General features: G+C 32.7%; 10 protein-coding genes across 12 annotated transcripts in view; 5 read left to right on the top strand and 5 right to left on the bottom strand.

Moving 5' to 3' along the window:
* Positions 1 to 1,462, bottom strand: part of LOC140447671 (piRNA biogenesis protein EXD1-like) — an 8,675-nt gene extending 7,213 nt beyond the window's left edge. The window contains exons 1-2 of one of the 2 annotated variants that reach the window (XM_072540463.1): positions 1,322 to 1,462; positions 745 to 888 (exon numbers count right to left, since the gene is read on the bottom strand). The gene's annotated coding sequence lies outside the window, so the exon portion shown is untranslated. Of the gene's footprint in view, positions 1 to 744; positions 889 to 978; positions 1,297 to 1,321 lie in introns of those variants that run through there. The other variant, XM_072540464.1, reaches the window with a different exon arrangement.
* Positions 1,463 to 1,477: 15 nt separating this feature from the next.
* LOC140447672 (single-pass membrane and coiled-coil domain-containing protein 4 homolog) lies at positions 1,478 to 3,493 on the top strand. Its single transcript, XM_072540465.1, has 2 exons — positions 1,478 to 1,630; positions 3,221 to 3,493. The coding sequence occupies exon 2, from the start codon at positions 3,227 to 3,229 to the stop codon at positions 3,407 to 3,409; it is 183 nt and encodes a 60-aa protein (XP_072396566.1). The 5' UTR covers positions 1,478 to 1,630; positions 3,221 to 3,226; the 3' UTR covers positions 3,410 to 3,493.
* Positions 3,494 to 14,319: 10,826 nt separating this feature from the next.
* Positions 14,320 to 32,286, bottom strand: LOC140447669 (uncharacterized). Of its 2 annotated transcripts, XM_072540462.1 has the most exons (3): positions 32,186 to 32,286; positions 31,863 to 32,075; positions 14,320 to 16,850 (listed from the first exon to the last, which is right to left on the bottom strand). In XM_072540462.1, the coding sequence occupies exon 3, from the start codon at positions 16,828 to 16,830 to the stop codon at positions 14,779 to 14,781; it is 2,052 nt and encodes a 683-aa protein (XP_072396563.1). In that variant the 5' UTR covers positions 16,831 to 16,850; positions 31,863 to 32,075; positions 32,186 to 32,286; the 3' UTR covers positions 14,320 to 14,778. The 2 variants fall into 2 exon arrangements, with proteins under 2 accessions (XP_072396563.1, XP_072396562.1); XM_072540461.1 differs by having other exon boundaries at positions 31,863 to 32,280.
* Positions 32,287 to 49,926: 17,640 nt separating this feature from the next.
* Positions 49,927 to 50,604, top strand: LOC140448885 (uncharacterized). The gene has a single exon (XM_072542010.1). It carries the CDS (start codon positions 49,927 to 49,929, stop codon positions 50,602 to 50,604), a length of 678 nt encoding a protein of 225 aa, XP_072398111.1.
* A 1,343-nt stretch (positions 50,605 to 51,947) lies between these two features.
* On the top strand, positions 51,948 to 52,538 carry LOC140448884 (uncharacterized). Its single transcript, XM_072542008.1, has one exon. It carries the CDS (start codon positions 51,948 to 51,950, stop codon positions 52,536 to 52,538), a length of 591 nt encoding a protein of 196 aa, XP_072398109.1.
* Positions 52,539 to 56,469: 3,931 nt separating this feature from the next.
* LOC140447668 (uncharacterized) lies at positions 56,470 to 120,250 on the top strand. The gene is made up of 6 exons (XM_072540460.1): positions 56,470 to 56,814; positions 64,210 to 64,488; positions 79,307 to 79,735; positions 84,301 to 84,466; positions 94,519 to 94,803; positions 106,014 to 120,250. Exons 1-6 carry the CDS (start codon positions 56,611 to 56,613, stop codon positions 106,295 to 106,297), a joined length of 1,647 nt encoding a protein of 548 aa, XP_072396561.1. The 5' UTR covers positions 56,470 to 56,610; the 3' UTR covers positions 106,298 to 120,250.
* Positions 120,251 to 122,092: 1,842 nt separating this feature from the next.
* LOC140448883 (uncharacterized) lies at positions 122,093 to 122,845 on the bottom strand. Its single transcript, XM_072542007.1, has one exon. The coding sequence runs from the start codon at positions 122,843 to 122,845 to the stop codon at positions 122,093 to 122,095; it is 753 nt and encodes a 250-aa protein (XP_072398108.1).
* A 50-nt stretch (positions 122,846 to 122,895) lies between these two features.
* On the bottom strand, positions 122,896 to 126,999 carry LOC140448882 (uncharacterized). The gene is made up of 2 exons (XM_072542006.1): positions 126,079 to 126,999; positions 122,896 to 125,967 (listed from the first exon to the last, which is right to left on the bottom strand). Exons 1-2 carry the CDS (start codon positions 126,997 to 126,999, stop codon positions 122,896 to 122,898), a joined length of 3,993 nt encoding a protein of 1,330 aa, XP_072398107.1.
* A 1,467-nt stretch (positions 127,000 to 128,466) lies between these two features.
* On the bottom strand, positions 128,467 to 134,599 carry LOC140447667 (mitochondrial intermediate peptidase). Its single transcript, XM_072540459.1, has 4 exons — positions 133,766 to 134,599; positions 130,988 to 131,464; positions 130,464 to 130,914; positions 128,467 to 129,014 (listed from the first exon to the last, which is right to left on the bottom strand). The coding sequence occupies exons 1-4, from the start codon at positions 134,469 to 134,471 to the stop codon at positions 128,531 to 128,533; spliced, it is 2,118 nt and encodes a 705-aa protein (XP_072396560.1). The 5' UTR covers positions 134,472 to 134,599; the 3' UTR covers positions 128,467 to 128,530.
* Positions 134,600 to 134,897: 298 nt separating this feature from the next.
* Membrin (golgi SNAP receptor complex member 2) lies at positions 134,898 to 143,788 on the top strand. Its single transcript, XM_072540458.1, has 2 exons — positions 134,898 to 135,149; positions 143,153 to 143,788. The coding sequence occupies exons 1-2, from the start codon at positions 135,016 to 135,018 to the stop codon at positions 143,652 to 143,654; spliced, it is 636 nt and encodes a 211-aa protein (XP_072396559.1). The 5' UTR covers positions 134,898 to 135,015; the 3' UTR covers positions 143,655 to 143,788.
* The last annotated feature ends 391 nt before the right edge of the window (positions 143,789 to 144,179 follow it).

Below are 144,179 nucleotides of genomic sequence, written 5' to 3'. Positions count from 1 at the left end.
GATCATCTTTGTAGTTTATTTATAATTTTTAAATGTAAATGATTGATATTAATTGATCCAATATTATGTTTATGGTTTAAACCCCTACTTTATGGTATCTGTTCATAATAATTGAAGTAAAACACAGTACCACCAAATGTAATGAAAACATTAAACAAATCTACAATTGTTTTGCTAAAAGTCTTGAAAATGCTAAATACCTTTAGCGAAACAATTGTAGATTTGTTTAATGTTTTTATTATATTTTGTGAAAATTTAATAGTTTTCATTTAATTCAATGACCCAATATTAATTAATATATTGGTCCAAACGATAAATATATATCTTTGCAATGTATCTTTCTAGATACGGAGGTGTTTTTCTAATAACCTGGCAATGTATCTATTGGTCATCAGTACTTGTTTTATAGTATTCCTGGCAATGTGTCTTGCGAGATACATTGTAATGTACGGTACGCCTAGTAGTGTATCTTATGAGATACAATGTCAAAAAAATTAAAAAAGAAACAAAAATGTAATTAACTCTGAAAATGGAGCCCTCTAAAGATAATATTCAGTAAGCAATAACATTTTTCTTACAGCGATTATGTGCGCGCCAAGTTAAGGGTTAACAAACTTTCCATAGTTTAAAAGTAGTAAAATTAGACCATAATTTAGAGCAGATATGAAAATACAACCTATTAAGCAGAACTATATTTCAATTATAAATTTAACTAAATATTGTTACTAACCACTTGTTGCTTACCTGTGAAAATGATAATGTTCTTGTTTGTAATGGTTTTTTAATTTTATTTACAATTGATATTTTGTATTGATCAATTACTCCCTCTTTATGTTTTCTATTCAAAGCCAACTTTTTGGAATCAATTACCTCTGAATTTCCACTGAACTAAAAGGAGCAAAAAAGTAGTATGTATATGGAATATTTCTTATAAAAATAAAAGTTAATGTTGTACACTGAAACACATTTATACTATACCACAATTTAATGCTAAAAGAATTCTTTAACAATATACTGTGACTTATGTGACTATACCATGTCTGAGGTCTGATACTAATAAAAGAAACCAAAACCCAAAACAAAATTTCTTCTTTTTTGACAAACAATTTTCTAGGTACACACATGGTACAATGAACACACGTGTTCATTGTACAAAAATAATAAAAACTGATTTGTGTATATTTTTAAAAGTTTAATCACAGAGTACTAATCACAACAAGTTGTGATTAGTATTCTGTGGTTTAATCATTTTTTAAGTTCATTATTTGTTCCAATCAACCTCTCTTCTATAATAATATAATGTAAAGATCAAACAACATACCAAATCAATCCTGAAGTATGTCTTCAATGTCTGCAATGCCACTCTCATTAGTCATTTCTTTCCTAAATGTAGAAATCGAAATACATTACTTACTGGCGATGTTATTTTTGAATTATAAACATAAACTATAAACAAAACATATTCATAACCTCAATCCTCAATAAATTTAAAAACACAACACCCACCGGCCACCTGTCAACTTGGTTGCAACAACAAGAAAGTGAAGACGTCAGCAAATAGGAAATTCGAACATTTTGAGATAATTTGGATTGCAGATCACTTTTATCTTTTCTTTTCGTAGAACAACAGGTAAGTATTGCACGTTATTTATTTTTATCGTAGAATAAAGAAATTAATAATCATTCTTTAATACAAAATTTAAAAACATTGTAATTTATTGGTAAATTAAAGTTCTACATATGTCACGATATTTTACAACTTTTAAGATATTATTATAATTATTATTGTTATATTAAATTAAGCATGTTTTTGTTATTAAAAGTAATATTTTGTATTTGCAAGTGATATATATTTTTAAGCTGTGAAGCTTAATATATTTTCGATATATTTGTATATGTGTACAATAAGGTATGAATTTCTGTAAAGGTTGTTGAGCTTTTACCCCATTAGGTAATTATTATATTAAAACGTGTCTGGTGTTAAAAGTGTAGTCTGGATTGCTATCTACATACTAATTGGAAGATAAATTAAATTTAATGTCAAAATCAAAATTTGACAATTTTTTTAAAATTCATTTTTGAAATATATTACATTCAAATCATTACCACTTCATTACTTGTATTTCTGAAATTTGCGATAGTGTATGACTAATAAATTTTAAATTCATCTACCGGTACCTTCCAGAGGTACCTACTTTACCAGAATAGCACTATACACAGAATTTAATAATTGCATTTAAATAAATAACAAAAGCAATAAAAAGTAGTTTTTAATAAATAAATGGATGGAATGTTTCACTTACCACATATCTTGACATACAACATGCCAATTTTTATAGAATTTGGGTAAATTTAGAAAATTTTAATTTGTCTTAATGAAAAAGGAGCCTGGAGAGCAAAAATAAAAATATATAAAATGATTATGAAATAAATAAAAATTACGAACATTATAAATGATACACTAGGGGTAGCTAGAAAAAATTAGCACTAGATAGGAAATGTATGTTAATTAGGGTGTAAAAAAACTAAAAATAAATAAAAACATGATAAACTAACATTTATTAATAATACTAAGTTTTACAAACAAGTCTGGTATCAGTAAAGAATCAGTTCTATGTTGGAATTAGACCTTTCTTTAGTCATTTCTAAATAGAATTTCTCATCCATCTTCAATATTGCAATTCACTAATATAATTGATTTTTCACATTATAATCACAATTATATATGTACATATACATATATACACAAGTATATAGTATGTCTACTTAACGTGGAACCATATGGAAAACTTTTTTATTATTAATTTTATGAAAAAAAGTTATTCTTCATAAAAAGCTCTACATGGTCTAAAACCTAAGATGCAACTATCATTTATAAGGTTTTATCAATCTTTTATGAGGCATGTCAAAAAATATGAATTTCATTCAAGAGCAAAGTTCCTTTATATTTAACAATATCAAAAATTTGTATTATGAAACGTTGTTTGGAAATAAAAACTATGTTTTAATCCACAATTACATCCTTCTAATTGAAAAAAATGCAAATTTTTCTGAAATTACAGATACCGAACATAATTTTTATTTATTACAATATGATAACTCTTATGTTTTAGTAATTAAATAATTTAATGTAAAATTTTAATGATAATTTAACGTAAAATTTTATTCCTACATTGTATTGTTTTTTTTTTTTAATTTTTAACCCAAAACAAATTTTCAGTGCAACATGCGTAACAAAGCTGGAAAAGTGAAAGAATCCTCCAAGGAGAAGAAACAGAGGAAAAAGGATTTTCAAGAAACCCAAAAACAAGTAAAAACCATTGTATTACCAGGACTGATAGTTATCGCTATATTCATTATAATTTATGTTTATATGAAAACAAGACCAAAAAATGGTTACATTGATTGATACAGAAAATCAATAAAATATGTAAATATTACGTTAATTTTTAAATATATTAAAGTTTATAATATAAATGAAATTTGTATAATTTCTATAATACATACATATTTTTTTACCTTAATACCATATAATTGTTTTACATTTTCCTTTAATCCTAAATGTTAGTTTTGTGAGTTGAATGATGTTGACTTTTGAGTTTGCCTTACATAATTCTTTTGCTAGGCTTGTTTCTCATTCTACATACTATGAACACATCAAATTATTGTTTGATACATTCGTCATTACCCAATATAAAATATGATAATATCATCATCATTCTGGCTTTAAAACCCTGCGTGGGTCCTAGCCTCCTCAAGAATTTCTCCAGTCATCCCTATCCATCACCTTTCCTTTCTATGCCAAGCATGTATTCCCATATTTCTCATGTCTTCATCGATGTTATCAAGGAACCTTGTTCTGGGTCTTCCTCTTCTTCTCTGACCAATGGGTCTATTAAGGAGCGTTTTTCTAGCTGGGTCTTTTTGTTCCATCTGCATTACATGCCCTATGCACCTCAGATGTCAATATGTTTTACGATATCAGGTTCCTGGTATATTCCATAAAATCCGAAGTTGTATCGTCTTCTCCACACTCCATTGTCATTCACTGCTTCATCATAAATTCGCCTTAGTACTTTTCTTTCGAAACATCCTATGTTTCATTATTTTTTGTCCAGGTCTCTGAACCATATGTTAGGACTGGGCGTATTATTGTTTTGTAGAGTTTTATTTTTGTATTTCTCGATATAATTTGTGAATTCAAGGAGGAGATTGAGCCCAAAATAGCATCTGTTGGCCGTGCAAATTCCGCGGGAGTATTATTTTCAGTGTTAAGGAGCGCTCCTAGTACAAATTCGTTAACTGCTTCGATGACGTCGTTTTCTATAACTAATAGTAGTAGGATTTGTGGTTGCGTACTTATTTTCATACTTTTTCAGATTTCATACTTCGTTTTGTTGGTGTTTATAATTAAACCCATTTTTGTAGCTGATTCAGAGTACAGCGTTTTCCGTTCTCCCAACAATATTGATATCATCAGATAGGCCAGGATTTGCACTGATTTATTATATATCGAACCAATGGTTGTGATTTGTGACATACATATTACTTTTTCCAGAGCCAGATTGAACAGTATACAGGAGAGAGAGCCTCTCCTAATGGGCGCAGCCCATTATTTGTTTTAAAAGGTTCAAACAGTTCTCCCTGAATTCCTACTCTACATTTAACTTTTCCAAGAGTTAGTTTTGTTAAATTTACCAACTGATTTGGTATTCCTAGCTCTTTCATTACTTTAAACATTTCTCTTCTATTTACAGAGTCGTAGGCTGCTTTATAGTCTATAAATATGTGATGAATATCAATGCCATATTCCAGTGTTTTTTCCAAAATTTGTTTTAGGGTTGCAATCTGATAAATTGTAGATTTACCACCTCTGAAACCAGCTTGGTATATTGCCTACTATCCGTTCTGCATATGTTGCCATACGGAGACATAGTGCTGTGGAAAATATTTTATATGCTGCATTTAGAAGCGTAATTCCTCTGTGGTTAGAGCATTCAAAGATATCTCCGTTTTGTGTATAGTGCAAAGTATTCCAATCATTGGGGAGGGATTTCTGTGTCCATATTTCTTTTTTAAGCTGCTGTAATGCCATAATGGTATCATGGCTACCTTCCTTATATATTCAGCTGGGAGATTATCTATTCCGGTTTTTTTATAATTTCCGGTTATAGTTTTTGATCTAATATGTGGATGCTTATACGAACGGCGCTCAGGGTTTATTTGGAGAAGCTGGGTCGTGGATAAGTAAATGTGAAACAATGGGATTGGATTGGGGCAACTACAAAAAAATTAAACAAAGGGGTACTTACATGAACCTCCTGGAACAAACAGACAAACAAAACACAAGAATTCCCTCTAGCTATTTGAAATAGCTTAAATATTATATATATTAAATAATTATAAAATATAATAATCTATTAAATTCCCTTACCGGGAGACAACATTCTTTATTTATTTATTTATTTTTTGTTTGTTGCATTGATATTAAGTCGTATTTTTCTTTTATTATTTATTTATTTTATTCTTAGTTTAGTGTTTTATAGTCTTCTTAGTCATAATTTTAGTTTAGTTTCTTTATTAATTATTTTTAATTTGGTATAATATCAACACTAAATTTGATATACACTGTCCACGATTTCTTCGTAAGAGCCACCTGCGATCCCAAAGGCGTCTGATCTTTTTCTTCTTACTGCTGTACGCAGTTGTTGCCCGCGTATTATTATTAAAAGTCGGGAAGCCAATGCAATCAAAGATTTATTTTCTATTATAATACTTTTAAAATCTAATAGTTGATACCTATACTGTGTCCAATATCTCTACGACCATAAACAAAAAGAAAAATCAATAAAACGTCACTCATTGTCACTTATATCATGTCATAACTTATCATGCAGTGTAAACACGATTTTTTAAAACATCATAGAAACGAGGAATCATAACAAATCTCATATGATAAAATCATGTAGTATAAAGTCTACTTTAGTTAAGATTTATTTAAGATTGGTTTGTGCATATCACCTTAAGTCATTTTGTTTATTAATTCTTCAAATTTTTTGTTCTAGAAAAATGTCTAGTTTCAAAAAAATTGTTTATAGTCAAGGTAGATAAATCATATACGTATGCCAGTTTATGAAGAGAGAGAAAGAACAGGAAGCCTTAAACATCCCACTGAGCAATTTACAGAAAAGAGTAGCCCAAGCATGTGATGTTAGTCTCAATACAGTAAAACGTATTATCGGCGAAGCTAATAAAAAATCCCCCAGTGAACGCTTTAATTCACCTCGAAAGGGTATCAAAAAAGCTTCAACCTCCAAAGGATCCGTTGATGAGTCTGAGAAGAAAATAATTCAAGGAATTATTTAGTCGTATACTGCTATATAGACAAAAGAAGGCCTACAATAAAGACAATTTTTGAAACAATAAAAAATGAAGAAGGGGTAGAATTTACTGACAAAATAGACTCTTAGAAAATTAGTTAAAATAATGGGATTTAGATTTAGAAAAATTTAAAATAACAGGAAAGTTTTGATGGAGACATACCATATTAAAGCAAAAAGAACGAAAGTTAAAAATTTATGCTTCGAAAAAATGTGTATTGGTGCTAGATAGACAATGCTTCTTATCATAACGCACTCTTAGAACCCATTCCAAATTTTGTATGGAAAAAGATGCAATGCTGAAGTGGCTTGCTAAAAGATCTATTTTTATCCGGCGAAATCAACTAAAGCGGAACTATACGCAATTATAAAAATGCACAAGCCAGTTTTTAAAACATACATATTAGACCAAATTCCTGTAGAATATGACATTGTAACGTTGCATCTACCACCCCATCATCCGAAGCTAAACCCGATAGAAGAAATATGGGCAATAGAGAAGAATGCAGTAGCTGCTTGCAACATAATATTTAAATTAGATGATGTGTGGAAATTAGCTGAAAAAAAAAACAAAAATTGAAAATGAGTATATGGAAAGAGAACATGTTATGGATAAAGTGGCGGATGTAATAATAAACTTAAATTTTACTTAAATAAACAGTGAAAGTGAGTTTGCAGATGATGAAGACGTAGGTTGGAAGCCACACGTTTAATAGTAAGTAGTATTTTTAAATTTCGTCGTCGTGGATGTGAAGAGAGCTAACCCACATTTTCTTAAAAATGAGCTAACTGCAGCATCGCAATCAGAAAGAACGATTTCATATTGTAGTGAAGAGATCTAAGTGAATATGTTGTTTCAAATGGTTTATATTCTAAAGTGTGAAAAGACGCTAAGTGAATTCACAATCCTTATTTTTTGCAGTGAAGTGATCTATACCACTTACCACCATCAGGTACTGAACATATTGTCAGTGGTGAACACTGAACAGACCTATCAGACGCTTGAGCTTAGTGTGCAAATAGACAGATAAGTTATTATGACACAGTCGATTAGTCACCTTATCATTAGCTGGAGTTTACTGTTAAAGCAAAATCTCACGGTACATCATCTCGATTGTAACAAGTCTAGTATTAAATTTACAATTGATGGATTCGACCGTTACTTGATGGAAATTCGTTTTATGTAACAATAAAACACTGAAAACTTTGTTTTCAAAGCCTTCACAAAATTTATTATAAAAACTTATCACTACAGCTGTTTTGGCAGTCCCAAGTGATCTAGATCCTTCAAGATGAAGGAGGAAGATGGAGCTTTATCAGTAGTAGAATAACGCAAAAAATACCTAATCGGCGATTTAAAACAAATAATGAAGATGCCGCCTTTTGACGCAAATACACTATGGTGTACAATTTAAGGTTGGACGACGAGAACATCCAAGTATGTAAAAAATTTTTTCTGGGTACATTTGATATATCTGGAAAAAAGTTGAAACGGCTTTCAAAAAGTCAAAGTCGTCAGGTATCATAGAGGAGGACAAGAGAAGTCGAAAAGTTCCTCCTAATAAAATCCCAGATAATCAAAAGGAGGTAGTACGTAATCACATTAAATCACTACCGGTGATTGATTCTCACTATTGTCGAAGTTCAACCAAGAGGAAATACTTACCTTCTGGTTTGTCTGAAAATCGACTTTACCAGGATTATTTAAAATACTGCGAAGAGCATCAGGAAGATTCAGTGTCGTTTTATTATTATAAACATATATTCAGCACCGAATTTAACTATGGTTTCCATAAACCAAAAAAAGACTAATGTAGCTTTTGCACGCAATTCACAAATAAAACCGAAGACGAAAAAGAAAAACACCAAGATGAATACAATCTACATCAACTTCGAAAGAAGGAGGCTAGCGAGCATAAGAAAATTGACAAAGATCGTGCTAAAATTGATAATACTTTCAGCACCTTTACTATGGATATGCAAAAGCTTTTACTGACTCCCCAATTAGAAGTGGGACAATTATAAACGGAAAGTAAAAACCTACAATTTTACGGTGTATAATCTCAAAACTGCTATTGCTATTAACTAGATGTGGCATGAATTGAATGGTACAAAAGGATCATCAGAAGTAGCTACATGCTTATGGAACATGCTTTCTGAGCTACTATCTGAAGTGAGTGAAGTAACATTTTATTCTGATACTGCAACAGGTCAAAATAGAAATTCCATTTTATCTGCAATGTTTATAAAAGCTTTATCTTCTTTTGATAATTTACAAATTATTAATCAAAAGTTCATGGAATCCGGACATTCCGAAATAGAATGCGACAGCGTTCATTCTGCGATTGAAAGTAGGGGACGAAAAATAAATACATATGTATGTGCCTGACGGGCGGTACACAGGGGCAAGAATAGCCAAAGTAAATCACCCTCTATACGTTGTTAAGGAAATAGATTACAGCCATTTTTTAGATTTTAAAACTACAGCGAAAAATTAATTATTAACAAAACGGAGACATTCGGTGGCGATGTTATGAAGTTGCTAAATATCAAATGGCTGGAATATAGAAAAGAACACCTTAATAATATATAATATAATAATATATATAATATAATAATATATAATAATCTTCTATAAAACACAACTTAGTCAGGTAGACTTCAAACAATTGTGCATTCGTAGAAACACTCGAGTTGACAACAATGTTTTCAATGAGGTTCCGAAACTGTATCCTTGTGCTTTAGGAACAGAGCCTAAGAAACTAAAAGATCTACAAGATCGTTGCAGGTCAGGTACTATCCCAGCCACCTATCATGATTACTACCTGCGACTTTTAAAACCAATAGAGAGAATCGCTGTAGACGATTCGGAATCCGAGTAGCGATAAAATAATTAGATTTCTGTATATTTAATATTAAATAATATTCAATGTTAAAGACTAAAAACTAAATTGAATTTCCCATACTTTCGTGTTATTTTTGTATCCAAAATTAAACATTTTAAGCATAATAAATATCACCTTGTATTATTTAATTTCGTAGACTTAGATCTTTTCACACAACAAAAAACAGTACGACTCGTGAAAAGTTATCTAGTGGTGAATGAAGCTAAGTGAACGAAACCCTTCTACCCTCATATAAATCAATGTTTTACTAGATTTTCGTTCAGTACAAAGTAGGTAACACTTTGTTTGATAAATCCTAAAATAATTTTAGGAATAGTTTAATGAACAGAAAAGTTATAAGCTAAAATGTATTTTTTCGTGGACATGGTAATCTAAAATGCTCATTATCTCGAAACTGACTTGTTGGTTAGCTCTCTTCACATCCACGGCGACGATTTGTAGAACCAAAATAAATTATTATTCTAGTTGATATAAGTGTTAGTATAACTTATCAAATTTTAAAAAATTCTCTTTTTAATTTTTTTTAGTTTTATCTACAAGCCCCCTAGAGCTAATTTTTATCCACTATAATAGCGATAAGCGAAATTATTCATATTTGAATTTTTCGATTCCTTTGCATTTACTCACCATGATGTTTCGAAACACTACCCAATTCTGTAACTTCATAATATATTTCGGTGTCGCTATGCAAAAATACATTGCAATAAAACAATATTCCGAGCCGATTGGTATTATGTAAGGCACATGACAACAATGTGATGCTTGCAAGTATTGCGAGGATTGTTGGATAACGATAGGGATTTGGGCTTGCTAAGCATAAATTTATTGTTTTTTGGGTACCTAGGTGTATGTTACGTATGTTTAGTCTGGTATTATTTAATTAGGTTTTTTCTCAGTAGTATAAATTTTCATTACCATTTTTTAAATGAATATCATAACGAAAATAGATACGTGGTATTCTATTGAATACTTTGAAATAAAAATGACATTTAATTATTACATTATAGACGGAGATTAAGACTGCAATGTAGAAATTTGAGGTAGTTAGATATTATTTCAATTTATCAGAAGAAACATTTTTCGTTTAGCAAAGCAATTATTTAAAATTGAATTGAAGAACTGAAAGCATTTGACATAGTAACTTGTGGTCGTATATTATAACTAATCAATAAAACTCGAGTATCTTACCAGAAATAAGTTTCTACACACACAGCTAGATTTACTTTACTATACTAATAAAATATTAAAGACAAACTCAGTGGCGGCCGGTCAGGGTCGGCAGTGCCGACCCACACCTTTATAGATATTATAGATTTTTTTAATATTTAATTTAATCAGTTGATGTCATTTGTTTTTGTGAAATAAAAAAATATCTGTGAGATAATAAAGACTAAATTTTATTCATGGTTTTTAAAAGAATTCGACCAGACTAAATTTTATTCATGGTTTTTAAAAGAATTCGTCCAATCTGAGCGTTAAGTGATCCCTGCGTAGACACTTTTCGAATTGATGATCCGATATCGGAGACATCCATCCGCCTGTGGATTCTTAAAAAGGCACGTTTTGCGTTTTCGGCGAGCCGATCCCAACCTTGACGATTTACTTGTAAAAATCAACGAAATATTAGTTGATTAGCAACCAAATATACATTTTTTTCCATATGAACTTAATTACCAAGTACGGCAAAATTAAACTTGCCGATGCTTCATTTAGATTGGTGATTGGTCGCGAACTGTACATTGCGAGCGCGGGATGAAATGTTATTTCATATAAGAACGTAAGTAGTAAAGTGAAGTGATATTCAGTGCACGAACTAGCCTTTATGTGATTTATTTTTATTTTCTAAAGTAATACTGTGATACGTTACGTCTGCCGTAAATAGTTAAAGGTTAAGACATAGAAGTTTTTTTTTAAATTAAAGTGCAAACAAATTCAGGTAAATTAACCTAAAAAATGCAAGCCATGGGAGAAACTGTAAGTATTGATAAGTCTGATATTGTAAATTATATTTTGCATAATGGGTTTTCATCTATTCCATACGAAGAACAAATTGTTATTAAAAATAAGGGGCGTCCTTTGCCTAAAATGTCCCGGCTTATAAATATTAGTGCGGGTAAGGGAAGTACTAGATCATTTTCAGATAATTGGTACAGCAAGTACTCATGGCTTACTGGGAGTGAAATAAAAAACAAACTTTTCTGTTTACCTTGCATTTTATTTTCGACAAATAGGGGCAAACATCAAAATCCGTGGTGTGAATCTGGTTACGATAATTTAAAGGAATTATTTAGGGCTTTACATAAACATGATATTTCGAAAGATCATACTTACAGCCAGATTAAATTAGATTTATTTGAAAAACAAAATATCTATGTTTCATTAGATAATGCCCAACGTGAAAATGCTATTAAACATAACGAAATTGTAAAAAATAATCACGCAGTTTTACGTCGTTTAATTGATATTGTAATTTTTTTAAGTTGTCAGGAATTATCTTTTAGGGGACACGATGAATCGGAGCATTCGTTAAATCAAGGTAATTATAGAGAACTAATAAAAATGTTTAAGAAATACGATTTGGAATTTTCTAATTTACTTTCTGATTCGAAGACATTTAGCGGTGTATCTAAAACAATCCAGAATTAATTAATAGAATCAATTAGTTACATTTTGAGTAACGTTATTGAATCTGAGATTCAGGAAACCATTTGCTTTTCACTAGAAGTAGATGAAACTACCGACATATCATGTCATTCACAATTATCAATTGTTGTTCGATACGCGTTACGTGGTAATATCTATGAGAGGTTTTTAGGTTTTACAGACGTGAGTAAAAGCCATAAGGCAGAATATATTTTTGGTGTTTTAAAGGACAGATTAAAATTTTTTGATATCAAAAATAAATTGGTAGGGCAAACTTATGACGGCGCTGCCGTGATGTCTGGTGAATTAAATGGTCTCCAGGCAAAAGTTAAAACTATTGCACCGCAAGCTTTATTTACTCACTGTCATGCGCATAGAATGAATTTAGTTTTGCAGGATACATGTAAAAAAATTAAAGAATGTCTGTCTTTTTTTTGCCAGTTTAAGCGGATTTGCTTCATTTTTCTCAAGCTCACCTAAACGGACTAATGTTTTAGAACGGTTTGTTTCGAAAAAAAATGCCAACAGTTTGTCAGACGCGATGGAATTTTAAATCTCGGTTAGTTTTCGCTGTAGCAGATTTTCGTGAACAGCTTTTGGAAGTTTTTGATTTTATTATTGAATGCGACGATTTTCAAAGTGATGATATCTCGATCCGTGAAGCAATCGGTTTGAAAACTTTATTAAATGATTATTCTTTTAACATACTTTTAAATATTTTTAAGAAAGTGTTTACCCAAACCGATTTGATATTCAATGTTCAAAATCAGTTAACTGACATTATTCATTCCAAAAATAGAATAACAAGACTGGTGCAAAATCTCAGAGATTTTCGTAATGATGTAATTTCCAGTACATACGCAGTGAAGTTTTGGACTCGCTTGATATTTCCGAACCCCAAAAAAAAAAAGACAAAGGCATGACACAGAAACAGATATCGAAAAACGAGTATATTTTGAAATTTTGGATACTATTATTATGCAAATAGATACTCGTTTTTCGAATTTTGAAGATTTGCAAATTTTTGACCTCTGACGATTCAAAATTTAAAAGTTACGACAAAGAATTTCCAAGATATTTATTAGACAGGCTTTATTAAAAATTATCCATCATTCGTTAATAAAATAAAATTAGAAAATGAATTAAAAGTTTTATATGCTGATCCAAATATTTTCGGAAGATGGGATAAGTTACAAGATATGTATAATTTTATATACTGCAATTCATTACAACAAACTGTTAACGAAATTAATAAATTATTGTCATTAATTCTCTCATTACCACCAACGTCTGCCTCAAATGAACGAGATTTCTCTTGCCTCAAAAGAATAAAAAAAAAAACAAAAAATCTCCTATGATGATTTACTTAAGTCTTTATTAGACGGTATACCTATCTGAGGAGACAAAAAATACCTTGCCGACCTTGTCTCTCAAGTCACGAGCCGCCACTGGACAAACTTATTTGTCATACTGAATAAAAAAGTTTTTATTTATGCTATGAATGGGATTTTAAAATACAAAGTTTGCCTACATATATTTGGACAATTATAATAATATCATTTTCAACCTACTTCGCATATAAGAATAATTTTATTCTACGGAACGAGCAAGGCCGACGTTTTCAGTCTTCATTTTAGGGTTCCAGTGCAACTTTTTGCAACGTGATAGCTCTTGTTAAATAAACAAACTTTTAAAATGTGTCTATTATTGACCTCGGCGACGCAAAACGAATTGAGAGAATACTTCGGTGTTTTAATACGTACGATAGGAAATCAAATACACTAAAAATATTCTTACGAGGTGATTTCCATATATACCAAGGAATTTACAAATGCTACAATATATTTGTTGACTTAAATATATTTTTATGACTTAAATGTTCAAAATTGTGTTTTTATTAATTTTCCCCAATTTGCGATGTTTTCTTATACGTTTTCCAAAAGTGCCGATGAGGCGGCAAATTTGGTTCTTGCACCCGGGCAGCGAAATCTCTAGGCTGGGCCCTGGCAAAATGTTTCTGCCAATGATTATCTCTTTAAGTCTGTTCCAGTCAGATAGTTAGCCATGTTGATAACAAGAGATAAACCATAAAAGAAACCTCTCAAAAATAAAAACACAACCACTTCCAAAGAAACACCTACGTCGGCAAAGCGGTGTTTTTTTTACTCTTGATGCATTGTTCGCCCTAATTTTTTCTCGCGACGATGGGAGCTGTCTTGACCTTCATTCCCACGCGTGGAGAATCTGAATCTATCAGAAAGGTAAAAAACTTCAGACATTCTCTCACCTATATTGATTGATCAAATAATTATTTCAACTCTATGCAAGGGGAACAAGGGAATGCGAAAGAAAGAAAAGGATGGGGAAAAAGATGAAAATATATAACGCAATTCAAAATGTTAAACAAAAAGCTTATGAAATTTTTATTATATACAAAGTGGACAAAAAAATACAATAATTTTAAAATATATAATAACCAGTTTGTTTTATAATACAAATATACGCCATAGGATTGTAGGATTTTTCGAAATCAATTTTTCTTTATCGTAGAAACGCTATTTTGCAAAAGGAAAACCGTCTACTTCCGTAAACTACACTAACTAAAATAAACATTCCAGGATGATTTTGCATATGAAATCATTTTAAGGAAAACCTCTAAAACAAATTTCACACTTAAGATCATTTCCTGTATGGCTTTTCTCTAGTGTGCACGCTCAAATGTGTTTTCAAATTACTTGGTTCACCAACTTTCTTCAAAAAATGTTTACATTAGTAAAGTTTTTTTCTAGTATCTAGAGTATTTGCAAATTATTTTTTAACTTTTTTGAGAAAACTGCTTAAAACAAATTTCAGTTCTGACGTTTTTCTTTAGTGTGAACTTTCATGTGTTCAATTAAATAAATTTTTCGAGTAAACTGTTCTAAACAAATATCACACTCATAAAGTGTTTCCCCAGTGTGCACTCTCAAATGTATTTTTAAATTGCCTGCTTTAAAAAACCGTTTAAAACAAATTTCACATTCATGAGGTTTTTCTTCAGTGTGCGTTCTTAAATGTAGTTTCAAATGTCTTGTTGTAGTAAACTGCTTTAAACAAGTTTCACACTTTTTTTTTGCAGTGTGATTTTTTATGTGATAAGTCAAACTCCCTTTATTAGCAAAATGCTTAAAACAAATTCCACACTTGTAAGGTTTCTCCCCAGTGTGCGTTCTTAAGTGTTCTTTCAAATTGTTTGTTTGAGAAAAGTGCTTAAAACAAATTTCACACGTGTAAGGTTTTTCCCCAGTGTGCAGTCTCAAATGATTTTTCAAATGATGTGCTGTAATAAACTGCTTAAAACAAATTTCACACTTACGAGGTTTTTCTTCTGTATGAACTTTCATGTGTTCACGTAAATAAAAATTTGAGGCAAACTGCTTAAAACAAATTTCACACTTGTAAGGCTTTTCTCCAGTATGCATTCTTAAATGATTTTTCAAAGTATGGGCACGAGAAAACAGCTTAAAACAAATTTCACACTTGTAAGGTTTTTCTCCAGTGTGCACTCTCAAATGTACTTTCAACTTAGTAGATGTAGTAAACTGTTTAAAACAAATTTGACACTTGTGAGAATTTCCTTCAGTGTGAAGTTTCATGTGTACAGTTAAATAAACTTTTCGAGCATACTGCTTAAAACAAATACCACACTTGTAAGGATTTTCTGCGGTGTGACCATTTATGTGATCAGTTAAATCACCTTTTTGAAAAAACTGCTTAAAACAAATATCACACTTGTAAGGTTTTTCCCCAGTGTGCAATCTCAAATGTTTTTTCAAAGTACCTCCTTCAGTAAACTGCTTAAAACAAATTTCACACTTGTAAGGCTTTTCTCCAGTATGCGTTTTTAAATGATTTTTCAAAGAATTGGCACGAGAAAACAGCTTCAAACAAATTTCACACTTGTAACGTTTTTCTCCAGTGTGTACTATCAAATGTACTTTCAAATTACCTGCTGAAGTAAAGTGCTTAAAACAAATTTCACATTTGTGACGTTTTTCTCTAGTGTGAACTTTTGTGTGTTCAATTAAACCACTTTTTTGCGCAAACTGCTTAAAACAAATTTCACACTTGTAAGGTTTCTCACCAGTGTGCGTTATTAAGTGTATTTTCAAATTACATGCTGTACTAAATTGCCTAAAACAAATTTCACACTTGTGAGGTTTTTCCCCAGTGTGTACTTTTAAATGTGTTTTCAAGTCACTTTTTCTACTAAACTGCTTAAAACAAATTTCACACTTGTAAGGTTTCTCCCCAGTGTGCGTTATTAAGTGTTTTTTCAAATTACTTGCTGTACTACACTGCCTAAAACAAATTTCACACTTGTGAGAATTTTCTCCAGTATGAATTTTCATGTGTTGAGTAAAATAAACTTTTGCCTTAAACTGCTTAAAACAAATTTCACACTTGTGAGGTTTTTCTTCAGTGTGTACTCTCAAATGATCTTTTAAATTACTTGATGTTGTACACTGCTTAAAACAAATTTCACACTTGTAAGGTTTCTCTCCAGTATGCACTCTTAAATGTTCTTTCAAATTACTTGATATTATAAACTGCTTAAAACAAATTTCACACTTATGAGGTTTTTCTCCAGTATGCACTCTTAAATGTATTTTTAAATTACCTGCTGTATTAAACTGCTTAAAACAAATTTCACACTTGTAAGGTTTTTCTTTAGTGTGAACTTTCATGTGTTTAGTTAAATAAACTTTTTGAACAAAGTGCTTGAAACAAATTCCACATTTGTAAGGTTTTTTTCTAGTCGCAACTTTCATGTTTTTATTTAACGTTTTCCCTTCAACATGTGGATTCATATAATTTTCTTTGTGAGACGGATGTTCAGTTATTACCTCCATAATTTCCATCTTGTTCTCTTGCTGATAATCTAAAAATCACACTGAATATAATATAAGCATTTGAGTACAAGTTAAAATAAATTTAAAAACAAAGAAATGTAATAATCGAATTAAAGGTTAATAAAACGCCGTTGCAGTTTCGCAACTGTATGTAAACATTGTTAAAATAGTAAGTCTTTTTGTTAGTTTTGATTATCTCCGTATAGTTAGCCAAGATTTTGCGTACAAAAATGCAGACGCTGTAGAAAAATAAACGGTTGTTATACAATGTTGCAAACAAGAGTGTTTATTGGGTTTATTCATACATTGTTCTTAACAGCGAAACATAGAAAAATTACCGTATTTTGTTAAAATTGCAGATCGTTTGGGTAATTTTACACCCACGCGTTGCCCTAACTTGTAAAAAACAACCCTTGAACCAACTGACAGTTCTCAGTGATACGAGTTCCATTTGCCAAACAAGATAGTCGTGTCTCTGCGCTATCGCCGTTTCGTTTGTGGTTGCTCTATGTTGAAGAAGACATCGTTTACGGTAACTGGTGCTATTTCATCAATTTCCACTGGGGTAACGTACAACCACCTATACTGGTATATGCAAAAAAACATTTTACGTTTATACAAACATTCATTTTAGCGTATTTACTGTTTTATATAATTATACATATTTTTTACCATTAACCCTTCAGTGAGCCCGCCAGTTTTGTAACATGCAAGGTCGCGCGCGGACTCCGAGTCCGCACTTATTTATGACCTTATTTTATTTGAACTGTAGTTCAAAAATATGTTTTCTTGCTGATCACTTTACATTGTAACAATATAATATTTCTGCTTATAATGATAAAAATAATACATTAGATCTAGTTTATAAAATAAGTTTTAATTTCGCATTAATAATGTGTAGACTGAGCGGATGTGCGGAAGTCGACTATATACCTTAAATGTAAAGAAAATCTAAGATCTAACAAGATCTAAGTAAGCCAATAGAGACGAGAAAATTTTAACAATAACTGAATAAAAGCAAAAAGGAATTAAAAAAAAAAAGAAGTAAACAGATAAGGAGGGTAATATATTAATAGAAAAACAAGAAAAAATAAGATGGAATTCCTGAATGAGACCGAAAGTGTTTTAGATTATATTGATATATTAGATGTCCGTTTGTAATAATCCATTTAAAGTTTTTTTTATAAAAAATATTGCTTTTAATTACGTGTTCTTAATATGCTATACGGTAAATTAAAAATAAATTCTCTGCTACTGATACGCTTCTTGGTAAAACTCATAAGAACAGCTAAATTTTACGATAACTTACGATATCACGCGTATGACTCATTTCATTATTTCTTTGCTGAAGTATAAAAATACTTAACTGAAAAAATATTGTATTTTTTTTTTAATTAAAATTATAGAAAATGAGTCAACAGAAACGAAAGAGAGGAAACATATATTTCATACAGAGAAATAAACAAACTTTTACCACATGTAAATTTTAACTAAAAATTTATAAAAAACAGACATTTTCACAAAAAATTACAGAAAAACAACTTATTTTACATAACAGTCATTGCATATAAAATCGGCATGTTCCAAACATATAAATTTGTGGCATCTTTTACAAAAATATACTAAATATTAGTAAAAATACATTATATAAGACATACATTAAAAATTCTTCAATAATGTAAAAAGCATGGCTAACTAGAAATATTTTTAGATTTTGTTCAAAGCATTTAATAGTGTCAAGATGCATCTGATGTGTCACCGAAATGTCATGTAGCTAGGAGCATGTTGTGCGACTCCGGGGAAAAAGGCTTATGTATGTTATCCTTTAGGCGTGTGTTATGTGGATGTAGATCAGCATTCCTAAGGAATGTTGGCTCATGTTTTTTTATATACATTATTAGCTGTAAGGGTTAAAGGTATTAGCTGGAAGAGTTGTTATAAATAGCTTTTATAAATAGTGGCTTACATGATGTAATTGATGATACTTTAAACATAGTTCGTAGTATTTTTTTGAGATATAAAAGCTCTATTCATATATGGAGATGAGCCCCGAAATATTAAGCGGTACTGAAGGACTGGCTGCACCAAGCCATAGTACATTAGTTTTAATATATGGAAGGATACAGTCCTAAAAATATTATTACTTCAGCATTTTGAATAGACTTGTGATCAATATATAGATAAGGATCATAGTCAGGTGCTATATTATTTGGTAAAAATCTCATGAAACTGGTTTCTGCTATATTTAATTTAAGGCTGTTGTCTTTGCAATACTTACTAAATTTCTGAGATAGTGTATTGCCCTTGCCAATTATCTGATCAAACTTATGATGTAATATAATGAAGCTTGTATCATCTGGATATTCAATAATTTGATTAGGAGTAGTGCAAACTTGGTTGATATAGTTGATAAAAATCATAAAAAAGAGAGAACCAAGAACCGAACCTTGTGGTACTCCCACAGAAGACTTCATTGGGTCTGATAGTGTACCATCTAATATTATTGTTTGCAAACGATTTGAAAAATATGATCTTATCTAGTCATGTGGTATACCTCGAACTCCCACGCCTTCCATCTGGAAGAGCGTGTGGTGAAAGATTTTGAGAATTTCACGTATAAATGTATTAAACAAACACTATAAACAACAAACTAACTGTATAATAATAACTTAAATATTATTTAAAAATATCTTCATCCAAGCGGGGTTGTCGTCATTCTCTCCTCATCTCGGTTTAAGTAACCCTCTCCGATGGCGAGACCATCTTCATCAGAAGCAGCCTATGATCCACCATGTAAAAAACACAACTGAGATCCTGATTTCCTGAACCCATTTTGGACATCTGGCAGTAAATGAAATGCTTCTAGATAGCTTGTTAGTCTTTCACAGATGACAGAATTCATTATTTAGTTGAAAATAGGTATTATCAGTACATAATGTCAATAACTCTCCATTATAGCTGATATATTTAGTCTTGTTCAACTTGCCAATGTATCATCACTCTCTAATTTTGTATTAATTATATTCAAAGTCTTATCTAATAGCACATTTATAAATAAACTATTTATGTCAAAACTTACTAAAATATTATTTAAATTAAATTCAATCTTCGATAATTTATTTCAAAAATGTTGTGTATTTTTTAAAAATGTGTCATTTTTATTTGCAAATAGTTGTATAATACTTAATAAAGATTCACTACAAGGAGAATTCATAGTACTACAAATAGGTTTAAGTGGTATATTCGTTTTAGGAACTTTCGGTCCTCCATAAAAATGAGGAGTCTTACTTAATAAGGTGTAATTCTTGGTAAATCGATTTTTTCGTTTTTTGCCCTACGAGTGGGCGTTTTAGGGGGAAGCCTAAAAATGGTTAACTTTTTTGCGTCCCAATATTGAGATTGTAAGCAAAATTCGGCGTATGATTTTTAGAGGTCAAATCTCTGACGACCACACATCGAAAAACTGGTACAAAAACAATATCATTTGTTCCGTAAATGCATTTACATTTACATCTTAGATATTTTAATTGTAAGCAGTCTAAAACCTCACATTTAATGTTTTGATGTTCGACAGATCTAACCGCCAAAATCTTCTTCTCTCAGTATTAGCCAAGAAAGTTTTAGTGGCATTGTTATTGGCTTGATTTCTTAGCCCACATAGTTAGTTTTTATTTGAGAACTATTAAAGTTCATTGAAAAAAGGCAAAAATTTAAAATTCCTAATATGGATTTATTGCTAAATAAACTGAAACACACCTAAGGTCAAGTACTCAATTTTGATTGATTCTTAAAATTTTCTTTTTTTATTTCATGAAAAACTTAATTAAAAATTTAATTTTAATCATTTTTATCAGAACGGAAGAGTTATCATATTTGTAATAAAAAAAATATGTTGAGTCAGTAATTTGGGAAAAATTTGCAAATCTTTTTTTTTTTAATTATAAGGATACAATTACATATTAAAACATAGTTTTTAGTTTTAAACAACTCTTCATCATAACAATTTTTGATATTGTGAAATATAAAGGTATTTTGCTCTCGAGGGAAATTAATATTTTTTGACATAAGTCATACATTTTTGAGATACATCGAACATCAAAAAGATGGAAAATAATATTACAATCTTAAAAATAAAAAATTGAAGATAAAAAGCATGAAACTGATCAAAACAGAGAAGAATCTTGGACAGGCTTAGACCCAAACAGGCTTGTCGAACCATTGATGCTGCTCATGATATTTCACTCAAGATTCCTTATTGGATGAAATTATAAGGTGTTATCTGTAAATTTAATCTCATGTATTATTTTAAGGTAATGTTGAAAGTAGGAAAACGCTGTAACTGAAGTTGCCTAATAACTAACTAATAAATGTAATTAATATCCATAAGTTAATTACTAAATAAATAAACAAACAAGTTTAAAATCTATCTTAGTACTTAATTTTAAGCAAATACATAAATTTATGATCACTTTGCTTTACTAAATGTATCCTAAGTTAAATTCTTTTTTCAGAATTCGATTGATGAAATAGTATCGGAGCTACTAATGTAATGTCATCCTTCCTAAAGTAAAACAATACCTGGTCAACAGTAGACCAGGTATTTTTACTAAGGCAGATTCTTAACAAAAAATGAATATAACAATGACATACAATTATCGTCTCTTCATAGACTTCAGAAGCGTATATGACAGTATAAACGGAAAATTCTTAATACAAACAATGAAAGAATCTAATAAAGCAACACAACTAGTAGTATTGATAAAAGAAACTCTAAAAGTAGAAGGTAAAATCCGGATACAAAACAAATTAATGGAAACAGTAGATGTGAAAAAGGGACTATGTCAGGTAGATGCCCTATCATGCACCTTTTTCAACATCATGCTCGAAAAAATAATAGGAGACACAACAATCAATACTCGAAGAACAATAATTAATAAAAGTGTGTAAAACTAGTACAATTTGCAGATGATGTTGACATACTCATAACAGGAGAAATTATAGATGCATTCAATCAATTAGAATAAGCTACAAGTAAGACTGGTCCAATCATGCTAACAAAATTTATGCATGCAAGTTAAAACGCAAAAATAAGGCAGCTACAAAATCTAACAATAGGAGAACATAACATGGAAGGGGTAAAAAACTTTACATACTTAGGATCTTTAGTTATATATGATAAATAAGTTGCAGAGGAAGTGAAGAGGCGAATATTCATAGCTAATAAATGTTACCATGCCTTAATTAGGCAACTAAGATCAGATAATGTCGCAAGAAAAACAAAATGTCAAATATACAAAACCATAATACTTACTGGTACTCGCATATGGTTTAGAAACCTCTACACTCTCTAAAAGTAAGGAAAGATTATTTCAATGTTTTCATTATAAAAGCACAAAAGAAAGGGTAGTTTGCCGAAGAAGATAAAACTTTGAACTATTCAAAATATACCAGGATCCAGATATCATAACAATCATTAAAACAGTACAGCTGCATTGTATGGAACGAGTGGAAAGAAGGCAAAATACCAAACACGCGTCAGTAGGAAAAAGAACCAGAGGAAGGCTGATGCTAAGATACATCGAACAATTGGAAAATGATGTAACAACCTTAAAAATAAAAAATTCCAGAAAAAACTGATCACAAAATAGAGTAGTATTTCAGAACAGACTAAGATCCAAATCGGGTTGTTGAGCCAGTGATCAAGATACTTCACTAGAGATTCCTTACTGCACCAAATTAAAATGTGTTAGCTGTACATTACTTAAGTACTGTAAAAGTACTTAATTTGTAATTGTCTCTTATATGCCCTTAAATTGAATTTATGATCGAAATAATATTAGCTGGTAAACAATGTACTTATTCATAACTAGTATGCATACTTTAGTAAAAGCATTGTTTAAAAAAGAAGTAAAAGTATATATAAAACGTTTCGGTTAAGTTAGCTCCAAAGGAAACATCAAATTTGCGTTTGCGGTATTGCCATGCCCTTATTAAGTATGTTTTACGCCTGAAAAATGTTTTGAAACAGTATTATTTTATGGAATCTAGTATTTTTTTATTCTTTTTTTAAATTTACATAAAACAGGAACAAATGAATATTTGTTTCTTTCGATATTAGTTGCAGTTAGTTATTAGAAAAAAAATTATAACTGCCATTTGATAGATTAGCGGATTTTGGCAATAGTGTCAAAACCTTCAAAACACTAGTTGCAATATAATAAAGTAAAAATATGTATTAAAATCATTACAGCAAAATTTAACTTGTTATTTACTTTCTATACCCTGAATTCAATAGGATTGTCAGGGCAGACATTTTGTAGTTCGTTAAATCCACTTCTCAATTATCATTTTGGCCGGTTACATCTGTTAGAAGTCCGAACTAGAGAAGGTACACTCGCCTTTTTGCGAAATTTATTATTTAGTACCGCTTGCAGTTTATCCGTGCCATTGAGGTATACCCTGAGTACCGATAGAGAGACAGGCGGACACCGTTATTTCTTTTCGAAAGTAATATTCTTAATGCAATACATCTGCTACAACGTGCAGTACATCTGTTAATAAACAAAATAAAAACAAGTGGTTATCTGTGATAGAAAAGCAAATGATAAAATCAGTTTATGAGTGATTGCGTACAAGATATCAAGATATGCTTATAGCGGACGTCGCGGCATTGTGTGGAGATTTAACGAAAATATCGGTTCGTACGGTTTTCCGAATAATTTAAGGTAACAAACCTATCCAAAAACTAATCCACAAAGGATGTGCAAAAATTGTGTTAGACGATAGTACGAAAAGTATAATCCGAAGAAAAGTTCATGGATTTTATTTTAGGAACGAACTGTCCATGTTAAAGGCTATTCAACGAGAAGTTAATGTAGACGCAGATGATACTTTAAATAAAATATCCATGAGAGTATTACAAAGAACTTTACATGAAATGGACTTTCGGTATGTGAAGAGAAATCGGAAAAGTTTGGTGATCGGGAGAAACGAATTAGTGATGGTGGAGAAAATATTTGCAAAAAATTCGCGATTTTAGACGACTTGGTAAAAAAATTATTATACGGACGAAACGTGATTGAATGAGGGTATACGAAATCCAAAGTATGGCAAGCCTTGAATATTAAAAGTGCGCGACAGGCTTTCATTGAGGGACTTTCAACCGGCTTAAAAGCACCTTCGGGCAAAGGAAGACGTCTCATTATAACGCACATTGGAAGTGATTCAGGTTTTTTACAAGGTGGTTTAAATGTGTTTACCTCAATCAAAACGGGCAATTATCATGAGGATATAAATTAGGATGTGTTTGAAAAGTGGTTTTCGTCTATACTGACTTGTAGATCCTGGTTCAGTAATTATAATGGACAATGCACCTTATCACAGCCGTCGTATGAAAAAAATACCGACTTCTGCAACTTGAAAGGCAGATATAATAGATTGGTTAAGAAGTAAAGTAAAGTTCATATATCAGATTTGCAGTAGACGAAATGGCACGTGAGCATGGCATCACCGTATTAAGAACTCCACCGTATCATTGTGAATTGAGGTCACACAAATAAAAAATGAGGTAGCGCAAAAGAATACAACCTTTAAATTAAAAGATGTCAAATTATTATTAGACCAAGCCATACAAAATATAACCACTTCCAACTGGAAGTCATGCATTAAACATACACAGAAAGAAGAAGATAAAATGTGGGATGTAGACACGCGTGTTGATGTTCTTATCAAGCCCATTATTATTACTCCAGGAGAAGACAGTAATGATAGTGAATTAACAACAGGAAATGCTTCAGAATAAAAATATTTCTTTAAAATAATAACTAATAGGTACAGCTTTAGTGATTTTTTGTTGCTACATTCTGAGACTACCTGTGAGATCGTTCGTCCTACCTGGTTATAATATTCTAAGTAGGTATGTACCTATTATTATTATTATGGCAAGTTTGTTTTTCACAATTGCAGTTTACATTAGGTTGCTGGGTCTAGAATTATTATTTTCTGTAAAGCAGTTGGTATTTATATTTGGATATGAATTTTATTTAAAAAAAATGAATAATGTACATTCTACCTGCTAGAAGTCGATAACAAAGCGACTAAGTTATTTCGAAACTATTACCTATTTACAAATTCATTCACATTTACTTAAAACTCTTATGTAGAAATTGATTGTAAATAAAAGTTCAAAAGGAAAAACAAGGTTGTTTCGGGAATTCTATTACTTCCATTTTAATTGTATTTAATTAGAAATTCCCAGGTATTATATTTGTGTTCTTGGAAATTGCTCAATTTGAATGCTACGTCGTGTTTAGTTTAAAACGCATATTATGACTAACAAGGGTTTTTCAAAAGGTTAATCTGACAATTCATCTACAAACAATGGTGGAAAATGAAGTTATTTTCTTTTTTGTTTGTTATGAATTTAAGATATTTATAAATGATAGGTTTTGTTTATTACAAATTACACTCTTGGACAAAAATATCGAATATTTTGGAATTTTCAAATTTTTGTTTTTTCAAAATAAATTTTGGTCAAGCAAGTCATTTATTGTAAAATAGAGTTTATTTTAACAATGTTTAATGAACAAGTTTTTATGCGGAGAAAATTGTGAAAAAAATAAATGTTTAATATTAGGTAAATAAGGTTATTTTACTTTAAACTTAAATGATAATTTAAATTGCTTAAACAACTGGTTTAAACTGAAAGAAGTGCATGATCAGTAACGAGTATTCCCCCTCTAGCTCTTATTACTGCTTGCATCTTTCTCAGCATGCTTGCAAGTAAATTTTGGACATATCCTTGGGAAATTGTATTAAAATCATCCTGTGCAGCAAGCTGAAGCTGCTCTATCGTATTTGGAACGGAATTTCTTTGTCGTATGCTGCGTTTTAGGTGATCCCACATGTGCTCTATTGGATTTAAATCCGGGCTATACGGTGCCCAATCCAATCTTGGAATTTGGACCTCATCAAGATAATTACTCACTATGGCAGCGGCATATGTTCAAGTATTATCGTGCATTAACGTGAATCTTTCATATCCAATGTAACCAACATATGACAAAACATGATCTTGCAAGATGTTTTAAACGAAAGAATCACCAGTCATCTGTCCAATCACTTCCACAAGTGTGGTACGTACCTCCCAACTAATACCTTCACAAAGAATTATGCCATCAACTTCAAAACTAACGGTCTGGGCGAGACTGCAGCTGGCGAATCGTTCTCCAACTCTTCTGTAGACGTAGTTTTGACCATCTGGCTTTCATAATAGGATTCTGGTCTCATCAGTGAAAAGAACGTTTTTCCGGTTGTCGATATTCCACTAAATATGTGTTCTTGCAAATTCCAAACGACGAGCTTTATGATTTTGGAGAAGACGTGGAACTTTGGCGGGGCGTCTGGGCTTTAAGTTTGCTTCTTTTGATCTTCGTCTAACTGTTTGTGAACTCACATTAACTTGTCTAACATTTAATAGCTCATTTCTGAGGTGCATCGATGTCAATAAACGATTTCGTGTAGACTTAAGAACCAAAAAACGGTTATCAATTGCGGTTGTGCGCCTTGGACGTCCTTGACCAGGCCTTCTTACAAAATTTCCTGTTTCGCGGTACCTTTTTAGAGTATTTGAAACTATAGATTCAGTTCTGCTGAAACGTCGTGCGATACCTTTTTGTGCATATCCTTCTTTGTACAAAATTAAAATATGTGCTACTTGGACTTCATCGCAGTGCCGAATTGGTGGGATACTTGTTTTAAACTTAGTTAAATCAAAACAATATTTAATTAAACTTAATAAATTAAACTATAAATAACCGAATTAGTATGATTTTTTCTTTACGTGAAGAAGGATTTTTATGATAAAATGTACGAATGACACTAACCACTGAATAAACATCAAAATATTCCAAACCAGTTGAGTACATCAGCCTACTAGATGAGTATTATCAGTAATCTAAAATTATTTTGAAATAATAGTGACTACAAAAAAAAATTGGAACATTCCAAAATATTCGATATTTTTGTCCATGAGTGTATTACGAACCAGAAGTATATTCGTAACATTTCATTATTATAAGGGAAGAAAGTTTTGGATTTAAAATATAATATAATTTAGCACCTCGACACCGTAAGGTACAAGAGGACGGCTTAAGTAAGTAAGTATAATTTAGCATTTGAGATGTAAAATAAACATGTACATAATTCTTAAACTAAAAATAATATAAATGAATGACAATATTCTGTGTACATCTAGCTTAGACAATTAATTGTTAAGACTTAATATTTTGAATATAATATTTTTACATAACATTTTAACAAAATATATTTAACATAAATTAACAATTCGACCATTGACGCAAAAATATTTTTATATTTATTTACCTTATTTTAAAAATATACACGCCATCATTGAACTACACGCGTCTCTCATCTCGGACCCCTCGAGGGTCTATCATTTCTAAGCGATAACCTAACTATCCTATTGAATTCTGACTATAACTTTCATATTTATAGTGATTAATATATTACTTTTCTCATTATTTTATCATTTTATGTTTTCCATGTTTAATTAAATTAATTAATATTATATTGCATGCTCTTTCATGATTTATTAAAACGAAATGATAACACTGCCAAATACAAAAATTTCCTTCATTTGTAGCTAACTTAACGGTTTGGTTTTTTTCAAATTGATTAAGTTTATTTCCATGCTGTTCTATTTCAGTATTTAAGGATGTGTCCTTTGATGAGTACTTTACCTATTGGATTACTTCTGAATTTCACATTTAAATTCTTCCAAGTCATTATACTCTATTTCTATTTTACGTGTTTCCTCACTAATTTTTTGTTTTACTTTCATTTTATTTTATATATATAATACATGCAAAATAACATGATCAAAAGATCAAGAGTACATTTTGTTCACAGCACACTCCCAGACTCCTACCATGTGTAATTCATCTGTGCATTTTGCTGTACACAGACATGATACATAAGAGCGATTTAGAATATTATATCATGCTATACAGGTACAGGGTACAGGCAAAGAATATAGACGCATATATGTGTCTATATTCTTTGGCACAGGTACTTTCAAATTTATGATGATGGTGTGATGAGATGATGTTACATGACCTATCACAGCACACTACCACCTGGCACCTGGCAGTGTCAGTCCTGTGTTAAATAGTAAAACGATGATTGGTGCATCATCTAGTGCCAGGGTGAGTAACTATATATACATGGTGGTAATTTCAAAAGGCACATAAAATTACCTAGGATTTTAAGCTCATTTTAAATTAAGAGTAAATCAATATACATGTACGTAATAACAGAAAAAACCCTTATAAGGTCCATTCGCTTAGGTTAGGCATATTTTGACAGATTCATAGTCGGAAACCTACAACACAAAAATTCCTACTTCTCAGTATTAATAGCTCAAATATACTACTACTATTGCAGACTTCTTTCATTGAAAAAAGAAGAATTATTCTAAATATGTGGAAGTTTATACTACACCCATAAAATTTTCCCTGTATATTTAAAATATAATTTTGAGTTGTTACAATTTAACATATTGTAGTAAATATTTGTATTAATTTGTATTAGTATATTATTCGCATTGTTTATTTTAGTTAATATAGTTTTTTGTTCTATTATTTTTGTTTAATTCTTTGTTAGTTCTATTTAGCTAATTAGCTCTATTTTGAATTTTATTATTATGGATCATCAAAGTTTTCCACTTGTTCCATCAGCTAATGCTTTGGTAAGTTTTTCTTAAATAAATGATATGATAAATGTTATTTAAAAGTTAATATTTTTAGATGAGTAAGGATGCTGTTAAATTACAAGGTAATGAAACTGTACAAAGCTTTATTCAAAATACTTATTTGCCGAATGAAACCCTGTTGAGGTAAGTTGATCATTAAAATATATTGATCTGATTATGTAAATGTTACAAAAAATGTTCTTAATAACAAAAACATTTCAGATAACATCCAGTTCAGTTTGACATAGTGGCAAAAATCAAATTCGCTTAGAAATTTATAGCATGTATAAAGAAATTAAGTTTCTATATATATATATATATATATATATATATATATATATATATATATATATATATATATATATATATATATTTTATAAAAAAGTAAGGATAATTTACACCAAATTTAACTTAAAGATGCAGTAGAAGTAAACAAACCAAGACACGTTATCAACATTATGAATATTACGAGGAGCACTCCCAAATCACGATTTACAATGTATAAACGTACATAATATCCACCTCATAAACTATATAAATAGACATCGTATACGAAACTCAAGTATTTACAGCATACCATATCATTTAGTAGTCCTTGTACGCGGAAGAATTGCTATAACTTCATTGGACCACTGTTGTTCTAATGATAATATTTTAGCCAGGGCGTGCGTCAGGGAATACAGTGCTTGAATTTATTCATTTATATTTATAATAAATGTTATCATTTATATTTTATGATCAGAAGAATAACAAAGATAAAATTAAATTAATAAATGTTAGAATGAGGTTTTGCAACAACATAATATGCGAATTCGTTATTGTAATGCATTGAATTAATAAAATTAAATTAAATATGTAAAAATTGTGTTAAAATTAAATGTAATATCTAATGGCGGTTTCCCACCAAACGGACAAAATAAAAACAAAACACAAACTCGTGTCCAATAAAACAAAATAGCAACTTTTCACAAACTTTACTAAAGACTGGCGTGTTTTGAAACAGTTCGTTTTGTTTTTCGAGTCCCGAGTTTTTGAAACACGAGTCTGTTTAGTGGAAACGGTCAGTTGTGTTTATTAATGGACTACCTCACCTCTGACGTCACAATGGGCGGGGCTTCGAAAACCTTTCTAAACATTTCTACACTAAATACAAGATAGATCTGCACTAAGTATAAATAAACCGTCAACAGTATGAATGTTACGAGGGGCACTCCCACATAGTATGAAGTAGACATCGTAGCATAAGTCGTTCACAGGAATAACAGAACTGAAAATAACTGAATAAACATGTTAGAATGAGGTTTTCCAACAACATAATAATGTGAATCCGTTATTGTAATGAACGGAATTAAAATACAATTACATTAAATGTTTTAAAATTAAACGTATTATTTAAGGTTAAAACGGAGTTGCCACTCGTGAACTGAGCTCTTAATGGCACTCCATTCGTTGGTTTAAGGAAAACGAAATTTCAAAGCAAAAACCTATGCAAAGGTCAGAAAAATCTTGTCAAAAATAAAAACATTCAACATATCTGACTAATAAATAAAACAAAAAACTCAAAGTGTAACTTAGGTAATATTTTACTCAGAATCTACCTCGAGTGCCTGTGAATACCTTCTTTTTTCTTTACCCATTTCATCTACAATATGCTTACAATAGTGTATTTTTTTTATGTTTATTCACAATAGTCAAAAGCTCGACTTTTAGAACTGAATTGTCAAAACTTTTGATCGCCGCCACTTTTGAATATCCGCTTTCTTCAACTCGGTTGTCCATATTTATTAAACGGGGAGTATATAACGAATATATTAAGAAATGGCGACTACCAAAATGGCACTACACAGGATCTTGATTATATAGAACGTATAGTTACGTACGAGATATCATAAGGCACTATGAATGGAAATAAATTTACTACAGACAAATTTTGATTTATTGACTTAAGGAAGGCCTCTGGCTGAGTTCAAAATAAACAACTGATTAAACAGGAAGCCCTTAGATATTAATACTCATAATATCAACGCAATTTAAGAAGTTTTTACTTCTGGCGGCACTTCTCCAAGTGCAATACCTTATTTTTTTTTAATACAAAATTTTCGTTTATGAAAACATTTTAAGTTAAGGTATATCTGTATTCAAATTTACGAAATTTATGTAAAATGAGATTTTAATTTCTGGTAACATTTGTAATCTGGATCACGTGAGTTTTATTGTTTTTCAAATAAAAACTGAAAACATAATAATAAGTTACTTCTTTTGAGGCGAACTAACACACAATTTACTTTAAAACATAAGTGTATTTGATGTTTCGATTTCGATCGTTTAAGTGTCAAAACAACGTTGCAATTACTGCTTTATTATTTTTGTCAAACCATAAGTTTCTTTTTATTTTACAGTAGTGAAGCTAATTTTGAATTTCCTTGAAAATAATACTAACAGTGTATATTTTATCTTCGTTGTTCATAGTAAACAAATCTTTAATTGTACATACTGTTTTATTAATTTGATAGGAAATATGAAAGCAAAACCGCACGCCTATGGAGTCTTACGTAGCATAGCCTGGTTTTGTTTACTTTTACTGCACGTCGTATTTGAATGAGGTGTAGTTTATATCATTTAGTTGTGCCAAATGTAGGCAACCAACTTTTTATTTGGTACCAATTTTTTGTAACATTTAGCTTGAGTTTCTTAATAATATTTTCAATAAACCTTTATTATTTTCCAGTTAATTTATTATTTTTTTTAAGTGATGATAATAATGCTAAATCAGCAAAATTTCAAATGATATATAATCACAAAACATATTCAATATTGTGATATATAATCCACATAATAAAGTATGTTAATTAAAAAAGTAATATCCTGAGTCGTCCAAAATTAGTTTCTAATAGGAATAATAGAATATTATTAATTATTTAGAATTAGTATAAGTTTGCAAAAAAGGTAGACGAAATACTATAATGAAATACGCTATGAGCACATGTGTTTGGTTGTATAGTATTATAGTAATTTCCGGCCACTAGTCTGTCAAAAAGTAACTAACTTCGCAAAAATATAATTACTAAATTCATTCACTAGACAGATAGGACTGGGATTAGCGAACTGACTATACTATAGGATAATTTGTATATATTATTTTTCCTATACTATATGGGTTTTCTTGTTATTTTGAGGTTAAATAGGAGAAATATTAATAATACAAGAGAAGAGCCAAGTGTAGCGTAACTTAGTGTTCTTAATAATACAGGTCTGGTTTTGGTATGCTTACCTGGTACTGCTGGTACTAAGCGTCTATATTCTTTGCTGGTACTATCCTCCTCTCTTTAATATGACTAACGCATACATAAAAATTGTTAGTTTCTGTTGCAGCATCCTCTAATTTAGGGCTCTTAACAACATTCACCCATTTATCAAACATATCCATATAACTTTGTGGACTTGAAAAACGGTATTGTTTGCTGGTAGTAATTATCCATGGAATCTGGAAGACAACATCTTTTTTTGGTCAGTTCTTCATGTTTCCATTGTTATACCATGTAATGTGTTAATTATTAAAAATCGTCTAAGACTGTACCTTTTTTCACTACTTACAAAAAAATAAAAATGGCGTCTTGTCCTTCTCGTGGAAAATGGGAACAAAGCGTTTGACCACGTTTGACCAAAGAATATTCTTTGGTTTGATTGGTTTGACCCATGGTACAATGAATACACAAGGTATGATATTGCGCATGACATTTGACAGCTAACCCAGGAGTGTGACGTAGTTAAGATCGCCTGAACCACCTCGAACCCATTATTACAGCTTAACGTACACATTAATTTTGAAATTATGGTTAAAAAGTGATCTAATTTTTTTTAAATGTTTTGTTTTGGTTATAATTGAATAAAAAATATATTTTCAGTAGCGTAAAACCTTTACTTCTCTTAGAGATTCAGGCAAATTTTTTTTTGTTTTCATACATATAGTAATAATATAAGTACTCTTTTTGTATGTAAATCCCTTGAAATTTAAAAATTTTCTGCAGAGGAAATACTGTGAATAGGTAAATAGTAGTAGATTTGCTTATTCTGATTCACTGTCACTCACTTCCAAGCAGTTTTACTGAAATAAAAACAAAATAGAGTACAATAGAGAAGAATCTGTTTTACAATTCAATATGGTTTTTTAGATGAGTTATAATGAAATTTAGTAAAATAAAAAATATACACATTACTATAACCTACCGATTATTATATGCAAAATTTACTTATCAAACAATATAATAATATGAAAATAAGACACAAATTAGTTCAAACGCAAAACACAATAAATATCGACTTCAGACGACTTTACAACGGCAAGACAGAAAGCTTGTATAAAAACAAAAGTTTAACAATAATATCGGTTATCAATGGTGACTATTGCAAATTGCAAGTTATGAGATAATAAATATATTTTAAAGTATCTTAATACTGACTGAGTCATCTATTTTATAATAGAAAAATAATTTTGATATATGCTTATATATGACTGTGTCTTTATACAAATGGTGTTTAGTTACTATTTATTTATACTGTATAGTATATAGTAGTTATTTGCCATTGTATATCTGGTTTTGTACCTTTTTCAAAGTACGCTGTGCAATTGCTTGTGGCAATAGTGACAATGAAGATAAAATCTTTAGGTTTCATACATTTCCTAAAGATAGCGTGACCAGAAAACTGTGGATTATATCTTGTTGTAGATAGGATAATTTTAATTGTAATACTGCAAGAATTTGTTATACATATTTTAAAACTGAAGATTACCAAAGAAATCTACAACAGGAACTTTTAAATTACGTTTCTAAAAAGGGTCTAAAACTCAAACCTGAGGCAGTACCTAGTCTTTATTTGCCTAAATCAACATCGGCTACCTTTTTAACCAACCAAAAGAAACGCGTACAAGGAGGCGAACACAGAGAGTCCAAAAAGTATGTTGAGCAGCTTTTTACTACTTCTAGGTCAACGACGTAAGTCTAAATCTTTATTTTTATTAATTATTAGTCATGAAACCTTAATGGTTTTTTCATATCGATTTGTTAAGTAAGAAATTAGCCTCAGCCTGCTATGCAATTTGCAATAAGAACTGTTTCGGAGGAAATCAATTTAGCATCTTCCAAAATAACATATTTTTCTTTGTTAAATCATGTTATCATTATTAAAATATACAATGTTATCATTATTATAAACAATACCAAGATAATTTTATGTGTAAATATTACAAAAATGTCATTTTAAATGTTGTGCAATATTGTGTGCCCTCACTACACTCATATTCGATGGCCAGCTAGCTCATTCGATATAAATAAAGTTGACTTTGTTATTATTTATTTTGATTTTGTGTTTAGTTCAGTAGGTATATATACGTACAAATTTTGTGTACCTCCATTACCACTTTTCTGTATCTTTTTAAACATCTGAAATATCGAACTCTGGAGTATAAGTTAATTAACCTGTACCTACGTGTAATAAAAGATAATTAAAACTTAACATAATTTTATCATCTCTTTATAAGTACTATAATTAAATTAGCCAAATTATATAAAAAAACTTAAAATTAAAAGTCTTTCCTATACAACTACATTCAAATGTTGCGGGAATAAGCGATCTTGACTACGTCATGCGCGAAAGAGAACCGATTTTGGAACATTATGTATCATACCTTGTGTATTCATTGTACCATGGGTTTGACCATCATGGTTTGACCATGACCCCATGACCATGACATTCAAAATTCAAAGAAGCGACAAGACACAGACACAACAGCACTGTAGCCGGGTAGCCGGTCACGGGAGGAATGAATCCTACTGCAACGCCCCTAACGAACATTTCCGAATTAGCGTTCTTAATTTGTTCATGTCACATGTCATCCTTTACTTTGACGGGAAGGTTGAAAAATTCTGGAAAAAACTGATGGATATAAAATAAGTTGGATAAAAAATGAAATAAAAATATTCATTTTCAGTTTTATTGTGTAGTAGTGTAGTTAGTTATTAATGTTGAATTTTAGATTTATGTAAAGTAATTATCAGTAGAATTTTAAAATATCAGTTACGAAATTTAAATGATTATGCTCAAATATGATAGCAAATTAAAGTAGCAGGAACATATCAGAAAGAAAAATCAAGAGCTTAAACTGAAATACTGAAACTGAAGTTATATTGGTTATTAGATAGAAGTTCACAACTTACAATCAAAAACAAGGTAATAGTTTACAAACAAATGCTCCAACCAGTATGGTCCTATGGTTTACAATTATGGAGCTGTACTAATGAGAGTAACTATGCTATCCTTCAAAGAGTCCAAAACCGAATACTAAGAAACATAGTAAATGCCCCATTGTATATCCGCAACAAAGACCTACATCGGGAACTTCGTATAACAACAATTAAATAAGAAATAAAGAAGATTGTCAAAGGTCACGAAAACTGACTCCACAACCATACAAACAGGGAAGTGTTAAAACTTTTAGATAATCAAGACCTAGTCCGCAGGCTCAAACCCACCAAACCTTTTGAACTTGTGTGATAGTGATCAATCTATAAATGTCACTGTCAGTTTAAATTCGGGCAGTTAGCCTAGCCACAACAGTGAAGTGTGCAACAATAATTATTAGATTCTAAGGTGAACCCTTGGGAATACCTAGGAAACTACAGTAGTAGATTAAGTTAAACATAAAATGCTGGTTAGTCTTAGGATTAGGTGCATTGTTAATGTAATAAATAATTAAAAAAAAAACTAAATTTTATTAATTACTACCTACAAATAATGGAAGAACACAATAAAGCAGAACAACATGATGGATTGATATAAAATATTTAATTAAAACTTAAATCTAACAGGTATAAAAATGTGAAATTTTTTTATTCATAAAAAATCCCTATTTCTTTTGTATACGAGTGATCGTTTTCACTGATTTTATTTTCACAATCTTGTAGTAATAACCTGATGTCAGAGGTACTTGGTTTTTGAAGTAAATTTTCAGATTTTGGAGTTTGTTTTTTCTTAGTACTAACAAACCTCACTTGTTTTTCATATTTCTTATTGCCAGGCTCATTGTAAACATCTTTTAATGTCTTACCTTCTTTTGCAATCAAACTTAGTATAGTGTCCATCATTTTTCCAACTTTCAATTTAACATCAGGAGTTATTTTTTTTGAAGAAATTAATTCATATATTATATCCAGCTTAACTTTAAGATCTTGGTTTTCATAATCTCCTTTTTTAATCATACTTTCGTTTACCACAGTATGGATAATATCATCAGTTTCTGTCTCAGTTTTTTGAATGGGTATTGATGGCTGGAAATTATTTCTAATAACTGCATGTATGTGTTTGCAGAAATTACTTTTAATAAAAAAATCCAGGCAAGTACAGGTAAATTCATGGATACAAGTCTTACATTCGTTGCAAAAAATATGACAACTTTTATTTATTTTTTAAACACTCATTTACCTTTTGAACATGATACTCTGTATTATTTTGAACTGATTTTACTTTCCAGTTATTTTCATCTATTTTGCAGATGTCTGTCAATTCAATATCCTTACTTCTTACATGTGTTTTCTTTATTAAATTCATTCTATATGAGTTATTACCTTTGACTTTTTTTTTTCAGTTTTTTTATTACTACATCACGTACCAAGTTTAAGAGAGCATACAAACAAGTGTCTACCCTTTTATTCTTTTTTCCTTGAAAATATACATGTTTCAGTGTTCGATGCAATGCTTCTAAGTACATATTTGTGTTAATGCCCAGTCCTTTTCTGTAACAATATGCCCATAAATGACAACGACCAGCATAGTAAGTTTGGAAGTATTGACCAAAAGCCTCAGTATCCTCACAAGCAAATAATTCAGATAATACAAAATTTAGCAATTCTTGAAAATCGGCAGGATCAGTTGACTGTAATAACAAACGCAAGTACTTATACACTTTTGCTTTCATCACTTGATCACCTTTAATTTTATTCAAGTTCTTACGCCAATTTCTATCGATGTGCCAAGCACAAAGGAGGAGATTATCTGGTTTACTCATAATATTAGTCCACGCATTAAAAAATTCTGGAGCATCATCAGACATAAACACTTTACATTTGATGTCACCAGTTTGTTCTTTAATAGAATTAAAAAAATGTGTTAAGACATTGGTATCTGCCCTGTTTGAAAGCAAGAAAGCAGTAGGCACCCCTTCTCCAAATTCATCCACAACCATAAGTGTTGTTAATAAGAAATCATAACTTGTAGTTCCATGCGTTGAGTCCACACATATTTTGTCTGAGCCAAACAGTTTCAATTGTTTTTCTTGAAATTTCGTCATGAATATTAATGCGAAATCATTTATGTTGAATACATTAGGGAGATCATCTGAGCCTTGCTCTTTGTAAAATATAATTGAAAATTCATCTTTTAGGGATCTTAATCGTTCAACCCATAAACGAATGCTTATGACATCATTCTGATGTAGCTGAACATATTCTTTTAAAGAAAAGTCCCTGGTTATATTTCTCAAGTCTTGGCGATCTAAAAGACTGAGTCGTCCAAGGGATTCTTCAGAGTAAATCCCATTACGAATATCATCTAGGATTTTTTGGAATGACACACCTTCAGAGATTTTTCCTTAAAATAAAAAAATGCAAAGTTAATACATTACATTAGAAAAAAATGAGACATACCTGCTATTTGTTTTCTTTCAGTTTTAGTCAAATTTATATGGGTTAAATTACAATTATGGCCAAAATGAGGCGTATACAAAGTGGCCTTTAACTGATTTCCATTACATATTAAATCCAAAGTTGAAGGTCAAGTAACATCTAACTTAGAAAAACCCTGAGATTTTAAAAATTTCTGTCTATTGTTTTGAGACGTAGACATATATCTACTTGCTTTAAATGACCTATGACAAACATAGTATGTCTTTTCTATTTTGCTAGTTATTTTTTTACCAGTGGTTTTTACATAAAACATTTCATGTTTTTCTCAATAGTCTCTTTCCATGTTCTAAAATCTAAAAAAACATTTCGTTAGTTCATATAATTAGCTATTAATAAATAACACTAACCTGCATAGTTTTCGAATTCCTTTTCTTCCTTAAACAGCTCAAGTTTGTGATCTGTAATTAAGTGATTTCTGTATTCGGAGTATGTGGAGAGAATCAGAAAGCAAGAGGTACACACTAAAGATTTTTTTCGACTTGTAGCCGGTTCTGCTCCATGTAAGAGTTTAATATGTTTATTCAAATTAGAAATTGTGCTAAACGTTTTATCACAATATTTACAAAGGTTTCTTGTCACTGCTTTTGTTTCCATTATAAATATAATATATTATAATACAAACACAAAACCTCGAAGTAGCCGAAAATAAAATCCAGGATATAAAATTCACAGTACGAATAATTATAAAACAATAAAAGAGTACATTAGATATAAAAGTATAAAGGTAAAAATAAAATGCAGGATATAAAATTCACAGTACGAACAATTATAAAACAATAAAAGAGTACATTAGATATAAAAGTTCTAGGTTATTTTCAAAATTCAAATTCAAAATAAAACCGAACTTGTCAATAATGAGTTTGATATATTTCCGCTTGGTGCGCCACAGTAGAAATCATTCCTCCCGCGACCGGCTTGTCAACAGCACAACACAGACAACCGTTCTAAAACGTGTACCATTTTTGTATACGCATGCCCGATTCTGGTTGTTTATTGGTTTTGGTTTAACTGTCATATGACTGTCATCAACACGTGCTTATTCTTTAACTCTGGTTGTTTTACGATAGTCCGTAGGCGTCTGTGGTAAATATTCGACTCAACAAGTGCATTTGACCATTTACTATATAATTTATTTATAGTTAAAAGTTTATAGTTATAGTTAAAATATATAAGTTAAATATATAAGTTTATAGTTATAGTTTATAGTTAAAAGTTTATTTTTTATTTAAAATGTCTGGTTATGTTTGTGCGTTTCGCGGATGTTCATCTGTGACAGAAAAAGCAATAAGTTTATTTAGATTTCCTAAGAATAATAACAGGTAATTACTATTGCTTTGTAATTATTATTAGTTATTACATAATAGTATTAGTTTGACTTTCGAACAGTAAGCCGACCCCGACGTGTCCGTCCGAGCTCTCGTTAAGTGGAGCAATAAAAAAATAAACTTTGGTATGTCAAGGGATAGTTCCAAATGAAAACATTAAATTTGGTGTCAGTGACACAAGACAACAATACGAATATAGTATTTTTAGGAAATAAAAATATATAGAGGGTTTTATACACTAGAATATTTGATTTAAACGAAACAAAGAAATTACGAAAATGCTCAAATTAAAAATTGTTGGAAACATAATTAGACCGATAATTGGGAAAATCTTAAAATTACAACAGAACAAGACTTCAATATTGTAAAAACATATTTGCAAATAAACAAACTTACTTTAAGTTATGAAAAAACTAAATACTCATCTACTTTTTGCTATATACAAAAGTTGTCTGCCAATTTTTAATTCGTTAAATATAAATAACAAAGATCAAATAATATATGGATCGGAGTACAATAAATATTTAGGAGTTTTAAATGGGAATTACAAATAAAAAATATTAAAACTTTATTTGTTGTATATCTCAATATTTAGTGACAATTTTGTTACTTAATCGGGAGAAAACTGTAAATTTATTAAGATGAGATATTGACTAAAGTTAAATATTTCATTACTTACAATATACTAATACTCTTATAGTTGTAAGTATTGAAGTATTATTTATAAATACAGAAAAAGTTCTTTGTTTAAAATTTGTTCTGTTAAAAATTTGTAGTGCCAAAGTGTGAATAGAAGCTTCAGAGTTTGTGAAATTTTCGTGGCAGTTACAATGGCTTTGTTATTTTTTGATTATATTACGAAAGATAATTTATTAGAAAATTCCACGACGAACAAATTATATCTTGTATCAAGACAAGCCAAAAAGAATCGGTGTATTATTGGTCTATCAATGCCAAAATCAGGATAAACAAAAAAGTATTTTCATCTATGATTCCATCAATACGATTTTCACAGAGGTATTTTCACCATTATACACATGGTACAATGAATACATATTACTTTGTGTTGTGCGATGTATTTGCAACCTTTTGTAAATCAAACATAATTATACCATTAAGAATGTCAACAAAAGCCGGCCCTGCATGTAACTATTTTTTCAGTGCAATATTTCATATTTATTGAAAGTCAACATAAATGCTCAATTTTATTTAAGAATTAATATTGTGTGATATGCCCACTGACTATTAGTTTTCTGGTTGTTAACTGTCATTGGCGGCTTGGCCACGAAACTTCAAAGGAGTGTCGCTTCTCTGTGTTCGTAGTTCTCTAACTACCACCACATACTATTACGTGCTATTACCACATTTATACGTCCATGACCACAATACATACCCAATATACCATCGAGTTAGATTCTAACTCGCTGCAATATACTCTGACTACTACTTGATAAGCTAAGGTCCATTCACTCAGAAACCTACAACACAAAACTTCCTATCGCACAGTATAAAAAGCTTAAATAAACTTTTATTATAGACTGTTTTTATTGAAAAAAGAAGAATTATTATAAATAGTGGAAGTGTATATTAAACCCATGATATAAGGTTTGTATTTGTATCATATATTAAACCCATAAAATTTTGGGTGTAGTATGTTTCATATAAAAATGCGTGCACGTCACAATTTATATAAAGTGACGTCACTTATATTTAAAATTTCCAGAACGTCAACCGTAGAGTTAAAATTTTCCTAACACAGCTAATAATACGAAACCCATAAGGAACTGCTCGATCTTTGATAGGCGTCAACATGGTATAATAATCAGAAAAATGTAATCATCATTATATTGGTAATTTTAGAATTATATTGATTAAATAACCAAAAACATTTGTTATTATTAATAATATAAGCTTTATGAAATAACTCTTTAAGTCTAATATTCCACAAAATAATAATTTTAATTAAATATATTAGACAAGTGTACGCAACTGATACCGGAATACTTCAAATTTTTTGACAGTTCAGCGTGTGGCAAAATTGTTTAAAGGGTTGCCGCTTTTTTAGAGTAAGAATTTTGTTTATGTTTTGATTTCTTACACAATTTGATCATAATATATTATATTTATAAATACATATTAAATTTAGATTAATAGCTTTAAAAACTAATTATTGTTGTGTATTGTGATCGTGCTATACCAAAACAACTAAATAGTCTGTAGAAAGCTGTTAAGCTTTCATATAAGATATATTATTTTAAACAAGAAATAATGTCGGGACGTTTTTATTATCAATGCTCTAAAAGTGGTAAGTTTAAAATTTAGAATATATAATTTTGTATTAAAATGTTTTCTTATGTATTTTAGTGTGTTGCAGCAGTCTTAAAACTAAGTGTATTTACTGTTATATAATAGTTTGACAAATAGTTCACATTTTAAAAATTACTCACTTACTAACTATTTTGATGTTTTGGCAACTATATAAAAATATTATAGAATATATTTAAAAAATATATTTCAGTTGGTATAATTTAACATATTCCAGTGAGTATTTATATTAATGACGCTTATAATTTTATTATTTGTTATTATATATTATATGGTGTAAATAAATAAATATTGATTGTAGGTAATTCTTGAAAGTTCTATTTTATTTACGTTTGTTTACATTAATATAGGATATGAGCACGTGTGCTTTGCTGTATAGTAATTTCCAGCCACTTCTTGTCTGTCAAAAAGTAACTAACTTCGCAAAAAAATAATTACTAAATTCACTAGACAGTTCGGACTGGGAATATAAGCGAACCGACATGAATATTTTAAATGATTCATAGTCTGTTTTTTTGTAACATTTTTATTTGTAACTAAACCTGTTGCTACTATGTCAGTGAAATATTACAACGCTGATTAATTTAATTCAGGGGAATAAAAATGGACGTTCACTTTAGTCCATCGAGTTAGATGAGTTAGATTCTAACTCGATGCTTTAGTCTTTAACATTTTCACATAGCACCATCTAGTATAACGTATATCAAACAAACAATCGTAAAATAAAATCTATTGAGACCAGTTGAGACAGAAAGAGTGGTGACATCTAAGGTCCATTCGCTTAGGTCGGGCATATTTTGACAGATTCTAGTCGGAAACCTGCAACAGAAAAATTCCTACCCTCTCAGTATTAATAGCTCAAATGTACTTACTATTGCAGACTTCTTCCATTGAAAAAAGAAGAATTATTCTAAATAGTGGAAAAAATGGAAAAGAATGGAAAAATCATAATATCTTTTTTAATATTGTTTCAATAATTTTATACTTTATTTAATTTTAGAAACTATTTTATTTATCATGTATGTATGGAGATTAATCTCAAAAAAGGTCTGGGATGGGAAAAAGTTCTTTCACCGAGAGTTAAATTAATAAGATTTTCCCAATTTAGTGGGGATTTTGAAAAGGTGCCACAAAGAATCAAAAAAATCCAGGGACCTAATGATTTATACATGTGCTTTCAAATAATATATTAATTTCTCCATAGTCCCATTTAAAAGTATCTTACAAAATAGCGCCAAGATGCTATTAATAAAACTGAGGATTAGTTCAGTTACCTAAAAATTTAGTAATTATAATATGGAAATTCTTCAGTGCATTTACAAAGATGTTAAAATACACTCGCGATCATAAAATCCGGGTCACCTTGAAAATCACCGATATTTCATTTTTAACGAGCTTTATCGTAAATAATAATAACACAAATACAAACTAATGCATGTTTCTGAGAATTGTTGTGGTCTTAGCGGTTTCCTTTGCAACAAAAATTTCAATAGTGCCGATTTCGCGGGAAAGCGCTCATTTCCCAAAATGAACAGTACTTGTAACTGCCGCTTGTTTTAAATGTCTCATTTGTGCTTCGACTTTCTGTTCAAACGCAACGAACAAACGTTTATTATTGCCACCATCAGTGTTTATTAGTGCCATTATTAGTGTTTATTATTGTTTATTTTTTGCCAAAAATACCCTTGACTGTTGTTGAAACGGCACAAATTGTTGCTCTTGTGAAAGACGGTCACACTTAACGGCAAGTCGCAAGAACTGTTGGCGTAAGCCTTTCTACGGTTCAACGAGTGCTTCAACGCTTTCAGTAGAAGGTTTTGCTATCCAGACGACCTGGCTCTGGACGAAGAAGAATGACCACGGTACGAGATGACCGTTTTCTTGTGTTTCAGGCTTTACGAAACCGGACCTCAACTGCGATTATGCATCGAAATCGTCTACAGGAAGTACGAAATGGCAATGTTAGCGTTGCAACAGTCAGGAGAAGACTTCGTTCTTTTGGACTATCTTCTTGGGTAATGGCTACAGGACCGCCACTTCGCCTGGCGCATCGAGTTGCACGACTAGCTTTTGCTCGACAATACGCGCATTGGGGAATTAACGATTGGAGCAAAGAGTTATTCTCAGATGAATTCCGTTTCTGCCTAACTGGATCCGATGGACGTGTAAGAGTTTGGAGGAGAACCGATGAATGATTTTCACAAGCTTGCATTGCTCCAAGAATGCCATTTGGTGGAGGCTCGGTCATGGCTTGGGAAGGTGTATCTTCCGACTTCCGCACAGAATTACCCTTCATCGAAAATGGGTCCTTAACTGCACGAAGGGACATTACGGAGATTCTGGAAGAACATGTTATGCATACCATGGCAAGGTTTGGAGAAAACGTCGTTTTTATGCAGAACAACGCGCGAAAGCACGTTGCCACGATCAGTATGCAATACTTGGACGAGGTTGGAATTACGAGGTTACCCTATCCAGCTAGGTCTCCGGACCTGAATCCCATCGAACATATCTGGGACGATTTGAAAAAACGTATTCAACCCCTAACATCTCCTCCTAACAACGGACAGGAGCTTAAGGATCTGTTAGTGAGAGAGTGGAATAACATACCACAACATGTAATCCGGAGAAAAATTGAGAGTATGCCCCGTCGTCTGCAAGAGGTCATTAGATTAAGTGGAGGCAATACACTATATTAGTCACTGAAATTTCACTACGTTCTGTATTTTCCATTTTTTTCGTATGCCTGTTTTATCAATAATTTGGTTTGTTTTCAGCTTTTTCAATAAAAACAATAAAAAACAGTTTTTTTTTCTTTCAAACCAAACATTGATGACAAATAAAAAATACGTTAACCTAAAAAAAAGGTTATTACTCCACCAGAGGCAAAAATATTCCAGAAACTTGAAATTTTCCAGGTGACCCGGATTTTATGATCGCGAGTGTATGTAAATATAAGTTGTAAATAGTATATAGGCATAATCTGTTAATATGGTTTGAAAAAAAAAAACAAAAAAAAAGTATACCACAAATTAAAAAAAAAACAAAAGCATTAAGAAAATAAAATTAGAACAAAAAACAAAAAAATAAATCCAAAAAAAGAATAAAAAAAGCAAAAAACAAAAAAAATAAAAAAGCACCAAAACAAAAAAAAAACAAAAAAAAAAGAAAACAAAAAAAAAACAAGAAAATAATAAAAGAATAAAAAAACAAAATTAACACGTTCACGACGGCATTAAATTTGTCAGTAACATTTATTGACGTTACCAGATCCCTGTATCTGGTAACACTGTGTACTGTTCGGACGATACCAGACCTATGGGTCTGGTAAACATATCTATAAATAAATGGTTTCTGTGACTTTGTATTTGAAATTACCTTGAATCTAACACTGCCATCTCATAGTAAACACTCTAATCCATTTCTGGCAGACATAGCACCAGATTCCGATGTCCGGTAAAGTATTTACGGTATATAAAAAATATACTGATACTTATGTGGCAATTTAAAATATTTTACTTTTAAAAAATAAATAAAATTATCAATGTTTATTTGAAGTAATATTAAAGTGTACAAAAATATATAATAATTAAAATAGTAATTAATAATTAGATATGTCTATCATTAAAACAAGTTAAGCACAAAGCCGGTTTCTTTTCGCAATTTTCACAAAAAGTGTATACTTTGGTCACCTTCTTGTCAACTTCCTTACTTTTCATAGTCTGTCTCAACTTCTTGTAACAATCAATGCAATTTCGTCTACGTTTTCTACCAGGACCTTCTTCTCGTTGCAGACAATGTTTTCGTTTTGATAAGTTGGTTTCAGAAATACACTCATTTTGATTTGAAAGTTGTAATGCTAACTGTTCACGAAATGTTAGCATTGGTATTTTTTTTTTGATGTTTGTTTTATTATAGATAATCCAGCTGTTGATTATTGTAGCACCAAAGATTAGTTCGAAGACTACCTTACGATACCACTTAAGACCTTTTCGTAAGGAAGAATAATAAGCTGCCATTTGGTCACTGTAATCTACACCTTTTTTAGCTTTGTTGTAGTCTTGGATAACTTGCGGTTTAAAAATATATTCCACTGGTTCCTCCCTTGGTTTTGATCTCTTTTTCTTGCCCGTAGTGCAGAAGTTTAGGGTATGCTCAGGTTTACTGGATAACATTAATACCGATCTCTTGTCTTGCCAACGGATTACCTTTATATTGTCCTTATTTTTGATGCCAATTATTTCATTTTTCTTTAGTTTCTTTTGAACTATTCCCTTTGGAATACCTTTCCGATTACTTCTAAGAGTCCCACAATAAAAAGTTTGGCGATCTAATAGATCTTTTGCAAGAGAAATAAAAGTTATCAGCATATAAAGTTTGTCGGGCATCTAACAAGCTATTCATTAAGGTCGGCACAACTTTCTGAGAATGGCTTTTGTTTATCATATTGTTTTCTTTTCCACAGTAAACCATCACTTTATATGTATATCCACTGACGGTACATAGTTTATATAATTTAACGCCATATTTATGGCGTTTGTTTTTTATATATTGCCGCATACTTAAACGACCACGCCATGGTACCATACTTTCGTCTATGATTACATTCCGTCCTGGAGTCATGATTTTCATAAATCTGTCATTAAGTAAGTCTAAAACATGTCTGATTTTGTATAATTTATCGTTGCTTTCTAGTATACCGTCGTTATTTTGAAAATGTAGATACCGTAGAATTAACAAAAATCTGTCCCTAGTCATAACTGAGGAGATAAACTTATTGTTATAAAGGTCATTTTTGGACCAATATAATCGAATATTAGGGACCTTCACGAATCCCATGCAGATCACGATACTAAAGAATTTTTTAATTTCTTCTTTATTAGTCGGAACCCACTTACTGTTAGATTTTTGTTTGATACTGTGTACACCAATTTCTTGTTCTGCATATCTATTGGTTTTTTGAACAATTAATTCCAAAATTTCATCTGTGACAAATAGACAAAAAATATCCAACGGGCTCATATTTTCACATTGAATATTTATTTTAGAATCTGTAGGATATTCATCAAAATCTAATTTATCTGTTTCCTGAATGTCAGTCCATACATCTTCCTCAGCATCACCTAAAAATAAAGATAATGAGAATCAAATTATAAGATTCATTTTTCTTCTTACCAATTTCTTTTTCCGATTCATAATTATCAGTTTTTATATCACTGGATACTTCTTCGTTCAAATATATGGATTCGTCCCCATCAGAATTGTCGCTATCTTCACTAGGAATGTATTCAGGATCTTCATCAGACAAGTTTTCAAATGGATCACTATCAAATTCACTTTCAGTTTGTATCCAAGCATTTTGGTGCTTATTTAGCACCATTTTAACCATTTTTCGCCCCTAGACGACATTTTTATGGATTTTAATAAAAAAACAACAGACTTGTACAATGTTTACTATAACACTAATAACCAGATACGGAGTTCTGGTAAATCCCATAGCGTAAAAAATTTCTTTGTGGGACGTTACCAGGTGCTGGCATCTGGTAACTTAAAACAGAACTAAAATATAAAGCACATCATGACGATTCCGTAGGTACCTATATCATAATATTTAGTTAATAATTAGCCATTTTATCGTTGTCGGCGCTAGCGCAAGATCTCCAAATTTCAGTGCCGGTTGAACGTAAAGTTTATACCAGACCCATGTATCTGGTAGCGGCGTGAACGTGTTAAAATATAACAAAACAAAATTGATGTATCCATAAAAATATTAGGTATATGTAGTACTAACATTGATAACTGATAACAAAAAAATTTTGACTATGAATCTGCAATCAATAGTAATTAAACTTCAGTAGATTTTAACAATAAACACAAACAAGTCTGGCTAATTGGCTCTGCCAAAGCCATTTTTCAGAAAAAAAAAGTTTTAAGGTTCAGAAAAGAGTTGTTTGGGTTTTCCATCGTTGACAATAAAAGTAAACAACTTTTTTTGCCATTCAAACAATATTTATTAGTATCTTGTATTGCTCCGAATGGCTTCACTATAGGAAGTTAATGATTTAGAAATCTACATATTCATATGTATGCACTGTATTATTGTTGTATGATATAATGAGATTCGCTTATAACGAGGTAATTAGTCTGTCAATTTAGTTCTCGTTATACAGGGAGTCCACTGTATATACTAAAATTTTTGACCCTTTTAATATTTATTATTAAGAACTCAATAGTTATTGTCTGTCTGTTTTTCTGCCTTTATGTGCTATAACTATAAAGGAAAAATCCTAAAAACTTGATACTTGATACATAGCTTGGTCCAAGGTCGAACCCTATTGAATTTCTTCTTCTTAATATTATTCTGTATAAGCAATTCTGCTTGTTCATTGGCGAATTAATACATCTATGGAAGGTTGTCAATCCGTCTTTTGCCCTGCCGTCCGATACGTCTGGTGACTACCTCTTGCTATTTTGACGACACGGGTCTCCCCCATTCTGCTTATGGGGTTATTCCATTTTAATTTTTTCTATTTATTGTTTATTCGCTTATACACTGTACGGTACATTTTCTTCTGTCTTCGCTTCTCTTCCGATCTCTCAACGTATTTCCTCTAACTCTTCTCAGTACTCTCACTCTTATCTCTGCCGTTTCCAGTAGCCTTTGTGTTGTGGCTGTGTCGGGTCTTGTTTTTGAGCATATGTCATTATTGGTCTTACACTGACTTTATAAATTCTTGACTTCATCTCAGTGTTAATGTGTCTGTTTCGCCATATAGTGTTATTAATTCATCCTGTCAGTCTATTTGCTTTTTGTACTTGATTTCTCACTTCTTTGTCCAAGACTCCATAGCTGCTCAATGTAGCTGCACATTAGTAATAATTGTATTTTATCTCTATTACATTTCATCAAAATATTGATTCAATCCTTCATTTACTATACTCCTATTACAGGTCAAATGTTGTTTATATACAGCAAACGGTGCACCATATACCTATATACCTAATTCTGTTTCTCTTTCTGCTCTCTCTTACCTGTAGCATTACATATGTAATGATTGTGACTCACATATAAATTCCTAACGGCGAAGGTTATACTTATATAGAAGTATAACTTCTACCGGCAGTCCCACTGGACTGCCACACCCTTTTTTTTAATTTGGTATAATATAAACACTAAATTTGATATGCCTCGTCCACTATTTCTTTGTAAGAGCCACCTGCGAGCCCAAAGGCGTCTGATTTTTTTTCTTACTATTAGCTGTACACAGTTGTTGCCGGCGTATTATTATTAAAAGTCGGGAAGCCAATGCAAACAAAGATTTATTTTCCAATCTAATAGTTATTACCTATACTGTGTCTTATATCTCTATGACCACAAATAAAAAGAAAAATCAATAAAACCTCATTGTCACTCATATCATAAGTCATAATTTATCATTCAGTGTATAAACACGATTTTTTAAAACATTATAGAAACGAGGAATCATAACAAATCTCATATGATATTGTCATATGATAAAATCATGTAGTGTAAAGTCGACTTAAATTATTTGTTTATGTTTGTATTTCCACCTGTTTATAAAGTGAAAGAGGTTAAATAATTTTATTTATATTCCCTATATATTAGAAATTCCATTAGAGCGATAGTTTACATTTATTTTTGGTTTTACTATTTGCAGTAATTTTTCAAATACTGGAACTTGCGTCCTGGTATATTTAAAAAACTACTATGTATCCCGGTTTTTTATATTTGTGTAATATTTAAAATTACCTCTTGTCTTTCTGTTCTGGTTAATGGGCCTCCGTTTGTATTGACCTTGTCTTTTATTTCGAAGGCTCAGTGCTGCTCGAATACAAAGTATCGTGTATAAGTGCCACTGCACCTAACAAAGGCCCAGCATTTTCATGTTCCATTGTATTAATTTTCAAGCAAAAATTAATAATACCAAATCAAAAGTGTAAGGCTATAAATGATCTTTAACGCCAACGCCAACCGAAAGTTTATGCCAAGGTCAACGGCGAACGCCAGCGCCAACGCCAACGTAAAGTTTATAAATCAGCCTTAAGTTTCTATTATATATAAAAAAATATTTTATAAAAAAGTTAGGCTAATTTAGTTTATATTGTGGCAGATTGACAGTTAACCTCCTGCTAAAAGAACTCTTACAGTTTTCTTACTTGTTTTTAGTATGTGGTTTATTGTTAATAAATCAATAAAACAGTTTAAAGTGTGCCCAGACTACTTTGCTTTCCCGCAAACAGGCTACATTGGTGACCCCGAGAAAAAAACTGTAAGTACAACGTTTTATACACAACTATGACAAACACCGACCAAACAATGCCAAACAATATGAATATTACACCGTGCGAAGGCGATGATCACTCATTAATTGCACGGGTAGGCATCAAAGTGCACTGAACCAGAACTATGATTTCTCCGGCTGGAAGCGCAGTTTCGACAAGCCAAAATCACAACTGACAACTGTAAATTCGACCATACTGTTTAAACTAGTTTAAACAGTGAAGTACTTATAGAAGTAGCAGACATAGTAAAGAATCCCACTGCTGGCAATGCCTATATACAACTAAAACTCGACTTCTCGATAGGTATGGCACCAGCTCAGATGAAAAGATCAACAAGTTAGTGGAACTCACTCTGGGCGACCTAAAACCCACTCAACTACTCCATCGAATGCAAGCTTTGGCCATGGATAGCATTAGTACGCAAGTTTTCAAAAATTTTTGGTTGGACCGCCTACCACCTTCAGTTCGAAGCGTTATATCTATTCTTACATACGTACGATACGTACCTCCGGTGTTCCAGCTTCTCAGTCATGGTTGTTACCGAAAGCTCTACCTTACACAAAAAAGTGGCTGCATTAAGTGATAAAGTGAATGCTTTATCCAACAGATTAACTGTAGCTGAAGAAGGGCAACGAGCGCAGTAATGGCGGCAACCGCAGCCCCTCACATACCACGCCGCCTCTTCATTACCGATAGTGCTCTCCAACTTCAGTTTCTTATTGATACAGGGGCAGACCTAAGTGTGCTTCCACGTAAAATCTGCACTGCGAATGAGCCCAGCACTGTATGCCTGTATTCTGCTACCGGATCGTGCATCCAAACATATGGTCAGAAACAGCTCACACTAAACCTTGGTCTAGGCCAACCTGTAACATGGACATTTGTAGTCGCAGATGTCACCACACCCATACTAGGAGCCGATTTTCTGACGTACCATGGCATTAGTGTAGACATGAGAAACAAACGACTAGTAAGTCCAAGTATGTCAAGCAGTATTACCTGTGTGTCTCGTCGTGTTAGGGTGCCAGAAGTAGGCTTATCCACTGCCCATCCTTATGATCGTCCAACTGTAGCTATACCAGAGGATACTGGACGAGTCCAGAACTATATTGAGACTCGAGGTACACCAGTTTTCTCTAAACCACGAAGACTTCCACCAGACCGTCTTCAAGTTGCACGAGCAGAATTCGCAGTGAAGCAGTCCGCTTCAGTTAGTTCAGGAGTCCAATGGACGATGGCGTGCCTGTGGAGATTTCTGCCGTTTAAATGCCATGACGAACCCAGATCGCTACCCGATACCGCACATCCAGGATTTTGCTAACCAGCTACATGGTAAGAAAATTTTCTCTTGCATCGATTTGATACGTGCTTTTTACCAAATTCCAGTCCACCCGAAGGATGTCCAAAAGACGGCTGTAATAACCCTCTTTGGGCTGTACGAGTTCCTCCGAATGCCGTTCGGTTTGCGAAATGCTGCCCAGACGTTCCAGAGATACCTCGATCACCTTTTTCGAGAGTGCTCATATGTGTATGTATACATTGACGATATTTTGGTTGCCTCGGAGACTGAGACTGAGCATGAGCAACACCTGGCATCAGTACTTCGGATTCTGGAAGCAAATGGACTCCAAATCAACAAGGATAAATCAAAATTCCGTAAACGTGAAGTAAACTCTCTGGGTGCCACGGTATCCCCAACTGGCGTTCGTCCATTGCCGGCTAAAGTTAGCGCGATTCGCAAGTTTCTACAACCTACGACCTATCGACAGCTATGACGATTTATGGGTATGCTACATTTCTACAGACGTTGGTTACCTAATGCTGCCAATGAGCTAATGCCACTAACGTAGTTATTGTCTCAGCAAAAGAAAAAGCAGCAAGAACTAACAGTAACACCAGCAGCTGCAGCAGCTTTTACCAAGGTCAAAGAACTCTTGGCCGCGTCGACTGAATTGGTCTTTCCAGCACCAAATGCCCAATTGAACATGTCAGTTGATGCCTTAGATGCTGCCATCGGCGGTGTTTTGCAACAGCTTATAGGTGAACAACTACAGCCCATCGCTTTCTTCTTTCGAAAGCTTTCTAGGAGAGAGCGAAACTACAGCACTTATGACCGAGAGTTGCTTGCTATATTCAGTGGCACACATCACTTCCGCCATTTTCTTGAGGGCATGTCGTTTACCATTTATACTGATCACAAGCCTTTAACGTTTGCCTTCCAACAGCGCCATGAGCGGCAGTCTCCACGACAGATACGTCAACTAGAATTTATTGGCCAATTCTCGACCGATATTCGACATATACAGGGAGCAGCCAATATCGTTGCCGATTATCTCTCGACCTAAAGTAGACGCTCACAACACCCATTACCATTGACTATGACCGGCTATCCGAAGCTCAGACTACAGATGAGAGCCTTCAACAGACTCTGAACGATCCTGCCAGTTCCTTACAACTTCAACGCATAGTTCTACCAGATAGCCAGCGACCTATTTATTGTTCAGTCCAACATGGTCGTATACGAGTTTATGTGCCAGCTGTGTTCCAAAGAGATGTTTTCCTGAAGTTCCACACGCAGTCCCACCCAGGGCATGCTGCTACATATACATGCCCAGGGCATAACATGAATCGCCAAGTCAAGCAGTGGTCACGAGAGTGCATCCAATGTCAACGTGCCAAAATTGGACTGCTATCATCGCTGCGGACACAGTATCGTGGGTTAAAGCCCTCCCTCTGGTCATGCTAAGCCTTCGAAACACTTTCAAACAAGACCTTGCATGTACAGCCTCCGAGTTAGTGTATAGTACCCCCGTGAGTCTCCCTGGACAGCTACTTGTCCCTAGTGCTGGTACACTCGACGAGCATAGTTTTGTCCAACGACTAAGTGAGACCATAACAGCATTGCGTCTTGTACCGACGAGCAACCACTCAGCCCGCACTGTCTTTGTCCATCCGGATCTACAGACTGCGAGTCATGTGTTTGTGCGGACCGATAAAGTAAAGTCTCCTTTTAAACCTCCCTATACCGGCCCGTTTAGAGTGTTAGAACGAAGTGATAAGTTTTTAAATGTGGATGTCCAAAATGTTCCTCAGCGAATTTTCATGGACCGACTCAAACCAGCATATATTCCAATGGCCCAACAACAGGTGCAGGAAGAACATGCATATGCCAACCGTCTGATGAGCAACACAGGTCAACACAGCCGTTCGAAACCAGCAGGTTCGTCACTGGAGGGCAGCCCTGTGGCAGATTGACAGTTAACCTCCAGCCACACATGGGTTGACTGTGCTACCGAAGTGACGGAAAGTCGACGGAGAAAAGAGAAGGAGATCAGAGCCAGCTGTTGTCTGTCAGAACACGATCACACCACGAGGTAACAACGAAAAAAACTCTTACAGTTTTCTTACTTGTTTTTAGTATGTAGTTTATTGTTAATAAATCAATAAAACAGTTTAAAGTGTGCCCAGACTACTTTGCTTTCCCGCAAACAGACCACAATATCATTTAGTTGCGTCAAATGTAGGCAACCAACTTAAAATTTTTGGTAGCATTTGTCTTGAGTTTCTTCAGAATATTTTCAATAAACGTTTAATATTTTGCAGTTAATTTATTATTTTTTTAAAAGTGATGATAATAATGCTGAATAAGCAATATTTCAAATGATATCTAATCACAAAACTTACTCAATATTGTGTTATATAATCCACATAATAAAGTACGTTAGATAAAAAAAATCGGTGTGGCAGTCCAGAGGGACTGCCGGTAGAAGTTATACTTCTATACACGCGTTAGCCGTTACAAATTTATATGGGAGTCAATCTGCACAAGGATTACATATGTAATGCTATAGGTAAGAGAGAGCAGAAAGAGAAACAGAATTAGGTATATAGATATATAGTGAATCGTTTGCTGTATATAAACAACATTTGACCTGTAATAGGAGTATAGTAAATGAAGGATTGAATCAATATTTTAATGAAAATGTATATTTTTATTTTCATATATGTATGAAAGAAGTTGAATGTAAAAAATATTTTTTACACATACTCTGCAGTAAAATTCATTGTTTATTTTGTTATTAATATAAAAATACAATACAATACACTGCAACATAATTCAATGTGATAATACAATACAAATTAAAATTCAATATTCACAAGTATTTAAAAATGACAATATACATAACTTACTTACGCATATGTTTAATTTACCATGATAATAATATTAATAAAAATATAATGATAATATTAATAATTATGTATTAAATATATTTACAAAAGGGACATTTTTATTCTCGAGAGAGAAAGAGAGAAAAAATATATCTTCTGTCTCTCTCTTACCTAGCTAATGGATTAAGTCCACAGTCAAAAGAAACCAAGATAAAAATAAAAAACCAACAACTCGGATTATGTTGTAAATTTTCATTTTATGTTAAAATTTCGAATTTTTGCATATATTACATATATTTATATGCAAAAATAAAAAAGGAAATTCGAATTGAGATTCGAACTCACATATACCAGCGTATGAACTAAACACGTAAAAAATTTGCCTATTAGACATAACAGTAATGTATTTCAAAATTGAGAGTTGTCGGTCATACATTCTCGAGAGAGAAAGAGAGAGAAAATATATCTTCTGTCTCTCTCTTACCTATATTTTACGTATGTAATGATTTTGCCGATTCACTCCTGTACAAATTTCCAACGTCGAACGCGCGTATAGAAGTATAACTTCAAAAAATGTCTGTGGAAGATAAAAATAAAAAACCAACAACTCGGATTATGTTGTAAATTTTCATTTTATTCTAAAATTTCGCATTTTTGCGTATATTAGATATATTTAATAAGATTAAGATAGGATTTTTAAATATTTCAAAAATAAAAAAGGAAATTCGAATTGGGATTCGAACTTACATATACCAGCGTATGAACTAAACACGGAAAACATTTGCCTATAAGACATAACAGTAATGTATTTCAAAATTGAGAGTTCTCGGTCATGTATTCTCGAGAGAGAAAGAGAAAAAATATATCTTCTGTCTCTCTCTTACCTATATCTTACATATGTACCATAGTACATAAAGAAATAGTAGTGCAAGAGAGATAGGGCAGCGGGGAAGTTTGTTTGGACGATTCCAGTCATACGTAATGGCGGCGGCGCTACAGTCACTCTAGGTGGGGGTATGAGACGCATGTGCAGTGGAAGAATTGAAGTTGAAGAACATAGTACATAAAGAAAGGGGGGGTATATACTATGATATGTACAGCCGGAAAAATGAAAGATTACCCATGAAGGATCATATCAATCACTTATTTTGTATTTGCTGTCTTTTTCTATAAATAACAAATGTTTGTTATAGAAAAAGACAGCAAATACAAAATAAGTGATTGATATGATCGTTTATGGGTAATCTTTTATTTTTCCGACTGTAATGATTTTTCCGATTCACTCCCGTACAAATTTCCAACGTCGAACGCAGTAAAATTCTGAGTCTTCCAAAAATAGCTTCTGATAGGAATCATAGAATACTAGTATAAGCACAGAATAATAAACAATCAGAATGTCCACTCTGGGTCCTGATTCTATTTCATTTCGATGTCGAAATTTAAAAGCGACTACGCCATGACAGTCGCAATCGCTAGCGATTCTCATTCATTTCGATTGTAGTTAAAACTGGGGATATTTACTTTATCATTTTGACACTGCTGAAAATTTGGGTTGGCCCTGTTGTTTATTGGCTGCACGTTGCACTACGCTTGTTGAATGTTTTGTTTACGTTACGTGAACGTCCTTTTTCTTGTTTGAGTTGTTAAATCATAAATATTGGCCATTCTCAATTATATTTTGAATTGAAAGAAAAGATGGCAAGAAAAAAAAAGGCGATGTGGAAGATTCGTAAGTTATAACCACTAAGATTTGATTTAGTGGTTATATTCTAATATATTTTTAAATTTACTGCAGCTTAGTAATACTAACTCTAAACATTTTGGGTATCCTAGAGGCATAAACACCTTCTTCCAAATATGGTTCTAATACCCTTATTAAATAATTTGTAGCTTGTTTATTAAGCCGGAATTGCTGCCTAAATTGAGCATCACTTAGTGAAAAAGAATTTTGAGTATCCCGTAACATTCTTCTTATCCTCCGTTGTGAGCATCGGATATCTATCCTCTCTAATTCCTCCAAAACTAGCAAATGTCCGTAAAATATAGCCATATTAATACTTTGTGCCTCAGTTTTCCTTGCAAGGATCAAAACACAACACCGCCTACCTAAACTGAACCTAAGTTCACTTCTCCGTTCTCCCAGTCCAGCCAGTCATGTCAGATTAATTTCGACTCGAAATGAAATTTCAACCACTTTCTTGAAGTTGAAATTAATTTCGATAAATCGAAAATTAGTGACGTCGTTTGGTTAGTTCAGCTGAAATCCACAAGGTTTGCAAAGTCGCATTTCGACGTCGCCATATTAATTTCGACATGTTTTGAGTCGAAATCTCAATTAGAATCAGGGCCCTGCTTGAAAAAATAAGTACGCGCATCTCGTTCGCCCAGACGGAGTCAGCTATATGTTTTAGTCCATGGTAGTTTTAGTCGGAACCAGTGCTGTTCAGTGACATTTTATCTGGTGTGCATAGACAAATTAACCTGGTTTAATTTATTTACGGCAACTACAGACATAATATGCACTATTTAATTCGTACTTTTAGTTGAAGAATATATTAAATTATTTCAAATGTACTAAATTATTAATCTCTAAAAATTTAAATTACAGTTCTGCTGTAGCTTGTCACAAATTTCTCAATTCGAGTTTCCGTCATCGAGTTCCGTCTAAAATGAAATGAAATGAAAACTTCAAAAGCGGCATCTGAGAGTGGGCATTCTGATTATCATTTGTTCTGTGGTATAGTTTGCAGAAAAAGTTCGATGAAATACTCTAATGAAATACGTCAAAGAGTAACTAACTTCGCAAAAAATAATTACTAAATTCACTAGACAGTTCGGACTGGGATTAGCGAACCGACTATAGTGACTGTCTCAATTCTCAATTAGAATCCAACAAATTTATGCATTTCGTTGGCTAACTATTCTTTTTTAAATAATGTTTCTATATTTCAAGATCAGAAAATTGCCCATCTCTATCATAATCACATAATTTAACTGTGACACATTTGACAGTGACAGTAGTAATGTCTGAATATTTTTGTTTACAAAGATAGATAGAACATGAAAAATAAATAATTTTTTGTTAAGACAATAATTTTCCCTTTAATACTAATAAAATGTCTTAATAAACTAAAGACGTTTTAGCGTCTGTGACATAATGGATTCTAGGTGCCGTCTTTGTGCAGAATGCCCTTCCAGCCAAGTTCCTATTCTGGAAGATACTGGTTTTTGCTCAAAAATATTTCAGTTGTTTCAAATAAAAGTGTCTGCTGGTGATAGTTTTCCAACTTGTGTTTGCCATGATTGTTATGATATGGTAGAAAAGACGTGGAGCTTCAATGACAGAGTTCAGAAAGCTCAAGTTAGTATCCTTTATTCCTTTTTTAAAATACCTTGATTAAAAATTGATCCATTAAAAACAGAATATATAAACATAATTATATTCAAATATGTGTTGCTTTTTAATATGTGTATTCAATTATCAATATTACAATAAAAGATGTATGTTGAAGATGATACATATTTAAAGAGTAACCAACTGGCATAAATAATACGACTAGTATCAAAGACCTTTCCAATATATATTATAATTTAATAAATTAATTATAAACTACTACATTTACTACTACATCTTCCATGGATCCATAGAACATGTGCATTTGTTCCTAAGGAATTTACCTGTTTTTTCATCACTTACCTTTTAGATACCTATAGTGTAAAATGTATTATAGTTTAAGTTCTAATATATAATAAGTATTCATCAATAATGGCACTATGCCAATGCTAATTTGTGATCTATCTATGTGATCAAAATTCTAGTGTATGAACCATTTACTCCAATTTTTTTGTTTCTTGAAATTTTGACTTTGATGTGACTTATGAGCTCTAAATTTTCAATTCTTTGTGACTTACTACAGAATATCACTAAGATTGTGACTTACCACAGGATGCCACTAAGATTGTTTACAAATAAAATAAAATTTATGAGAGAACTAGAATTTTATTTCCCAAATATACTTGAATACGAAAGAGACTAAAAAATCAACTTTTTTTAATAGAACATAAAAATGTATAAAGTCAGAATAAGAAAAGTTGTAACACATATATTCTTACAAACGCTGAATGTTAAAGGTTTTTGTAAAATGGATGAAAAACGAGGTACCATTTTAACATTTTTATGGATGTTTATACTTTTTTGTAGTGATAGTCTTTGTAGAGATAACTGGCATATCTTTAGAAGCCACAAGATTACAGCAGTTTGTGTTTAAGTCCACAGTATAAAGTTATTGAATAAAAATGTGTTTATGATATAAACCAAGGAATCATAATTTTAAAGGTCTTTTTTCTACAATACCTCCTTACTAAAGAATGATCCAAATTAGCTTCAAGATGTGTATATCTCCTTAATAAGTATTTGTGTTTAATTTCCTCAAGTTGTGCAAATTTGTTTTGAATATAAAAGTAGCACATTATGATTTTGGGATGGACAATAATTATCTGACCAAATATTTTTTTTTCAAATTTGGTGAAATATTTAATGATTCAATACACTCCACAAGACAAGAAGCCATCTTGTTTACACCATTAATAGACTCATCCCACCTACAGCATTAAGTATCTTTATCTGTAGTGAAGTGGATAGTATAATTAAAAGTCCAAATCTTTTGTTAAATATAAGAGTTGGACATTTGTTAGAACTGGAGTAAGCAGACATTTTTCCATTACAACCATTGACCATTACAACTTTGAACCTTGAGTTTTGAAATTACCACTCATTACCAGCTTTTTTTAGGTTGTATCTTTTAGAAGCTTTATCAAAGTGATTTTATACTGATTTTGAATCTATTGTATTTATTAGTTTGACAACACCTTGTGACGAGTACCTCTTTTAGGCAACAGACTCAGAAAAACGCAGGTTTAAATTAAAATAAAAATATATTTCGAACAAATAAATAACAAAATAAAGTAATATTTAAACCAATAAAATAAACTGCCAATCCTGGGGCTATGACCTGGATGTACGGCTCGGCCACCCACTGTTTAATACACGAGAAAATAAAATACATTTATTAACATCATAAAAAGCGGTAATTACTGAGTATATATACACACACGCTGCGAAGACATTAAAGGTCGGGTCAAAGGAATAGAGATGAAACGGGCCGATTGACATTAAATTTGGTCCGGCGACGAGCGGAAACTGACTAATCAATACTTAGTCACAGGAAAGGATAGGTCTGTCTCAGATCAATACTCCAAGACCGGGTATGGAACTGTGGAATAGCCTATGGCTAGTGGAGATGTTATCAGATCAACACTCTGACTGAACTCCAGATGGTTGGTCTGCAGTCAATACCCAGAGGCCCGGTGTAGTTCCCACTAGATCTGCACTCTAGTGGAACTTAATTCTCTCTTAAAAGAAAATTAATAAACCATATTAAAAGCATCAATAGTTAGGTAGTTGTTTTATGTTATATATTATTGTTTTATATTTTTTAATAAGTGTAGGTACTATATTGTGATGATTTTTATTTCAATGTCTATTTAATTTATAATGTCTTGTTCTTATCTTAATTCATTAAAAGGCACAATAATTTATATCAATTTATTTAAACGAATAATACACATAATTTATTTAAGCGAGCGTAACAATAAATATCGCGGCCGCGGGTCTTCAGAATTAACTGCCCTCTTCAATCAAAGTTCGGTTATTTTATAAGCAATCCTGATATTCGAGAACAGCATCGAAAGATCGCATTGTCTTGCATCGAAAGATCGAGAAGCTTAGCCGGGCTCATTCACCATAATTTTGGTTCTAGACTTCCACCGAAATTTCTACAACAAAACAGAATAGTTAGTCATAAAATTTAGGCCAGTATATTTATCGTAACATTGCCCCCCTCTTAAAAGATGGTTCCTCCTGGAACCTTGTCGGAAATGGAACCGGAACTGTATGCTGGTATCGGCAACTGGACCCTCTTTTACAACTTCCAGTTGTATAAAAATGACAAGGGACGGTTTTCTCTCCGCACAAGGTACTTAGCGGATTGCAACAGACTAACACCTGGACTTCGGTGTCTTTGAAGATCTCCTCCACCATATTTCGGATAACCCTCCAATCTAATTGGCGGCACTCCAACTTTGGCATGGCTAACTTTTGCACGTCGGACTCTAGTACGTGCTCTCTCAATTGAAGTAAGGCTTCCCATACATCTCGGTAGGTAGGTTGGTCACGGGCAGTGTCTTTTGTTACCAGGTAGAAAAGGTAACGTGATGCATCTTGGAGTTTCAAGGTTTTACCGGGAGCTGGCACTTGACATTGAAGTTCTGCAACTCGACCAAACTTCCTTCGAAAGACGGATGCCAACCCTGGTGCGTCTTTGATACTGGCCGGGATGGTAAGGGCCAGCGAGTAGTCATCGGGGAGCGCGAGTAGATCTTGCTTTTCTTCAGTGGTAACACCATGTCTTGCTTTACCGGTACCTCCATAGGCACCCATGAATTCCTCAAACGTGAGGTCTGACACATCTTGGACTTGGTTTACTTCCACTTCTTCATCTACAAAGTTGCCAACTTTGATTACCTTATTCTTAAAATCCAATTGGAATCCATGCATATTCATTACGTCCATTCCTAATATAACATCCTCTTCGATGTCAGCAACTATAACAGTATGGACGAACTTTTCTGCTCCAATTCCCAATTGTACCTGGATTTCTCCATGAATGTTAGCATTTTCACCTGTAGCGGTCCGAAGTCGCAACCTCGTTGGTAACAGTTTCTTTCGGCTGTTTATAACTGTCGGGCGTATAATGGTTCTGGTCGCTCCGGTATCCACCAACAACGTATGCTTTTTACCATTTATGTCTCCATCTACATATACACTATCTTCACGACATTTCAAAGAAGCTATTAGTATAAGAGGGTCTTTGGAAAAGTTCCGGGTCGAAGCTGCTCCCCTAAAGCCGACTCGTTCTGGTTTTCCTGATGGTGAGTTTCTTGATTTTATGGTCTTCGTTTTCTTGCATGTAATACTTTTCATCATATTAACGAGCTGGTCAAGTTTATCTTCATCTCCTTCCTCTTTTACAGTCCTAACTTTACTGTACCCGCCAGAGGCCTGCGTAGCTGACTCGTATTCGAGGGCGGCGGATAAGACATCAACCAGCGTCTTGTGACGAGCTAATCGTAGTGTTCTCTGCATTTCATGATCACGAAGACCATCAATAAACGTTTGAACGGCCAATTTTTCCATCATGTCTTCGGGAGCTGTTGGATAAGCATATCGTACTAATCTGGCAATATCTACCTCATATTCTTGAAGAGCCTCATCTTTCTTCTGTCTACGATTTTTAAGCTGCGACTGATATACATGCTCCAAATGTTCGTGGCCATATCGCATATTTAACCTCTTCTTCAGTTGTTCGAAATCATCGGTCTCCTCTACGGCTATGGTCTGAAGCACATCTAAGGCATCTCCTCGAAGAGCGATAGTCAGGTTTACAGCCTTTTCTTTTTCAGACCATCCATTCGCTCTTGCAGCTGATTCGAACTGTTTCATGTAGTTATTCCATGACGATTTTCCGTCGAAAGTTGGGACTTTCACATGGACAGAACCTCCACTTCCTTCAAATTTCGGCCGTATTTCCAACTTACATTTAGTCTCGTCTTCTTTTGTCTCTACTGTAATTGGATCGTTTCCTCTCTCTGCTGTCCCGGTTTCCTCCATCTTCCTTTCTATCTCTTTAATCTTTTCTTCGAAGGCCGACATATCGGCAGCAACTTGGTTTTTTAGCGAAGACATTCTATTGTCGAGGGCAGACATCTCAGAAGTTACTTTAGAGATTTCCAAAGAGATATTAGCAGAGACTTTGCTTTCCAGCGAAGAAATCTCGTTAGAAACTTTGTCTTCCAAAGAAGCGATGTCGCCGGAAACTTTGCTCTCTAATTTCGAAATCGACGAGATGACAGCATCTTCAAATATATAAGTCTCTGGATCTAGTCCTTCTTCTAGCAAAGCGTTCTTTAGTCGTTGGACTAACTCAGCCTTTTTTCCGGTAGAAGCTAATTCTCTGTCTTCAAGATGTCTTCTTAAATTAGTCACTGTCAGCTCATAAATCGTCGTCATTTTCACAATTTACAAATATTCACTTGTATTATTATTATAAGTCTAATTTATGTTCGATCTCACTTCTGCCACCATTTATTGTGAATTTATTAAAAGGTTCAATATTTATAACACTTATGGATTTAATTTATTTTTTATTTATATTAACTTATCTGACAATAATTTATATCTATCCGTACGTAACAATCAAATTCGCGAGCGCGTCTTGAGAATTAACTGTTCTCTCCAAATAAAATGTCCTGTTAATATATGCCAGTGCCGTTATCTCGAAAAGTCTTGAGTAGACGACGGCGAAACGGTAAAGGCAAACTGGATTTCCCGCATCGGTTCGACCTTGTTCTGGAAATTCCATTCAGGTAAATAGACGCCTCTCGTAAAATCTAAAACATAAGCATGTGAATAAAAACATGTTTACAGGTTAAAACTATGACTCATATTTTTACGTAACATTATCCTTGAAAATACGATTTATATATTATGTAGTTGGAAAAAAATATAAGTACATCTTTTTATTTTAAACAACTCTTTTATGTTTTAATATATTTCATTGACAATAAAAGTAAATAACTTTTTTTCAAAAACGCCATTCAAACAATATTTATTAACATCTTATATTGCTCCGAATGGCTTCACTATAGGAAGTTAATGGTTTAGAAAACTACAGATTCATATGTATGCACAGTATTATGATTGTCTGATATAACGAGATCGGCTTATAACGAGGTAATTAGTCTGTCATTTCAGTTCTCGTTATAGAGGGAGTCTACTGTATACCTTCCCTCGCTCAACCGTTTCCATCTCTCTCTTCTGTTGTCCCATTCTCCATCGTTTAGGCCTCTCTTACTCATGGCGTCGTCTACTTCGTTACTCCAGGATTTTCTGGATCATCCTCTTTTCCTCCTTCCTATGGGGCTCCATTCGGTTATTCTCTTTATCCATCTGCTGTCGCTAGTTCTTTTTACGTGTCCATACCACTTTAGTCTTTTTTGTCTTATATATGTTAGTATGTCTGTTTCTATTGATGGTGTTTGATTTATTTCGTCATTACTTCTCCTATCCATTCTTGTTACTCCGCAGCATCTTTGCAGGCATTCCATCTCTGTTGCTACTATCTTACTGCTGTTTTTCTTGTTTATGATCCAATTTTCAGCCCCATATGTCATAATACTTCGCACTAATGTTTTATAAATCTGTGTTTTTGTCTTCATATTTAGGTGTCTAATCCCACCTTATTGAGTTAAGTTGTCGGATTGATGTTCTTGTTTGTCCTAATCTTTGTGTAATTTTTTCCTCTGTTGTTGCCTTTTTCGTGATTATAAACCCCAAGTATTTGAATTTATTCTTTCCTTTGATTGTTACGTTGTCATCAATCTGTAGAGTGGAATCCCCAAGAAAGAAGAAAAAGAGGTCGCCCAGTACAAACTTGGAGAAGATCCATCATGGACGAGATAAGAGGTCAAGGAAAGTCTCGGAATGAGGTGAAGGCCGTAGCGCAATAGAACCCTTATATATTATATATATATATATATATATATATATATATATATATATATATATATATATATATATATATATATATATATATATATATATATTCTTTGCCATTATGTTGAATTTATGGACCAATCTTTGTAAGTCGTCCTAATTTCCTGCTGTTAGTATGGCATCGTCTGCATAGCATAGGATCATAATTTCTTTATTTTCCATCTTATAATCTTTACCTCCTCACGGTTTTAGTTATTTCATCCTTTATGAGATTAAAGAATAGGGGGCTTAAGGAGTTTCTCTGTCTTATACCTCTACCTGTGTCTATACGAAGACCTGATTAAGACATAAAAAATAGGTATTTTTAATTTTATATTTTACTTATAGAAGAGAAAATAGTTTCAGACATATATTAATGTCTAGCATATTATATAATTTAATTTTCCAAATATTAAATTAACCATCCAAACAATTTCAAATTATTGTTACGTTTTTTATTAATTCTAATTTATTTATTAAAGGTTCTATTTATAACACTTAAAAGTTTATTAAAGTCTTTATTTTGTACTAATTTATTTTAATTACACTTATATAATTTATTATAATTCGTGCGTTACAATTTAAACGCGGCGCGCGATCTTCAGATATTAACTGTTTTCTTCCCAACAAAATTTCTCTTTTTATATAAAACTCCGTTAGTTTCGGAATCCCCTATAGCAGACATGAATTTACTCGAACATGGGGAAGACCGGTTGTTGGTGGTGTTGACAAGAATAACGGAGACTCGATCGAATAGACAGGTATTTTGGCGAAGGCGGCCTTGGGCTAAAACTAGTTTTTCAACTATATTAGTCATAATATATTTACAGTTTTATACGAAATAATTATCGTAACATTATATTAAAAAAATTTTCGTTTGCTTATAAAAACTACACTGCACTTTTATGATCAGTCATGATAACAGTAAAATTTACAAAGAAATGGTGTAGCTGGTTATTTTTAGGATTAAATATATATTCACTGATCTGGAATGTACAACTGTATGAAAAAAGCAAAATAAGGCTAAATATTGTAATTGACATAGGGGTTGAAAGAGGTAAATAAAAGAATGTAAGTATTTAATTTTCTTTAATCATGTTTTAGGATGTTCTGGCAGAACTTATTAACAACATCCAGGATCTGCTACCATTGCCCCAAAACGAAGAGATAGATGATCCAATTGTCACTACAATTGATAATGATACAGGAACAATGGTAGATTTGGAATATATAGACGAAAATCATGAAGATGTTAAATGTCACTTTTTATCTCAAAATACTTTGGAAATATTTGAAAATCATCCTCTAAAATCTGAAGATGATTGTAACTTAAAAATTGCAGGCAATTGGAAGAAGAGAAAAGTAAAAACCTCAAGAAATGAGGTAATCATAAATTTTATTGTTTTATTTACTAAAAACTATAACTATTGGTTTTATTTTATTAAGTTACTATCTACACATTTTCTTTCTAAACTTGTCTTTTGAAATTTTTAATCTACTATCTAAAGAATATTTTCGGGGATATTTTTTTCGGGGAGTTTTTAAAATGAACCATATTTAGAATATTTTTCTGATACTACAAATTATGAGTATCGATTTACGGTTCAGATTAAAAAGAAAGGAAAACAGATATATAAACTTCCAAGATTTCCTCTACTTTGATCTTCATATTATTCATACCGCCTATATTTATTTTGTTCTATGTTGTGTTAAGGGCTTTTGTGCCTTTTCCGGGAATATTCAATAAAACCTGCCAGATACTTATTCCTTGCCATCTTCTTCGTCCTCTCCACCATCCACACATGATCGAATAAATGAAAAAGGTCCAGAAATAACCAAAGAAGAAGTTACCATACCTGCAGGTAAAAGCTCACAAAAATGGAAAAGCCACCGATCCCAGACAATATCAATGTCGAAGTACTTAAATTATTTGCAAACAACGAAAGTAAACGCCTAGACTTAATAACAGCACTATTCAATAAGGTATGCGACACAGGTAATATATCATCAGACTGGTTAAAATCAACATTTGTAACATTATCAAAAAAATCCCAATTTCCCACAATGCGAGGACTATCAAATATTAAGCTTGATGTCTCATGCCCTTAATACTTTTCTTCACGAGAACTAAAATCATCCATACACGAATTTACAAGAAGTTTGAGTTTCAGATGAGTAACACTCAATTTAGATTTTTGCCTTAAGTGTGTTAACCATGCAGAGACATAAATGTAGATATATACGCATGTTCTATTTATTATCGACAGGCATTTGACTGCGTTAACCATCAAAATATGATCGAAATTCTGAGAACAACTGGAATTGACGATCAAGACTTGCGAATTTTCTTAGAACTATATTGACACCAAACGGCAAAAATTGAAATAGAGCACACATCATACAAAGATATACGAATCCGACGAGGAGTGCGACAGGGTTGCGTCTTATTACCGCTATTATATAATCTATTCGGAATTTATATTCCGAGAAGCATTAGACGAGGTCCAAGGTGAAATCAACATTAACGGAACCAGCATAGACAACATCAGGTACGCTGATGATACCATCCTAATACAATGCAAAAGAACTGCAAAATACACTCGCGATCATAAAATCCGGGTCACCTTGAAAATCGCCGTTATTTCATTTTTAACGAGCTTTATCGTAAATAATAATAACACAAATACAAAGTAATGTATGTTTCTGAGAATTGTTGTCGGCTTAGCGGTTTCCTTTGTAACAAAGAATTACAATAATGCCGATTTCGCGGAAAACTATACACTTCCCAAAATGAACGGTACCTGTAACTGCCGCTTGTTTTAAATGTCTCATTTGTGCTTCGACTTTCTGTTCAAACGCAACAAACAAACGTTTATTATTGCCACGATTAGTGTTTATTAGTGTCATTATTAGTATTTATTATTGTTTATTTTTTGCCAAAAATGCCTTGACTGTTGTTGAAACGGCACGCATTGTTGCGTTTGTGAAAGACGGTCACACTCAACGGCAAGTCGCAAGAACTGTTGGCGTAAGCCTTTCTGTGGTTCAACGAGTGCTTCAACGCTTTCAGAAGACGAGTTTGCTAACCAGACGACTTGGCCCTGGACGAAGAAGAACGACCACGACACGAGATGACCGTTTCCTTGTGTTTCAGGCTTTACGAAACCGGACCTCAACTGCGGTTATGCATCGAAATTGCCTACAGGAAGTACGAAATTGCAATGTTAGCGTTGCAACAGTCAGGAGAAGACTTCGTTCTTCTGGACTATCTTCTCGAGTAATGGCTACAGGACCGCCCCTTGGTCGTGCGCATCGAGTTGCACGACTAGCTTTTGCTCGACAATACGCGCACTGGGAAATTAATGATTGGAGCAAAGTGTTATTCTCAGATGAATCCCGTTTCTGCCTAACTGGATCCAATGGACGTGTAAGAGTTTGAAGGAAAACCGGTGAACGATTTTCACAAGCTTGCATTGCTCCAAGAATGCCATTTGGTGTGTGCTCGGTCATGTCTAGGGGAGGTGTATCTTCCGACTTCCGCACAGAATTACCCTTCATCGAAAATGGGTCCTTAACTGCACTAAGGTACATTACGGAGATTATGGAAGAACATGTTATGCCCACCATGGCAGTGCTTAGAGAAGACGCAGTTTTTATGCAGGAAAACGTGCGACCGCAAGTTGCCAGGATCACTGCAATACTTGGACAAGGTTGGAATTACGAGGTTACCCTGGCTAGCTAGATCTCCGGATCTGAATCCCATCAAACATCTCTGGTACGATTTGAAAAAACGTATTCAAACCCATACACCTCTTCCTAACAACGCACAGGAGCTTAAGGATCTGTTAGTGAGAGAGAGGAATAACATACCACAATATGTAATCCGGAGAAAAATTGAGAATATGCCCCGTCGTCTGCAAGAGGTTATTAGAGCAAGGAGAGGCAATACACGATATTAGTCATTGAAATTCCACCGATGTTTTACCACGTTCTGTATTTTTCATTTTTTCTTTCGTATGTATGTTTCAACAATTTGGTTTGTATTCTGCCTTTTCAATAAAATCAATAAAAAACCGTTTTTTCTTTCTTTCAAAACAAACATTGATGACAAATAAAAAATACATTATATATATATATATATATATATATATATATATATATATATATATATATATATATATATATATATATATATATATATATATATATATATATATATATATATATGTGGCTAAACACCCCTTTAGGGGTTACGCCGCTTACGCTCTCTAGATCTATGTTTTGAGGTAGATCAGTCCTCATGTTCCTTATTTAATTTTCTCAGTTATTTTTCTCCATTGTGTCCTATCTCTGGTTTTTCCTTTCCACTGTCGTATGCCCGCCTTGTTGAGATCATTTACAACTTCTTGTAACCATGTAGATCTTGGTCTTCCACGTCTTCTTTTGCCAGCTGGTGTCCATTCCAATATTGAGAATATCGTCGTAGTTGATCCTGATCTCCATACGTGTCCTAGCCATTTTGCTCTTTGTTGTTTTATTTTACACACTATATCTTCCTTAATTTCTTCCAGTAGCTCAAGGTTCGTTCTTTGTCTAAATTCATTTTCATTTATTTTTATTGGTCCCAGTATTGCTCTTAGTATTTTTCTTTCTTGTATTCTAAGGTTTTCCTCTTGTTTTTTTGTCATGCTGAGGGTTTCGGCTGCATACATCATCGTCGGTCGAATTATTGTTTTGTATACCTTCATTTTCGATTTCTTACTCAATAGTTTATTTTTTAGTAATTTCTTATTTGCATGGAAGGTCTTATTTGCTGTAATAATCCTTTCTTTGATTTCTGTTTCTCTTTCTCCATTGTTTGTTATTAATATTCCCAAGTACTTAAATTTTTCGACTTCAAAAATGTATTCGCCTAGTCTAACCTTTTTGTTTTCGAAGTTTTTATCAAATCTCATTATTTTTGTTTTTTCTTGGTTTATTTTTAATCCCATTACTTTTCCTTCTGTTACCATTTCATTTAACATTTTTTCCATTGTTTTTCTATTTTTTGTTATTAGCACAATATCGTCAGCGTATGCTATTATTTGTCCTTCTCTAGTTCTAAGGGTACCTTTGTTTATTTTCCTGACGATGTATTCCAGGGCAAGATTAAACAGGGTTGCTGATAACGAATCTCCTTGTCTAACCCCTTTATTTATGACAAATTCTTCTGTGTCTCCTACTTGAGTTTTTATACTCACTACAGTTCTACTCATTGTCATTTTTATTAATCGTCTTAATTTGTTTTGTATTCCCATTTCTTTCAGAGCTACCATTAATTTTGATCTTTTTATTGTATCAAATGCTTGCTGAAAATCTATAAAAAGCAGTTCAATTTCTATTTTATATCCATGAGCTTTTTCCATAATTTGTTTAACTGTATGTATGGCATCTGTTGTAGACTTTCCCTTAATAAATCCGCATTGATAGTGTCCTATGATATTCGTCATAGCGTTGGTCAGTCTTCGATGTATTAAGGTCGACATAATTTTATATGCTGTGTTTAATAGCGTCAGTCCTCTGTAGTTATTACACATTTGTTGGTCTCCTTTTTTATGAATCGTGATAATTTGTCCTTTGTTCCATTCTTCCGGCATTTTTTCTTCGTCCCATATGTCTTTTATTAAATTGTACAGTTTTTCTTTTAATTCTTCACCACCATATTTTATAAGTTCCATATTGATCCCGTCTGATCCTGAAGATTTACCATTACGGCTGCTATTTATAATTTCCTCAACTTCCTCTTTTGTTGGTCTTTCTAGCTGGTTTCCTAACATCATTGTCTCTTCTTCTACGTTTTCATTTAGGTCTTGATCTTCTTGCTCTGTTAATAATTCTTTAAAATAGTGAGTCCAAATTTCTTTATACTCTTCATCATTTTCTGATACTTTTCCATTTTTATCTTTTATGCCTTTTATCTTTCCTTTAAAAGTTTTGTTTTGCTCGCTAATTTTCTTATAAAATGCTTTTGTGTTTCTGTTCTTACTTTCTTTTTCTATTTCTTTTATCTTATCATCTAACCAGGCACGTTTAATTTTCCTTATTTTTTTCTTACATTCATTCCTTATTCTATTGTATTCTTCCCTATAATCCTGTCTATTTGTTCTTATCCACATTTGTCTAATTTCTATCTTCTTTTTTAGCATGTTATGGCATTCTTCATTATACCATTCTTGTTTTTTTTTGTTTCTTTTTATTCCTATGTGTACATCCGCTGTTTCATTTATACATTTTTTTAAATTTCTCCATTCTGTTTCTATATCCTTTGTATATTTACACTGTTCCTTTAGTTTTTTGTTCATGTCATCAGCATACTTAATCCTTATGTCTGGAGCATTCAGTTTTTCTACGTACCATTTGTCTTTCATTGTCGTGTTTTTTAGAGTTCTTTTGACTTTTTGTTTTACCTTTGCAGTCACCATAAAATGATCTGTGTCTGCATGCGCACCTCTGTAAGTTCTCACGTCCGTAACCGATGTTTGTTTCCTTCTTGTAATCAGAATATGGTCTATTTGGGACCATGTTTTTTGGTCTGGGGAAATCCATGTTACTTTATGGTATTTAGGATGTTCGAAATTTGTACTAATGATAATCATATTGGTACTAGCTGCTAGGTTACATAATCTTTGACCATTGTCATTTGTTTTTTCGTGTAATGTGTGTTTACCTGCTACTTGGTTAATGTAGTCTTCCTTACCTACTTGGGCGTTAAAATCTCCCATTACCAGTATTGTGTCTTCTCTAGGTAAATTCTCCATTTCTCGTTCAAGTTCCTCATACATTTTGTCTTTTTCCTCCGCAGCAGCACTTTCAGTTGGAGCATATACGTTTATGATTGATATATTAAATGGTTTGGCGTTAATTCTCAGGTAAGCCATACGTTCATTTATTGGTTTAAATTGCATAATGTTATTTTTTATTTTTCCCATAATTATGAAAGCAACTCCATATTGACCTTGTTTTCCATGTCCCGAATACTGTAGTGTGTAGTTTTTTTTTATTTATTTCTCCTTGACCTGCCCATCTAATTTCTTGAATCACTGCAATATCAATTTGGTATCTTTCTAGTTCTGAGACAATCTCCTGCATTTTTCCTGGTTCAAGCATTGTTCTGATGTTCCACGTACTTATTTTTAGTTCATCGCGTTTTTTCATTTTTCTATTATATTTTTTCCTGCTCGTCTGTTTTATCTTATCTAATCTATTCATGTCCTTTTCCTTTGTCATTTTCGTTTCCGTTTTTTGTTGTGTGTACGATATTTGTTGTTTTATCGGTTTTTTGGCGTGTCTTGGTTTGCCTTTTCCAGTTCATTCTTCTCTTTGTTCCATTTCCATATAGCCCCGTCAATATTTAATTTTTGATAACCTACTCTGGTGTTCATACCTTTTTCTTGTTGAAATTTTGCAATTTTCCGTATTTCTTGTTGGATCTTCATCTCTTCTTGCGTTAGATCGTTATTGATGTATATTTCTGGCTTTGATGCCCTTAGTTTGTTTTTGTTCTTCATGATTTTAATTTTTTCATTTCTGTTGTTAAAAAAAGGTTATTACTGCACCAGATGCAAAAATATTCAAGAAACTTGAAATTTTCAAGGTGACCCGGATTTTATGATCGCGAGTGTATAAGAAATTCGGTAGTTTAAATCTAAATGTTTTCAAAACTGCCAAGGGACAAATAATAGAAAAGGTAGAACTTCCATAACATATTTGGGTGCAAATATCAACAGCCAGTGTAATTCAATAAAAAATTAATTTCCATTAAAAATCGAACAAGCTAGGAAAATACTCATGAACGTGAAAACATTTTTTACAAGATCAGATCTTAGTCTAGAGCTGAGAATCCGAATGATCAGATGTTACATTTTGTCTGGCTTGCTGTGAAAGTTGGACAATGGACTCTGAAATAGAAAAATAATAAATGCCTTTCAGATGTATATATACAGACGGATGCTGAGAATCCCACAGGTACAAAAAGTTACCAACGATGAGATACTTCGGCGCATGAGTAAACAAAAATATTTACTAAGCATGATCAAAGATAGGAAAATACAATACTTGGATCATGTGTTCAGAGGTGAAAGATATGAATTACTCCGAATCATATTGGAAGGTAAAGTACAGGGCAAAAGATTAGTAGGAAGACGCCAGATCTCTTGGCTGAAAGACCTGAGGAGATGGTTTGACCGCTCATCGGTAGAAATCTTTCGTGCAGTAGTTTCTAAAGCTGCAATTACCATTTAGATTGCCAACCTTCCAACCTGAAAGAACATCTTCTCTGGTAGACGTCTGTTCTACATTGGTTTTACTGCAGCCAATTAGCTTGCTTATTGTATATCTTCTTTCTATTATGCAAGGATACTTCATCCAACATCCGATAAACTTTTTATATAAATCGTGATATACTCAAGGCTTTAAGACTTTATATTTTGATTTGTAGACTCAGAAAAGTCACTCATTTTTGAGTTTTCTTCTGAGCCAGATCTTTTTCCTTTTATCTATTTGTCAATTCTGAGTTGCGATGAAATGCTGTCTGGTATATGTGAATTTTGTGTGTATGTTCAGTCAACAAATCGACAGTTTGGGACGTGCCGTGTCGCGGATGAGAATTTCCTCACCTAGCATATCCTTCACGCAGTCCTGCTCAGTTTAGTGTCCCTACTACACAGTCTCAGACCGGCTTCCCATCATTTATTTTTTTTTCTTTGCCCAATACTCACTCATTAGGCTTTAGACTCACGACTCACCTGTTCTTGTGATGATTTTGATTGTCTGCACCCATAGCGTTTTTCAAGTTATTCTTATTAACATTCTCATTTCTTTTGTCTATTATATAATTCTTAATGTTTCTCGTGGTATTTTGGCTATACATGGCGTCGTTAATTGAATTGTTGTTTTACATCTATCTCATGGAGATAGAGATAGTAAATGGATATTTCAATTTATAATTGTATTTATTTTATTTTATTTGTATTATTTAATCATATAAAATCAGTTTTAATACAGTCATGCATTGAGTTTTTTTTTGTATACACTTTTTGATGAATCTTTGACTAAATATGAAATTGTGGTCAACTTTTATATGACATGTATATTGTTGGCCACGATACCAATACTTTTTAAAAATTTTCTTTACTTCAATGTTGTTCCTATATTCAAAGTAGTTTTAATTCACTTTCAATATGCATATTGCTACTACATTTTTTTATTATGCTCACAAATCTGTTAATTGAAACTAGTTTACTCAATGGTTAATTTTGATATGTCATAATAAATTAAAGGTAGCTAAAACTAATTAATTTTCATTGAATCATTTACTTATGTGATCTAGCAAGTTCAAATGATTTTAGTCTCTGAGTCTCCTATTATTTTTCTGCAAAAACTTTAGCACTTTGTTATAGAAACTTTGGGTGGATTAAATGTTTGACTGGCTGGTGCGATTCCTAACTTATCAGCATGATTCTACATTGGACACAAGTTTTGATTAAATAGAATAAGCTTGTTATTCATTAATAACTCAGAATTACGTCCAAGCGGCTAATATACTTTTTTGAACTTGATGTTGCACGTTTCTTTTTAATATGATATTTCCCTTAAACCAAGCAATGTCACCTGAGATATGTTAAAATTTGATCTTTAATTGTGTGCCATTCAGCACTGCTCTCGATTCGTTTATTGCGCCATTTTTTTGTTTAGATGAAGCAAAAAATCAGCTCAAGGTGGTCAAAGATTTTAGTGTATCGACTAAAAGAGGAAGAACAAGTGGTAATAAGCAGATCGTACACAATAACAATACGAAGGCCTGCTTGCTCCTTCTCGGGAGCTTTAATGGAGGTGAATAAGGATATGACTGATAGAAAAGTCATAGATAAATGACAGATAGATAACAATTTGATAACAGTTTGACAAAAGAAAAACAAGAAATACTGAATACAGCTAAACTACAAATATTAGGGCGCCAATAAATCTTAACCCGAGATTTATAAAAGACTTAAAATTATCAGAAAATATATCAAAGAATGACATAATCAAAACTACTAACTTTGTAATGTAATATGCCGCAAAAAAAATATCTTTAATAAAATAGTAAACTTCAAAAAATGTATGTATTAAATACTGAAAAAATGTAAGGACACATATTAACATTAGTTAACTTATTATGTATTAAATAGATTGCGGTCTTTGATAAAATCGAAACAAACGATTATTAAAAACGTAAATTAATTACTACTTAAAATTTACAAAAAAATGATAAATAAGAGTGATTATTAGACTTAGACTGCAATCTTTCAAGACCCGAAAAAGCTTTTTAGGCTTATCTTATAGTATATTACAAAAAAATGCGCAACACTCTGTAAATACGAAATGAATCATATCATCATCATCATCATTCAATCTTCGCTTATCCACTGCTGGACATAGATCTCCCTCATAATTTTCCATCTATTTCGATCTTGTGCCTCTTACATCCAATTCCTATGACAACGTTTTAGATCGTCAGTCCAACGTGTTGGTGGACGACCTCTGCTTCGGTAGGCATCATCTCTTGGTCTCCATTCCAGTATCCGCTTTGTCCATCTATTATCTGTCATTCGAGCCACGTGACCTACCTAGTTCCATTTCAGTGTTGCTACTCTCTCTACTGCATCAGTCACTCCTGTTATTTGTCGTAGCTGGCGATTTGGGATCTTGTCTCGTAGTGAAACGCCCAACATAGCACGCTCCATCGCCCTTTGACACACACGGATCTTTTGAACTGTTCTCCTTGTCATGGTCAACGTTTCCGCACCGTAAGTTAACACTGGCAAAACACACTGATTAAACGTTTTTCTTTTAAGGCATATTGGTATATCAGACGATTTGAAAGTATGGTTCAGCTTGCCGAAGACTGCCCAAGTCAGTCTTATACGACGGAGAAGCTCAACGGTTTGGTTATCTTTTCCTATGCGAATCTTATGACCTAGGTATTTATAGGCCATTACCTGGTCTATGGATCTTGTTCCTACGCATATATCTTCGCTGACTACAAGATTTGTCATCATCTGGGTTTTAGATATATTTATTTTCAATCCCCCTTCTAGCGAGGAAAGATAGAGCTGATTTAATCAGCTAATCATTTAATTTTGACCTCATCTATCCTATCAGCTATTAGTACAATATCATCTGCAAACCTTAGATGGCTAAGCTTTTCTCCGTTTTTGTTTATGCCCTTGTCGGTCAATTTTTGCCCTTTTACATATATATTCCAAAAGCGTAGTGAACAGTTTCGGCGATATGGTGTCCCCCTGGCGTACTCCACGTTGTATCGGGAATTTCTGGGTTTGACGATCACCCACTCTAACACTGGCTGTTGCGTTTTGGTATATGTGTTTAATTATATTGATATACCGATAGTCAATTCGGCATTCTGTCAAGGTTTCCAACATTTTTTGTTGATTTACGGTGTCGAATGCCTTTTCATAGTCGACAAATATTAAAGCTAGTGGTTTATTATATTCAGTGCATTTTTCTATAAGATTTTTTATTACCAGTAGGTGATCGTTTGTTCCATAGCCTTTTCTAAAATCCGCCTGTTCTATGGGCTGATAAAATTTCAATTTATTTTCTAGTCGTTTCGTAATTATTTTTGTAAATAGTTTATAAATATGTGAAAGTAGACTTATGGGCCTGTAATTCCTAAGGTCGGTAGCATCCCCTTTTTTATGAAGTATGATAATGTCTGCGTTATACCACTGGGTTGGTGTTATTGCTTCCTCCAAACATCTAATGAATAGTTTGGCAAGGACCTGCCATAGTCTTTTTCCAGCCACTTTCAAGCCATCTGCTACTATTTCATCGCCTCCGGGGGACTTATTGTTTTTTATTTCTTGCACTGACCTTCGAACTTCATTGGGTGTTACGTCCGGTAAAATTTCAGATCCCTGATTGATTATCTTTGGTAATGATCCACTCCGGTTACATTGCTGTTCTTTGTATAGTTGTCTATAAAAACTCTCTATCGTATTCATAATTTGAACTCTATTCTCAATGATTTGCCCCTGTTCATTTCTTAATTTGTGGACGTTTTTTCTTCCAATGGACATGCTCTGTCTGAGTACTTTCTTTTTGCTTTTGTTTTCTTCTATTACTCTAGTTATTTCCATCGTATTGTATTGTCTCAGATCTTTTCTAACTTCCTTTTTAATTTTCTTATTCAAAATTCTTAGTTCATTTTGGTTATGATCCTGATTTTCCCTAAGTTTTCTTCTTTCCTCTAGAAGATGTTTTGTGTTGTGGCTTAATTTTTTGTTATTGTTTTCAGGACGAGGACAGTATTTCTTTTCGGCTTCTTTCAATATTTGGGTTATATTATTGTTCATTTCATTGATGCTGATATTCTCTAAGTCGTGTGTATCCAAACTAGTCTTAATATTTTCTTCGTAAAGTGTTATATCTTCTGGGAACAGCCACCTTCCACTTTTCTTTTTGAGGATCATTTTTGTTCTTTCAACTTCAGTGTTAAAAGTGGTTTTTGCTCTAATTAGTCTATGTTCGCTCATATATATAATGAATCATATACTTTAATTTAAATCATAAAATTCTCAAATAACTTCTTGTTATTAAACAATAAGTACGAATTCAATAGCATAATAAGTTATACAAATGTGTCCCTAATTTGACCGTAGAACAAATAATCTATTTTAATGGTTTAAACTCACTATTGGCGTCTTTAACCCTTGGAGACTATCTATTAATGCAAAAAATAGAAGACATAGATCCTTGAACTAGATCTAGTCCCCTTCATACCTCTTCGGCAAAAAGACGATGAAAAAGGAAGATTTGTGACATGTTGATGAGTATAGCTACTGAATTCCAACCCCAGGGAAAGAACCCTATGAAGATACTTCTAATAGTTTATGTTTAAATGATTGGGACTTAAAAAAATTACACTTATCTCATAGGTACGTGGGTTTTTCACTACGAAACTATAAATTTACGACTGCAAAAATCGCGACAGTAAAATATGAAATGAGAACGAAATCTGGGCGTTTGGGTATTTTATAAGCCATCGCCAGACTAATTAAAATCTGAGTAGTAGTGTAGACATTTTTATTCTGTACTTGGGGGGAAATAGAGTGCAGCTGCGTCTATAATATGCAGTTTGTTTCGTGAAAAAATTACAAACTTCTAACGTAATCATACCCAGACAAAACTAATGGCACAGGAACTTAAGTACATAATAAAACACGTTATATGTACAGTGCTTACCAAAATTTTAAATTCAAGTAAAATGAAATGCTACACTACAAAAAATTTACAATATTTGCAAATTATTTCAAAACTGAGAAACAGACATCACGTTATAATGTATGAAAGTCAATACCGTGCTGTATAATATATGTTTATATATTATATGGAGATGTTCTCAAAAACTACACGACGCGCTCCAATGGTGTACATGCAGATCTGAAGGCTATTGAAAAATAAAATAAATTTTTTTTTATATAAATATGTTCCCATTCCCGATTTTGATGAGTGTCAGTTAGTTTGATTTGTGCACCATGCATGACATGTAACACTACACTGCAGTTGTCAATATTTTTAGATTGTTTTGATATCAATGTCATAAATGTTACAATAATTTTTGATCAATCCGTAAGAGAACATAGTACTCTTGTGTGTTTATAGTACTTTTAATATTTATATCTATAGTCTGTCCCACCTTGACTTTACAGTACAGGTTCTTATGACCAACAGTGATGATAAATTTTATGAGAAACAGGTTTGAAGCAAATATACTTTTTCCTAAAGGATAACTATAAATAACTTAAGAATTAATATTATTGACATTTTGTGGCTGTCAGGGGTTCTAAAACATTTTTTTCCCGAAAAATACCTTTATGTGAATAAAATAAAAAAACTGTATAAAACATTTGTATAATAGTGTATTTAAGCGCATAAATATGTTAAACCTTAATAAATACGTAGGTATCGACATAAATAATTAAAATGTATTTAAACTGTGTATTTTACATTTCTTCTATACTCCCGCCTTCCTCACTTTCACTTTTACTGTCGTCATTAAGTTTATTATAACTTGGTCGATATTGTCCAGTAAATTATCGATATTCCACATCTGTTTTTCTATGCTAATTACGTGTTGCACGTAATTATTCCATTTTTGTGGAGTAACTTGAGAGTATGCTTCATGTATTAGATTTTCTACTTGTTCCTTCTTGAAGTTTGTGTTATGTCTTGCCACGAATCTTTTTATTTCACTCCATACCAGCTCTATCGGATTTAGTTCACAGTGATATAGAGGTAATCTTAGCAACTTAACATTCTTAATTTTTGCAATTTCATCTACGATACGCTCATCATACTGCGATTTAAAATGAGCTACAACGTCCAACAGTTCGGATTTTAGGTAATCTTCTTCGAAATAAATATCCTTTAAACGACTTTATTTCTTCCTTATTGTCTGAATTGTTCGAAATTCTTTCCAACTTTCTGGAGTGATACGACGCATTGTCTATTACTATTACAGTTTTATCGGGAATATTTGGAAGAAGTTTAGTTTTAAACTAATTTTCAAAAAGAGGTCCATCCATTTCATGATAGTCTGCTGTATTTTTCTTTGCTAAAAAAGTTAGTTCGGCTCCATTAATAAAACCATCTTTACTTACTGCATGCAGTAAAACGAAGCGTGGGCCACGTGCAGTAGGGGGTTTCAAGCCTGTAGTGAGTTCAAGAACAAATGCATCCCTATGTGACGTTACGGAAGTCTCCTTCCATTCATAATTGACACTGTGACCAATAGTTCCACATGATTGGTTCAAATATACAATGTTGTAATTTTGTTCCTGAAATGTACGAATTTCTCGCAAATATCGATGGCACCAAGAAATAATTTCGATTTTTCTATCAATATTAACTTTCCGTCCCGTTTTGTGTACACAAATCCCATGTCCTTAATTAGTCTATGCAGTGTAGTTCTAGGAAAATTAGGTAGATGTTCGTCTTTATTTACAACTGCTAATAGAGAATGTAATGTTGGGGGATGTATTCTTACGAAAAAAAATCATGCACTATTCGACGAATGCTACTCTTTGTTCCTTGAATGAAGTTAGCTTGTTCTTGGATGCTCTCTTTGCTGGTTATAATCCAAGTGCCGAGGAATTTTCTTTTTTTACAGAGTAAATTGTTTTTTCTGGAATGCCGGTTTCTACTGCCACTGTTTGTATTATTTTTGAAAGTGGATCATATCCTTGATTTACACGATAATTCACCATGTTGACTAAGATTTGTTCCTCCCCTAATGACAATGTCTTCCCTTGGGGATGTTTCAGAGTACTGTTCTCCATTAAATTCAATCGTTATAAAACAAAAAACCACAATAATAACTATAGTCGATATGAACTTCAACAAATCAAATGAACTAACTAAAATTAATTTCAAGTTTATAATTTATACTAAATTTTAATGAGGGTGGAAACACATTCAAATGACATTAATTTCAGGTTGGAACTCAGTCGTTAAGAATAACAAAAAACTGCAATTAGGATCCAAATTTTCCAAATAAGTAATGAGTTACTCAATACAATGTTATCAATAATAATTATATGCCTATTTGATATTCTTTGTTATAATTTAATTTAGGTGAACTGACCATTAACAATTATAATTTATTTATTCTCAACTGTAGGACAATATAAAACTTTACTTAAACTTGACTGACAATCTATTTTATATTTTTCTTGACATTACTTCAGCACTTTCTATACTGTCAATACATAAATTAACAACCATAGAACAACATCCAGTTTTAATGTTGGATATTCTAACATTCTTTACCAAAAAAAGTTATTACGCATATTGATTATAAAATTGCTGATTATTTTTCGAAAATGACTATCACTCACAAAAAACAATGAAAAATATTGTTTTACTACAATGCTATTGACTGTAACGGGTTAGTTTTAATTTAACATTTTTAGGGCCCTACATTTTTTAGGACCCTGGTAATGTTTGATTGAAAATTCTTTTGAAGAAAATCGGCATCGCCGCCCTAAAAACTCTCATAAGAATTGCATTGTCGTATGTTCGTGTACTGTAAAGTCAAGGTGGAACAGACTATAGAACTCTTTCTAGTAATATAAATGATATATTTAAATAACTATTTCAGGCGAGAAAAACATCTAGAAAAAAATTTTCTCAAAACCCACAGATAGAAAGTATAGAATTTGAAGTCAAATTGGATGGTACAATGATACCCAAAGGTGATAATAATGGTTGGAACTCATATCCGTTCAATTGTGCACAATGTCAACAGGTTTGTGTTAACCCCGATGATCTTAGAGATCATTATGCATCTGCTCATAATTCATCTCCAAGATATTCTTGTGTGGATTGTTCTAAGGGCTACACAAAGTACAACGTCTTCCTAGCTCATGTCAGAGTCCACAGGCCAAGACTGAGGCTCTTCTGTGATATTTGTTATATGTGGTTTCCAACTTCTACGGAGCAAGAGCAACATAGGTCACAACATGGGGATGAAAAGCAGCATGCTTGTATAACGTGTGGGAAGAAGTTTAGGATGCAATCTTCACTCGTGGTAAGAACTTTCAATTAACAAAGAAATAATTAATAATACAATTTGCCAGTTTTTAATTTTCCTTTTAAAAATAAATAATAAACTTGAAGTGTTAATTTTATTATACATTTTCGTATTATCATTATTATTAAATATTATGTTCAATTACATTAAATTTAATCACTGATTAAATTAATAATTTATAATTTTTATTAGGAAAAACTGGAAAGATATAAAATATTGAAATTCTATATTTGGGCACATTTTCTCTAGTAAACATATAATAAATCATTTATTCTAAAGATGTTATTAACAATTTAAAAACACTGTTTTATTAATTTTGTTAAATAATTTAGTATTATAAATATTAGTAATTTAGCATGTCATTGCATGCGAATTGGTTGATTTTAATTTATTAATTTAAACTTTCTTCTTCCTAAATGCCTATCCGCTACGGCTATTGGCTACTAACATGGCTATTTCCGCTTTATTTCCTGCTGTTCTAAATAACCCAGTAATAGATAGTGAAAACCACGTTCCAAGATTATAAAGACATAAAATTTTTGTCTGCCCACCTCTGCAATATAAGCTGCAGTAGACCATGACGCTATTGATTTCTTATTATGTGACTCTGATATTCTAACTTCCACTTCTTCACAGTTGAAACAATTTCATATTCCTTACCGAATCTGATCATGACAACTGTTTGATACACGATCCACCCAGGAGGTTCCCAACATTCTTGTGTAGTCTCAGACCTCAAAAGCCTCCAGTGGTTTAAGTGCTTCGGTTAGTGTCCAAGATTTTATCCTATAAAGAAGAGTTGAAATGTGTATTTAATTTATTATTTAGTATTAGTTTTTATCGGTAAATTATTGATCTTCAAAATTTTGCTCAGTTTAACCCTTTGCAGCCCGAATTATGCTATTTGCATTAAAATGTATTTCTCAACAAAAATTGTGTTATTTATCGTAAAATTTAACACCAAAAATTGGAAATAATATTTTTTTATGACAACTTTTTGGAGTTTGGAGGTGGTTCCATGGTGGAACCACAGGGAAATAAGTATGAATTAAAAAAAGTTATTTATTTCGCATGAAAACTACAAAAACAATTACAACCACAGGAAAATAAGTATGAATTCACAAAAGTTATTTTTATTTTTTATGAAAAGTTGAAAAGCAATTAGATTTATCCGTGAGACAAAGCCCAACTTTACATGAGGAACAGTGCCATCTAGTTCTATGAGGTTGGTTTCTAGTGCTACAGCACATCGAACTTTATTGCCATGAATGGGCATATGAGCAGCTTTGTCGGTGCGTATTTCAATGGGAACCTGAATTTTAAATTTATTCGGCACTTCTGCTGTTGAACTTGGTCTTCCTCTTTGGGGAGTGGAAGGATCAGCACCTATCAAACCTGCAGATACTGCTAAACGAAAAACTTTGAGAGTAACTGATGGTGTTTGAGATCTTTCTTTGAATATGATATATGCGTTTACAATTGTTAGATCAATAAAATGCCAGAAAATTCGATGCCACCATTTTTTAGATTTACGATCTATTGCATAGCAAGCCTTGTACATATCTGATTTGTCTACGTAACCCATATGTTTATTATAATCTGTTACTACTGTAAGACCAGTGAAAGTTTTTTTGGAGCCATCTTTTTGCTTTCTTGAGATTTCCTGCATATCTTCAGGGTTATGAAAATTGCTCAAGAAATGAACAGATTTGTTATCCATCCATTTTGTTGCCAATATGCCCCCATTACTAATTTTCCAACATGTGTCACCACGTTTCATTGATTTATCGTTAGAGAAATCTTTGGGAAAAAATTTAGTATTCAGCTTTGCTGTTCCACAAGCATATATATATATATATATATATATATATATATATATATATATATTGGGCCCGTAGTTCTTCTAAGAGTAGATAAGAAGTAAAAAAATTGTCTATATACACTTCATGACACTTACCAGCAAGACTACTTGTTAAATCTTTGACCACTCTAGCCCCTAACCTTTTTTCTGCCAGATCACCTGTTTTACCTGTATAAATCTGGAATTGCGAAACAAAACCAGATTCATTTGCTCGCACCCATACTTTATAACCCCTTTTTGTCGGTTTTTTCGGCATGTATTGTCGTAGTGAGCTTCGCCCCTTGAACTTAATCATTCCTTCGTCAACTGACTGGCATTTACTGGGATTATAATACTTATCAAATGTTTCCGTCAATCTATCTATCATTGGTCTTATTTTATACAATCTGTCATAATCATTAGAACCTTTTTTAGGAGCAATAAAGTTGTCATTTAGGTGCATGTTACCCAAAAACCAATCAAACCGATTTCGAGACATAGCAGATGATATATAGGTGTCCCGTAAATCAGTTCTTGCAGACCAATAATCTCTGTAGCTTGGATCTTTTTTTATACCCATAAGAATATTGATTCCTAAGAAACATTTCATTTCTTCTGTTGTTGTTGAAATATATTGTTTATTTTTTTGGGTTGCATACAAGTTGGTCTGAAATACTAATGTATCCAAAAGCTCCTCTGAAAAAAGAAGCATAAATATATCCAGCGGTTCTTCTATCTCTTCGGACACATTAGGACCTACATCACTTACAAAAACTGAAGGACTCTTACCAAGTTTTTTTGAATCATCGGACCAAACAACTACCTTCTTCATTCTTAGGTTTCTTTTTACCTTTGTTTTGTGTATTTGTGTCTTGTATTTTTTTTGTTAGTTTTTTTTTCCTATTGACTCCAGTTTCGTCTTCACTTGATTCTTGATTACTTGATTCTATTTCAATGTCCGTACCAGTGTCTTCATTTTCCGCAGTATTTTGTATTTCTTGAAGATCATCTTCAATAACAATTGATTCATCATTGGTATCATCGGGAGGTTCATCCTCTCGTCCATCATCATCTGAATCTATTTCGGAAGCTTCTGATTCTTCTCCGGATGGTATCTCTTCAATAAGTTGAAATACCTCATCAGCTTCGAGAGCTGCAAGCTCTCTAAAGAAACGGTTTCCTGAAACAATAAAAACAAATATTTATATTATGCTAATAATAGGCTTTGTGGGTCCACATGGAACCACATATTTTGAAAGCAAAAAACAACATATTTATGAAAAAATATAAGAACTTTTTTGTAACAACTCTAAAATAACATCAATATGTATATATTTATGATCCACTTACCTGACATATCTTTTATTTGCGTAGTTGAAATAAAAAAATTCGTTATGCGTGACAAAAAGTAGAAAGGTAACATACATCTACCGCTCCTTGAAACAAACTGAAGCCACCGAGAAAGTCGCCGCATTAGCGATCTTAAACACAAAATGGTAGGGGACACCGGTCTGAACGTCGTTCCGGCAAGCGTTTACTGGGAAAGGTTTTAGAAATTTATGAATTTGTGGTTCCGCTGTGGAACCACTTGCCCGAAAAGGGTTAAGGCTCCTCTAGCCTTTTCTATGCATTTAAACTATGTAAATTATATAGGCAATATGTATTTTTATTATATTATACACCTAGATGAATAATATATATTTTTCTTTCTTTCTTTTTACTAATTATTTTTTTAGTCAAATGTAATTTAGATTTCATAGCAACTATTATTCTTCAGCGAATGTGAATAATTATAAAAACATAAAATTTAAATACTATAAATTCCACTCGAATTGTTTGCAATGATACATTGTTATCGAAGATTATAGGCGGTGACCGTTGTGGTCCAACCCTTTTATTAGATGCACGATCCGTTAATGTTGTTATGATTTCTCTCATTTTAGTGTCATATTTTGCGTCCAAGTTTTCAGATCGATTTTTGTTCTACTGAAATATCTAAAATTTAATCTGCTGTTTTCTATTTCGATAATGCCCTGTAGGGAACCTTTAAATTTAAGATGCTTGTAAGTTCACTTTCCCCATGATTTCAGACCACAAAAATTTCATCCGCATAACGGTACAAACACAACCGCTTTTTATCTGTTAATTAAAAAAGGACTTATTCTAATTTTTCTAAAAAAAGTTAAGTTAGTTAATTCCATTCAATAATCAGGGTCAACGGTCTTCCTATTGTCACCCCACCAGTCTGTTAGTAAAATTCACCGTTCCTCTGGAAATATTTTGTTGTAAGGAAGTAATAAAACAGTGTGTAATGTATTCTGTGAGTTGCTGACTAATGCACTTTAATGTCTCACTGACTTGCACCAGACTCAACAGTGAAGGCATAAGTTTCAGACTGACCCTCAGGATGGTTTTAGCAACGTCGTTATAGACAATCGATCTTACCAATAAAAACCGTATAATTTTTGGAAAGCGAGGAAATCGGAAGCATGGAAAAATAGCATAAAAAGACACAAGGAATATTAGAATTCATAAAATTACAATAATAGCAACAGAAATTTAGATTCCGAAAAACTTGCTTATATGTCATATTTTTACTACTCCAATATGAATTTGGCGTCGAATGAACTTCTTTAAATGTTTCGCCATCTATAATATATTTTTTCAAGCCTGCCTATAAAAGTTTTAACTTTAAAAATAATAAACTTTTTGTCATTTCTAGGTTCACGAGAGATCTCATCTTCCAGCTGAAATAAAGAACCAGTATCAATGTGATCAGTGTCCAAAGAAATTTGGGACCAAACCGAATCTCATGGCCCATAAAAGAATACATTATGGAATTAGAAATTATACCTGTGATCAATGCGGCAAAAGTTTTGTACAAAAAGGTAGACTACTATTAGAATTTTTATATAAGTATAAATTTTGTCGTAATAGTCATAGTCATAGTCATAGTCATCTTTATTGATCCTTTAAGACATTCAAAATAAATGTATAGGATACGTCACTACAGAATTTGGTATAAAAAACATTAGTGTGTATAATACAATATTCACAGTGTAAAAGAAATTGACAAAACATAAAGTATATAAAATAACATTTTTACAAGTAAAATATGAAGCTATTGCAGTTTGTCCTCAAGATATTCATTTATAGAATAATATGCTTTTCTTAAGAGTAAATCTTTAACATTTTTTTTAAATTTAGAGATAAGTGGTATTTCTTTCACATTTTTTGGCAAATGATTGTATAAGGTCAGTCCCATATATCTGAAGCAATTTTGAAATTTGGATGTTCTGTGTTTAGGAACTCGTAAAGATTCAGCACTTCTTGTATTGTAGTAGTGATTGTCTGAATTTACTGGAAATGTATTGATTTCCTCTTTGACATAAAGTAAACATTTATAGATATATAGGCAGTAGAAAGTTAAAATTTGATGTTTAATAAAAACTGGTTTACAAGACTGTTGATAATCCAAATTAAAAATTTTACGGATAATTTTTTTTTTGGTTAATGAACACTTTGTTACTATCTACTGAGTTCCCCCACAAAATTACATTGTAGCACATGTGGCTGTAAGCAAGGCTATAATAAACGTTCATTAATGCCGAGATGGGTAGTGTGTTTTTAATTCTAGATATAGCATAAAAAGCTTTATTCAATTTCATGTTCACTGAATTCACTTGCTCTGACCATTTGAGATTACAATCAATGAATACACCCAAAAACTTTGTAGAGTGAGTGGAAGATAACATATTGTTTCTATCGTGGATGGTTAAGATATAGTCATATTTAGATGGGTTGTATGAATGAAAATAAATAATTTGCGTCTTGTCAATGTTTAATATTAGTCTGTTGGTATTACACTAGCGTATAAAGCAGTCAACAACAGTCTTCATTGTCATTTTTAATTCCTCTAGTGTACGTGCAGAGACTATTGACGAGGTATCATCAGCAAACATTGATATTATAAGTGCCCTTATGTGATCTGGTAGGTCATTAATAAAAATTAGGAATAATAATGGTCCCAGCACGGATCCCTGTGGTACTCCTTTATTTGTCGTGTATGGTTCTGAGCTTGATTCTTTCATCTTAACAACACTCTTCCTGTCACTTAAGAAATTTATTATCCATTCTAGAAATATCCCTCTAAAACCAACGTTATATAATTTATTGCGAATAAATGTTATATCTAAGCAGTCAAAAGCACGTGATAGATCAAAAAATAGTCCTGCCACGTGGTTTCTACTATCTAATTCATCATAAATACGCTCAAACAAGCTGCATGCAGCCGTGAGTGTTGACTTTTTTGATCTAAAGCCGTGTTGGGTTGGAGTTAATAAATTGTATTCTTCTATAAAATTTAACATTCTGTTGTATACAACCTTCTCTATTACTTTTGAAATTATGCTAAGGACAGATACTGGTCTATAATTTGAAATATCATGAGGGTCATTCTTTTTGAAGATTGGAATAACTTTTGCCATTTTAAATATGGATGGAAATTGGCTGGTTGTTATTGAGAGATTAACTAAATGGGTTAAAGGAATCGATATATGATCACTTATCAGTTTTATTATTTTTACAGATATGTTATCAATACCAGTACTAGGCTTATTTTTTAGTTGATCGATTGTATTTTTTATTTCAATTGGAGTTACCGGTAAAAAGAAAAATGTTTTGTTACACATTTTTGAGGTAGTACAAGAAGAAGGTAAGGATGTGCCAAAATGAGTTTGAAGATTGTATTCTGTAATTGTAGCAAAATATGAGGCAAACGAATTAGCAATATCACAAGACTTGGTAATAATTTTATTATCATAATGTAGAATAATATCAGACCTGTTCTTTTGCCTACCAGTTTCACTGTTTACTAAATTCCAAACTGTTTTTGGTATATTGTAAGATTGATTAATTAAGTCATTATGAAAGTTTTTTTTAGTATTTATTAATAGAGAATTATATTCTTTTTTTTGCCTGTTTATAGGTATCTTGAGACTCGAGACTCCCTATATTTTTTGCTATCCAGTGTAGATTTTTTAGTTTTTCACTAGCGTGTCTTACCTCATTTGTTACCCATTTAGCCTTATTTGTTTTGTGTGCTTTATACCGTGTTTTTATTGGACAATATAAATTTAGATTGTAATCTAAAATGCTAACAAATGAATTTGTGGCATATTCAGCATTGAATTGTGAATAAACTTCATCAAAAACTGTAGAAGAAATCCCTGCTTTAAACATCAGCATATTTTCATCTGACATATCCCTGTAACTGATGAGTTTTTTATCTTTTTTCGATACTTTATTGGCTTTCAAATTTACACTAAGTGAAAATACTTTATGGTCACTGAAGTGACCCTCGAACACATTTGATTTATAAAGATGTGGTTCGATATTTGTCAATATGTAATCCAATTTTGTAGATGATGTTTTACCTACTTTATCTACGAAAACTCTTGTAGGAGCCTCAGATGTGACTCTCAGATTATAACTTACTAAAAACTCGTTAAAAGATTGCTTATTATTAGACATGACAAGATAATCAATGTTTAGATCCCCACAAATATAAATATCATGATATGACTTACTGCATAGCTCCAATATATTATGTAATTTACACAGAAAACTCTGAACTTCTCCTGATGGCGAACGATAAACACTAATAACACAAATTTTCCTATTGGCTATAAACAGAGAAATCGCACAGCACTCACACACCATTTCTTCACTAAAGTTAGAGACATCTAATGTTTTGAATTTAATATCAGTTTTGATGTAGATGATGGATCCTCCATGGATATGGAACTTTCGACAAAAATAAGAGGCGATGTTGTATCCATTCAGGGTCATAAATTGGATGTTTTCTTCAGTACACCAATGTTCTGATAGACAAATTATATCAGGTGTTTCCTGCAATGTTAAGACTTCAAGTTTGAGTAACTTGTTTGTCAAAGATTGAGCATTTAGTTGCAATATTTTTAAACAACTGTCTGGTGATGATAAAAGTAACGTTTCTCTTGGATTTACTTGACTAAAAAAGAGTCTGGTCTATCTTCTCCAATTGACAGACCTCTATTATGATGCTCTCGATCTAAGAATCTTCTTCCTAACCTAAAGTTAAATCGTTCAATACCAATTTTTTTCGGCCAAAAAGCAGGATTGTAAATTTCTTCCCTTAAGTCAGGTAGTACACCTATCATAAAACATTGATTATCCCTTCTTTTATGGTCAGTTGGTAACAATTTTACTTGTATATTCTCACAGTTTGTCTTAGTTATTATGAAATTCTTGATGTGGTCCTCATTTACACTATCCGGAACTTTTGAGATGAATAGCCACAATTTTTTGTCTGGTTTTTCGGATTTTCCATGGAAATCCTTATCACCAATTCCAGTTCCCATTATTTTCTTGCGTCTTGTTGTCACAATCTGATATCCTTCATCGTCGGCTTTATTCTCTGAACCCCCTGTTGTGATATGATTAAGATTTATTTTTGTGCTTTCCTCATTCTCAACACCTAAATTTGTAATGTAGTCACATGTTTGTTTGGTTTGAATTTCCATTAATTGTGCATTTAATTTGTTTGCAGTAATTTTTGAAATGCCCTGTATATTGGAATTCCTTTCAACATGTTTGGTGTTTTTATCATTAAAATTTTTATTTGAGTCAGTTTCATTGTTTGTTTTGTATTTAGAATTAGTCAACTGGACACTGGCCGTCTTATCTTCATTACCTTGAGTTTTTATTAAACCCTCATTAACAGTTGAGTTGGGTTTTTGTGAGATTCTGGTTCTGGTTATTTCTGATTTCAATAAATTTAATTTTTCTAGCAAGTGTTCATTATTTGATTTTAATAGATTATTGTTATTTAATAATAAATTGTACTTATCATCTTTTTCAGCTAACAGCCTTTTTAACCACTGATTTTCTATCGCTATGGCACTAAATGATTCGATGGGTTGTCCATCACTATTTTGGCAACAGATTACACGTGAATCTCCTATCTTGAAGAATTTCACTTTGTTTTTCACAGCACATGAGATGTGATAACTATTTCCACATACTATACAAACGAGTATTTTATTAGGCTTAGTTTGACAACATTTAAATGTATTCTCTTCAAAATCTACCTCTTTTACTACAGAGAGAGGTGACGGCACATTTTTACTTTCCGCCATCTTGGATAATCATATGAAATAATAATAAATTAGGTTAGATTGAGTAAGCAGTTGCAACTGCGATGAGTTCCTAATTGAGAAGTATTAAAACCTATAATGGACGTAGTAAACTTCATAAAACTATTTATTTTGAGTGCGTTGAAACTGTGTCTACAAGGAAGTGAATATCTTAAATAAAAAAAAATCAATCAATCAAGATGACGCTCAAAATTGTTTTTCTAAGTCTTATAAATACCTGACCATGATAAAGTCATTGTTGTAAAAGAATTTTAAAATGTAATGTATTGCTGCTATACTTTAAGATAAGTTCAACATAAACACAGCGGAGTGCTTAACCAGAGGTGTGTGACTTTTTGTCATCCACCTAGGCCACTTCGGCATTGGTCAGAAATCGAAGCTGTTTATTTTTGTTAAGTAATATTTTCAGATCTGTAATGACTTTGAATTGAATATAGTATAGGGATATCTAAGAGCAAATTGTAGTGTACTCGTTGTTAAAATCAGTGGCGGCTCGTATCACTTTAGGAAGGTAGTGCCAGAATTTGGTCAACTGCCTAAATTTTTAGTGCCGGATCGTGATATTGTCAAAAAAGGTATAAAATATAACTTTGATAAAATTAAAGGCAGATATCGAGCACAATTTTATTAATTAAATCTTGCCCAAGTACTTTCGCTTTTCTAAAGCATCATCAGGGGCATTTCGTCAGTTTTGGGCTATCCAACAGACGCAGAATGTAATAAACATAACATTAAACATAAAATTGTATAAACACTACACTAACAAGGACAAACAGTTTAAAATTATTTAAAATTTAGTTGAAGCTACATTCTTGTCGACAACAGGAGAGAGTTCTCTCCTGTTGTCGACAGATTTTGACTATTTGTCAAACTATTATATTAACAGTAAATACACTTAGTTTTAAGATTACTTCTTCTTCTTCAAGCTCCGCTCCTATCGTAGATTGGAAATCATTCTGGCAATTATAATTTTGTTGGTTACGCGTCTGAATAGTTCAATTGAACTGCATCCAAACTATTCACGGAGATTGCGTAGCCACGAGATTTTACGTCTTCCTACGCTTCTTCTGCCTTTGATTTTTCCCTACATTATATTCCTTAGTAGTTCGTATTTTTCACCTCTCATGATGTGCCCCAAGTATTCCAATTTCCTGATTTTTATGGAATTTCAAACTTCGCATTGTTTTCCTAGTTTTTCTAGAACTTGTTCGTTTGTTTTGCGATCCATCCATGATATTTTCAAAATACGTCGGTAACACCACATTTCGAACGCTTCTAGGTTTTTAATGTTGGATTTTTTAAGTGTCCAAGCTTCAACCCCATACAAAATGTTAGAGAAGATATAACATCGAAGCATTCTTATTCGGAGCGATATATTGATATCGCGATTACAAAAAAGTTTTCTCATTCTATTAAAAGTTGACCGTGCAATTTCAATGCGGCATCTTATTTCTTTTGTCTGATCAGTATCTTCTGCGATCCATGCTCCAAGGTATTTGTACGAAGATATTTGTTCAATTTCTGTATTATCTAGTACTAGCTTAACTTTGATGTTTTGTGCTTTTGTAAATACCATGAACTTGGTTTTCTTCAAATTTATTTTTAGTCCATAATCGTTGCAATATATATTTAGTTCTTCAGCAAGGTGTTGCAGTTCTTCTAGTGTTCCTGCCAGAAGGACGGTGTCGTCAGCATATCTTATGTTATTAAGTGGTTCACCGTTTATTATAAGGCCCTCACTGACCTCGGCAAGCGCTAATTCTAAGATGGCTTCACTGTATAAATTGAATAACAAGGGTGATAAAATACACCCTTGGCGGACCCCACGGCGAATCTGGATATCTTCGGTCAGTTCATTTTCAACAACTTTTGCTGTTTGGTTCCAATAGAGGTTACATATGATTCTAATGTCTCTACTGTCTATGTTTTTATTTAATAAAATTTCTTCAAGCCGATTATGCTGCACTCTGTCAAATGCCTTCTCAAAATTAATGAAACAGGCATATACTTTCTGATTTATATCTAAGCATCTCTACGAAAGAACACTTACTGCAAACAGTGCATCTGGTGTTCCCAGTCCTACCCTAAATCCCATTTGTGTATTACTTATGCCTTCATCTAATTTCTTATGTATTCTATTGTGAATTACTTTTAAAAACAATTTCAAGACATGACTCATTAAGGCTATGGTGCGATGTTCATTGCACTCCTTTGCATTGGTTTTTTTTCGTAGCAATATGAATGTTGATTGGAGCCATTCTTTAGGTATTATACCTGTTCTATATATGGTATTGAATAGATCTAAAAGAAGATCAATAGATTCAGTATTCACAATTTTGAGTAATTCGAGGAACTTCATCAGGCCCGGGAGATTTACCACCTTTAGCTTGTTTTATTACATATTCAATTTCTTCTCGTATAATGTCAGGCCCAGTATCATCCTTAAATTCTTTTGGTGCTTCTGTTCTCTCTTTGTCTTCAAAAAGTTGTGCTATATATTGTGCCCATCTCTGCATTTTTTTGGTTTATATCTGTTATAAGTGCACCACTTTCATCTCTTAGTTGCCTAGTTTGAAGTGTTTTTCTCATTCCTGTTAATTCTTTTATGCATGTTAAAAAAGTCATATTTTTTCTCAATATCTTCTAGTTCTTGGCATTGCTCATGTAACATTCTCTCCTTAGCTTCTTTTATTCTCTTTTTAATTAATCGACCAGTTTCATTATATTTAATTGGATTTTTTGTTTTGAATGATTTTCTTTCATTCATTAATAGTAGTATTTCTTCAGTCATCCAGTCTTTATTTTTTCTTTTCTTTGGTTTTAAATTTTCATTTGCTGTTTTAATAATTGCTACTTTTATATTAACCCATTTCTGATCAATGTTATAACTACTTTTATTCAGTTCTTGGGCATTACGTAGATTTTCAGTAAGAGTTTTTACAGTTTGTTCCTTTGTTTGTGGTTCCCTTAATCTCTTAATATAAATTCTACTTTGTGTGGGTTTTTTAACCAGTTTCAATTTTGTTCGTAATGCGACTACTATGAGGTTATGGTCTGAACCGATGTCTGCTCCAGGGTAAGTTTTGGCAGACATTATAGAATTACGAAATCTTTGTCTAATGAGGACAAAGTCAATTTGATTTCGGATTATTCTATTCGTTGTATCACCGGGGGATTTCCATGTATACAATCTTCTTTTCGGTAGATTAAAAAGTGTAATAGCTATTACAAATTCTTCCGTCTGGCAAAATTGTATTAAACGGTCACCACGTTCATTTCTATTTCCTAGACCATATTCCCCCACATACCCATCCACTCTTCCCTGGCCAACTTTGGCATTGAAGTCGCCCATTACTATTGTAGTGTGATGTTTCTTTATTGATGTTAAGACTTGTTCCAAATCATGGTAAAATAGTTCGATATCGTTGTCATCTTTATCTGCCGTAGGAGCATAAACTTGAATAAAATTTACTATACCTTTTTTAGACTGAAGTTGTATTGATAAGATCCTATCAGAATAAGGAGTAAAACTTCTCACAGAGTAATTGACCTTTTTTTCAACTAAGATAACAACACCATAGCGATGATTGACCTCGTTGTTACCTGAATAATACATGGTTCCATTATTTGTAATTTGTTTGCCTGAACCTGGCCACTATACGTCACTTATACCTAAAACATCAATTTGGAGGTTTTCCATTTCAAGCAGTACGTTCGCTAATTTACCACTTGCGTATAGACTTCTGACATTCCAGGTTGCTATTTTCAATGTCTTAAGTGCACAGGGATTTCTCTGGTCTACGACCTGGGAGGCCCTGTGATCTACAGTTATTCCTCCGCCTTTAGGACCAGTTTCCCAACCCTTGGACAAAAGAGTGCCCTTTCACTTATTAACTCATCCGCCCGCAGCCGTTGGTCATAAGTGGGGGATTGCTTATACCGGCAATCATTCGGTGAATTACCTGTTGGTCCACGGGAGGTATTTTATTTCCCTCCTACCCACCGGTAAACCGGGTCGGGCATTCCCTTATCCGCCACCTGGGGACGCGCTCTCTAGAGGTTACAGGTTCCCCTCAGAGGGGAATTAAGATTACTGCAACACATTAAAATATATAAGAAAACATTTTAATACAAAATTATACATTCTAAATTTTAAACTAACCACCTTTAGAGCATTAATAGTAAAAACGTCCCTTCATTATTTCTTGTTCAAAATAATCTATCTTATATGAAAGCTTATCAGCTTTCTACAGACATTTATTTGTTTTGGCATAACACAATCACAATACACACCAATAATTAGTTTTTAAAACTATTATCTAAATTTAATATGTATTTATAAATACAATTTATTAATGTATATTATATTATGATCAAATTGTGTAAAAAAATGAAAACATAAACAAAACTCTTACTCTAAAAAAGCGGCAACACTTCAAACAATTTTGCCACACGCTCAAATGTCAATAAAATTTGAAGTATCATTTGCGTACAATTGTCTAATCTATTTAATTAAAATTATTATTTTGTGGAATATTAGACTTAGAGTTATATAATAAAATTTACATTATTAATAATAACAAAGATGTTTTTGGTTATTTAATCAATATAATTCTAAAATTCCCAATATAATAATGATTACATTTTTCTGATTACTATACCATGTTGACGCCTATGAAAGATCGAGCAGTTCCGTATGGGTTTCGTATTATTAGCTGTGTTAGGAAAATTTGAACTCTTTGAGGTTCTGGTAATTTTAAATATAAGTGACGTCACTTTATATAAATTGTGACGTGCACGCATTTTTATGTGAAAAATACTATATATGTATTGTATTGTGTATGTATTATGTATGATTGTAGATGACTGTGTCTCTGATTTTTTATTAATCCGTTAATATTGCTGACTTCTTCTTTTAGTATTGACAACCATAGCCTGCATTTTGCTGATGGGTTTGCTACACATCTTTCTTTATTATGTAGGATAATTATTCTTTTCTCTTTTCATGTCTGTTTCTTTTATGATTATTGATGTAAATTGTATTCTGTGTTCGTTGTCCCAGGCATGTTAACATATCTGTGACGTTAGTTAACGAATAGTACATCCTTAAGCTGGCACAGCATTCAACGTTGAAAGACAAAGTGAAATTTGCCAATCTGTAGATTATTTTGATTAATCAAAATACAAAATAAAATTAAGCAAAAAGTCTTTTGTTTCCTTACTTTTTCGGATGTGATTTATCACTCCTTAGTAACCATTGATTTAATAAACTTGTTTTTAATTTACAAATTAGTCAAACTTTGATCAGAGCTGAATAAGACATGGGTTTATCGCTCCGTTGCCAGGTTTGGCCCCTTCATAATAATTGAACTAACCAATTGAAGGAATTTTGTTATTGCATTCAAAACAATACTAAAGCTAATGTGGATAGATGAATAGTTGGCGCCAAATATGAAAGGACAGTTGACATAAAGATTTGTACAGATTTCATCAGTGCCTGAGCCAATGCCCATGCCCTAGTAGAGAGTAGTTTAAAAATAAAAAAATAAATCGGATTTTGGTAAACTTAAAAAGCATATCAATAAATAGCCACTTGGTTGTTATGTTCATTTTACGTTAAACATACATAGAGAAACAGCAAATTTCTTTATTCTGTTTTGAACACTTTTGTTCTTGTCTTTTCTTGAATAGTTTTAAATTTATAAATTAATATTTTTGTTTTAACTCTTCTTATTATCCAACAGGTAACTTAGATAACCATTTATTGACGCATATGGCAGCTCGTCCCTTTACATGCAACGTTTGTGGGAAGACTTTCAAAACTGTGGTTCGACTGCGCAAGCACGGCTCTGTTCATTCGGGTTTAAAACCTCACCGGTGCGACATTTGCGGTAGGCAATTCCGAGAAAGAGGTACTCTCAAGGAACATCATAGGATACATACTGGAGCTATGCCGTTTACTTGCGAATTTTGCGGTAAATGTTTTAGGTTTAAGGGAGTGCTAACAACACATAGACGACAGCACACAGGTAAAGTATTTAGTAAACATTATTTCTATTGATTATTACCGTTGATTGAATAACGTTATTACTTTTTCGGCGAGGTATTTACACATATTTCACTTATATAGGTCAATTTAAATTGTCATGGTAAAATAATCAGGGTACGTGCGACATTTTTCTAAAAGTATAAGTCGTGTTCCAGAACTGTTTGCTTCTAAGTTTTGTCAGTATTGAAATGTTCGATGATCGTCTGGAGAGAGCTCTACCATTTCGTAGTCTTGTCTACCTTCTTCTATACGATTACATTAATCGGATGCTTTTGAATATTGATACTCTTTTAAACATTCGGGGATACTTACGGGTATAGTGATGTTACATTAAGCACCTATGTTTCTTTGAATAAAATGTTCAAAGCGCCTGGGAAGAATATTTGTATTTTGTACTATTTAGTGCACGTCCTGTTTAGATGCAAACTAGACCAAATAAAATCGGGAGGTTATTTTATGTGATATGCCATAGCTGATTTTTCGCAGAATACAAGGCAATAGTCCTTTTGTGTTCGGTAAAACGAGTATTTCTCCACAAGAAAGGAGATCAAACAATATGTGACAACTACAGAGGAATAACACTCCCAAACGTAACATACAAAATATTGGCATATATTCTTTACGACCGACTATCGGGATATTGTGAAGACATAATAGGTAAATATCAGTGTGGGTTTCGTAAAGTAAGATCAACGACCGATCAAATATTCCTTCTAAGGCAAGCTCTGGAAAAAACATATGAGTATGGCATTGATACTCCACCTGTTTGTTGATTTTAGATGTGCCTATTATAGTGTTGAAAGAAACGCACTGTACAAGGCCATGATAGAATTCAGCATATCAGTACACTTAGTAAAATTGGTGAAAGCGACCCTCTCAAGAGTCGAGTGTAAAGTTAGAGTGTAGAACGGAGTTTCCAGAACGTTCCAGTCTCATTTCCAGAACGTTCCAGTCTCAGATAGGACTTAGACAAGGAGACAGCCTATCATGCCTTCTATTCAATATTGCACTAGAGAAAGCGATAAGAGAATCTGGAATAACAATCAGAGGAACTATTATTAATCGCAGCGTACAATTACTAGCGTACGCCGATGACATCGACATTATTACAACAAGAAAGGCGGACGTGGTCGAATCATTCAAGGCGCTTGAAGCAGCGACAAAAAGAATGGGACTAGAGGTTAACACTGGTAAGACGAAGTATATGAAAGTATCAAATTATATACAAGCAGCACAACCCGAAGATCTAACGATCGGAATATATACTTTCGAAGAAGTAAGAGAGTTTATATACCTAGGCTCAGAAATTAATCAGAATAATGCAGTAAGTGCAGAAATTAATAGACGGATATATCTGGCAAATAGAGCCTATTGTCGATTAAATTTTTTTTTAACAACAAGCCTAGTTACAAAAGGAACGAAACTAGTGATATACAGAACTCTTATCAAGCCCATCCTCACCTACGCATCGGAAACATGGACGATGACAAAGAACGATGAAGAACGTTTAAGATGCTTTGAACGTAAAATCCTCCGGCATATCTATGGAGGAGTACAGGAGGGCGGATTATGGCGTAGACGCTATAATTTCGAACTTTACCGCTTGTATGACAAACCTAATATTATTAGGTCCATCAAAATAAACCGACTGCGGCGGTTAGGCGACATAGAGAGAGTGAATGAGATGGAGCCGCCTAAAATGGTTTAAGCTTAAATCCAACTAAATGTTCTTGTATTTCATTCGGTCGTATAAATAATCTGATAGCTAATAGATATGTTCTTAATGATGTACTCTTGGATTCAGTTACTGAGATAAGAGATTTGGGTGTATTATTGGATTGTGCATTGACATTTAGAAGCCATTTTCTTAAAATTAAGGAAACAAGATTTCGTAATCTTGGTTTTATTTATCGTAACAGTCATGATCTCTCACCTATTGTATTCAAATTATTACTCTCTGGTACGCTCAGGTCTTGAATACTGCTCTGTTGTTTGGTCCCCATTTCATCAAGTATACATTGATGGATTGGAGAGCGTTCAGAGGAAGTTTCTAAGATCTTTAGCTTTTAAAGCACATATTAATAAAAAAAAAATACTTAAAATTATTTCATAGATTATTCTATAATAATGTCTCAATTTAACATTGCTACATTGAAGAACCGCAGGTTGAGAGCTGATATTTGCTGTTATTTTTGTTTAAAATTCTAAACAACGTTACTAATTGTCCTTCGTTATTAGCCAACGTACACTTAAACACAATACATAGAACTCGACACACTGCACTCTTTTATATTCCTTTTCATAGGACTGATTATGCTCGTCATTTTCCCGTGTCGAGAATGCTCAGCTCTTGCAATGACCTCCTATTGGATCCTTTCTGCCCAAACATTAATGCATTAATGCTAAGAATCTAATTATCAATCTAGATATGTGATATTTTATATATATATATATATAATATATATATATATATATATATATATATATATATATATATATATATATATATATATTTTTTTTTTTTTTTTTTGATATACTGTTTTGATGTTTATTGTACATGATTTTTACTTTTTACTATTTGTTGTATTTTATTGTAAATGGTTTTACCGTTGAAATAAATAAATAAATAAATAAATAAAATAAACATATTTATAACCAAAGAATAGATGGAGTGAGAAGGAGAGGCAGACCCAGAGCACGATTTAAGGATCAGGTGGAGGAAGACTTGAGAATGTTGGGAGTACGAAACTGGAAAGCAAAGGCGAACAATAGGAGAGAATGGAACATCCTTGAGCAGGTCAAGACCCACCATAGGTTGTGGAGCCAATGATGATGATGAAAACGAGCATTTACTTTTCCTTATTTTGAAAATTTAATTTATAATTATTGTAACATAGTTATAATTGTAACATAGTCAAAATAAACCTTGGAATAAAGTTCAGTCTGTGCTGCGAACTCAACGAAGCGAGTGCTATTCCACTATCATCTCATGATTTCATATATTATACTAGCATATTCTTTATTTGTTAATTTACATAATTTCCGCTATATACAGTGCTAGTCAAAAGTCCTTTCCACCCCTCGTATCTTTTGAACGGTTATTGTTATAATAGTGAAATTTGGAGGGAGGTAATAAAGAGACCTAGGCTTCTCAACTAGTAATAACAGGTGACGTAATAGTGACAGATGACGTTACAGCGCCACTGTGACAGGTAATTTTAAATGGGACCTTATCTTCAACAATTCGCTGTTTCAAAATGTCAATAGCGGGTGCTGTAGCGTAAACTTTAGATTTCAAGTATCCCCACAGAAAAAAATCTAATGGTGTGAGGTCCGGTGACCGAGCTGGCCATTCTATCATACCTCGTCGTCCAATCCATCTACCACGATATTCCTCATCTAGGTAACGTCTTACTGCACCATAATGGTATGCAGGAGCACCATATTGTTGAAACGTTATTTCCAAGTTGCCGAATTCATCTAGATTATCCTCCAGAATTTCAAGTATTAACGGTTCAATTGCATTTTGTAACATCTCCAGATACACTTCACTGGTTAATTATTTTTTTTTTTTGGAAATTGTATGTGTTAGGATTTGTGTCACTCCAATACCTCACAGTGTGTGTGTTAACATTTCCATTGAGAGAAAAAGTACTTTCGTCACTAAAACAAATTGATTTTATGTAATTGGGCTGTTGGTTAATTTTATTGGACATATTTTCACAGAACTCTAGTCTTTGGTCGGGGTCATCATCTGAAAGTTGGTGCGCAATTTTTAATTTGTATAGATGAAATTTGTTTTCAGCTAACACTCGGTGTACTGTCTTTTGACTGATTCCATAGATAGATGCAACTTGGACTGTAGAAGAAGTAGGGTTCACTACCATTTCTGAAATTATATCAATTTTTTTGTCATCACTAATTGTTGGTCGACCAGATCGTTTGACATCTTGAACACTACCTGTTTGTATAAACTGTATAAACTTCCGAAGAAGCTTCCTCAAATAAGCTCTCGATGTAAGGCGATCGGGGTACCTCTCGTTAAAAAGATGTTCCGCTGCATGGAAATTTTTATTGAATATTTCCACATTCACCAATTATTAACACAGCTGCTACTTTGTCGACTACAATACGTACCATTCTGCCTTTGTAAAAATTTAAACGTCTCGTTAAACAATAATTAAACTAAATATTAACTAAGAACAACTAACTAAAAACAACTTGACTAAACTTGAATTGATTAATATAAGCAGAAACAGAAACTAAATATTCAGGTATAAACGCGTTTGCAAACTAAAAATAATTAGAGAATTGGCTAAACTAAGGAGAAACAGAAACTAAATATTGAGCTATAAACGCTTTTGCAAACTAAAAACAACTAGAGAATTGACAAACGTCAACTTTTTTGACAAATAACCAAAGGCGGACGTTAGAATTTTTATTAATTAAATGCCAAACTAGAATTTTAGTATTGATTTAATTTATTCGTCAAAATCATCTTAAATTCAAACAAAATTAGTATGATTGAATAGATATATTAAAATAATTGTAGTTTCGCATTTAATTAATAAATATTCTAACGTTCGCCTCTGGTTAATTGTCAAAAAAGTTGACGTTGACGTAAAAACAATTAGATAATTGAAAAACTTCTCAACTTTTTGACAAGTAACTAGAGGCGGAGGTTTTAATATTTATTAATTAAATGCGAAACTACAATTTTAGTATCTATTTAATTTATTCATCAAAATGAGATAAACTCAAATAAAATTAGTATGACTGAATAGGTATTTTCAATACCTTTCAAACGAGGTATCACTTGCCATAAGGTCCTATTTAAAATTATTTGTCACAGTGGCGCTGTAACGTCATCTGTCACTATTACTTCACTTGTTATGACTAGTTAAGAAGCCTACGTCTGTTTATTGCCTCCCTCCAAATTTCACTATTATAAGTATAACCGTTGAAAAGATACGAGGGGGGAACGAACTTTTGACTAGCACTGTACATAATTATTTTAGCCTGTAAAGTTTTTACTACTGGGTGTAATGATAGAGTATATATTGTAAACCCTGAAACCGGTCGCTCATATTGTTACCAACAATAAAAAATAAATTTGGATAGTGAGTACCTGTCTTACCTTGACAACATGTAGTATTTATGTATTTGTGTATTATGTATTTAAACTATTTTTTTGGATATTTCGTTGATATTAGACTTTCATGTATCTTTTTCGTCGATGTGAAGATGGACTTTTGCCGATTTGATCTGCACATTTTTAATATGCGGTAAGGCTTTACCTTTTGATTCTTGCTATTGGTCGATATTACGGTTGACTCTTCTTGGACATGTATTTGGCTTGAAGTATATTGGAGCATAATCTTTCTGTCGCAGCGTTTTTTCTAGAGGTTTCAATTCGTCTCCCAAATAGTCAACTGAGTGTTCAATTACGTTCACAATCTTCAAACGATCAAATACTGGTAAGGAGTTTATATACAGAGTGTGTCACGACGAGCTTACACCATCTGTATATCGGAAACTACTTACACGATATTTATGAAAATTGGTTTATAAGGATTACAAGTTATGACCAACTTTAAGAAAATATTATGAGAGACATATCATTTCCGATTATACCAGAAGTAAGTAGGTAGGTAGGTTATTTTAAATGGAACACCCTGTATATTATTGCATTTTTAGATTCTGCATGATATTCTAGATAAAACTTGTATAAGGTACTATAGGTCAAAACTTCATATTTTTTGAGTTATTCATCTTTTTTCAAAAATTTTGACAGACAAACTTTTCAAAGCTTATCTTATCCATTTATAATAATGTCTTTTGCACACAAAGAGTAGGTAACGTTCTTTCAATAATTTACATCGAAATCGACTTTCTAAATACAGTGTGTTCACAAAGGATACGCGATTTCTTTAAACTAGAGTAAGTTAATAATTTTAAATGAAATATTTTATAATTTTAATAAAAAAATACATCAATTTTCTTTCAAATGGGATTGCGGTTCCCTATACCTAAAGTTAATACTTTTGGAGATAATTGTGGTGTAATGCTAAATGTAAGATATTTATTGTTTTATTTTAGCAGACCGTGTATAAACATGTCATAATTGTCATTATTTGTGATTATTAGCACTTTTACAAAGTGATAAAAATGGCATAAATTTACTTTAAGTATATTGAGATATCTTTCACCTAAAAAAAGTAAGTAGTTTCAAGTTACCATCATAAAAGTGTAGAGCTACAACCTGGTTGTCTCTGATCGCACAAAAACATTAAACTCCCATCGCTTCTGAAAACCACGTACTCTCGTTAAATGTTAATTTACTTCGCTCAATTAATGCTAATTGTGCCTATTCAACATTACGTTTTTGTAAATTTTGATTGGTCACAATATAAATATTCTTCAAAAATTATTATTTTCTTGACATTTTATCGTTACAAATTCTATTCTTTTATTATGGTCTGTTTCCTTTAAACTTTGAACTGTGTTGTAAGAAGAGGGATGAAATTTTTGTTTTTTTTTATTCGCTGAACAACGTAATAACGCTTTGGTATAAGCAGCATAAGAAAACCAAGAACATTAATTGTATCATCATTGTTATCAACAATAGGTTTCACTTTGTTAACTTTTTTTTTAAACAACCAAAATCTGTTAAATTTTAGTAATCTCTTCACAGTAGTATCACAGGTAGTTCGTGGTCGATCTGGATATCTATATTAAAAGTAAATTTAGGCATTCTTCATTATTTAATTCTAAACGAGCCATTTTGCAAAAGTGGCAATAACCAGAAATAATGACAATTATGATATATTCATACACGGCCTATTATAGTAGAAGCCACAGTTAGAATGCAGTGTTGGTCTTACGGCGCGCAGCGATACCGCTCATGTCGGCACAGTGGTAGTGGTAGTTTGGCAATAGGCTGAGAAATCAAGACCGTACGCTCTTCGTTTCAATAATCTTTAGTCATTAATTTAACTGAGTTAAATAAGAGAATAAACAAAAAAAAACATAATAATTCTATACCTATATAAATATATAATACCTCGTAAATATTTATATACATATATACAAAAAATGCAAGTAGTTTATCCTATACGACACGATAAATATATATATATATATATATATATATATATATATATATATATATATATATATATATATAAAATACAAATACAAAATAATTTAAATGTACTGTACGTACAGTACTAAAAAACAACTGAGCATTAAATCGGGCGTTGGTAAGCTTCTTTTATCTAACATCTCAATCGAGTTCAGCTCGCAATGGTAAGGTGGCAGTCTCAAAATCTTAATGCCATATTTTTCCGCAGTTGTTTTAATTTTGTACTTGTCGTACTCGTCTCTAAATGCGGCCGCAATATCCAGTAATTCACTTTTTAGAAGAAGAAAGTAATTCACTTTTTCATCTTTCTCGAAGAAAATATTCTTTTCGATTAGCCAATCCTTGATTTGCCTTTTGTTCCACAATTTTTTCGTGAAAACAAATATGCGGGAGTGGTATGACGCATTATACCAAACGAAAACGTTTTCTTTGTCTTTCAGCAAGTTTGGAATAAACGTCTTCTCAAACCATTTTTCATATAGATCCCCGTCCATTTCGTCGTGGTAATCAGCGGTTTCCCTCTTAGAAAAGAAAATTAATTCGACCCTTGCTACAAAACCAGTTTCGCTTCCAGGATGAAGAAGAACAAACGGAGGACCTATTTGGGTTGGAGCTTTCAGTCCAGTAGAGAGCTCGTTTATGAAGGAAACTCGTGGATACTTGATCGTTATGTCCCTTCATTCCTTTTTGACTGAAGCACCGACGTTAGTCCAAAACTCATCGCTATGGACAAGGTTTACATTATCCTTTTTCCTCAATGTTTTTATTTGTCTGAGGTACTTGTGTCTCTAGGATATGATATCTTTTCTTTCCATCATTATCGAATCTCGACCTCTCATTCATATTCAAAACCAATGTCATATAGTAGCCTACGAACTGTGGTTTTTGAAAAAGCCCGTAGGTCCTCATCATCCTTCACTCTGTTCATTAAACTATCGACGGTTAGTGGTATGTTTTCCAAAAAAAAAAAAATCATAGCAATTTTCCCTATTCGAGATTTCACTCCCTCATCGTAAGTATTCTCACGTGAATTGTACTGGAAACTGTTTTTCTTCCTTTTTGTATCGGTTTCAGTTCACCTTGCTGGGCCTCTTCGCGGATGTCATAAATTTTGCGAACACTCTCACTGCACATTTTCGAAACTTTTTTCACAGTAATAGTCAAGCTGTCACCATTTTTTAAGTTCAATACATTTAACACCACACGTTTTACTTGCACACTAAGAGTCATACCCTGTTTGAAATTCACGACAGATACTGGCAACGGCTCAATGATGTAGGTATTTTCATCCGTTTGCGACAATGAAATAGAACTGAGATTTCATAGTTTTTGCTAACAAGTTTTTGGTCTAATGGCCGGTACCCAAATCGAAAAATAGACATGTTTGCTTTGCGTGGACAATGGGGATTAAAACTGATTCACTTTTCCTAATGACATTATAATGATCTTTATTTCCCAAAAAATGTGTTTACAATAGAAGCTATTGAAAATTGATAAATATAGATAAGCTATCGTCAATGAGTTTTTGATATATTTTACTTTTTTATGTTATTGTTTAGTTCAGCAATGTAACTCTCTTATCTATACATCGATGATTGAATCATGCTTTAGTTGAAACAATAATGATAGTCTTTTATACAACCGTAGGCAATTGTTGTGTGCGCGTATATTCCAGTGCTATGGTTCTTAAATCCGGTCCTGATGCGCCGCTCGGGGCAAACCAGCAACGTGGTCGGCCGTTCTCTTGTAAGAAATACATTGCCTATCTTACCTGCACTGCATTCTAACTGGGGCTTCTAATATAGAATAAAACAATAAATATTTTATCTTTGACATTAAACCACAATTATCTCCAAAAGTATTAACTTGAGTTATAGAAAACCCTAATACTATCTTAAAGAAAACTGATTTCTTTTTTTATTAAAATTATAAAATAGGGGGTGTTTCATTTAAAATAATTGACTTACTATGGCGTATCATTTGTGTATTTAGAAATTCGATTTCGATGTAAATTCCAGGAAGAACGGTATCTATTTTTTGTGGGCAAAAGTTTTTAAGATGTTTTATTTATAAATGGATTAGTTATTAATTTTGAAAAGTTTTTTTTCTACCTGTCAAAATTTTTGATAAAATATGAATAACTCCAAAGATATGAAGTTTTTGACCTATGGTACCTCATACAAATTTTGTCTAGAATTTTACGAAAAACCTTAAAATCCAATAATATACATCGTCTTCTATTTGAAATAACAAAGTTGCTGCTCACTTCAGGTATAACCGGAAGTGGCATGTCAATCAAAATATTTTCTTTAAGTTTGTCATAACTTGTAATCCCCATAAACTCATTTTAATAAATGTCGTGTAAGTAGTTTCGGATATATAGATAGTGTAAGCTCGGCGTGAAACACCCTGTATGTTGTCAAACCAAAAATTTGTAAATTAATTAAAATATATAATACTTTTCGTTTCTTCTTACAAGTAATAATTTCATAGTGGCTAGGTTTTCTTACCAGCTTTTTTTTAATGAATTAACTCTAGTGACGTAAGAGTGTGGTACGCGAATATTCAGAGACAGAGTCAGTATGTGACATATGACTATGATGGTCATATGAACAAGGTCCTCTAAGTTATATAAGTCATCTAAGTTACGCTTAAATTTTAAGACATGTTCCTTTGTTAGGATACAGTTCCTTTCTTCTTCTTCCGGTGCCCTGCTCGATTGTCGTGCGTTTAGTATTAAATTGCCTATACTAATTTTGTTCACGGTAGTTCGAAAATGGGATTCCGTCAGCTTTCTAAGCCATCATGTTCTTCGACCTGGTCCTCTTCTTTCGTCTATCTTGTCTTCTATTATTAAATGAAGTATATTATATCTCTCTGGGTGAGGCATAACATGGCCAAAAAATTCCAGTTTGCGATTTTTAACTGTTCTGACCACTTTCTGACCTTTAGGACATAAATAGACGATGCGTCAAATTAGGGGTTCAAAGGTATAGTTCTTTTTAAGCCAGTTTCGCCAGAAACTGGGTTAGCGGGAAGCTGCCACCACCATTTTGATTTAGTCAATTATGTCAGTGGCTATTCTACAATATACTTACTATTATCTACTTATCTTTTGATTTGAAATTTCGATTTTTACAACTTAAATAATCATTCAAAAACGACCTTTGGATGTTTTCTTTTCCTGTAATATACAGTAGACTCCCTCTATAACGAGAACTGAAATGGCAGACTAATTACCTCGTTATAAGCGGATCTCGTTATATCCAACAACAATAATACTGTGCGTACATATGAATATGTAGTTTTCTAAAACATTAACTTTCTATAGTAAAGCCATTCGGAGCAATATAAGATGCTAATAAATATTGTTTGAATGGCGTTTTTGAAAAAAAGTTGTTTACTTTTATTGTCAATGAAATACATTAAAACAAAAAAGAGTTGTTTACTTTTATTGTCAATGATATACGTTAAAACAAAAAATCTGTATTCTGTAAATCTGTATAAAACGTATTTTCAAGAATAACATAAACTACTGCGTCTGCAATTGGAAGAAGACTGTCATTTTTAACTGCTTTAAAGTGTCCAGTATTCCATCTATCATATTTTCTAAAGATGTGAAACAGTTTTATGCTTCTTCATTTGCGTTGTTTCTTTGAATAAATTTTCTGACAACCTTTAAAACACTTTCCACATCCTGTCTATTAGGACCTATATTATTAGGTGTGAATGGTCAACCCCCTACAATGACACTTGTGAATCATAAATTGTATATTTCCGAGTAAGAATCATAAATTGTAAGAAGTTTATTGCGGACGGCACTTAAAAAGGGTATTTATTTATAGCTACGGTCGGGCCAAAACGTAAAAAAACATGTTCTTCAATCTTATTTTCTCTCGTTATAAGCAAATTTACCTCGCTATAGAGGGTTATAGTTCAATAGAAATTTCACGTTACATCTAATGTACCTCGTTATAAGCGAAAACTCGTAATAACCGTTTTCGTTATAGAGGGAGTATACTGTATTAAAATAAACTATTTTTTAGGAGAGAGGCCTTACTCGTGCAATGAGTGTCAACATCACTTTACAAATTGGCCTAATTACAATAAACATATGAAACGACGTCATGGCATTAACACGAGTGTAACGTGTAGGACTCGACAAGACATACCACCGACCGGTATGCCTCACCGGAATCCTCCAGGTACAGTTCTAGCTCCTCCACAACCAGTACTAATACCAGATAGCTTTGTAGAGCAGCCTCCTACCTTTTATCCAGTTCTTAATTTGTATAACATTCCTGAAGAACTCTTGCAGCAAAGAGTATAAAGTGATTTTTGTTTGTGAAGAATATTCTCTAAAAAAGGAAAGAGTGAGAGATATAAAAGATATCATTATGTTGAAATGTTCAAATAATATGACGCAAAGCCAAGATCTCAGCTATCTTAATGTAATAAACGAAAAATAAGTAATCTTCGAATGGACATGTGATAGTTCAATTTAATAAAAAGTTAAAAGGAATTAACACCAATACTTGATTTTCATTATACGATACGTGATTGTCCATAAAGATTTGCGTAAACCTAGTGAAAAACTTTAGGAATTCTGTAGTTTATAATTTATTTTTTGGTTCTCCCACAGCAGGCTTTGGACCGAAGTATTTTGTAGTTATTCTGGCAAATTCATCTGCTCTCTCATTACCATGTATTCCCCGATGATCTGGAACAGATACCAGTGTGACATTGTTATTTACCACTCTTTCGAATTTTTTTCGGCATTCCCACATTAACCTAGAGTCCACCTTAACTTTTTATTGCTACTGTCGTCAATAAATTTTTGGCCTGATTAACATGAAACATTTGTCTGCCCCTTCTACATTAATTTATTTTACCTTATGCCCTCTGTAGTAAATTTGTTCAGTTTATTCTTGTAAATGCTCGTATACATATATTTCAGTTTAGTTGGATTTAAAATTCACTGTATTATAAGTAATTCAAGTAAATTAATTCTCTTAGGTAGAACTTCATCACAAATAGCAACACCGAAATTTTTGATTCTAAAGTACATAGTCAGTTTCTTGATTTAGTTCATTTTGCAGCATTTCCATATGCTTCAGAACAAAAATATACCACATGCAGTCAAATGAGATTTTACTTCGAACGACCTGGTTTATTAATTTTATTACATTACTGACAAACAACTCTCCTATATATGTTACAAATGTAATTAAAACTACTGATTAACCATCTAATGCTTGCTCTAATTACATTTTTTTTCGATGGTTCGTTACTATAGTTATTATAAAGTACACGAAAGAACTGTAACTGCAATAATAGTTGATAATATATTTATGCTGTTTATGTAAACAAAAAAAAACCTTTTGCCCAAAGTAGGAACTGATAATTGTTTGAAAAACTGTTAAAAAATGGAGAACTAATTCATTCATGTTTAAATTAATTATTAATTAAACTAATTATTTGAACAGTTTCAAAATCTCAACAATTTAGATAGTTCAAAATACCATATCGTTAATAAGAATTGTGTCCAGAATAACGTTCTACGCAGCTAGTAAAACAAAATTTCGTTTCATGAAAGAGCTTAAAAATATTATTGAAAAAGTCTTCAAAAAACATTAATTGTAGTTTTTATTGAACTTATATTATATCGGACATATGATGATATATTCTTAGGATTAGAAACGTGTAGGCATCTAAAAAGAACACTTGTTGACTTAACCCTTTAAGAAAGAGAATATTTAGGTGAGAGAGATTTTTAAACATTTTCTGCAGTGATAACCTATTGGTGCGATGACAGCATTTAAGGACGTCTAACTTCATAACAAGAAGTTGTTAGAAGAGGAAGATGACAAGAAGAAATAATGAAATTAGTAAAATGAATAAAGGACATAACATTGTACGATTTGTAAAAAGTCAGAGGATGGTATGGATGGGACATGTCCACAGTTTAGAACATATAGAAACAGGATAATCGTGCAATAGTGCATTAGGAAAATTAGAATTAGATGGTTAGTCGATGAGGTCGATTGAGAACGATAAATGTAAGAATGGAAAAGAAGGACACACGAGAGAAATGAATGGAAGGAAATAGCCAGACAGGCAAATATCCACTTTGTTACAAAGCCAAAAGAAGAATAGAAAGAAGTAGTTAATGGGAATAATTGCCTATATGCTTTGGTTATGTAGGATTCCTCTATAATGGCTCCAATGGTGTCTCAGACCACAAGGTTTGGTCTGCCACCATTGCCATCGATGTCAGAGACCTACCGGCAAACACCCTCCTCAAGCATAGGGTACCGTCCGGGGTGCTTTGGTTTCGACGTGGGCTTAACTTAAGCTAAGTTGTTCTAACATACTCTCAGACGAGTCTCACTTTCATTTCTCTCATATTTATTGGGGACTAGTTCCACTCTCTCCCCTAACGCACAACCCAAACCCAGATATTACCAAATCAGGTATAACCCAACCAAAACTATATCACCTAACGTCACTTGGTTCGCTCATCATTAGCACCTCGAGTCTTATTCTTTTTTGTTACCGACCAATTTTAATTTTCTGTATCTTGTGTTCACGGGAATGCGTTTAGTGGATTTTTCTAAGCTAACCTAATCTAACCAAATTTAATTGGCCTGACCATACCTAACCTAAATAGGGTTTACCAAATCTAACCTAATCAAACTTATCAATCCTAACAAAGTGAGCTAATTTAGCTCCTTACGCCTATATACTTATCCTTTTTTTCTAAATTATTAATTACATTTTTGAATCAGTAAAACGATATTGGTAAATCCTTCTAGAACACTTTTTCCAACACTGCATAAATAGAGAACTCGGTACCATTAACAATTTTAAGTATTATTTTGATTGTGATCAATATCATTCAACACTATTACTTTAAATGATATGATATGATTACTATAAATTCAAACACAACACAAGTACCATAAACATCATTTAAAACCTGTGACAACCACAAACCAACTATGGCAATATTGCTGAGGCACTGTCACTTATCCATTAACTTAATCTCGACTTCTTTTAGGCCAAATAGAGTTGTATTTGAATTTTTCTTTTTAAGTTTCAATAATTGAGAAAATAATGTCATACCTCTAAACGTCAAGTAATATGTGTGTGTGATCAATATAGTAGCCAATGTTGAGATGTACCTAATTGTGACGTCCAAAGAGAGAGTAAAGACATAAGGAAGTAGTGAACAACTCACAATTTAATAAAAATGTAAGAAAAGAAGGGAAGTGAAGAAAAAGGTAACAGTACTAAATAAAGTATATAAAAAATAACACGAAAGAAAGCAACAGTAAAAATAAAGAAGAGAAAAAAAACAAAACATAACAAGAAGCTGACGGTAGAGTGATATAACGGGAAGTTATCTGGCAGATTTTTCTTCCACAGCAAATTAAACGGAGATATATTGACATTAAAAATTTATTTTTGGTTTAAACGCTCAAATTGTGTTTACCGTGTACTTGTATTCTAAAAAGCATTTAATATAAATAAAAGGTTCTAGACAAACTGCTATCTAATTACAGTAAAATTATCATAAATGAAATAAACAGTGTTATCTCAATTGGACAAAGAAAATGGTTAAATCAGGGGAAGGATACTGTCTTTGTAATATAAGAGCTAATAGGAATATCCATTAAATGTCGTTAGTTAGCATGTACGTATTTGATCCAAGAAAATTTGAGACTTAGAAAAAGCTTTTGATCCAAGTAACATATATTAAACATTTACGTGACATCTATAAGATAAATAAAATTCATTCAAAAAAGTTTCACTTCAATAACATTATCATCATCATCACCGTGCTACAGCCCTTAAATGGCCTCGACCTTCTTAAGCTTTCTACTTCATTCTACTCAGTTCCTTGCCCGATTTTCCAGTTGTCAACTCCGATCTTCCCAGCATTCTGTGTAACCCCATCTATCCACCTCAGCTTTGGGCTACGCTATTAAAATCTTTTTTATCATGTTTGATTCCGGGGCCCGAGCTATATGTCCTGCCTATTACAGACGGTTTCGCTTGATTATAGTGATAGGTAATATATTTTCCACCAAACTTATGCTTGTAGGTACTCTGCAGTTCAGTTATATCTACGCCTCCATATTCCGTTTTCACAAACCGCTCCAAATATTTTGCGTAATACCTTTCTTTCAAAAATTGATAAAGAGGATTAATCTGTTTTGGTTAGAGTCCATGCATCTGATCCATATGTAAGAACGGGGACTATCAGTGTTCTATACAGTCTTATGCGAGTTTTTTTGAGACAGATGTTTTTAGCTAGGTACTTTTTCCTAGACCATGATAAAACATTTCCACTTATGATCCGCCTTTTTATTTCTCGTGATGTGTTATTATTAGGGTTAACCGATGTCCCTCGATATATGAACTCTTTGACCGCTTCGAAGTTTCAGTCATTGACAAGTAGATCTTCGTCAATATTTACAACTCTTGTGTTAGTCGGCATGAATTTGGTTTTGTTCTGATTTATATGTAACCCCATTCGTTCTGCTGCTGCTACAAGCTCGAATAGGATTTCCGTGGTTATCGCCCTGGTTCTTGTTATAATGTTCACGTCGTCACCATATGCTAGAATTTGGACTGATCCATTAAATATATTTACCCCGATATTTAAATTATCGTCTCATACAATTCTAAGGCTACGTTAACAAGCTTACACGCCATCTTGCCATCTATTTACTCCTGATAGCATCTTAGCTATCGTCACATTTATTGTTGTCACAGTTTTTTTGGAATTCCTAACTCATTCATATCGTTGTAAAGACGTGATCTTATGACACTTTCATATGTCGCTTTCACTTTAATAACATGATACAATAAAACTTCATTTTGTTCTTCGGAGATGAAAAATTGTAGTTTATTCTATATAAAATTGAAGTTGGACAAATAACTCATAAAACCTAAATGGATAAAAGTGTAATAATAAGATTATTGTCTGGACTAAGTCATAAAAAATCGGAAGTATTTTTTCGAGGTTTTTCTTATTGACGGTCCAAATTAAACAACGTGGTATAACTTAAATAAAATATTTTGTAAAATTACAAGAGTTGCTACAATATATCTCTTACTATTTTTTTAGAGAATATTCTAGTAGGGTCTGAGTTTTATATGAAAATATTATATTATTTCATATTGCAAGTAGAGCTGTATTTTTTACCTTAGATACTGATTTTGTGATTGTTTAATATTGCCGCTTAAATTTGTATATTCTGGGAATGGCAACTTTTATTGTAATTTTTATTTGTTCACGGATTTATTTACACTTTTACATTTTTATGATCATCTAGTTTTAATTAAATAGTTTTTTAAATTTTGCCAAGTCAAGTAAAGCATTGGTAAGGAAATTCCTTCCCAAACGTTGTGAATAAAGGTGTAACCTAAAACGCAAGTTTCTAAAAACACGATTTTTTGAAAAGGCACGCAGTATAAACAATTTTCATTCTACTGGTATTCAATCCAAATATACTAAATAAAATATCTTTAAAATACATTTCGAAGAAAAATACGTACGGGATTTACGACGAATTGCTTCAAATATTATTTTTTAAGGTGTCAAAAAACCTGATATTGACACCATTCATCTGTTAAAAGTTGGTAAAGATGACAAGTCAACAGTCATATGTAAATAATACAAAAAACTATTTTGAATAATTTAACACCAATAGAGGACTAAGACAAGGGAATGAGCTGGCGTGCCTGCTTTGTAACATTGCGTCTAGAGTAATAACAGTCTCTTATACAGTAAGTTATAAGAGATGCAGAACTGTACAACTCAGGTACAATATTTAATACATCTACTCAGATATTGACCTATGCAGACGACTTGGATCTTGTTGCATGCACGACTCATAATACCAGGATGTTCGCTGCAAAACATGATACATGATACTAAACTTGAACAGTTTTAAAGTGGTGTAACAGTTTTATTACTTGAGAAGCATGGTAATCACTACGAACTTAATATCGGAATAGATAAACCCAAGAATAACGCTTGCAAATAGAAGTTATTATGGGCTTAGAAACAATTACCTTAGAAGTCATTGTCTAACAAGAAAACAAGACATTGGTATATAGAACCTTAATACTTCCAGTTCTGATGTATGGATCTGTAAGTAAATTAACGTGAGTTAGGTACCGTCCAGTGACGGTTCTGTAAGTATTATTGCGGTAGATCTTCTGGCCATACTCTCTTTAATCTTCTTTCGCTAGTGGTTGGGTGAATAAATTGTTTATCAGTTCGTTGTTGTGATCAGTGGTGCGATTTTTATATTTTATTGAGTGATTCTTTATTATATCCTTAAGTAATGGGATGTCCAGATCATTGTGAAGTGTTTGGTTAGATACATACCATGGAGCTTTACTTATCATACGCAGTATTTTGGATTGGAATGCTTGAAGTATCGTATTTGAAGGTTTACTACAGCCTCATACAGCCAAAACTCTTAAAAATCACCTTTGTACATGACTCAAGAGATTTAAAAATATCCATATATCACGAAATCTATTTCCTTGTCATAACAATTTTTCGCATATTTCTACTTTTTCTACCCATTGCATTTAATCTACCTTGCTACTCCAGAATTGGTGTTATGACATTTATTACATTCCGAATCTCTAATAGTTTGTTTTTCATGCATACATACATTCATGCGCGTCATATAAACTGGTATAACTCTTAAAACCGAAAATCGTGTTTCTCAAGCTGTATAACTTGATCTTTCTTCATCTTTTTATGTAGACGTGACTCTGTATGCTTTTCAATGTGCCTCCAGTAAGTTGTCGTTCCATCGTATTTGTGGTCTTCCTACTGATCGTCTTTTTATTGGGGATCGGTCTCTCATTCGGCTCATATGATCGTTCCATTCTACTCTTCTATTTCTTACCCAGTCCGTGTTTTTATCTCTGCTGTTTCTACCATTCTTTTTGTCCTCTCTGTGTCATGTCGTGTTTTTGCCGCGTATTCCATTATTGGTCTGATGACCGTTTTGTAAATTCTGCCTTTCATTTCTTTCCTGATATTTTTATTTCTTCATATTGTTTCATTCAGGCAACCTACGGCTCTGTTTGCTCTATTCACTTGATCTTCCACTTCTGTTTCTAACTTTCCGTAGCTAGATAATGTGAAGCCTAGATATTTAAACTCCATCATGTGTTCTATTATCTGATCTTCCAGCTCCAATTTACATCTTAGTAAATTTGCTCTTAACCATGCATTTTGTCTTTTTTGTGGAAATTAACATGTTAAATTTTCTGGTGGTTATTAGTAGTAGTAGTATTGCATCGCCTGCACAGCAGATTATTTTAAGTTGTTTTTCTCTCATTTGGTATCCTTTTTTAGTTCTTACTTTTTTATTATTTCATCCATAATCAGGTTGAACAATAGAGAACTCAGGGAATCTCTGTCTTATCTCATTGCCAGCTTCAATAGGGTTAGTTAGTTCTTCTTCTACTTGTTGTAGAAGTACTTCTTCTACTTGTTGTAAAAGTACTACTACTAAATGTATGTATTAAATGATATGCAATGGATAAAATAAAAAAAATAATGCAACACTAATCTAAAAAGGGTAACTAAGTGTGAAACTTAATTACATATGACAATTTGAAACAAATGAAATAAAGAATTAATATTTTATTATAGCTACATTATTAATATTAATTTAATAGTAGCATCTATAAAACTGTGATCTTCTAGGCACTGAATTAATTAAAATTATTGATCAATTTTCATCAACGGTTCATAAATGTTGTCTCTTTGGAAGTTAATGTAACCTTTGTACATTTTTATCACACAAGTGTCCCAAAATATTCGCTTTCGAATTATTATCAGGAATTTTAGAGGCACATGGATCGATTCAATAGTATTTTTAACAAGGTAATCGTTAACACGGTGATCGGTGTGTATTGAGCAACCATGCTGGAAAATTAAATCATTGTTGGAGAGGCCTTTTCTTACCGATGGCAACATTGTAACATTATCTAAAGGTTTAAATAGTTGCTCACATTGAATCTTCCTCCGATTATCTACACATTCCTTATAATCCTGTAGACATCCAAGCATTAATAGAGAATCGTATGGACTTATTTTAAAAAGTACTACTTGCTGCAATTTAATGCAATTGGTTTGATCGATATGTAACAAACGTGAATACAATATGTTTCACTTCGAACTGAAAAATGTTACGGCATACTTCTTCCTTTCTTCTTCTTCTAATGGCACTACAACCCTTTCTGAGTCTTGGCCTGCTGAACCACTTTCTTCCATCTTGCCCTGTCGGATACTTTGCTTTGCTACTGCCTGATGTTCATGGTTTTAAAATCTTCCTATGCATGTTATCCGCCTTTTACGGGGCCTTCCTCTTGTCCTATTTACTTGGGATTTCCATCTCTAGATCACTTTTAAAGCTCAATTATCTGGCATTCTTTCTAAGTGGCCAAGCCAGTTTAGTCTTTGTAACTTTACAAATCTAGCGATATCTGCGTTCTGCATTTTACTCTGCAGTTACGGCATACACGTTGTAAAAACTAGGAATGATTTTGAAAATCCTAAAATTACCGGAAATTATCTTATTAAAAGAAGTAAATTTGATCTGCAAGCTACGTTTAAAAATCAGGTAGTCGAACCCCGGCGTTCATTTATCTCTTTCTCTCCGAATACTTTAGCTGTTTGCCCTCTGTGCAGATGGGCAAAATTTGAAAAGTCATTCCTAATCTTGACGAGTTATACATAGAAACTTAAAAGTAAAATGTTTATAATGGACAACATTATGTTTATTGGTAAAATGTTAAAACTATATTGTAAGAATAAGAAAATTAGTGTTACTACAAGTGGGTGCAACAAGCGTCAAATAACAAACTACACAAAACTTAGGACTGACAAACTCAAGAAGAATGTGGTTGACGGTAACTACAGACCAAAATGTCAAAATGTATGTAAAGTGTAAAGATACGCCCCTCGATGTGAAGATGAAGTTCAAGGGAACAAGTCTATAGGGCGATCGACTACATCAACTATTACCGTGCAGCCTCAAGGCACAATGGTGATATTAATTTGCTGTTATTTTTGTAGGGAACGAGAAAATGATAATTTACGGAAAGATAATAAAGTGATGGATTCGACCGTTAACAATAACAATAAAACACTGAAAACTTTGTTTTCAAAACTTCCACAAAATTTATTATAATATCTTATTACTATAGCTGTTTCGGCAGAGTACCTTTCTCAAGTGCCACTTGAGAAAGGCACTCTGCCGAAACAGCTGTAGTGATAAGATATTATAATACATTTTGTGAAAGATAATTAGTGAACGAGAGTCAAAGTCACATTTTCTGAATGTTCCTGGATTTTCTTTCTTATTTTTTAAAATAAATTTCTAGTAGGTTTCTATAATCAAAATAGACCCGCATTAATTTCTGGTATTATTCATTATTTTTACAAATATGTTGGATGTAACTTGGTTATAAATTTAATAAAAGGGAGGAAAAGTTTCTTCTTATTCTCTACGCCAGCTCGAAATAGATTAGCGGATATCTGTTCGAGATTTCGGAACCAGGGTGTTCTTCTTCGTCCTTGGAGAAGAAAAAGTTTAGCTTCAATATTATTTTATTAATCTATGAAAAGAAAGAGCTAAAAAAGAATATGCACCGACAAATCAAATAAAATTGAAAAGTATCATGAGGTCTTTGGCAGATAAATAAGGTAATTGTAGAAAGGTCATTTCAATCACTTTACCATTTGGTAACAATTCTCAGTTCTAACTTATAGGAACTACAAATTATTTGTTGTTCTTTATTATTGTTATTATACAGGGTGTCCTATTATTTTCCTATAGCCCAACACTATTTCTAATATCTATGGACAAAATTATTAAGAAATGCATAACAAGGAGTAAAAAACTGAATGTTGAGTATAGAAATCTGAAAAGAGTAGAAATCTCGGAAAGTGTATTTGCTGACGATTTGGTGCTAATTGCAAAAACTGAAAAAGAACTTTAGGAAAGAAATGTTCACTAAAAACGGAATGAAGATAAATATTAACAAAACAAAAGTTATGCAGATAGGAGAAACAAGAGAATAACTTAATATAGAAATTGAAGAAACAAAAATAGAACGAGTTAAAACTTTTACATACTTGGGAGTAATAATAGAAGAAACAGGATCTATAGAAACAGAAATCAATAGTAGAGCAGAGAAAACGTTACAACTGTATCATACAATGAACAAAAAATTTATACGCAGAAAAGAAATATCACGGAATACAAAAATGAAAGTTTTCAAAGCAGTATTAGACCTGTATTGACTTTTGGCAGCGAATCATGAGTATTAACGGAACGTCAAAAACCAAGATACAGGCTATAGAGATGTCGTTTTTAAGAAGAGTTAAATGCGTTACCAAAATGGGTAGAATAAGGACCACATATAAGAAACGAACTGAAAATACAATCCATTTTGGAATTTATAGAACAGAGACAGCTGAGTTCGTGGGATCATTTACACCTGATGAAATATACCGTAAAAGTGAGAACAGTGTGGGAAGCAAAACTATTAAAAATGCATATATTATTATTTACAGAAAATATTCATTAGTTTATTACAATACAGTATATGGACAGTGATTAAAGAAAGGTTTTTGGAATTGGAAATTTACATTTATATTCAAATGAAACCAATTTGATACTTTTTTTAATATAAACGCGTACTTAAAAAGAGGTTGATATATAAAAAAATAAAGTTCACTTACAAGGTTCGAACACCACGCTACCTGTCCAGAACACCATCATTTTAAAGAAAACAATTTTCTCTAGATACTTAAAATGTTACCGTCTGTTATTTCATAAATGGAAAACAAAGAGGAATTTAGGATATGTGACGCTCGTTTAAAAGCATAAAATCTTAATTATTTTACTTTTTTCTTTCTTCAGCATTAACGTCGATATATACTGGGTATTGTCACCACAACAATCTTCAAATAACGGGAAGGATAATCTAGGAGACATTACTCAACCGAATAAGTAGGTTGAGCAGAGTAAAAGTGTTTCCATATTAAGAATACTTACAGGACCTTCGACAGTTAACTAAAGAAATACGCAGCAAACAAAACTAACAGAAAATAAATGATTTTTTTGAACCTATGAATAAAAAAGAAGATATGAACCAGGACCTTCTTCCCCTAAATATGATGTTTATGTATGTGTATACATATTTATCTTGTTAAATTTATTATTTAAATCTGTTTTTTATTGGATGTACTGTGTACACATACTTATAATCTGTAAAAAATATGCAAAATTAATGACTAATTAAAAACTTACCAAACTTTAATTAGTGAATTTCATCTTTAGGATATTTATTTTTTATATACCGGACTTTCATTAAAAAGGAAAACATTCTGCCCAATACCTTTGGACAAGATATTAGGATTGTTACAAATAAATATTACTATATGTTGGAAGTATACATCATAACTATAACTTTATATTTTATATTACGAATCTTTATTATTATAACATTTTTTTCTTAATATTTGTACCCAATATCTCATGGTATCAGAACTATTACTAAAACAATATATTTGATTATCGGTACATTTCGTGCTGTGCGAGGTAAAAAATGTTCTAAAGGGGAGGCCAACCCGTCGATCGCTATCTACCAGTCGATCGCGGCCCCTAGGTCAGTAGCAATCTTGCATCGATCATCGCGAGCGACTTATGAAGTGTCCACTCTGTACATGATACTATAAATGTTATAGTATATGTACTGTATAGTGAATATAAATGGGTAGCCGCTTACTTTCCTTTTTCATTCTGCTATTTTTATCCCGCTCGCGTAAGAGCAAATCACGTCATGGTAAAAGAAAATTGTTGCTGCTTAATCTGCAATACATCAGTAGCAATACCGAAAAAAGGAAATTTAGAGCGCCACTTCAACACAATGCCCGGTAAATTCCAATCAAAGTTTCCACCTAAGAGTGAAGTGGGAAAGAATAAACGTCAAGCATTAAAATCTGTTTTGACTGCCCAGGAAAATATGTAAGCTGTAAGCCGAATGAACAGTCTACGGCTGTAACTGAAGCTTCATTCTTAGTTTGTTATGAAATTGCGCAAAAGTGTAAGCCATTTTCTGATGAAGAATATGTCAAAGAAATATTCGAAGATTTATCAGATTTACTATTTGTTAATTTCAAAAATAAAAATGAAATAAAAAAAGTATACATGATCTGCAATTGTCAAGAAAGACTGTGATGCGTCGTATAGAATTGTTGAGTAAAAATTTTAATGAACAACTTCAAAGAGATCTACTCCTGTGCGTTGCTTTTTCGCTACATCTTGATGAGTCGACGGATATCATGGGTACTGCACAGTTACTTATTTTCATTCGGATGGTCTTTGATGATTTCTCAACAAGAGAAGAGTTGCTAACAATGATATCCTTAAAAAAGTCAGAACACTTGGCATTGATTTATTTACGGAATTCAAACATTTTGTCGGTAACATTAATTTACCTTTATTTAAGCTTGTTTCAATAACGACAGATGGGGCTCCGGCAATGATTGGTGTTAGTAATGGATTTATATCACTATGTCACAAATATGAAGATTTCCCGGACTTCATTAATTACCACTGCCTTATTCATCAACAGGTATTGACCGGTAAAGTTTTAACACAAAAGACGTGATGGATATTGCGTTTAAAAATTGTCAATTCAATAAGAGGCAAATCTCTGCAAAGACGGCTGTGTAAGCAACAACTGGATGACAAAGAACCAGATTTAATCTTACACACCGACGTAAGGTGGCTGAGTCGCAGCAAGTTTTTGCAAAGGTTTCGAGATTTGTTAAATGACATTATTAAATTTCTTGAAGAAAGGGGTGATGATCATCAGCAATTACGTGACTTAGACTGGCAATGTGGAACTGCAAGGCAAGAATAAAACATTATCAGAAATGATAAGTTCTATTGCATCATTCAAACTTCAAGCAGTATCTGTAATAGTTGATATTGTAAAGAAAAGGTTTCTTAGATTTACGAACATTAAATGTCACATGGAAAAACACCCTGCGTATGTTTTCAAGCCACAGAAGTATACAGCAGAAATTCAGTCAGTGGTATCAGGCTTTGAAATCCGTTTAAGAGATTTCAATAAAATTGCAAAGTTGGTCGAATTTATCAATTGTCCATTCAATGATACTATTCGAAACAATTTGCAGAGATATTCCAAATGGACCAACTTTTTCTTGAAAATGAAATAATTGCTATGCGCTGCAATGTATTTTTGAAATCGAGATCAGATTCACATCTAGATTTCTGACCATTGGTGTGCAGCAGCGTTCCAGCTTGACTAATACTCATACGTTGGATTCTTTAAGGGCAATTTCCAACCTCAGGCCAGACCTTAAGAATCTAGCAAAAACTGTTCAAACCCATGTCTCACATTAATTTTTTTTTATTTAATATAGTTGGAAAAGTAAATAAATAAGAATTACTATTTTTGTTTTATTTAGGTATTACTAGTACACACTGGCGAGCAATAAAACAAATCCATCCAGAACTTTAGCGTTCAAAGCCGAATCGGTTTTACTCACATTCAAAATTCTTTTAGATCTCGAAAGCTGATAAAATAGTCTTTTAGAATCAGTGATTGATTTTCTGAGATATAGTGAGCGACTCTGAGATATTCAGCTCACTTTTTACGTTAAAATTCTGAATTAAAAGTTTTATTGCTCGCGTTAAAAAATTCCTAGTAGGTAGACCGGAAAGAATTAAAAAGGCAGACAGTAGATCTCCAGTCCGATTAAGTTGGCCACCCTGTATCTAAACCCACCTCCTTTACCACTTGCGGCATAATAGCAATGCAACGTGAACACCGCAAATATTAACCACGTAGGAGACAGCGCAAGTCTTCCTTCTACATCATTATAAAACGAGAATCATAATAAATTAAGAACTTACCTATTACAGAATGTCATAGATTTTTAATTGTGTCAAAATGTCATAGATTTTGTTATTCCCAGATTTTCATTATTCGTGATTTGATTTTAAAAAATTTTACAAGTTGTAATGTTAGATTTGGAAATTTTATTTGGATCGTTTTACTAGAATTATGTTTTTAAGCCTAATTTGCCAAATAACGTTTCTTGTACAGTTTACATTTTTATTCTTTAAGGTACCCGTGATATTTATCATTATTGTAATGCTCTTCATTTGTTGTATACATATATATATATATATATATATATATATATATATATATATATATATATATATATATATATATATATATATATATCTTTATAGCAACTATAATTTTTAGATTTTGATCTCAAATGTATAATTTATTTTATTCACATCCGTACTATTGTGAATGCGGGCTAATGATAATAAAAATGTTTAAATAAACACATGCCTGTTGTGTACTATTTATTCAATATAATTCTTTAAAACGCAATAAAGCTATTATATTTTCAATCCTATTATTCAAGGATCCCCTCTTAATGTATATCACAACTTAAGTAAAATTGCAAGTTGCGATTTATAAACTTACGAAACGATTTAACTTCCGAAATTGGTAAGTAAATCAAAATCGGTCATTAAAAGATATATTTTATCCAAACGTAAGTCTATCTCGAACAGGTCTTCTGACCTGTCCTCTGCTTTGTTTTTACAGTAATCTTAAGAGTTTTCAGATCTTATTCCATTATATATATATATATATATATATATATATATATATATATATATATATATATATATATATATATATATATATATATATATATATATATATATATATAATGTTCCGAAAGGTTTCCGCGGTTTGTTAGTTAGACGTCTTAAACAATACCGTCAGACATTCTAGTAAGTTTCGATATCGTTTTACTCTTTACACACATTAAACGTTATATGTCCAACACTTATTTCATCTTCCAAAATCAATTCTACAGACAAATAAATAGTGCCCCAATGGACTCCCCACTATCTCCAGTAATTGCCAATATCTTTATGGAAGACTTCGAGACCCCAGAAATATCCACATCGATGCTCAAACCCACATGTTGTCTACGATATGTTGACGATACATTCGTTATTTGGCCCCATGACAGGGATGCTTTGGTGTTTTTTCAAACCCATCTGAATGGTATACATCCTAGTATCCAGTTCACGATGGAGGTGGAAACTGATTCATGCCTACCGTTTCTCGACGTTATCATAAAGAAAAGCCAATTCCAAGGTTTCCATCACTGTGTTTATCGAAAACCCATCCATACCAATCGTTATTTGCATACCAACTCTCATCATCCCTCTTCACAAATTAATTCAGTCATTAATACGCTTGTCTCCAGATCAATACGTCATTGCGACGATGCAGGTAGACCCGCTGAGCTCTCTAATTTAAAACAAGCCTTCATCCAAAACGATTACTGTTTTTATTGATTATTAACACTTTTTGTCTTGGGTATTGGTGCAGGAAATGAATTAGAAATGACTTACAAGCTCAACAAAAACGTGCCTTTTTATTTCCACATGTTCTTAATGCAACGGCTTGTACATGACTCTCGCGCATCGATCGAACAACAAAAAACTCGATCGAAGCGACCTCGCCCAAAATGCCCAATGTTGGCAGAAAGCAACGTTGCCAGATCGATTTGAAAATTAAAACAAAATAGAAATTATTAGAGAATATAAACATGCCCCCCGCCTTGAAAGAGGGAAGCTTTCAAAGAAAAACATTATAACTGGTAAATATTAAAGAATAAAAATAAAATAGATAATTTCTTAACTTAAAGGTCCTCAAGACTAATAATTTAAAATATAAAGTAAAAATGTTCAGTTCACAAAAACAAGTGTCATTGTATTTATCACTCAGTCTGTAAATTTTTGTCCAGCGGTAATGGACAAATCTTGGGAAATGCCCTTCTCACCAGGCCCTGTTCTGTCTTGATTACAGCAACTCTGCATACGTCATCGGGTCCCTTGATCACGTCCTCTATTCTTCCAAGCTTCCACTTCATCGGAGGAAGGTTATCATCTTTGATTAAAACTAAGGCTCCCCTCCTCAATGAATCATAATGCTGCTAACATTTTGTACGAGCCTGGAGTTCACTGACATACTCCTTACTCCAGCGATTCCATAGATGCTGCTTAAGTTGTGACAGATGCTGGAATACAGTCAATCGATTATAAGGTGTATTAACAAAGTTTTTCTCGGGAACACTGCTGCCAGCTCGTCCAATTAAGAAATGTGAGGGGGTGAGTGGAGTAAGGTCGTGAGGTGAATCGGAGATAGGAGAAAGAGGTCTAGAGTTTAATATGGCCTCGATCTGCGTCAACAATGTAGTTAGCTGTTCAAAGGTAAACGAAGCTCCCTTAGTGACGCGACGTAAGTGGTGCTTAATGCTTTTAACCCCGGCTTCCCATAAACCACCAAAATGTGGTCCATAGGGAGGATTAAATTTCCAGTTTATATTGTCTTTATGACAACTTTCGGATATTTCATTTTCATTTTGAGATAAAAATCGACCTAATTCACAAAGTTCGTTACTAGCCGCTATAAAATTGGAACCATTATCACTTAATACTTGAGAGGGCATTCCTCTTCTAGCAACGAAACGTTTTAATGCCAACAAAAAATATTCTTTACTTAAATCACAAACTAATTCGATGTGAATCGCTTTTGTGACCGCGCAAATAAATAAACAGATATATGCCTTGGAAATTTTACATCCGCGGCCTGTGCGACTTTTTATTAATAAGGGACCTGCATAGTCAACGCCAGTTACTTCAAACGGTAGTCGCGAACTCAAACGATCTTTTGGTAAGGCGGCCATAATAGGTTTAGTTATTTGAGGCTTAAATCTGAAACAAGACAGGCACTTTCTTACAATTGATTTGACCAACAGCCGACCACCAATAGGCCAAAAAATATCGCATGCAATAAATCAAGATGAGTTTGGCTAGCAATTAAAAACATTAAATGTGATTTAGAATGTAAAATTAAAGGATGTTTTTTCTCGAATGCAAATTTCGAATTACTCAACCTACCACCAACCCTTAGAAAACCGAATTCGTCTATAAATGGATTTAAACTTAGGAGACAACTATTTGATTTTAACGGTTTGTTGGTGCGCAAATTTGTAATGTCCGCTTTAAAATAGATATCTTGATCAATTTTGATGAGAACATCAAACGCATGTTTTATTTCAACGGTACTTATATAATTTGTTTTAAAGCGCAAGTGATTATCTTTTAACTTAGAATTTTTAAGAAATCTTATCACCCATGCCGTTACTCTCTTTAATTTATCCAAATTGGAGTATTTGTTTATAATAAAATCGTCCACTATCGCCGTGAAAGCAATACGGTCATCCATTTTCTTGATATCAGGTAACTTTTGATCTGATATTTGCTTTTTAGGCCAACGATCTTCATTGTCCGTGAGCCAAGACGGTCCATACCACCATAAATTATTATTTAAAAGCGATGATGGTGTACTTCCTCTTGATATAATGTCAGCTGGATTTTGATTGGAGCTAACATGCTTCCAACAATCCGAACTAGTCGAGTCTTGAATCTCAGAAACTCTGTTGCTTACAAAAGTTTTAAATTTATTGGGAGGTGATTTTAGCCATCCCAGTACGATCGTAGAATCGGACCAAAAAATACAACGAGAGAAATTAACTCTCAAAGACGTTCTCACCCTTTTTGATAATCTGGCTAATAGTAAAGCAGCAGAAAGTTCAAGTCGGGGGATAGATATGGTTTTCAATGGAGCTACTTTAGATTTTGCGCACAATAGGTGAGAAAATATCTGACCTTCTGCATTTACTGACCTGATATAAACGCATGCGCCGTACGCTGTTTCCGATGCATCAGCAAAACCATGCATTTCCAAATATGCCGCATTCTCACACATAGCGTGTCTTTGAATACGAAGCTCATTTAATACAGGCAAATCAGATCTAAACTGAGAATAGGAAGTGTATATACTTGACGGGACAGATTCGTCCCAAGACAGCTTTTCCAACCAAAGCGATTGTAATATCACCTTGGCCTTTAATATGCAAGGAGCTAAAAGCCCTAACGGATCGAACACCTGCGATACCTCTGATAATATTATTCTTTTGGTAATTTTAGGAGTATGAAAACTACCATTGATCTTATAAATTAATTGATCTGAATTTGGGCTCCACGTAATACCTAATGTTTTAGCATTTTCATTTTCCCCGAAATTTATAAATAATGAGTCCACTTCGTCGGATTCTACGTACTTTAGCACATCATTATTATTTGAATAAAATTTTCTCAACTCAAAACAACCCTGTTTTAAAATATTCGAAACTCCTTTGCAGATACAGGCTGCTTCCTCAACACTGTCCGCTCCGCTCAACAAATCATCTACATAAAAGTCAGATCTTATTATATTCGCCAGTTTAGGATTTTTAGATTCATTTTCAGCCGCTAATTGAAATAGACATCGAATAACTAGATACGACGCTGCCGCAGTGCCGTATGTCACAGTCTTTAATTCGTACACATTTATTGGATCATTTGAATTTTCGCGGTACAATATCCGCTGTAAACTCCTTTGGTCTGGAATTACTAATACCTGGCGGTACATTTTAGCAATATCAGCCGAAAAAACATATTTATATTGTCTAAAACGCAGAAGAATAGAAAAAAGTTCATCTTGTAATGTCGGACCGACGTATTGCAAATTATTTAATGAGTAGCCCGACGAGGAAGGACATGAAGCGTCGAACACAACACGTATTTTTGAAGTAAGACTATCTTGTCGAATAACTGCGCGATGTGGCATATAGTACGATACATTCGCGGTGTCTAGGTTTTCTACCTTTTTCATGTGTCCTAAATTCAGGTATTCCTGTATAAATTCGTTGTATAATTTTTTAAGTTCTGGTTTTGAATTTAATTTTCGCTCTAAGTTCAAGAATCTTTTGTACGCTATGGTATAAGACTCTCCTAATCTTTCAATATTTTCTTTGAATGGTAACTTGACTATAAACCTTCCGTCACTATCGCGTTTAAAATGATCTACGAAATGCTTTTCACATTTGTATTCGTCCACCGTGTAGACCCGATTTGATTCCACTTCCTCAATTTCCCAGAAACGACTCAAAGTTTTATTAACATTAACTTCATCACTTTTCAAAATCAAATTACAAGACACATTGTTGGTTTTTTGAGCAATAGGACCTGATATTATCCATCCAAATTTAGTTTTTTGCATTAAAGGTTTATTCGGACCCAACGAAATTTGTCCAATACAAATTAGAGTCCAAAACATATCCGATCCGATGATCATTTGAATTTTATCAGATTTGAAAAATGATGGATCGGCTAGTTTTAAATGACTAGGGATTTTTAGATCTGCCACGTTAACATCGGACACTGGTAAGTGATGAGATATTTTGTCAATAACGAAAAAATGGTTCTTGAATTGAAAGGCATTATGAATAGCCTGAACTTGTAACTCACATTTTGCAGTAATATTAGTTGAAATACCATTTATGCCCGTCACTATAATGTCTGTTGGTATATTCTCCAAATGGAGGCCATTAAATAAGTCTTTTGAAATAAAGCTGGATTGAGCACCTGAGTCAAGCAAAGCCCTCACAGTATGAGATCTGTTGTATTTATCGAATAGTTGGACGAGCACAGTAGATAAAAAAACGTGTTCAATAGAACTGTAGGCTGATAAAGCTACCTCAGTTGATTGCGCAGGCGCACAATCCACGATTGCACTATTTTGTGTAGGATAATTAGATTGCGAATTGACATTACGTTGTTCTAAATGCAAAAGAGTATTATGTTTTGATCCGCATTTCGTACAATTACCCCGTCGACAAAATTTACTAGTGTGTCCTCCTTTTAAACAATTAATGCATAGCTTCATGAACCTAGCCTTATCAATGCGATCCCTAATAGTTAGCTTTAGGAAATCATTGCAATTTTAAATATAATGTTCCTTTTTACAAAAGACGCATTTTGGAGCATTTCGTTCACCCCCCGTAACAATAAATCCGCGAGTACTGTTATTTACCGATTTTCTTTTATCTGAATGAGTTTCATTTACCATTTCTAATAAATCAGCTCGTGATTTTATGAATTCTTTGAAATCTTCAAAGGTGTGCCTTTCTCCATTCTTTTTAAAACTTTCCCATTCACGTAGGGTTATTGAATCGAGTTTAGTTGAGATCAAATATATAAGTAATGTACCCCGTTCACTAGTTGGTTGGTTTAATTGCTCAAGAGCCCTCAAATTCTTTGTAATAATATCTAATAATTTGCGAAGAGATACAGCTGATTCTTTAACGACCGGTTCACAATTGAATAGAGATTTAACGTGATTATGTATTAACAGCTGGTCATTATCGTATCGTTCAGAAAGTGCCTTCCAAGCCACGTCATAATTAGCGGTGGAAATTTCCAACGACTGAATAATATCAGTTGCCACACCTTCCAAAGACGCCCGTAAATAATGAAATTTTTGTATAGGACTTATATTGTTATTTTCGTGAATTAGACTTTTATAGGTGTCCCTAAATTCGAGCCACGTCTGATATGAACCGGAAAATTTAGGTAAATTTATTGTCGGTAATTTTATTGCCGTGCCTTGATCAAAGTTTTGAATTTGTGAATTGTTAAGGGAAGAACTAGATACATCGACGGTTTCAAAATTTAAAATAATTTTTCTGCCTTTAGCTATATAAGTATAATATGTCGTTTCAAACGTTTCCCTTTCTATTAACTGGATTTGAAACTCTTCTTCGTCTTCCGTATCTAATTCGATTCGCGATTGTATTATTTCAAATTCCGATTTAAGCGATTCTATGTCTAAAAGCCGCGCTTTTAATTGAATTATTTCTAACTCACTAATTTCTTTTTCGGATAATGTATTCAGGTATTTAATAAAAATTGTTAGTTTACTTTTAAGCACACCTCGTTTTTTAGTATCAGACATTATGATTAACTTAAAATTGTTACAAATCGAAGCCGTAAAAAACTATAGACTATATAAAGAAAAGTTTAAGGAAAGTGATTGAAAAGGAACTCACATTTATTGAACTTGTAGATAGCTTTAACTTCTGGTTGCACCAACGTGTTGTCTCTTCCACTGGGCCGGTAAATTTACACAACCGGGAGCGAACACTATTGTTTAACTAACCGTTACGAAATTTTCCACTGAGTCCTGTTATAGACCGGGATTTTGCGAATTAGTTAACCACGCTCTGCTACCAATGTTTTTATTGATTATTAACACTTTTTGTCTTGGGTATTGGTGCAGGAAATGAATTAGAAATGACTTACAAGCTCAACAAAAACGTGCCTTTTTATTTCCACATGTTCTTAATGCAACGGCTTGTACATGACTCTCGCGCATCGATCGAACAACAAAAAACTCGATCGAAGCGACCTCGCCCAAAATGCCCAATGTTGGCAGAAAGCAACGTTGCCAGATCGATTTGAAAATTAAAACAAAATAGAAATTATTAGAGAATATAAACAATTACCGCGAAAAACATATCAATAGGAGCATCCACAGACATCAATCTCAACCCAAAGACTCAGACCATCATACGAAAGTTTTTCTCTCTTACATCAAAGGTGTCACTGACAAAATTGTAAAATCAAGAGGAATAAAGACAATATTTACCCCCCAACAAAAACTTTTATCTATTGTCCGATCTATCAAAGACAACATTCCAAATGAACAACACAGATTTTATGAAATTCCTTGTGCAGACTGCCCCCGATCCTATATAGGCCAAACAAATAGTAGAATCCAAAATAGGATTTATGAACATTCCATTTCTGTTCGCAATTCCGACTCAATTTCAGCTCTAGGTCAACACCATCTTCATACAGGTCACCAAATTGATTTTGAAAACTCCAGAACCATAGCCCCCATCCGCTTCTATAAACCAAGAATTATCCGAGAAGCCATAGAAAATGAAAAAAGGGAAAATTGTCTTGGAGACCTCTCATAAAGAAAATACCGTCCGCTCCACCCGTCAATCAAAATCCTACTGTCAGAAATGTTCGCGCCAATCCCCACGCCAACCTCCACCCAAGCCATGTCACTATCGACGGTATAAATGACCCTTCCTCTATTCCCTGCACCAGTAACGCATTGATAAGTGATCAGTGTAGTAGTGTCTGGGGGCTTGGGAAACTGACACCTCGGAAGCCCTGAAGAAAACATCGAAGAGTATGTCGAAAGCTCGGTGCAATGATATTATTAAGAGCTTGATAAGCTTTTTGCTTCATTACTGAGATAGCTACTATGTTTTTGTAGATTGTTACTATGTCAATATTTTTATAAATATCTATTATGTATATGTCTATATATCTACTATAATTTTTTTCTGCTCAAAAATTTTATTTCATTATACACTCTATTTCACTGGTAAATTAATATAGCTATAACTTTAAATGAAATGTTTATTTACAGCGAAAAGTTATATACATACACATAAAAGATCAATACGTCACTATGATAAAAGTTCCTTATGATTTTTTAAAACCATTTCAACTTGACTTTGATGGAATTCAATTTCGTTTGTCAAAAAATTTGCCAAAACTGTAGGATCAGGAGCAACTTTTAAAAAGTCTGTAACTAGATTCCTTGGATTTTTTCCTCCTCCATGACTAAGACATTCTTCTCTATACTTTTGTCCGTTTGACCTGTTAAATGGATCATCTTCAAAATAAGTTTTCCAAATAGAATAGGCCAAAGCTCTAGACACTAAATATGAATAATACTTTGCACCATAACCAACCAAGTGGCTAAATCTAAGCTGCCAGGCAGTGTTTGATATGTACGGCAAACAATAAAAATCTTTCTGGGTTTCAGCTAATACTTCCGTAGTAGAACCTTTTAATGGATGTTCCCCATGATATTTTTGATCAATAGCAGCATAAAATACTTGCAGCTGAGTTTCGCTAGCTGTAAAAAGCCGCTTTGACGCACATAATCTAAAAAAAATAAATGAAAATAAATATGTTTATAAATATTTATTTTTATAAAGAATTTTGTCATTTTGATGTGCTGTGGATGGAATAAGTATTACCCCCTCTCTCTATTACCGTATTTGTTTTTAACACACAAATAAAACGCTCATACAGGTTGATTTTTAAAATAATCATAGTAAACTATAGCATCAAAGTTTCGAACTTTGACCGAACAGATGACAGCCATAATTTCCATTTCTAACCACTTCCAGTCAATGTCAAAATTTGACCAACAGCACAAAATTTACTAGTCAGTTGGGACTGAGTTCAGTCAATGCGTTATAATAACTAATACTGACACAAACAAACTGCAGAGTACTTATTTTAATGTAAAAGCTGTTCAACATGTTCCCTGTTTACTTCTTTGCAGTAATACACCCTATTTTTCGTTTCTTCTCTATCTTTTTGCAACATAATTTTTTGGCATGCTAATTAATTAAGCCCATAGAAAAAATTTAATGAAGTTAAGTCAGGAGGCCATGGTAGCCAATCTATATATCACTGTCAGTTGTCCATCTTGCTGGAAAAAATGTTATCTGTGGACTGCCATCTATGGACACACTCTATGAGTTAGTGGGGCATCTTATTGAAATATGTTTTGAGGAAATTCTTGTGGATGGTTGTAATTACATATATCATTGACTGCCATTGTTATCTCAGTCTCATGTATGTAACTTAAACCATTTAAACTACAGTGGACAAATATTGAGTCTGCAATACAGTTACCGAATATGGCAAGCCAAACATTTATTTTTTGGGAGAATTGCATGTGATCTTCCCGAAATAATCTGGGATTTCATCAGGTCAGCATGTAACATGTTTCCAATGAATCTGACTTAAAAAAAATGTCGCTTCAATACTAAAACAAATGTGTTAAGGGTAATTGTGATTCTGTGCAATATTATTTGGTATTTTTTATCAATATTCCATCCGTCTCTGCTCTGGATAATTGTATGTTAATTTTTGAATCATTTATTTTATAAGGATGGAATTTACTTTTCTTCAGAGACCTTTAAGCCTGTTTTTTTCCCTTCTCTTCTTTTTTTTTTACTCTTTTTTAGAGTAGAGTAAATTCTTATTTGCATAAATTTTAACATAATTGAGCAAATATCGTCACATTATTAATCACAGATTAAAATATATATATATATATATATATATATATATATATATATATATATATATATATATATATATATATATATATATATTTATACCTTAAGTTTTATTTATATGTAACTAACATTTTTTATACAGTCTTTAATTTTTGAATGTTTATTTTCTTTAATGTTAATTTAAAGACCATAAATCATAAAACACCATAACCATATTAAAAAATATATTTCACACAATTGTGTGTGTAGTTTAGAAAATTGTAAATAACTGCAACAAATACATAAATGAAATTTTTACCTTTGTAACATGTCTTCTGAAATTGGTTGTTGGGTCTGAAAATGTCTTGCAAATTTTCTAAGGATCCTATGATCAGAGGCAAAATATTCCATTAATATAGAAGGCACTTCTGCAAAATCAGTACTACATCTTGTTCCACTAACATGTTGGTATTTAGTCCTGGCAAGCATAGAATGCATTGCATGGCCCATTTCATGAAACAAATTGTCAACCATACTAGGGCTTAATAGAGATGGACTTGACCAACGAGGTGCTGGAAGATTGAGCATAAGAACTACAATAGGCTGTTGATAATCACCATTGGTTAGTTCTCTACCTCCTCTGATTGTAAAATGGCAATCTTGATTAGGTTTCCCAGTTCGTTCATAAAAATCACAATATATGTATCCCAGAAGTCCCTCAGTTTCATGTATTACTGAGAGTTTGTACACATCTGGTGACCAACACTCCCCTGTAAAATACACCACCTAGTACTAAATCTGTGTCATACAAAATACAGTTTGTATTTAGATTTAAATAGTTACCTGGAGATAATTCAGAAATCACTAATTGTACTCCATATAATGCTTCAAAAACTGTATTGAGACCATCCATGCAAGCACCCAAAGAGAAGTATGGGGAATATTCTTTTGTTGAAACTCTAAACCAGTCCTTTTTAGCTTTTTGTGTAAAATATGGCACATCCCACGCCATCAGTGGTCCAATGTTACCATTTTCAAGAACTTTCATTTTTCCCATCACAGTAAAATCAGCCTGAGATTTTTGATAAATATCTTCAGAAAGTTTTTTTAAAAATGCCATGACATGTTCAGGATTTTCAGAGATTGAACCTCTTAAAGCTCTGTGGGCATATGTTTGAAATCCACAAATATGGGCCAATTCATTTCTTGCTTCCAACAAAGCATTTAATATTTGATCTTGATCTCTATCTGGATGTAAAAATATTCTATATGCCATTTCTCTAGCAAGGGGGTCAGTAGAATCAGTGTATAAACCAGATACTGAAATATAATATTTAATAATTTAGTTCCATTTCTGAATCTTAAATATGTATAAAAATATATTTAACTTTTAATATATAACTTATACATAACATAAAATAGTATATAACTTTTATACATATTCTGAAAGAGAATACATATAAAAGTGCAGATTGACTAATAATCAGACAGTATTGATATCAGCCTAAGACATGAGCAATAAAACCACATTCACTTATATATACAAATATCTAGAGGCAACAAACAACTAATAATCATGAGATTGTATATTGGCAAAGATTGCAAGGAAATACAAATTAAACAGGTCATGCAGAAAATAAAGCCTGATACATACATATACTAGTGAAGAAGAAATATAAGTTAATTGCTGATGATAGATAAACAAACCTATTTAGAGATTGTAATGGAATTTAGTTGGGAATTACAGAATACAAAGTAGAGAAAGATTAAGAAAAATCTGAATAAAAAGGTATAGAAAATGCAAGAGGTATTTATATATTACATCACAGCCTCATCTAAGACCTCTACATAGTTGTTTAATTTCATCACAAATCATGGTATTTGTTTAGTATTTATTAGTAAGGGTTGCTACAAATGCGAATTTTTTGTGGATTTAGCCTAAAAATAGAAAAAAAGCAAAATTTTCGTGTTTTTTATTACGGAAACATACAATAAGTGTAATAATGTTAAAAAAATTTAAAAGTTTATCAAAAGCAGGAAATCCAAAATTAGCAAGAAAATGTTATTTAAATACGAAAAAGTCTTAGTTATATAAAATGTCTAAATGAATTGTAAATGCCAATAATTTTTTCCCAGTTTAAATAATACAAAAATATAAAATATTGTAAAAAGGCCAAAATTCATTCATTTGGAGAAAGAAGTTAAGCACATTTGCACACAATATAAAATAACTGAGGTTTAATGTTGCCATATATATATATATATATATATTTGTTTCTTGTGGCGTAAATATATTGAATTTAAATTTTAATAAGAGTATAGTACATATAAGTTATTACTTACTGATAGTACTAATATGCAGGTGGATATAATTGGGCCACAGCAAAAAAAAAATTATGTTTAACATTTAGAAGTAAAAAGAATTTCACACTCCCTCAACATAATTCTTTAAGAGTACTTAATAATGTTGTCAAGTTTAAATATTCTTTAAAATTTTACCATAAGACATCAATTAATTTGGAGGTTTAATAACTATATATTAATAATAACTAACAAATAATAACTAATACATAGAACTGTTATCAAATTAAAATTTGCAAACAGAATAACACTCTGTTAATTAATGTCTTGGCCAATTATTTATATAAATATAAATGTTTTCCATAGTACACCTCACTTTCATATTTGTTTGGAAACAGCTATTTAAAAGCTAAGTACCAATGTTAAACCCTGTTGTCAAATTGCAGAATTTGTATTTTTACTACTATTTTTGAATAAGTAAAACTCATTATTGACTATTTATTAACAAAATCATAGACATATAATCCAAGATAGACTGATCGTTGCAATACCAGACCGCTTTCCCAGTGCCACAGAGAAAACTGACACAAAGCAGTTCCAGCATCTCTTTCTAATTTGCCAGGTTTATCGATCATATGACTAAAATGAGAAGGCCACATCATTTAAAACCTGGCCCAGTAGACAGAGATGCGGGGATGTCAGTTTTCTCTGTCATACTGGGGGAACTTGACTGTATTGCAGCAGTCAGTCTATCTTGTATTATATGTCTGAAAAAAATAAAACCCAACATAACCTAATCCAATCACATTGAATAACAAATTAAAACCTAAACTAAAGAAATTAAATCTAATCTAATATAACAAGTTAATAGAAAATGAAATAAGCACAGTTATATGACTCTCATTAGAAACAGTAAACTGAAATGATACTCATGATCATTATTCCTTTATGATTGGACTCGAGAATTAGTATTTTAGCAATATTGCAATAGCAATATTTCAATATATTTGAAAAGTGTAGCAACATTGGTTCAAAAATGTTGAAAAGCATGTGCTATGCACACGCACATCATAGACAGCAACTATAAGGCGGATGCAGTTTAAAATTGGTGTCAAAATATCAGTTTTTTGAATGAAAAAATATAGCTCAGCAGGAAAAATGTATAGATTGTAAAGTGAATAAAAAGTAAACCGCAATCTACTGTTCAAATTTCAGCCTAATCTGACTAGCCTTACTAATAATAAATAATTACCCAAATCTTTACCTAAATAAATATTATATACACACTTATTTTGTTAAAATTTAAATTAACGAACATACCTAAAATAGAATCACCATCACTATCCAAAATGTTCCTGACATTTTTTGGTAAAACAGATTTCTTTATAACTCTAGGTGTAGAAGAATTAGTAACAAAATGTTGACCTAAGGTAAAGATATTGTTAGTAAGGTTGACTACTTTATTTCTTTCATTGTCTGGAAGATGTATACCACATTGTTCAAAGTCTATAAGAAATAATTCTCCTACATGTTTATCTAAAGATGTGTTCTTAACAATATCAGATTTAACAGCTTGTTTTAATGCTTTGTATAAATCAATATTTGTATTTAGTTTTTCTACTACCCCACTTACTGCACAACAAGCATTTTCTGCTGCCAGTCTATAACTTTGATCAGGGTGTGCTAATCTAATGAACTCTGCCAAATCAGCAACTTGGCAAAGAGAATCCGACATTTCATCAAAAATTTCTACCATTTTTTTCTGTCTCTGAGGATTTAAAGCTTCCTCTATAAGTTTATCTGTTTTGCGAATACACATATCTTCTATTATATTAAAACCATCAGCAGATGTTAATTCGGAAACACCAAATAAACCTCCATTATTCTTATGGTACTGAAACTTATAAGTGGGTCTAGAGTTAAATGCTTCAGCCAGGGGAGACCAAATGGACACCCCACGTCTTTGATGACATCTTACGAATGTAAAAGATTTTGTAATGTAATTTCGCCATAATAAAGAGTTCATAGTTCATGTTTTTAATTAGTCTTTATGTCATAAATAGTCATTTTCACAGCAAACAATTTTATATAATTTTTTCGACTTTGCTGACTTCCTAACCTAACTTTAAATAAAGATATCTGACACCTGACTGACATTAGCGACAGTTAAATAAATTGTCCTGTCCTGAAGTTTGGTAGCCACAAAAAATACTTATCAATTTATATTATGACTCCGATAATATTGTGTTTACTGTATATACATGTCCTTTTTTATTCTGAAAACTAGATAAACAACAATGGTATTAATTATTACCGTTATTACCCATTATAATATGTACTTATGTAATAGAATCAGACCACAGAAGAAATTGTTCTGAGATCAGGCTGTAAACCAAATTAAGAATAAAAATTGACTACAAACAGAAGTAACCTATTTTATATTATTTTCTTTTGACAATTTGTTGACAAATCATCAATCATCTACAACAAATCAAAACCACAGTATAGACAACAACTATACTGTGTGTCAAAACATTAAACATTCGTTTTTAATGAAATGTTATTGAAATATGGACACATTATACAATCAAACCAACAAGTTAATTCAACAAACTCAAGCCAATTTTCAACTACTAGAAGGTAGCGGTAAAAATGCTCTGGACATTGAAGCAGATATTCAGCAGAAACTGGATGTAATAAACAGGTAAGCATGTTTTCTTAACCGCAAACAGATAAGCATTGTTTGCTATTTATTGATAATAGTAACAATTGTTTTATATGCTCATGAAGCATGTTGAATGCCGGGCTATTTATTGATAATAGTAACAATTGTTTTATATTCTCATGAAGCATGTTGAATGCCGGAAAATATGTCTGCAAAACTATTCATCGTTTTTGATGTCCTCAAATCCATACCTTCCCCAGCCCTCTTTATCGAATGTAATGCGCCTTTCCCGCACTTGAGAGATTTATTTTGGATAGAAAATAATTTAAGATTATACTTACCTGTGTCAAACCCATAATCAAGACTGTTTATTCGAAAAAATTTCTTCTTCGTCGCTAACTATCATATATTACTATTACCAATATAAACTTGTAACTGAAATCCCCCTTTTCAGGTAATTCATCATCATCATCATTCTGGCTTTACAACCCTATGTGGGTTCTAGCCTCCTCAAGAATTTCTCTCCAATTGTCCCTATCCATCGCCTTTCTCTGTCAAGCATGTATTCCCATATTTCTCATGTCTTTATCAATGGTGTCAAGGAACCTTGTTCTAGGTCTTCCTCTTCTCTGACCAATGGGTCTATCAAGGAGGATTTTTCTAGCTGGGTCATTTTGCTTCATCCGCATCACATGCCCTATCCACCTCAGACGTCCTATCTTAATATGTTTTACGATATCAGGTTCCTGGTATATTCTATAAAGTTCAAAGTTGTATCGTCTTCTTCACACTCCATTATCATTTACTGCTCCATAAATTCGCCTTAGTACTTTTCTTTCGAAAACATCCTAACATGTTTTCATTATTTTTTGTTAGAGTCCAGGTCTCTGAACCATATGTTAGGACTGGGCATATTATTATTTTGTGTTTATTGTTAAACCCATTTTTGTAGCTGATTCTTTTAATGTTACATATGCCTCTCATACAGTGTTTTCTGTTCTCCCAACAGTATTAATATCATCAGCATAGGCCAGGATTTGCACTGACTTATTATATATTGAACCAGTGGTTCTGATTTGTGACATACATATTGCTTTTTCCAGAGCCAGATTGAACAGTATACAGGAGAGAGAGTGTCCCTGGCGCAGCCCGTTATTTTTTTTTAAAGTTCTCCCCCTGAATTTGTACTCTACATTCAACTTTTTCAAGAGTTAGTTCTGTTAAATTTACTAACTGATTTGATATTCCTAGCTCTTTCATTGCTTTGAACATTTCTCTTCTATTCACAGAGTCACAGGCTGCTTTGTAGTCTATAAATATGTGATGAGTATCAATGCCATATTCCAGTGTTTTTTCCAAAATTTTTTCAGAGTTGCAATCTGATGAATTGTCGATTTACCACCTCTGAAACCAGCCTGCTATTTTCCTACTATCAGTTCTGCATATGGTGCCATACGATGAGATAGCACTGTGGAAAATATTTTATACACTGCATTTTGAAGTGTAATTCCTCTGTGGTTAGAGCATTCAAAGATATCTCCTTTTTTGTGTATGGTGCAAAGTATTCCAATATTCCAATCATTAGAGAGGGATTTCTGTGTCCATATTTCTATTATTCAGGTAATTTCTTTCTATAACATTTTTAGTACAAAATAAACTTCACAACTAAAATGTTTGTAAAATTTATACTGATGTTTCTAAATCAACTGCCAGTATCTGTGCCGTTTACATCCAAAACATTCAAGAATACAATTCAAAAACAAAAGTATACAATTCTGTGTGATTCTCAATCTGCTCTACTTGTCTTGGGGGTAGTATTGATAACCTTAATTATTAAGTGTTCCAATTTAGATTCATAGCTTAGGGAAATAAGCTTTTTTTAATAAGCTAACAACTAACAGTTGTTTTGAGTAGTATGGATCTCTATAACAAGAAGCTATATGTTTCCTGCAGTCAATTTTTTGGACTTCATTAAACATTAACAAATTAAGGCCAAAAACGGTAAATTTTCGCTTTTTTCGTCTATCAGCAAAAATTAAAGCGTTTGAAACAAATTTGAGAAGAAATGAAACTTATAAGTCACACAAAAATCTTCAAAATGGCGTTTTCTAAACATTCCTATCCTTATTTGTTGCATAGAAAGTTGCAAAATAAGTCAAAAATTTCGGTTTTTTAAATATTAATAACTTTTTTTAAAATAAAAACTTATAACCTTTATATTACACACTTTATTGCTGCTTTATAGATTCTTATTTTTGTGTCTTGTCTTAGGTGATTGTGTCATTAAGAGATCCCGCCGCTTTACTTGCTTTTAAGCTTTGTTGTCGTACTTCTTCAACATTCTATGAATGGATAGTTCTATCTATTCCCAGATATCTAAACCTTGCTTCTTGCTTTATTATTTTCCCATCAATTTCGATTTAAGCAAAAATATTCACTAAACAAATTTCACACAATTCCAAGAATCTCGATTGGAACTGAGGTAGAAAGCAGAAGGGAACACATGTAATGTGTATACCCTGGATAAAACATACGTTTTGTATACCTGACAAAACATACAATAAGACGTAGCGTGTAAACTGGCCTTTATAGCATTCAGTTCCAATATTCGACGATTTATTTTCAATAGCAATTGAATATTCCAAGATTTACAAATTTTTCAAAAGATTAAGCTCTATATATATGAGGTGTCGATAATACATTACTTTTGTTACACTACTGATACAACACAAGTCTAGTTTGATGATCTTGGTGCAGTAAATTTTGTACAAAAGTTGATATTGTGCAAAATAATAATAATAATCCCCAGCCCTGGGGGCGGTCAGGCGTTTGTTGGAACTGATTATAAAGAACGCTTCTTCTTCTTCAAGTGCCCTGTCCGTTGCGAACGTTGGCTATTAACATGGCAATTCTGATCTTATTTGCGGCGCTTCTGAATAGTTCGACCGATGTGAGCCCGAACCACTTCCTCAGATTTTGGAGCCACGAGTGTCTTCTCCTGCCTGGCCCTCGCTTACTGTCTATTTTTCCCTGGACAATCAATTGCAGTAGACGGTACTTATCGTGTCTCAATATGTGGCCTAGATATTCAAGCTTTCTTTGTTTAATTGTATTCACGATTTCTTTCTCCTTTCCGATTCTTTGGATTACCTCTGTGTTGGTGACATGTTCGGTCCAGGATATACGAAGAATGCGTCGGTACACCCACATTTCGAATGCTTCTAGTTTTTTCGTGAGCGTCTCCGTCAGCGTCCAGGCCTCCACACCATACAGTAAGATCGGAAAATGTAGCATTTAACTAGACGTAGTTTTAGGGGAAGAGACAAATCCCTGCTTATGAGGAGCTTTTTCATATTGCTAAATGCTGCTCTAGCTCGTTCTATTCTTGCCTTAATTTCTGTGTCCTGTTCCCATTTTGCATTTACGTTGGTGCCAAGGTACACATAAGATTCTACATGGTCAATTAGTATGTTACTTATCCGTAACTGTCGAGCAGGCTGTTGCTTCCTGCTTATCAGCATCCACTTTGTCTTCTTGAAGTTGAGGCTCAGGCCGTATTCCTCACTAACTGAATAAACTCTTTCCATTACCTGCTGTAATTCGTCTATGGTACTGGCAAGGATCACCGTGTCGTCGGCATATCTTATATTGTTCGTTAACTCGCCGTTTATTTTTATGCCCTCATTTGCATTTTCCATACATTTATTAAATATTTCTTCGGAATAAATATTGAATAGGAGTGGGGATAATAACAACCCTGACGGACACCTCTTTTGATCTGCACACTTTTAGTGAGTTCGTTGCCAATTTTTGCTCTTGCTGTTTGACCCCAGTATAGCTTTGCCACAATTCGAATGACCTTGTCGTCAATACCTGTCTTTCGCAGAATATCTATCAATTGTTCATGATTGACATTGTCAAATGCTTTTCTAAAATCCACAAAGCACAAATACACGTCCTTATCAACGTCTCTACACCGCTGTTAATCAAGCTTATAAGCCGGTAGTCATCACAGATCTGGGCATTTGGTTTCTTCGGGATTGTAATAAATGTTGACTGCAGCCAGTTCTCCGGGATTTTACCGCTATTATATATGTTGTTAAAAAGTTCAACTAGATTATCAAGGAACTGTTTGTCTGATTTACATAGGATCTTTAATATTTCGCAGGGTACATTGTCCGGATCTGCTGACTTATTGTTTTTTAGTGCTGCAATGGCATCTTCTATCTCCGATTTAAGGATTGAAGGTCCTGTTTCTCCTTCTCCATATAGGTGATCATCAGTCCTGTCAAATGCAAATAATTTTTCTATGTATGATTTCCATGTTTCTAAGATCGTTGATGGCTCCGAGATAAGATTTCCATCGCCATCTTTTATGCTGTTGGGTGACTTATTGAATTTCCTCTTGTTTGTCATTGATTTTATTTTTTTGTGCATATTGTAACTGTCGTATTTTCGTTCGTATTGTTCTATTTCCCTGCATTCGTTGGAAAACCATTTTTCTTTGGCTTCTCGAATTTTCGTTCTTATGATTTTGTGGATCTGCTGGTATTTTTCTTCATTTTTATTCTTGAATTTACGTCTTTCATCCATCATATCCATTATCTCATCAGACATCCATTCTTTCTTCTTCCGTCTGTCACGCTTTAATAGAGTCGCACATGTTGTTTGGATTGCTTCCCTCGATTTATCCCATCTCTCTATTATGTCCGACGTGTTCTCGTTAATGTCGTTTATTTTCTTTCCTAGTTGTTCTCGTACTTTTATTTCGGTTTTTGGGTTAGTGAGTTTCTTAATATCAATTGTGTTTAAATTAGATCTTTTCTCGAGCCGTTTTACTCTCATGACCATTCTGCATACCAACAGATTGTGGTCCGTAGAAACATCGGCACCTGGGTACGTTTTTGATGATTTTATCATGTTTTTATATCTTGTTGGTACTGCTATATAATCTATCTGATTCCTTATGATGTTTTCAGATGAGTCAGCGGGGGATTTCCATGTGTAAAGTCGACGTTTGGGGAGCTTGAAGAGTGTATTACTTAATAGCAGGTTATATTCCTGGCAGAAGCATATAAGTCTATCACCTCTATCGTTTCTCTCTCCTAGGCCGAAGTTACCCACGATCTCATTCACCTTGCCTCTGCCAACCTTTGCGTTAAAATCTCCCATCACTATTGTTACTTCATGTTTTTTTGTCATTTTCATCAGGCTTCTCAGTTGTTCATAGAATTCTTCGCTGGTTGCCTCATCTTTATCTGCCGTTGGCGCGTATACCTGTAATATGTTAATATTCACCGGTGTTGCTTGAATTTGTAAAAGCATTATTCTATCTGAACGGGGAGTGAAAGATTTTACTGCCGAATTAATACGTGGGGCAACTATTATTGCGGTGCCGTTTCTGTGATGTGTTGTGTCGTTTCCAGCATAGTAAACTTTATATCCAAGTATATCGCATTGTCCAGAGTTTTGCCAGTGTATTTCACTAATTCCCAATATATCAATTTTTAATCTTTTCATCTCTTTTACAATGTTATGAGTTTTGCCGCTCTCGTACATACTTCGTACATTCCAAGTTCCAATCCTTAGGTGTTGAGGACTTGCTTCCTTTTTTAGGCCGTAGGGATTCCGCTGGCTGACGACCATAGAGGCCCTACTATTTGTTTGTGTGCATCCTCCCCTGCCGGGTCTTGGGATCCGATCACCATGATCAGTAATGTTTTTGTTATCGTAGTGTATTGCCATGATAACTATTCTAGGAAATTCTTATGGGGTGGTTTTCCGTTGCCTTCCCCATCGCAGTACCACAACCATTCAAGCTGCTCCAGTCATGCTTGTGGTAGTCCAGTTTTAAGCCGGTCCAGGATCATTTACTTTGCGCCTTGAGCTGGTACTGATGATCGCTGCTGCCCTTCATCAGGGTATCACTCGGTAATCACTCGGTGAAATTTTCGCCATATCTGGCTACCCTCACTTAGTTTAGCCTACAGACCAATTCAGTTGCCCGGGGTGTGGCACATGGAGCCATAAGTGAGAGTTAGGTGTCTTATGAGGACCAGTTATCTAGAACCATCTCCCGTCTATGACGCTCGATGTGGTCGTTCCGATAAAAGGTACTACCTCTATAACACAACCCTACACCCCATAAAGAACGCTAGACACGATTATTCACTAAGAACTAGCCAATACGTCTCTCAAAGAATGTTTGAAAACGAGAACTACAAGCTATACTGGGACTGCACTGCACTCACATACCAACCGGTGGCACATAATAGACCGGATCTTATACTAGTTAATAAAATAACTAGACAAACAACACTAAGTGACGTGGAGATACCCAACAACGATAAATAAGGGTGAATAATGGCGAAAAGATCGCCAAATACGAAGATCTTGAGATAAAAATAAAGAGACAATGGAGAATGGAAACTACCCAAACGATACTTATTTTTGTCTCTATTACTCGAGTGATTCCGAAGAACCTCCTAGAGAACATAAAACAGCTGGGTCTTACCGTGTCACCTAGGGCTCGATAACACGAAAAGAGCCCGACCAGAGCTCAATCCTTTTGATACAGTAGGTATCTGGGATGGATGAATTTTCTTCTTAGAGGGGGTGAGGCCGTATGGCTTGAATTTGGATAATAATATAATAAATGATTAGCTCATTCCAACACTTGCAGGTAATTTAACAGGAGTTACTTTTCGGGATTTTCTGTAACACTATCCAAAATTGCATCTAACTACTGTGAGTAGTAGTTTTGGGACGCCCTGTATGTGGTTTTGGTAGAATTGATTATGTCTCTAAGCTGCTTTTGATTTTGGTATCACTTTGTTATTTTCTAGATGCTGCATGCCCAAAAAAACTTTCCCTTTGCACATCATATTTTACATATATGTTAACTTAAAAACATAATATGTCTCCGGACGTTTACTAATGTAAGTAAGCAAATAAGAATCAATCAGTATCAATAATAAATTGTTCCATAAAAATCTAGTTTTTACTAATTTTTTTTTAAATAACATGGTACACTTGCCAGAACATATTAAGTTCCATTGTTTACGTCTGATTGCAAGATATACTGCAGTCTTCCTTTTTGGATTATGCTACTATACTAACGTTTATTATTGGTATATTAAGTATTTTACGTTGTTATAATAAACAAATATTCTACTATTTTCAACGGTTTTTATTTAATTTTAATCTAATAAATAAAATTTTTTTATTAATACAACGAATTTTATAGAAGGGTAACGTTTTTTAACATCGTGTATATTGTTTCTAACTTACTTTGGAAAATTTGGAAGAAAAAACTTGGGCGGTGGCGTGCCTTCAATGCATTGATTCGGGTAATATTGAAATATCTCGTAATGGTTAATATTTTGAAAGTCAAACCGGGGCTGTATCTCCATCTTCAGAGATATATCTAGAAAAATGGCTTATTTGTGAACACAAATATATCATAATTTTACAACTTAATACCATGTAGTCAACAAATGATTGATCTTAAGCTGGATTTATAGTTTGACGGACTGCAGACGTACACGCACTGGAGATGTAACAAACGGACTCTAAATATTATCTCAATTTATAAATCGACGGAGTGAAATTTTTGCGCATGAGTAGAAACAGTGGCTAAAGTTGGTGATCATATACTATGATATCCTTTTATTATTTATTAATAATATTTTATAAATTATTAACTTACCGTCCATTGTAAGAAATAATCAACAAAATTCGAATATGTTGATAAGCAACTTTACAAAATAGAGGGGAGCCTTTATTTGACAGCACAAAATTCTTCCTTTTGATTGGCCAGACGCAAGTAACGCACTGTAAGAGATGAAAGTTGACCAACTCTTCCGTTCCAGTCCGTCTCACTTACGTTCCGTCATGCGTTTACGTTCATTATTTATAAATAAGAGTACACAAAATTCTATGTTGATCTTGTTCCAGTGCGTCTACGCTTACAGTCCGTCAAACTGTAAATCCAGCTTTACACCTAATACTGTTATTATTATTAATTATTTTTACTTTTTTAGCAATTGTAATAAATTGGATTTATACACTTTAAAAGTACCATTAGATCAACGACAAAATGCTAAAATGCGATGTGATCAATTAAAATATGATAGTAGGCATTTACAAGCTGCTCTTGCTGCTGCTCAGCAAAAAAGACTTCGGAGGGAAGCAGCAGCCAACGAAAGAGAACAACTTTTAAGTAGACGTTTTACAGCTAATCCTGATATGACTACTATCAATATTGATTATGCAGTTCAACACCAAGGTTCTCTTCAAAATGTTCATCGAGGTGTAGATGAAATGCTTGTTACAGGAAATAACACTTTAGATTCACTGAGAAATCAACGAGTAACCTTAAAAGGAGCTCATAAAAGAATTATGGATATGGCAAATACACTTGGCTTAAGTAACCATACCATGAAATTGATAGAGAAGAGAGTACACGAAGATAAATTCATATTTATTTTAGGGGTATTTATAACTATTATTGTGATTATTTTAGTTGTTATTTATTTGACCTAATGTTTTTGAAAATATAGTAATATTTATCACTGCATTTAAGTAAGTTTTTAGTTATTTGTTATAAATTATATTGTAAAACTGAAAGTATTCTTGGATTATATAATTTATATTAAAATATATCTGTTATTAGTTAATTAGCAGTTTGCCTGATCAGTCCATTTCATATTTTAAAGGTACACACAACCAAACTTGTGGAATCAACCAACATATGGAATCATCTGATATTTCTTATTATTTTAAACGAATTTAAAAAAAACCAACCTACAAAGTCAAAGAATATTTATTTTAAAGCAATTTAACCACCGATATACAAAAATTAAAGAAACCCATAAATTCTTAAATAATAAAATTGAAATTATTTGTCTTAAAGTCAATAGCATACACAATTTCAATGTACAAGGAATTATGTTTAAATTGTTTTTCTTTATGGTTTCTTTAGTAGTCAGTGTTACTAACACTAGGCCTTATGCAAGCTCCGATTCTCATGGGCATGCTCCTAAACAAATTGTAAACATTTTATTGTGA

This window comes from Diabrotica undecimpunctata, chromosome 8 (genome assembly GCF_040954645.1).
Source record: "Diabrotica undecimpunctata isolate CICGRU chromosome 8, icDiaUnde3, whole genome shotgun sequence".
Taxonomy (NCBI): domain Eukaryota; kingdom Metazoa; phylum Arthropoda; class Insecta; order Coleoptera; family Chrysomelidae; genus Diabrotica; species Diabrotica undecimpunctata.
Note: the sequence above shows the minus strand (reverse complement) of the source record. Positions and strands in the feature narration are given on the sequence as shown.

Coding starts and splice junctions, on each gene's coding strand:
- LOC140447668 (XM_072540460.1), top strand. CDS start 56,611: ATGGATTCTAGGTGCCGTCTTTGTGCAGAATGCCCTTCCAGCCAAGTT. Junction 79,736..84,300: donor GGATGCAATCTTCACTCGTG/GTAAGAACTTTC, acceptor TGTCATTTCTAG/GTTCACGAGAGATCTCATCT. Junction 84,467..94,518: donor CAAAAGTTTTGTACAAAAAG/GTAGACTACTAT, acceptor ATTATCCAACAG/GTAACTTAGATAACCATTTA.
- LOC140447667 (XM_072540459.1), bottom strand. CDS start 134,471: ATGAACTCTTTATTATGGCGAAATTACATTACAAAATCTTTTACATTC. Junction 131,465..133,765: donor TGATGGTGATTCTATTTTAG/GTATGTTCGTTA, acceptor ATTATATTTCAG/TATCTGGTTTATACACTGAT. Junction 130,915..130,987: donor GATTTCTGAATTATCTCCAG/GTAACTATTTAA, acceptor TGTATTTTACAG/GGGAGTGTTGGTCACCAGAT.
- LOC140448885 (XM_072542010.1), top strand. CDS start 49,927: ATGGCGGCAACCGCAGCCCCTCACATACCACGCCGCCTCTTCATTACC.
- LOC140448883 (XM_072542007.1), bottom strand. CDS start 122,845: ATGGCCGCCTTACCAAAAGATCGTTTGAGTTCGCGACTACCGTTTGAA.
- LOC140447669 (XM_072540462.1), bottom strand. CDS start 16,830: ATGGAAATTATGGAGGTAATAACTGAACATCCGTCTCACAAAGAAAAT.
- Membrin (XM_072540458.1), top strand. CDS start 135,016: ATGGACACATTATACAATCAAACCAACAAGTTAATTCAACAAACTCAA. Junction 135,150..143,152: donor AAACTGGATGTAATAAACAG/GTAAGCATGTTT, acceptor TTACTTTTTTAG/CAATTGTAATAAATTGGATT.
- LOC140448882 (XM_072542006.1), bottom strand. CDS start 126,999: ATGTCTGATACTAAAAAACGAGGTGTGCTTAAAAGTAAACTAACAATT. Junction 125,968..126,078: donor ATTCAGATAAAAGAAAATCG/GTAAATAACAGT, acceptor GATTTCCTAAAG/CTAACTATTAGGGATCGCAT.
- LOC140448884 (XM_072542008.1), top strand. CDS start 51,948: ATGTCAACGTGCCAAAATTGGACTGCTATCATCGCTGCGGACACAGTA.
- LOC140447672 (XM_072540465.1), top strand. CDS start 3,227: ATGCGTAACAAAGCTGGAAAAGTGAAAGAATCCTCCAAGGAGAAGAAA.